The 144,179-nt window shown below is 47.1% G+C and overlaps 2 protein-coding genes across 2 annotated transcripts; both read right to left on the reverse strand.

The window, feature by feature from the left end:
• Positions 1 to 5,055: 5,055 nt before the first annotated feature.
• On the reverse strand, positions 5,056 to 36,747 carry LOC309890803 (ubiquitin carboxyl-terminal hydrolase 42-like; the record flags this gene model as incomplete). The annotated part of the gene is made up of 8 exons (XM_082785206.1): positions 5,056 to 5,109; positions 9,416 to 9,583; positions 9,961 to 10,072; positions 10,991 to 11,073; positions 11,605 to 11,675; positions 11,832 to 11,899; positions 12,104 to 12,206; positions 36,729 to 36,747. 8 exons carry the CDS (start codon positions 36,745 to 36,747, stop codon positions 5,056 to 5,058), a joined length of 678 nt encoding a protein of 225 aa, XP_082641332.1.
• Positions 36,748 to 36,914: 167 nt separating this feature from the next.
• Positions 36,915 to 86,968, reverse strand: LOC309890804 (ubiquitin carboxyl-terminal hydrolase 42-like; the record flags this gene model as incomplete). Its single annotated transcript, XM_082785207.1, has 8 exons — positions 36,915 to 36,959; positions 66,149 to 66,316; positions 66,694 to 66,805; positions 67,724 to 67,806; positions 69,122 to 69,192; positions 69,349 to 69,416; positions 69,621 to 69,723; positions 86,935 to 86,968. The coding sequence occupies 8 exons, from the start codon at positions 86,966 to 86,968 to the stop codon at positions 36,915 to 36,917; spliced, it is 684 nt and encodes a 227-aa protein (XP_082641333.1).
• Positions 86,969 to 144,179: the final 57,211 nt, after the last annotated feature.

Here is a 144,179-nt window from a genome sequence, read left to right on the forward strand (position 1 = left end):
TAAAGAGAGTTTAATAGGGTAGAAAAGGAATAAAAACCAACAAAATAATAAATAATGATACTTACAGTTTATAAGATATTAATATATAAAAATATTTAATACTATTAAATACTTATAATTTTATAATAATAAAACAATGCCATACCATACAACACAGTCAATAAAGTGGATTTAATTAAATAAATAAGAAAACCAATAAATTAAATGAAAATTAAAAAATTTAAATTTAATACAAATAAAACCCATTTTTCCCATTCCAATGAATTGCTATCCCCATCATCACTTCCCATCCCACTGATCATTTGCTATCCCAAAGACCTCCCAGTTCTTATCCCCTTGGCATGCCAGTGCAAGAAGAAGTGCTCTGCAGGCAGAGGCCTTGCTGAGTGACCACCTAAGGAGAGGAATTTAATCCAGAAGGCAGGAAAGAAGAGCAATGCCCTGAAAGAAGAAGCAAGTCTTGTCTCTCAGCCCTTTGGTGTCCCAAGCAGCAGTTGCCATGGCCAAGCTTTCCCAGCCCAGCTGCTGCCAGCATCTCCCCAGCTTGCCATTGCCACCTTCCTGGGTGAGGCGCGCGCGCATTTGCCATTGGCGCTGTTGCCATCCCTGTGAGTGGCAAGCCCATCCCCTAGCTCCAGCACGAGAGAGGGGAGAGGGCAAGCGAGAGGGGCAAGGGCTGAGGAGCGTGTCTGAAGCTGGAGCAGGTGCCTGCAGAGGTCTCTGTGCCTGCCTGGGTGCTGCGGGGGCCGTCGAGGAGAAGCCCGAGGTCGGTCACGGGTAGCCGTAATAGTAGGCTATGGCGTGGTCCTTCTGCCGCTGCACGAAGAATTGCACGGGGCCGATCTTGGTCTGGTGGGCTGCCCGCTGCCGCTCCTCCTGGGCCAGCTTCTTCAGGCGCTCCCGCTCGGGACGCTGCTGCGGTGTGATGGGCACCGACTCCTCCTGCTCCTCCAGCGGCGTGGGCGCTGCGTCGCGGCCCGCCCAGGGCCCCACGCAGGGCACGTAGTCCACGCGGGGCTGCGCCGGATTCTGAAGTGTGCGCGGCTGCGTGGGCAGAGCCGGACGCCGCGCTTGGCCCCCCGCGGCTGGCAGGCCCAGCGCTCTGGGCGCCGGCTCTATGGCAGCGTCCCCTGTTCATGCTGTGCTGCCTGGTGGTGCTGGCACCTCCTTTTCCTTGCCGCCAGCTGGGGGCCGGGGGGCAGCGGGCACAGCGCTGGAGCCTGGCACTGTCGGCGGGGCGCTGGGCATGCTGCTGGGGCTGCTGGAGGTGGGCTGCGGCTGCACACAGGCCAGCTGGCACGCTGGCCCCAGCGCCTTGGCCCTGGCCCCCAGCGGCTGCAAAGTCTCGCTGGGGGTCTTTGTCCCCGGCTGCTGGCGCTGCAGCGTCTTGGCCCCGCTGGCCTGGGGACAGAGCCTGTCCTGGGGCCGCACGGCACGGGGCTCCCCACTCGGAGTCTCCGGCAGCAGCCGCGCTCTGCGGGGAGGTGGCGCCGCTGCTCCTTGCCCCCCTGCAGCCCCCGGGCTTCGCGCTCTCTTGCTGGGTGCCGTGGTGCTGTTGATCGCCAGGTGCTGCCCGCTGCTGCCTGCTTCCCTGCTGCTGCCAGCCACCGTGCTGCTGCCAGCCGTCTTCCCCTGGCACGGTCTCTTGCGGCCTTGGCCAGCCTGGCCCAGCAGCGTCTTCCTCTCCTTGCCGGGGGGGTTCTCTGTCGTCGGCCTCCTGTGCTGGCAGCTCTGCGCTGTCCCGGGGGTGCTGCTGGGCGCAGGGCGCTTGGCCCCCCGCTTGGTGCCGGTGGACGCAGGGGCAGGCGGGGGGCTCTTGAGGGGACCCAGGGGGCGTTTGGGCAGGGGTCTCCTATGGTCACTGCGGCCCTTGGGGTTGGGGCGTTTCTTGGGGAAACTCGGGGGGGATTTGGGCTGGGGTCTACTAAGGGCACTGCGGCCCTTGGGGTTGGGGCGTTTCTTGGGAGAACTCGGGGGGGATTTGGGCTGGGGTCTACTAAGGGCACTGGGGACCTTGGGGTTGGGGCGGGTCTTGAGGGAACGCTGGGGGGGTTGGGGCTGGGGTCTACTAAGGGCACTGGGGACCTTGGGGTTGGGGCGGGTCTTGAGGGAACGCTGGGGGGGTTGGGGCAGGGGTCTACTAAGGGCACTGAGGAGCTGGGTGTCAGGGAGGCTCCTGGGGGGACTCAGGGGTGGACTGGGTAGGGGGCTCCTAAGCGCACTGGGCAGGGGACTGGCTGCAGGGCTGAGCGGGGGGCTCACTGCTGGCACGACGGGGGACTGCAGCGACAGCCCACCCTCAAGCTTCTCGGGGCGCAGCCCAGGGGTTGAGGGGACCTCACCGAGGGCTCCTGTGGCTTCCAGTCCCTGCGTGCTCAGCTCCTCGATGTCCTCGCAGATGTCGGGCAGCTGCGAGAGGAAGCGGCTGAGGGCAGGACTGCTGGGCAAATCGGGGAAGGCGTCCTGGGGCTCCACGGCATCGAGCCAGCTGAGCAGCTCCTCCATGCCGGGGATGGGGATGTCCAGGTCGGCCAGGAGCTCGTCCTGCATGTGCTGCAGCTGCTGGCTGTCCCCTGCCAGCTCTGGAAAGGCCTCGGCAAAGGCATCAGGGCCCAGCTCGGGCAGCTGCGGGGGCTCCTCAGGCACCTGCGGGGCTGTCACCGCTGAGGACGAAGCAAGAAAATCCCCCAAGACGGGCGATGTCAGCTTTCCCATGGCCCCTGGGTGTGGGGCGCCCAGCGGCCGGCTGTACCAGCCCCAAACTCACCGTCAGGCGTCGCCGTCTGGGTGCTGGCGGTCCTTGGAGCCTGGGCAGGCTTGGGGGCAGTGGGGCCGGGCAGCGGGGCCCCTGGTCCTCGCTGAGCCCCACGGCGTGCAAGCAGGGCTCCGGCAGCTGCCCCCGGCTGCTGCTCAGGGTGCGGGGCGTGGGGAGCGCCTGCCCCCGCAGCGGAGGCCCCGGGGCGAGGGGTGGCGGGGGGTTGCGCTGGGCGGGGGCCTGCAACAGGCAGGTGCCTGCGGGGTGCAGGAGCTCCCCATGGAGCACGGCCCTGGGCCCCAGCCCCAGCGCATGGTGGGGTACCAGTGTCCCCGTCACCATGGGCTGTCCCCACTGATGGACGGGGGCACAGGGAGGAGCGGTGTGGGGGAGCTGCCCCCCGGCGGGGAGCTGCACCAGCTGCAGCTGGTGCCCCATGGTTGGGAGCTGCACCAGCTGCAGGTTTTGCCCCACAGCGGGGAGCTGCACCAGCTGCAGCTGGTGCCCCACGGCGGGGAGCTGCCCCACAGCAGGGAGCTGCCCCCCGGCGGGGAGCTGCCCAAGCTGCAGGTGGTGCCCCTGGGCTGGGAGGTGCCCCCCAGGTGGCAGCTGCACCCCGGCGGGGAGCTGCAGCACCTGCCCCTGGACCCCTGGCACCACGTGCCAGACGGTGGCCTGGGGCAGCGCGGAGGGGAGGGTGGGTACCTGCGGGGGCTGCAAGGGCAGCGCCGTCGCTCCGGGGAGGGAGGGCAGCAGCCAGGCAGCCACCGTTGGCGGCACGGCTGGGACGACGAAGGGGGAGTTTTGCGTCTGCGCAAGCCGCGGAAGCCGTCTGGGGAAACCCTCTGTGGGAAAAAGGGCGCTGGGCTGAGCTCTGGGGCGCTGGGCTCGCCAGCAGGGCCGCAGCCCCGGGAGGAGCGGGAGCCGGCTGCTGGACCTGCCATGGTGGCTGGAGAGTGGGGCGGTTGCTTGGGGAACCTGGGCAATGGGGGTTCCGTCCCAACGGCTCACCAGCCCCTTGCCGACATCTTGGGGAGGACTGCAGGCTTTGGACCCAAGCAGGCTGCCCAGCGCAAGACTTGGCCATGTCCATTAGAACATTACTAGCCTCTAAGCCTCATGGCATCACCTTCCATCTTGACTGCTAAACCTCCTTGCTCCCTACTATCTTCTTTGCCAAGATACAGCTGTCCACATTTACTTTTCCTACTTGGCTGGACTGAATTTAAGAAGGGAGCTTGCAACTCTTCCTCTTGTTTGCCACTTCATCATCAAACCAAATGAAAACCATTTGCCTTTAACCTCTTTATTTCAGGCCTTCTTTCCTAGTGGTCATTCAAAACTGGGAAAAAAATAGTCTACCAAGTTGGGGTTTTTTTTGATTTGATAATAAATCTGCAGACTGTTAAGTCATCAAGCACTTCAAGACTGTTTGAAATAATCTCGAGATTAATATAAAAGGAATTCCTCACACACGCTGCGGCCGCTTACCTTTAGTATAGTCGTTGGATGCGATGGAGCAGTATTTCTTGCTTTCGCCTGCACTGGAAGTCTTCCCTTCCTTGTAAGGTTGTTTACTGCTCTCACTTCTGCATTACTCACATGAAGAGCCATCTGGAGGATGGCATTCTTCCTTCTTCTCCCGCGTTATCTTCTGGAAACGAGGATCTAAGTGTTCCAAGGAGCCTTTTGCTTTCCTGGTGTTTCTCCTTTTTCTTCTTTTTCTTCTCCTTTTTCTTCTTTTTCTTACGCTTGCGATTGGCATTGTCAAAGTGGAGCGCACAGAAACACAAATCATGAAGTCTGAAAGAAACATGCAAGTTAAAAAGGGAAAAAAAGATGTGGCACTTGTTGCCTATATGAAACTTGATTTATTTTACCACAGGTGATGATTTGCAGCATGTCAGCTATTTTGTGGTGCTTTGTGCACACGCAACTTACTTTAGATGCAGCAAACTTAAGCCGTCAGATTGAAGGACCATAGGTCCTGGTTTGTACACAGATCATTAACAACGGCTAGCTCTGGAATACGTGCAAGCAGAAAAAATCTTTTAACCTAATCTGGAATGGTGTACGGATGTGATTCGAACTATGTGGTCCAAAGCTAGTGCTCTGACACAATTCAGCAAGAGCTTTCCTGTCTTCACTGATCAACGTAACAACATGATCCCCAGCAAGCTGATGCTATCTAAATAACTTAGAAACTACCAGAAAAAAAAAAAAAAAAAAAAAAAGGAAGACATGAGAAGCACCCAGAAAATAATTAGGATAAAAAATGTGGAGTATGCTGGAATCCTTGCTTACTTGGAATCCTTCTCTCCATGTTTATCCTTAGACTCCTTTTTCTTCCAGAACTTGTGATATTTTTGCATTTTTTTCACCACCTAAAAGCTCCTTTTCTATCTTTCTGTCTTTCCTTTCTATTTCACTTTCACTACCTTCTGCACGGGTATATTTTCTTTTTCTGTTTTCTTCTGTTTCATTTTTCTGGCGACAGTTCTCCAAATGAGCTGACACAGGTGGAAGCGCATGTCTTTCACGAGAATGTCTTCTGGAATGTTGCTGAGGTACCGAGCAACGATGCAAGTCTGCTCGGGGTGTGCTAAAGGGACGTACATCTTCCTCTCTCAAGAGGGAACCGTGAGGCCATCTGCTTTTGTAATGATAATGCTTATGTGACCTGCTGTAGTAAGTTGCAGTCAATCTGTCAAAGGCTGAATCGCCGTGAGAGAACTTTCTCTCTCTACTGTCTCCTGTCGCATGAGGTGAATAGTAATCCTTGTAATAGCCACATCTTTCCCATCTCCGTGCTTCGTCTCGATAGTATCTTTCTCTGCTCCAACTTCTTTCCCCTTTGGATCGGTAGTACCTATTGCTACCTTGTTCTGATCTTCCTCCGCTGCCAGATCTGTACTTTGAATATTTGACTGCTCTTCTGCCATTCTCAGGGCTGTTTCTTTCACGAGGGAAAGATCTGTACCTGCTTCCCTCCCAGTACTCCTGCTTGTGACTCTTTTGCTCAACAAATTCCACGCTCTGAGAACACCTCCTCTTGCTGGAAGGACCTGCTTTTTGACTCTCCTTCTCTTCACTAGGAGCATGTTCCCTCTTGCTTCGGTAATGCTCTTTCTCAGTGGTTTTAGTCTTGTCCTTTGTATCTTGGCGTCTATCTGCAATAGCTAAGGAGGAAAGGTTTTTAGAACTACATTCAGTGTCAGACTTGAGAGAGGAAGTTTGCCGCAATTTCTCACCAGGCTCACAAGACTCTTTGCCGTACAAAACATTTTCTTTTGAAATGAGGTCACATTCTTTTGATCTTGCTTTCTCCTGGTCTCCACCGTCATCACATTGGTACTGGGCGAGGTATTCATCGTTCCCTGGATATTTTGGAGGGTCCGCGATACTGCACAAAATAAAATCACATTTCTGACTTCTGCTGAAGGACATGAATATTAAGAGTAAAACCTTCCAAAGGCAAACAAACAAACAAAAACCTCCGGACTACAGGAACGCTCGCAAAGATATGCCATTTAGAAACCTCTCCTGTGATTAGGACACCTTCTTCAGCTCCCAGAGAAAGTGCTTTTTCCCCTCTTGCTTCTGAAGCCATTGCACTAAAAAAGCAAACGCATCTGTCTCCTTCCACCTGCTGCTCTGAGAAAAAAGGCATAGGGGCGAGCGGGGAACAGCCAATGTTTCTCCAGACAGTGGAGAAAAATGGAAAAACATTCTATAAAGGAACACAAGTTCTCCTTGAGGCACCAACCTGCATCAGAGTGATATGCTCAGTGCTGATCATTAGTTCTGTTCGTGACACTGGACACACAGTATGGAATTGTACTAATTTAAATCCTTCCATTAAATACTATTAGTAGACAGATAAAACTGTAACGAACTTCCATAAAGTCTTGTCTTAATCAGACTGTGCTCATTTTACCTCATTTCCTCTGACAAGCTGTTCAGCTGGCTGGCTGTGAAGGACTCCGTGATGACTTCTCGATTGACTGAAGGCATAGCTCCAGGCATCTGCAATTAAAACGCACAAGTCAGCAGACAAAAAAATACTATTTGTAGTAGTACTGAGGACTAGTCTTGTCAGAATTTCTCCATTAAATGGTAAGCAAGACCGCTGTGAGTTGTATGCATTATCTACACTTCAAAGATAACCCCAACTCACCCCCCAAAATCTACTTTATGAAACTTAGGAATTTTTATCTCAGCTGAGCTTAAGTTGACAAGTTCTAATGTAAGCTCAGGTCTGCAAATTCTAAGGGGATAATACCACAAAGTCTTACGATCACATGTGTGCTGTGTTTTCTCAGTATTTCACCTGAATTAGGAACACAATAAACACTCCCGAATACATCGTAGGTGAGAAATTCTCGATGGAGCAAATCTATGTTTCAAGCGATCCATTTGTTTTAGAAAAGAACATCTCAGAAGGTTTAACAGGTTCAACTCGGCAAGTGGAATCATCAAGTTTCAGTCCGTTTTCTTTAGATTCATTAACTAACCTAATAGCACCATTTAGTGAATCTGTTTTTGGCAGCTCATGCTGGGATCTTCCTTTGTCAGCATTCTGACAGGAAGAATTGGAATGCTGCAATGTACGGACTACCTTTCCAACCAAAATTCCATTAGAGGACATTGCATTGCAATTCCTTTGAAATAAGCCCTTTGACTCCTCCTCAGATTTTCCTGAAGATTCTGCACCATAAGGGACTGTGTTATCAGAGCTGAGTTTAGGATTTTCATTCACTGTTGGCTCCACAAAAATTTCATCAGAAACTTTTTTGTTTGTTTGCATTTGCTTCATTTGCATTACCGAATTTGTAATTGTGGATGAAGGAACAGCCTGGTAGAGATCTTCATCCTCCACAGCACTGCTAAGACAGTCAGGCTGTGACACAGTCTGACGAGCAGGCAATTTATTGTGAATACTGATGGTGATCTTCTGTTTTCTTGACGTATCAGTCATTGAAGGCCTGGTAATTGCCTGGTTTTGAACACAGGCCATTGGTGGTGCTGAAGATGGCCTTTTTAGGGTGACACCAGTGGTCTTTGCGTCCTCTTTTATGGATCCATTTCCATTTAAACGGCTTGAATTCTGTATTTAAAAAGAAGAAATTGCAAGATGGATTAACGCAAACACTGCATGTAACATTTTGAAACACAAAACTCTCCTACTGAGTGTTTCTACAAATGGTCTTAACACCTAAAAAGAAAAACACACTGCCCTTTAAGGATAAATGCAAGTCCAATAAGCGTATTCAATTCCTGCTTTTGGTTTACTGCAGATTGGTATCAAATTAACATCATCTTTGAAAACCAGCCAAGCAACTTAACATTACCTGCTGCTGTTCCCAAATATATTTATTTTCCCCTTTAAACATACCCTGAAAAGCCTGAAGTAATTGTTCTGGTGCTCAGGAATAAGACATTTAGTTTTCCCTGTCTTAGCTAAAGTGACGAGGATAGGAAAAACAAGTCCTCTTTTAAATGATTTGAGGATTAGTGCACTCTGCTTAAATAGTCAAAGAGCGTAGCTCTCTGTGCTTTAGAAAGCTGTCTTGGAGGTATAAAGTAATGGAGTCGCATGGCTGCACAATTTAGCAGTAACCACTGTTTGAATGACTCTGGCTGTAGCATGAGGGCTGTGAAGAAAGCTGCAGCGTGGGAAGGAAAACAAAACTAAGATGCCGAAAACCAAACAAAAAACCCCACACCAAACCCCAAACCCACTAGCAGTTTGGTGCCGTTATCTGCCCTCCCGCTTCCCTGAATTACCTTAATCATATGAGGAAGAAGTCGTGGTCCCATAAATCCAGCCTGCTTACTATTAGCCCCCTGCTGACCAGGAGGGAATGAACAGGGATAAGATGGTGCTGGCAAGTAAAACGCACGTTCTCCAAGTGTCAAATCATAGCGCCTTCAGAAAAGAGCAGTGATCGTAGTTTAGTTTTTCTTTCAGCCTACTCTTGGATTAAATCCCATCCTATCATTTTAGAGGAACAGCTCATACGATATGGAAGCCTTCTCTACAGAAGGCTTCGCCAAGACTACAAACTGAAAAGTAGAGAACAGTCTTCCTACTAAGACTACCACTTGCAGAGCAATAATTCATTCTTACACCACAGATGACCTTCATTTCTCTCCTTCTCTAAATTAGCCAGCTACAGATAACACATAGATAGCAATTTACACAAGTGCTGCAGTTTAAGGCCAAGCAACAAAAGATAATAAACGACACAGAGAATTTCAGGTTAGACAGAACTGAATTAGACAAATAATAATCTTCTCCCGGGATAGCAAGAAAAACACTTGCAAAACAGAAAAATATCAATAACAGGAAAGTAAATCTCTTCTGAACACATTTTAAGATTTGTTATTACCTGATATAAAAAAGTATGTAAGCTTGCTGACCAAGAACTCTTTTAATGTCAGTACGCACTACTTTAGCATCATTCATCTGATACCAAAGTCCATTACCAGCCTGCAAATAAAGACAACGATTTCTTTAGGTGAATTGCACGTTTTCCAAATGAAATCACGGATAGGAACAAAATACACACATGTCAAATAAAAATATAATGAAATCTTTTTCCCTAGAAACAGTAGCAGCTAGTCATGCTTTAATTGGTTTGCCAGCACAACCTTTACCCTGTTAGAAATGCTGTTGACTTCTACCTTTACATAGCATATATAGTGTCCTGAGTGACAGCTGACACCGTGATGTACCAGCACCGCGTATAAGGCATAGAGCAGTGGTTCTCCCATTGACTGCGACATGTAGGATCTCAGGTCCAAATACTCCGGATATTTCACCTCCTAAAGAGACATCAAGAAGATAGAAAAATTATCCCAGAGTACTTCGTGCACTAGCCGGAGAAAAACACTTCCAAAAAACACAGACTAGAATTTATTTCTAGAATATATTTCTAGAATATATTTCTTGATTCACTACAAATAAGTCTTCCCATAAACAACGGTTAAGACTAGAAGTTGCAGAGAACTGTTTCCTGACGAATCAGCCTTCTCAGAGGAAAGCATATGCTTCTTGTCAAGCGGGAACTTTATTGATATTAAGAGAAAGAATAAGCCATAGTCGTTAGTCTACAATTATTGTCTGAAAATATTAACAACTTTCAGCTTTGGGGGATGTCCCATTACGCAATGATATAGTTGCATTACAGTGGTAAATATACCTTGTTGATCTTTCCACCTGTGAAATCTGCAAATCTTTTCAGTGATATTGTGAGAACCTTGGAAGAACGGTGTATGGTAAATCTCTTGGACGCAGGAACCATCTTTTTACACCTTAAAAACAAGCAGAGAGAAGTGTTTGAAGGCATCTTCTTTTTTCGCCCCCAAAACAAACTCCTTTTAATGTCTCACGCATGCCTATGCTATTTGAATGATATTTACTTGCATAATAGGTTGGTCTTTTTTCTTTTCATAAACCCATGCACTGCATGTCAGGTTTGTTAATACACAGAAGAAGGTAAATTTTCCCAACAACTCAGAGCACAGCGGGAACAGGAATCTCTCACAAAAGGGTATGACCAGGTTGGATGGCAAGGTACCATTTCTTGGTCTACAAAAGTGGCTATTTGAACTCCAATCCTGGAAACATTCTTTCAGCTTTCAAGGGAAATACAAATACTGAAAGTGGAACGAGAAAGCCTTGGTCCCCAGGACTAGAAATTGCAAATAATCTCCAACATAGGTCGACTATCAACATCAAAAATACAACAGAAGCACATGGTCATTCTACAGGAGGGAGACATTTAACAGTAGGAAGTCTTCATGTACTGAGCTTGTCTGGAAAGACACTGAACCCATCTGCCATCCTTTGAAACAAAATAGTTCAGTTTGACACATTGCCCGCTGCAAGGTAGGACCTACGGTGTAAGCAGTGAAAATTAGCCACTAGCCCAGAGAACAATGGAAACTGGGCAGTTTACATCAAGAAAAGTACTGTCGAGAGCTAATAAATAGAAAGAACAAAAGTAGCTCTTTTTGAATTCTGATGGCAAAATACAAGCCAGAGAATTGCAAACCCATAGGGAATGCCTATGAACAAGACTTCCCCCCTCCAAAGAAACAAAAATCCAAGTCTTTTATAAACTTCCATAAAACTTGTAAGTAGATCCAAAGTTTAGAGGTAGTCCAACAGAGTCATGCAACATAGAAAACTGACATCTAGGATTAAGACCTAATTCGTCAAAATCTTACTCGCTACATTTATAGCAATTCTCTCCATCCAGCTCTTCAGGTTTCACAAAGAGTTCCAGAGCTCTGCTAACAGACGAAACCGCCTAGAGCAGCGAGAAAGAAGAGCGTAAAGTCACCGTAATTCAGAATTCCACAGACATACTAGTAGTTTATAAGAGAATCTTACTAACATACTCAAGCGATCTACTAGGAGCACTGTGAAGAAGGAGGCAGAAAGAGCATGCTCAGCATTGACCTCACCTGGAAGGCATTTGACTTTGGAACAAATACTTTTCCAGTAGCCTAGACAGCATCTACAGTGTGCTTTGTCATCAATACTGGGGACAAATTCATCAGTCTAACAATTAGATGTATATTGAGGTAGAACAACAAAGAAGTATGACAGCATTATAATTTTTGCAGAAAGAGAATTCTTTCCCCTTAAACCCAATGCAAATGTGGAGACTATTTACATGGGTTCCACGGAAGGACAAAGTCCAATCCACTTCCTTAGCATCACCAAGCTCTTATGTTTTAACATTATATGTGGTTTGGTTTTTTAAGTTAAACAAGTTTAATTTAGAAAGTTATGCATGTACTTAAACATCATGAATTATATTTAGAAAACATCTTACCTTTATATCCAAAGTGATATCAAGAAATGCCTCATACGTATCTGAAACTGCTTTGCAATTCAAGCACTTCACTGGAAGCAAAATATAAATGCTTAACATTATGTGAAGGAGACTAACTGTCCAAATTCAAGTTGTTGACAGATACTACTTTAGACAAACTACAGACTGCTTTACTACCGACAAAAGACACAGATCAGTTCTAAGGACAGGAATATTTTTTCAAGTACCTCTCGATCTTAGAAATCCTCCAAATATTTGATGAATGATGGTGGTAGCTTGAGAAGATCTGTCCAATCTGGAAATAAATTATAATCAGACCTCAGAAGATTTAAGGCACAGAGTTAACTCTTCAAAGAGTTTGATGAAAACCAAGGATGATGTAGACTTGCGTTGCTGATAGTAAATAAGGCACTAAAAGGTGCTAGAGATCATTTCTGAGAGTAAATAAAGGACTAGAAGGTGCTAGAGAATGTATGAAAGTGAACTTGTTTATGCTTACTCGGTGCTTCCGTTCAAGCACGCTTCCTGCATAGCATCAACAGTATAGCGCAAGAACTCGTGTGCGTCTTCTTGACTGCCAAAACGGAAATGTTGTCCTATTCCTAAATAAGAAGATGATAGTATTGACCTCATTTAAAAATGAAATCATTCTTGTATTTCTAAAATCTCTCTTCATTTGAGTGTTAAAACCACTTAGACACATCAAATAATTATTTGAAGATTACAAGCTATCGAAAAGAAACACTTCTGAAGCCACTTACGACTGAGATTACTGATAACATGCGTAGGCTCGATGGCATCAACAGTGCAACGCAGGGCCTGGTTAATGTGAGTCTCCATCGTGCACATCATGCAAAAATCTTGTTCACGACCTGAAGAGTGAAAGAACAAAGCATCCCAGTCCAGCGAAATATCCAGAACTACAAACATCTAAGTACAATTTAAACTATAGATACAATATCCACACTCCTTGCTACATTCTATTCTCCCAAGATGCCAATGTCCCAACAGTCTTGTAACACTTCATTTCACACAACTTTACAGAAGAAAAATATCCACTAAGCCTGTATTCAAATGCATTTTGTGAAGAGAAATCTAAAAGACTACTGCAAAGTCGCAGTTGTAAAGGCTGACAGGAATGTGAACTCCACAGGCTGCAAAATGTATTACTCTCTAAAATTACTACTAAATGCATTACTGTCCAATGCACTTCATTATTCCCATGAAGCAATAAATGATCCTTTAATAAACAAACAAACAAACAAACAAACAAATAACTAACTAAATAAACCATGGTGCATTAATTGCACTCCATATGCTATTCGGAGCCCACTGCTAATACAGTGCTCAAAGCCAGCTGCTACAGGTAAAATCAGGCAAATAAGCTTATCTCACAGAATCACTGCTGTTCTTTCACCTTCAGAGCTATCCAACAGGTTCAAAATACTGTTAGGAAGTACTCACATGACTGGCTGTGCTCAAGAGAAAGCATGTAATTGGCAAGTGGGGGTGTGTAGGTCAAACACTGCAGAGTAGCATTAAGAAAACATGTGTTGCCAAGATTGTACAGGCCAACTCCAACACTTTGTGTTTCTCGCCAATCCATACAAATCTTCTCAGGTGGAAAAAGAATGCTCTGTGGCGGAGCAATTCCATCATTAACGACTGCAAGAAAGTTAAATTTAAGAAGAGATCTTGTTTGTTTGTTTCTAAGAAAGGTATTTAAAAAGTACTATTCTGCAGGAGCACCTAGAGGAGCTAGCTACAATCCAAACCAGAAAAACTTATTGCAGACAGCTTTAATACCACCAAATTCAAATTGGCTGGTCAACACAATGTTTTGGGGGAAAAAAAAAAAAAAAAAAAAAAAAAAAAAAAAAACCAACTTTAGTCAACCATTTTAATTTTTCTAAGGCAAGGCTAACTGCCATTCTGTTTGTAGCACCTAATGCCAAGTTCGTCTCCATCTATAATCTTTAACCTGATTAACTCAACTACTGTTTTTTTCCTTATTATAACTTAAACCACAAACTTAGACTTGAAATTATACGGTAAAAACGTAAAAACTAGGAACTAGGAATGACGGTACCCCTACAGATACCAGATTTTTTCCTGAGCAATGTTATCCTTCAAAAAACCTGTGAAAAATGGAAGCTGTGAATAGCAACAATCAAACACTTTTCTTTGCAAAACAGAAAAGACATGGAGGAATCTGTGCATTACAAAAAGCTCCCCATATTTCTCTGTTGACTGTAAATATATCAAAATTAATTTCTGTAACATCAGTCACTTCAGTTGCCTTAGGGGATTCGCTTTTGAAGTCTTTGTTCACAGTAGTCCCCTTCTCTATCAGTGCAACAAGTAAGAACTGCATTTTCTACTTTTGCTTTGAAGAAAATGGAGGCAGGATAAAACGCACACTTACTTAGATCTCTTGGGGCAAAAGCCTTAGATTTTTCAGATGATCTACAGTAAATAGCACCTCCACGTCCTTGGGCCACAGAGACTTGGCTTGAATCTTCTGCAGGCACTATCCGGCCCCAGTTGGCGGTGCGTGACATCAGTATTTTAGGACTTGGTTTCTTGGATTTGCCAGACCGCCTTGAAGAGGGCTTTTTAGGCTTTGAAGATTTGGGCTTCTTAGCTACGGTCATTGTTCACATCTGCAACAGAGACAGAAGTTCTGGTTGACGTAAGACTATCAAGAAGCATTTCAAGAAGAAAAGAGTAACGGAAGTCCTGTCACTTAATCTCAAAGAAACAGCCTTAAGAACTAAATCGCTGGTATGAATGATTTAAAAAGAATCCCCAAACTAAACACACAAAGTGAAAATTTCCATCTAAACTCTATCAGTATTACTTTTCGCTTCTGCAGAACTAGTGGCTGATGCCATTTCTTTCCCTTCCGTAGGATTTTAATCCATTACAACTCTGGAGTCTTTTTAATATAAAAATGTAGAAGACATTCTCTGAGGGGAATCAGTTATTTATTGATTTCAGGAGTTGCGCAATTATCTGTTAATTAGTACCTATGATCTAATAGATAATTGTTGCAATTATCTATTGCTGGCATTAGTAACGGAACACTATTACTTCACTGCCTGCCTTTTTCTGTTTCGTCTGCACAAAGGTACCCAGAACTCACTGCTACTTTTCTTCTGTCTTTCCAGGGCTCGCCCTCTACCTCACTGTCTACTGCACCAGTCATGAGGGGTTTGTTGTGATTCTATAATGAGCCTAGCTTTTAAATACACCTTTCATGGGCGTCACTTGGTGATAGCAAGTTAATCTGTGAGGGCTCCTCAGTCTACATCATGCGGTCACTTTTTCCAGGTGAAAAAGCGGAGCCGTAAGTGGCAGTACACCAAAGCCCTGGCATGCTGAGATCCAAGAGGAGAGATGTTTGGCCCTCCTTTTCACTCCTGGGAACCATATACCTCAAAACCCACAGAGGATGGGCTATATCTCAGAGAAATCTTGGGAAAGGAGAGCATGAAGAGCATGTTTGCAAATTCATTTCTCCCTGGGCTTCTTCTGCTTCTCCAAGAAAGACGAGTTTGAATATAACTTTGGCAGCAGTACTTCTGGTGTTTTACTCCTACCACATTTAAAACTCCTACGACAAACTGAAAAGTTAGACTAAAAAGCAGCTCTTTCCGTTCTCCTTTCTAAAGTTGCACGCTTTCCTCATGCAAAACAACAGGGGAATGTAAGCTAGAAATGGAAATGCTGAATGTAAAACAAAACAAAACAAACCTCAGCCCTCCAGGACAAAAGCCAATAACTGCTACAAAGTCCTTTTTAAAATGCTGATTAGGTTTCAAGGTGATACCGCTTTAAATAAGCGTAGTTGTGTGTCCATAGGCAGAAGCTGAATAATGACAGGATGAACTTCTATACTTCATGTTTTGTTACTGTCTTACTGTAGCACACAGGGACTTGTTACCTTTAGGGAAACCACTAACCTCATGGAGGGTTTAAAACATAAGCTAGTTTGTTATACCAAAATGACGGAGAGAACAAAGCATAAAGTGCTTTCAGATTTCTAGCACGCCTTGATTGCTGTCCATTAAACTTCAGACACGTTAAACAAAACACAGTAAATAAGAAAACTCCTAGTCCCACAGCTGGCAAATTGTGTGCAGAGGTTGTAATTAGAACTTTTTTGCCTTGACGTTTTACATTTAAAATTGATTTTAAATCCATTCTATACACACTTTCCATTCCTGAAAAAACAATACGCAAACCTGACAAATGCATTTACATGAGAAATGAAGTCGTCCTTGTCCGATTGGAAGACTAAGGTGACAGCTCCTGGGCTCAGGGATAAGCTCCAATCTTCACCAGTGACAGCTCCTTTTTTAGGATTGAAAGGGAAAATGTTTCAGCAACACATTGGAAACATACTTAAGGGACAAGAAACAAAATCAAGACTGCAGTGAGAAGGAGAACAGAAAAACAATACTGGGGGGAAAGGAAAGGAAAGGAAAGGAAAGGAAAGGAAAGGAAAGGAAAGGAAAGGAAAGGAAAGGAAAGGAAAGGAAAGGAAAGGAAAGGAAAGGAAAGGAAAGGAAAGGAAAGGAAAGGAAAGGAAAGGAAAGGAAAGGAAAGAAGAAAAAAAGAAAAAAAGGGAAGGGAAGGGAAGGGAAGGGAAGGGAAGGGAAGGGAAGGGAAGGGAAGGGAAGGGAAGGGAAGGGAAGGGAAGGGAAGGGAAGGGAAGGGAAGGGAAGGGAAGGGAAGGGAAGGGAAGGGAAGGGAAGGGAAGGGAAGGGAAGGGAAGGGAAGGGAAGGGAAGGGAAGGGAAGGGAAGACCTTGATCTTTATACTGACCAATGAGATAAGCCTTACACATTTTTAAGTTTATTTTTGACAACTGATTGAGGTGTTACCAGGTATTAAGTACGATTCAAGAGCAAATATTAACACTAGAAAGAAGAAATCCGATCCACCACCACTGTTTCAAAATACATCCATTTCTCATTTGGAGATGACGTCTCTCTGGCAAGATAGTAGAAAAACTGTAAATACCGAAAGATGCTTCCTCTCCCGGTGTTCCATATACGTACTGATGCTGTTCCTACACCTACGCTCTGAGCATAAATTTATGTTGACATGAGTGACAAGAGAGGGTGTTACTCCTCTCTTTGTTTGCCTTGAGAGACACACCTCTTGTCCATTGAAAAGTAAATTCAAGATTCCAGATCAGTTAAGACAGTTGCTATCCCCCCATTCAGAGTTCTGCAGCAGCACTCTTCAGATGTGTTTAGCAGTCTCTTTAGAAAATGTTATCACTTAGGACCTGCTTCTCAGTAGGTCCACGTTTGGCCTCCGCTTAGCAGAGAGTCAATCCCAGCTTAAGCTTTCGTACAAGAGCCCCTTCACGAAACGGAGTTGAACCCTGACATAACTGAGTTGAACCTTTAACCTTGAAGCTTCCTTAAAGAAGAAAGCAGCACCCAGGCCAGGAAATAGAAATTAATCGTCACTTTACCCTGAAACGCAGTGGGCTATTCTGTGCTGGTAGGATTGCTGCCGGGCTGGCCGACGAGGCGGCGGGCAGCTCCCCGGGGCCACAGGGCCTGGCACAGGGAGCCGCCGGGGGTCTCCAAGGTCCGGGAACAGCGGCAACAGCGGCAACAGCAGGGACAGAGGGGACAGCAGCAACAGCAGCAGCCACCTCAGCCGGGGCCGTCTCCACAACCGCCACAACGGCCTCGGAACGCCGCCGAACTCGGAGCTCCAGCATGACGCCTTTTGAACCTGGCCGCGCTGCTCATGGCTAAAACCAGAGCGTTTCCTCCGGCGTGTGTTTACTGTCGGTGCCGGATCGGCCCTCACCCCGAGCTCTCCCTGCCGGGAGGGCTTTGGGGTTGGGGTTTCCCTCCCGCCGCCGCCGCGGGCAGGCCCCGCGCGCAAGGGGTCCGCGCTGGGGAGCAGCATCTCACCCACGGCGAGAGACCGAGGGCACGACATGAAAAAGCCCCGACACGAAAAAGCCACGACATGCAGCCGAGGCGGCGGGGAGACGGCTCTGAGGGAGCTGCCACTTCGCCCCGCCGTCCTCCCCTCCCGGGCCGCCCCGCCGAGCCCCGTGCGCCTCAGGTGCTGCGCTGAGGGGGTGGCTGGCTACTGAGACAGCTGCCCAGGGCACTGCTCATGGCACCGAGCCTGACGGAGGTCAACAAGTGTTGAACAATGCTCTCAGACATCGGGTCTCACTTTGGGGTGGTCCTGTGTGGAGCCACGAGTTGGACTTGGTGATTATTGGGAGTCCTTTCCACCTTGGGATGTTCTCTGATTCTAGGTCAGCAATCCAGTAGCTGATGAGAAGTGTGGAGTCATTCAAAGGGAAGAGAGAGCACAACACTTCTCGTTTGCAGAAGCGGCTATTTGGTAACCAAACCGACGATTCCTTTGCTTGTAGAGCAACTAACAGCAGGGATCCGCTTTACAATAGAGGGAAAAGAGTCGTTGGCATGTCATGTGAAGTAAGCTTCAAATCCCAGAGGATGATTTTTTTGGAACTTTATTCAGCTGAAAACATGGAAGCCTTGCTTTTGCTTGTGTTAGTTACAGCTCCAGTTTACTTTGGTTGGGAGGGAAGGCATTCCAGGCTAATGTGCTGTACCTGTTCCTTCAGCTCATTGTCCATAAACGGAGGAGCAAACGAAATCAGTTTAATCTCATTAAATGCAGCAGACAAAGCGGAGTAGAGGGCGATCTAGCACTTAATTTTTCCTGTAAGCAGGAAACCCAGAACTCAACAACACTTTTCAAATCTTGTCCTGCAGTAAATGACCAGCTGAGTGAAGCTTGCATTTAGAGGATGTGCTCCTACAGTAGATGGAAATAGCTTTTCCTCTTCACAAGTGCAACTGAGTGGTGGACTGGCAGCTACGTGGTTAACTAGTTGTGCCAAAGGGGTTGTGTTGAATGCACAGAAAAATATGCAGGAATAAATAAACAGCAGAGGGTTGTCTGTAGGCATGACACTGAGTACAGATGTTGTCTGCAGGTTCGTGCAGAGTGCACCGCGCCAATAAGCACCCAGAGTCGGAATGCACACGAAGGTCTTTTAATTATATAATTACTTATAGAACTCTGCAGAGTCAGGTACTTGGCCATCTTTTGCAAAGCAAGCACACCTCTGACTCGAATCACCGTCATTTATACACAGGAAACTTGTGAAAACTCTCTCTTTGGCTCCTTTGGATTGGTTATTACAGCTCACCTAACTTATCTCCACTGAGCTTGTGCATTACAGAGGAATACCGGGGGGGAGGGGGAACAGGAGAGGGGGGACACACACCGAATCCCACATTAGCATAGATTAGCATTTTGACAGGTGTGATTTTTAATGTGCTAATGACCCTTAATGAGAAAAAGGTTACTATAGGTCAGTCTGGAGCTCGTGTTCTCCTTCCTGTTTTTTCCCTTTTAGCCCTTCTCTTCCTTGCTTCTGCTAGCTCAAGGCTACCTGTCTCTCTCCTTCTTTATTTTCTTAGCTAAAAGACTGCACAAGCTACAGGCCTCTCTATTTGCTTCAACATTTCCTTGGTTTTGTTTTTGTTTTTGTTTTTTTTTTTTTTCCCCAGCTTTGGGACGACACAGGTGTGGTTTGATATTTGCCAGTATAGCTAAAACTCACGCCAGTCTGCTCATGCACAATAAGTAGTAAGATTTAAGGACTGGCTTCATCGGCTTCTTCCATACTAACATCCTTCTTATGTTTTAGATATGCTGTAGTTAAATCAACACTAAGTTACTACTTGTGGAGTAATCGCCTTAAGCGACTAGGCATCATAAGCACACCTCCATCCCAAAAGCTACCCGCCTCCAAGGTGCAACCACCCCTCACTGAGCACGCCCTCGGAATTTCTCAGAGCCTGTACCTTTAAACGCAAGTGAGATCATTTCTACCAAGCACAACCAAGATATGCATGACTAAAGTCACTCAAGCTCCACCTTAAAGATAGAAAATAATATCAATTGCTTTAAGAGAAAGGGGATGTTAGGGAAGATACTATCAGGAAGGATTCCTTCTGACATCACTCGACAGGCTGAGCCTCTCACTCCCCCACCCCCACTCCATTGGGACGCCGTGGGGTAAGATCTGAACGCTTGCTTATACCAGGCGTCTCTGTGGAATCTTAGAAATCTCTAGAGTTTTGATGCTTTTTCATGTCTTAATACCTAGGCTGTGTACCTGTGCATTTCATGCATGCTAGCTTGCTTTTGCAGACAGTGAATTTATCACTGACAATCCAAAGAACCTGTGTACCTGTCGCCGTAAGAAATTGCACTTAATTGCATTCTTTCTAGCTGTGAGAGTTCTCCTTGAATGCGACTAGAGCGAGGCCGTACTGCGTTGCTGGTGAATCCGTGACCGTGATAGTTCAGCACCCTGAATCCGACGGGACCCATGACGGTCAATCGGCTACACCCCTTAACGCGACACTACTAGAGGAAGAAGATGACAGGGCTTGCATGCACTGCATTAGGCTTTGCATGTGAAAACACCCCCAAATAATTTCACGTGCATTTAACGTTTTTAAAGGGAAAAAAACAGGAAGGTGTAGTCTCTCTGTAAGCTACAGCCCTACATAGTTAAGGCATCAGCATTCATTCCTTTGCTTGATAGCAAAGTATGAACATACAGAAGAGTTAAATATTTTCTTTGCATTCTTAAAGGCGATTTTTCAGACTTGGGCTTCAGTTGTTGGAGTTGAAGAGATCAGTAGACATCCTTACTTTTACGTTAAGACCAAAATCTTTATCTAAGATTGTGTTATCTAACGCAACTAAACTCCCACCCCCACATGTTTTTTTTGTAACTTCGCAATGATCTTGCTGCAGTCCCACTCTGATGGTCTTTCAGTAACATGCAAACTGCCGTGGCAGATTCTGTTACAGTGCTTTTCTATTGACAGTGTGCATAACACTCAAGGTAAAGCCCCTCATTTCGCAGTGGGGACATGAAGTGTTTCTTTGGACCCTGCTGCTTCTGTTAGTACTCATTTTTTCACAAACTTGTTGAACCTGAGCCGTGCCTACCGAGCCAACGAATGCTTTGATGACACAGTATTTTGTCAAAGCAGTTTTGCTTCTTGGAGCTACAGAAGCACCTCTGGCTACGTGATAGGGAATTGTGCTGCATTGGCAAAACCAGACTTAGCTACAGACTTACAACACTTGCTAACTCGATCTATTTCAAATCTCATTTTAACTTTAAAGGACGATCAGTTTTGTGGCTCCTGTCTTACTAATTTGCCTTGTTTTGCATGGAAGGGCAGCCTGTGAATGTTTTGCTTTATTGCATGCTTCAAAAAAAAAGGCTGAGGAAGAGACTGGAGGAACCTTTTCTATTCTATGGACTTTCCCCCGAGAGTGTGGAATTGCAGGCTACTTGGATGAATGTTCGAATATGAGTAAGGGAGCAGACCTCAGCCAAAGGAGGTGGAATCCTTGCTTAATAGTAAGTAGCAGTGTGGGGACATCTTTGCTTAACGGGAGCCATTTAAACTCTTCATAGAAACAAAATAAGCTGGACATCTTATGCTTGGAAAGCAGTATGGTTACACAGCTGCTAACATAATGACTTGAGTCTTCTGCTCTGCAACTTCAGGTTTTGTTTTCAAGAAGTGCATACATCAGTTTAAGCTTTGGACAAGGAGATTTGCAATGCAAATAGTGATAAACCAGAATCAGCGGCGCTGACGAGTGTAATGGTGAAATGCAGCAAATCAAGTATTCCTGGAGAAATGTGAGATTACAAAACTAGCAAGCCATGAAGCACTTTTGTTGTTGTTGCTGTTGTTGGTTGTTTTTTAAATCAATTCTTATATGCTGAAATAGCACCTTCAAGAAAATCTGTTTATCTAGCCAGGTAACGGTGTCTCCCTGTAAACATGAAGGAAATGCCAGGAGCAGCCATACCTCTTTGCTGTCAAACTAAAGAGCAAGTCGAGGCCAACATCATGCCATAGTGCAAAGGCTTGCTAAGAAAGATCATTCTAAGAGGTCTGCAAGAAAAGATGACTTACTTTGTCATAAGTTTGTCAAATAGAATGGACGAGTTAGTAGTCGAGTACCGACTGTGTCCGACTCTACAGCTGCGGCGCAGCTCCAAGTCCCTGTTTTCTCCGTGGACTCGTCTCACAGTTTTTGCACCACCTCTACTCCTCAATGTTCTGGTGACTGAAATGCAGAAACAAAGGATTTTGAAACAGTGAAGATGGGATTCTCCTTATTTCACCGTTGCTCTTGTAAAATGGAAACAGACAAACAAAAAAGGCACCCTGAAGTGGATTGAGTTTTCTTTACATTTCAGATCAGAAGTTGGTGTCACAACCACTGCATTCCACTTCTTTATCGCTCTGCACGTTTAAACTGTCTACTTAAAACTGGGACCTGTAGGGAAATTTTTAAAGAGGCTGAAAGCTAGCCAGACAAAAACAAACGTGCAACTTTTGTTCCATGCAGGAGGGAAATCTACTCCAGTTATTTCTGTCTTGGAAAAGTGAGAACAATCAACACCTTTCTCTAAGGTGTTTTCACTCCATTCATGTCAAACTGTATCTAACAGTGCTCAAAACAAACACTAGGACATTGCAAGCCTCTTCCTAAGAGGTGTATGTTTGATTACTCTGTTTATGCATGCAGCACTTCCATTTCCTGCATTAGGATCTAACAGCTCAAGGAGGGAAGAATCGTTTCAAGAGAAACACCCAAACACCACATAACTCAAACTCGTGCTTTTTAGAAAAAAGCCTGCCCATTGTTTGCCATACAGCACCCTTTGGCACAAGTTGGTTGCTTGCACTGTCATTAAAAGAGCCAAGAGGACAAGGGGAAGGGAAGAGCTACACCACTGTGCTGCTAGGATCACAGCTAAGGTTTACTTTTGTGCTTGCCAGCTATAAAACTAAGTTTGAACTTATCAAGTATCGATTTACTTTGCACAATTAGAACAGTTTGCTTTGTGCCTACCAAGCTGCAATTCACACTGCTCCTTCCCCAAGGAATTCATAAAATCTCCTATTTGCACCTACCTCTCTTCACAGAAAAGTCACTGAGGAGTGAATTCAGCTGACTACAGAAGGCTTTGGGGCCAAATGAAAGCCATGGAGTGACCAAGTGCCATCCTCTTCAGTAACCAGAGCAAATAGGTATCCCGGGGACTTACAGCCACTTACCTGTGTTATATTCTTTTTTTCGTTCCAATTTTGGCTTTCTCAACTGCCTACATTAAGAAAGAGGACAGGGCAGAGAAGGGAGAAAAGACTTGTTGTATTAGACCCATCAAGGATGGGAAATTTCACCATGTTTACAAGCCAGTGTAATTTAATATCCCTGTAATCTTGCTTTACTTTATTATAAATTTATTATTTATTATATATTTATTATTTACTTTATTATAAATTTATATTTATTTAAAAATAAATTTGTGAGGAGCATTTATTTCCCCACTACAATCAGGCTGTACCTTTTCTGGCTTAAATCAATGATGCTAGAGACTTAGCCTTGCTCTAAAGCACAGAAAATCTTCTGGACAGCACAGCAATAGAAACTGAGAAAAATAACTGATCCAGCTGTGACAACATGATCTAACTTTCCAACTGTGGGCTTGCATGACTTCCATACTAAAATATCACAAGATTAACACAACTTGGTGGCTTAACAAATAAAGACACCATTCAATTTTTTCTCAAGGTGTTTTAACAAGCCATTTCTCAGTTTTCTTTCTGCTACATAATTCACTACTGGTTTAACAATCCTGGAAAACAGAAGGGCAAAAGGTGGCAACACAAACCCATAAAGTTGGGGTATTTTTAGCTAAAAGGACAGACAGCACATTTATGTGGTCTTGAGTCTTTCAAAGAATGCCATGGATTAAGTCAACGTGTTCTGGTAGTCTATGGATCACTTTGGCTTACGAAGAGAAGCCTGGGCTTTTCAATTTGGTCATTCAGAGCAACTTCATTACAACTTTAGTCCCTCCACCCTTTCTTCTTGTGAATACCAAGCACCCCTTCAACACACAAACTTGATGTTACCCCTTCGTCTACCACCCCTCGCACTTTTAACAGCTGGAACTGTTTACAAAGACTCAGCAGACCTGAGAATTTAAACGTAACAGGGATCTATCTTTCTTTACCTGCTGAAACAGAGGCATTTTTTCTCTGGTCCGTTAGGCATTCCATCTTATAATTCATCTCCAGAAACCAAGGATGCATCGTCATCACTGTCAAACATATCACCTTGTAAAATAGGATTGAAATGCTCTGAAAGGCAAAAGAGGTTTGTTAACTTTCCTGAATAGCCTTTGTCTCTTTCTCTTCCATTAATACAGCTTCTAAATCAGTGCCAAAACCCTTTCTTCATTTGAGAGCACACACTGAAAGCTATTTCCTAGAGTTCAGCCCACCACAGATCTAAGGAGATGGCACAAGGCCCTACAAAGCTCTACTAAGTCCCACTGATGTGTACGTATAAGGTACGCTACTCTTGGTGATTTTTTTCTCCCCCTTAGAATAAAGGAGATTATGAACAATTTCTGCAGTTGCTAAATAGATAAAAAAAAAAAAAACAAAACAAACAAGACCATTTCTTTCTGGAGGAGGTTCCCACAATGAAAGCACGGGGATAAAGGATGTGATGGCCACAGAATTCCATTCATCTAGTAAATATCAATGCTAATTGATCTCACGTGTATAGTACGATCCACAAACATTTAAATTAGGAGACTGGTTAAAAATGATGATAGCTAAAACAATATTTAGCTTAGACCAGTTATACTTGTATCCTGGTCCTGACATTCTTCAGAAAGGAATTAGAAACATTGACCTAGAAATGCTTCCCCTCCAAAGATCTGAGTTTTGATTTTTTAAAGAAAAATAGGTGCCTTATACTTCAAACCTCAAGTCAACCTCTACAAATGCTAATTATCTTAGCTGCCCTCAGAAGCAGGATGCTTCAGTAGAGAACGCATCGTCCTTTACTGTGTATTGAGTCATTCAGAGCTTCCATTTGGCATTTCAGTTTCGAATCCACAATAAAACCTATGTGTTGTATTCCAGACTTGCCCAAAAAAAAGACATGCACATGCAAATAATAAAATTCTACCACCATTATGTCTGAAAGGTTTAAGTTGATTGCACAAACCACAAGTTTTTGCTTTAGCAGAATTATAAAGAAGTGGATGCTGTGGTTATACCTTGCTGTCGGTCCTCCTTTAGGACCTCCAAGAAGGACATCGAGGTGCTTGAGCGGGTGCAGAGAAGGGCGACGAAGCTGGTGAGGGGCCTGGAGAACAAGTCCTACGAGGAGCGGCTGAGGGAGCTGGGCTTGTTCAGCCTGGAGAAGAGGAGGCTCAGGGGTGACCTTATCGCTCTTTTTAGGTACCTCAAGGGAGGCTGTAGCGAGGTGGGGGTTGGCCTGTTCTCCCACGTGCCTGGTGACAGGACGAGGGGGAATGGGCTTAAGTTGAGCCAGGGGAGTTTTAGGTTAGATGTTAGGAAGAACTTCTTCACTGAAAGGGTTGTTAGGCATTGGAACAGGCTGCCCAGGGAAGTGGTGGAGTCACCATCCCTGGAAGTGTTCAAAAGACGCTTAGATGTAGAGCTTAGGGATATGGTTTAGTGGAGGGCTGTTAGTGTTAGGTTGGAGGTTGGACTCGATGACCTTGAGGTCTCTTCCAACCTAGAAATTCTGTGATTCTGTGATTTAGTGCAAGCTGTGCATGCGGGAAGATCTTCTGCACAACTTGTAAAATATTCTCTACTGATCTTTGAAAAAGTGGCTTGAAAATGGGTGATAGTGCTTGTACGGGTGAAGCCTTGATCCGGTTTGAAGCTGGAACAACCTTCTTCATAGCCATGAAAAAGTCCTTTGCTTTTATTTTAATAGAATTAACGTCTAGTAGCAACTTCTCCCTACTTGCATAAATCTGAGGATAGCATCGGCGTAAAGAGCACAGCGCAGCTTCAGTACATAAAGATTTGATATCTGCACCACAGTATCCTAACAAACAAAAATCAAACGTTACATCGGTCAAGGCCCAGGTTTACAACATGCAACATTTAAAGAATTTGTAATGCCAAAACCAAACAGCTTAACAGGGAATTCAAAGTGCTACCGCTCTGCAAGGATGTTTCATGTTGCTCACTGCCTGATATCCTGCGCTTATGCAGCTGAAGCAGACTCCTCATCAAAAACTATACTCTTGAGGAAGATGCCCCAGAACCATTTAATGTTCTCAGACAACAAGAGGAACGATAACAAAGAGTAAATAGATGAAAGCATCTCACTCAGATTGCTATGAAGGCGTGCCAGCTGCCTCGTTGACTACTTGTGCAGCAAGGCACAAGAGCATGGGTACTGCCTGGTACAAGCTAAGGTTCTTTACAACTTGGTCACAAGCAAGAATCCGTTTTGGTTTCAGTCTTACCAATGCATTTCTCAGCTAGTTCATCTAGCAACATGTCCGGTGGCTGAGGGGTCCAGTCACGAGCATGAATCTTGACAATTTCTTTTCTAGCCTGGAGGCAAAATCATTGCATTTTAGCTTGTCCCAAGTTTTCCTTAAAAATACCAACAAGAAACAAACAAACCAAAAGGCAAACAAACAGACAACAAAAAACAAAACAGTCCTCCCTCAAAACCCCTCATCTATTAATACGCTTTTCTTACTTGCTCAACTTTCAAGTATTTTACAGTTATTTAATATATACTCTGCATTGTCAACCATGAAATTGAATATTCTTATTTGTTATACTGAACTTTTTCTAGGAACCTACAGTGAAAGAAAAGGCATTTATAGCTTCAATAACAAGTTTCCAAACTACGAGACCTAAGGACCCAGACGAAAATACTGCCATGAAAAATTTATCCAGAAACATTTCTTTGCTGTCCAAAAAACCTCTCTAAAACTTAGCAAGCTTTCATTGGGACAGTCTTATTACTTCATCACATTTGCTTTTCAGTCAGTAAATTCACAGAAAGCACTTCTGGCACAATGCTTCCAATTGCTACAATTACTATAAAGAAGAAAAGAATTATGACTCAAACTACTACCACTGAGCAGGGGCACAATCAAATGCAAACACGTCCCCTATTCATTCACAAGTGAAGGATTGAGACCAAAAACACAACTTCATGATGAAAGCGCCCAAGTGGACTAAATAATTAAGCAAACAGGTACAACTTTGGGAATGAAAGGTTTGGTTATAGAACTAACTACTTGGTGGTATCATCCTGACCATATATATCCAGTACCAGATTTGCCCTCCATGGAACAATGCAGTGTCTCCACGTATCACTCTTTTGTTCAAGTTGTCAATTATTTTTTTTTCCTATAAAGTTGGACTTTGCCATGGTAGCACTAACGTTGAATTTAAGTTCTCACCTCTTTATTTGGCAAGTTGAAGAGGAACTGTCTGCCAAAGCATCCTGGTCTTCATAAAGCAGGATCTATAGAATCCAGTCTGTTGGTAGCTCTGATTACCACGATCTCCCCTCTGTTATCTATGCCATCCATAAGCATCTGAAGAGTTGAAACAATGGAAATAATAGAAAAATACATTTTTTACTTACTGGTTCAGTAAATTTTGTTACATTCCACATGACTTTCTTGATGCCGGAACTACCTTCTTCCTAGTGGTCATTCAAAACTGGGAAAAAAATAGTCTACCAAGTTGGGGTTTTTTTGATTTGATAATAAATCTGCAGACTGTTAACTCATCAAGCACTTCAAGAGTGTTTGAAATAATCTCTACGTTAATATAAAAGGAGTACTGCACACTTCTGCTCAGGAAGAAAATCACGGAAAATGTCAACTTTGATTTTAGATGTTGAATTTGTTGCAGTGAGATCTTCCTCATCGCACGATTCTATTTGGATTTAAACCATATTATCTATGGAGAGACCAAGATTAGGACAAGAACAGCACAGAGTTCAGCATGAAGCCAATCAGGAGCTCAAGTTTGTATTCTTTGTATTCAACTTTACCCTTCTCTTGCTGGAAGGACCTGCTTTTTGACTCTCCTTCTCTTCACTAGGAGCATGTTCCCTCTTGCATTCGTAATGCTCTTTCTCAGTGGTTTTAGTCTTGTCCTTTGTATCTTGGCATCTCTCTGTAACAGCTGAGGAGGAAAGGATTTTAGAGCTACATTCAGTGTCAGACTTGAGAGAGGAAGTTTGCCGCAATTTCTCACCAGGCTCACAAGACTCTTCGCTGTACAAAACGGTTTCTTTTGAAATGAGGTCACGTTCTTTTGATCTTCTTGGTTTCTCCTGGTCTCCACCGTCATCACATTGGTACTGGGCGAGGTATTCATCATTCCCAGGAGATTTTGGAGGGTCCGCGATACTGCACAAAATAAAATCACATTTCTCACTTCTGCTGAAGGACGTGAATATTAAGAGTAAAACCTTCCAACGTCAAACAAACAAACAAAAACCTCCGGACTACAGGAATGCTCGCAAAGATATGCCATTTAGAAACCTCTCCTGTGATTAGGACACCTTCTTCAGCTCCCAGAGAAAGTGCTTTTTCCCCTCTTGCTTCTGAAGCCATTGCACTAAAAAAGCAAACGCATCTGTCTCCCTCCACATGCTGCTCTGAATAAGAGCCAGAATATTCAAAGCCACTCTATTTGTTCTCCCCACATAGCCGAAAAAACACCAGTTGAAAGAGTTTTCTACCTCTCTCCACGAATTTATATTCACATATCCTATGACTGCAAAAATAGAAGGCGGGGCTCAGGAGCAACAGCCAGTGCTGGAAATGAAAAAAAGCAGCCTGTTTCTTCAGAGTCTTAAGCCTATGCTACTAGGAACAAAACAAAACAAAACAAAACAAGAGGAGAGGAGAACAACAGCGGGAAATTTACCTATTCTCCAGGTGTTCAATTGCAAAGCCTCCTCTGGAGGATCAACAGTTGTGAATTCAGTGTGCTTAGGAGAAATCAGATCTACATCTGAACCACAACTATTTCAGTAGTATCTCGAACTTCTGTTACTCTGAAGAAGCAGTCAGCACCGTTTCTGTGTTAGGAAAGAGCTGAACAGAGTCTGTTATTCACATCAAGTAGTCAGGCAGGTTTCTTTAGGAAGGCTGGGTTTCACTAGAACATTACTAGCCTGTAAGCCTCATGGCATCACCTTCCATCTTGACTGCTGAACCTCCTTGCTCCCTACTATCTTCTTTGCCAAGATACAGCTGTCCACATTTACTTTTCCTACTTGGCTGGACTGAATTTAAGAAGGTATCTTGCATCTAAGAAAGGGAACAAAAGCTGCTGCCCAGCAGCGTCTGGCTCAGGGAGGAGTGAGAAAGCTCTGTGCAGCCCCCAAGGTCCATGCAGCAGGAGGCAGGAGGTGCTCCAGGCTCACAGCAGCAGTTCCCCTGCGGCCTGTGCAGGGAGAGGCCCCTGGTGGAGCAGGCTGTGCCCCTGGTGGAGCAGGCTGTCCCCCTGCAGCCCATGGGTCCCCCGTGGAGCAAATCTCCACGCTGCAGCTTCCCTGCGGGTGGAGGAGCCCCCAGTGGAGCAGGTGGCTGTGGCCTGGAGGAGGCCGCGGCCTGTGGAGAGCCCCCGCAGGAGCAGGCCCCGGGCTGGACTGGAACAGGCTGTGCTGAGCCTGCTTTGCCCGTGACGCTCCTTGTGGAGTGATCTCCCTGTCCTTCTGGCAGCCCTTGAGCCCTTGCCAGCCTCTTTTCTCCCCTTGGCGTTGGAGGAGGGGCAGGGAGAGAGCGCTTGTGCTGGAGCTCAGCTGCCCAGCTGAGGAAAACCACCACGGCTCTGTCTTGCCGCTGCTGCAGCACGCTGGTAGCAGCCAGCACCGTCTGTTCTTCGAGCCTCAGCAAGCCCACAGCATCTTCCCAGAAGGGATCCCTTTCCTTCACGCCTGACAGGCGCCGCCTCCAGAGGCTGAGGGCTTGTGCCCCATTTGCAAGCTCTTTCTCAGTGCCCCCTTCCCCAGAGAAGGATCCCAGCTGCTTGGCTTCCCTGCCCTCTGCTGCCAGGCTCCCGCAGCTGCTATCCCAGCAGCGCAGCAGCCAGCTGACAATGTGCTCGCCTGGAGGACAGCTGCAATTTTGTCCCATGGCTCGCAGCTGTCCAGGGATGGGGATCACCTGCTTCCTGCTGCTTTTCTCTCTGCTCTCCTTTCCAACAGCCTCCTGTGCCCTGGGATGGCCCTACCTTGGGGTAGGCTGCCTCGCCTTCCTCTTGCTCCTTCCCCTTCTTGGGAGGACTTTCTGCCCTTCCGAAACGAGATGACTTCTGCATGCATTCCTTCCCCTTGTGTGTATTGGTGCCTGAGACAGCAACGGGGTCGTCCCTGGAGCCAGCTGTAGGGCCTGTGCCAGGCTTGGAGGGGCTGCAGGGAACATGCCAGGGGCTGGAGTGGCTGGATGTGAAGTACTATCAGTAAAGAATTTCTTCCTAACATATACCAGAAATCTAACTTTTCAGTGTAAAGCTATTACTCCATGTCCTGTCACTCCAGGCCCTGATAAAGACCCCCTCCCCAGCTTTCCTATAGGTTGCCTTTAAGTACAGGAAGGCTCTCAGCCTGGCACACAGTAAAACTGATGGCAGATCCTTCACTATATTATTTCAATTTCACGTTAATAGAACAGACTATCAACTTACTTAGGAGAAGTAATACAATTTCAGAACTATTCAAAACCAAAGGCATTCCAAACTAAGTTTAAGTTCAGAGGAAATCCAAAGAAAAAAACTAATTTTGAAACTAATAATCAGAGACCATAATCTTCTTCAAATGATAGATTTTCCTCCTGTACTGGGTAATTTTGATCTGTCTTTAATGCTCATCCAGACATGGCTTTGACACCGAGTATCTTGCTTTGCCTCTGCATTAAGTCTTCTTCTCATGTGAGGTAAATGTCCTGCTCTTATGGGATGGGCCTAGGAGACATACGCGCTGTGTCTCATGATGCTTGGATATCATCTTAATTCTGGGTGAAGATGAAAGGTCTCACTGCTTCCTGAACAGGGAAGTGGATGTCTGCAGTTAAGAACCCTCTGTCTAATCTAGAAACATGAAGGAAGGAGTTTGCTGGATTGCAAGTGACAGTGAAGAAAGCCACAGATGACATATCAAACTGATTTAAATGTTATTTAGCTCAGGGCATGGCTAATGATGTGGAGCTGGAATAGTTTGACGACTGTAATTACACTCACTATCACTGTGACTTGTTTATAGGATGGTAATGCCTAAAGGTCCCACTGGAGCCTGAAACAAGGTTGTGCTGGGTGCTGCACGTGCATATCTCAGTAGCGCTTTGATAGCTAGTGATACAAACAGACAAAACAGAGATTGAAAGGAGAAACGGGGGGACAGAGATAAGAAGATCTTCCTGCAGGTCATTTAGGGTATGAGCCAGGAGTTCAGTGCATCCAGCTCTCTAGTGCTCTGCTGGCCCAGTGAGATGAATGGAAAACATTGCAGCCTTGGAAAAATAGTGCTTCTTCTAATTCTTTGGCCAGTTTTGATGATTTAGGACTGCTCTATTTATTTATTTATTGATTTTACTTTCCCCATTTGTGCTGGAGAAGGTGAACTTTTTAAATACCTATTTCTGAATTCAAATATCATTTTCATTGTTATGTTTCTGTTTTGTTGGCACTATTCATAATGACTTCTACCCTTCAGTGGAAGCAAAAGCTTATCATACCATAAAACTGATAAAACAAAACATAAAACAAAACCAGGCTTAGAATGAAATTTTTGAGGCTTACAAATGCAAACTTTGAAATCTAAGGAAATGAATCATTGAGTCTGACTAAGCATCTCTGGGACTGGAGTGCAGAGAAGGCAGAGTTAAAATTCAAAATTCAGATGGGAAAAAAGCAATGAGAAAAGGTACATTTCAGAGGTTAAAAACTGCAAAAATAAAGTACGAATGACCCAAAACCTCCTTCACATAGGAAATTAAACAATAATAGTAAATGATACTTAAGCCACAGAACCCAGGGGGAACAAAGAGAACAAATTAGGACAGTTGCATACTCGAGGCAAAAATAGATCAAAAGTTAATGATGTCTCAAATGCTGCAAATCTTATTTCCTGCATCTAACAGCAACAACAATGTGATATTAAGGGCAGTGACAGGATTCCCATTGCAAATGAGGGTAGGGCACTAGGCACAACATCATCTGAGGTGAAATAAAAATCTACAGTGATTCAAGTGAAAAATGACAAGCTGATATCTACCTAGCCTATTAACAGCACTGGCACACAGAACAACAAGTCAAGTAGGAAAAATACATCACAGTTGTGCCAATCAGGGCTAGTCCCCAGAATGGGAGAGTAACAAATATACTTCTGTCCAGGAGAATGTAAAGAGTGATCCAGACAAGTGCAGGCCTGTTAGTTTGACATCAACGCTGGGCAAAGTTTTGTAGCAAGAAGAGATAAGACTAGGGAAGTAGCGGGTAATGTGGAATTTACAAGATAATTTATTAAAGCTAATTTGTTTCCAGAGAATTTAGTAGCTTGCCTTTGTAGGACCAGTGCTCCCCTACACAGGGGATGAACTACATCTATTTCACTTTCTGTGAGCTTCTGATACATTATCTATGGATTTGGGCTTTGGGGCTGCAAGTGAATCAAGGGAGTTTGCAATTGTTCACACTGTTCGAAGAGGGAATTACCGGCAAAGGAGAGGTTACCTGTAGTGATTCTCAGAGACAGTTCTGAAACTGCAGCTGCTAAGGAGGCAAAGACTCATGGAGAAATGTAGGCTGGAAGGGACCTCTGAAAACCCAACCTCTTATTCAGAGCAGAGATGACTTCAAATTTAGGTATGTTCAGTATGGACGTGGTGGCCGAAGACTAAAAATTACATATGAGCTTTGAGATTTCCAGGTGACATAAAGTTGGGAAGTACTACCGAGCCTGACAGAAGGATATCCCTTGTGATTGAAATGGTTCAGGTGAAGTGACATTTGATAATACAAAGTAGAGCCATGCTTAGAGATTCTCAACAAAGGTTGTTTTTTTTTTTTTTTGTCATGTTTGCTATATGGCAGTCAGGAGTTTAAAACAAACAATAAAACAACAAAACCCCATGTTCATGCACTCTTAACAGAAGAACTGAAAAAGTTAAGTGGTTATATGGTGTGTATGGCTATTCTTTTTTTTTTTTTTTTTTTTTCCTCCAGTATAAGTACACCTGACAGGGCAGCCCTGCCACACATTTAAGACATGAGGCAAAATTCTGCCACTTGTATTCACATTGAACTTAGGAGGAAGTGTTCAGAAGACAGAAGGAACAAGTTGCCTATTGTGTGGAAGGGAATTAAAGGACATCATTCTGCTCAGCCAGATGCCAGTTGAGAGAAAAATATGACGTCTCTGTGAAAATGCATTTCTTGAGTAAATATCAAGGAGAATTAGGAAATGTGTAAGTTGGGAGATACATCTGAAATGATGATTGCAGTTGGCTTATGAGGAACTTTGGACAGGAAATTGGTAGAAACTTCCCATTTTAAGAATAAAGTGCACCATAGATATGAAGTCAGCATTCACCTAAAGAGTAGAGGCCAACTCAAAGCCCCCACAACAAAGCAGTGGACAAACCAGAACACTAACATGTTGTGGTCTAGAGTCACACAGATATACATAAGTTTACTATACCTAAACATCTGAGGGGTTCCTTTGAGAGGCGGAGGGCTTGTGCCCCATTTCCATTTCCACTCTCAGTGTCCCCTGCCTCAGAGAAGGATCCCAGCTGCTTGGCTTCCCTGGCCTCTGATGCCAGGCTACCAGAGCAGGTATCCCAGCATCGCAGCAAACAGGTGACAATTTGAGTGCCACAGCAGTCCTCATTGCGAGCTGGACGCTCAGGGCACTTGCGGCCACCCACCTTTGTGAGCTCCAAGGCTGACAGTGACTCTCTGCTGAGCTGCCACAGCTCTCAGGCGTCCCGGTGACAGAGCATTCGGCGCTAAGCTGACTGCCAGGAGAAAAGGCTGCCATGAAATGGCTGCTCCACAATGCCAGGAGCAAGGTCTGCTGGGCTGGGGGTTCGCAGGGGAGCTCAGTCTTGGGCCTGGCAACTGCGCCTGGAAGCCAGGGACGGCCTTGGTGTGCAGCTGGACACCTGGGCCTGAGAAAGCAAGGTCTCTTTCCAGACACTTGGCACCATCGTCACCCAGTGGCTGTCTCAGGGGGACGAGAGAAATGCACAGCATCTCTTCCTCCCTGAAAAAGGGACGGATTTGGACCCCAAAGCGAGCTCCTTTCTCTCGGAAGCATTACGTCCTCCTGTCTTTCTTGTATTTGGCTATGACTTTAGGAATCCCTGCAATCCCTGCAGCTGTGTCCCCTGCCAGCTTCTTGTGTGCCCCAAGCATCCTCGCTTGCAGGGCAGTAGAAGATGCAGAAAAGGCCTTGCCTTAGTGGAAGCACTGCCCTGCAGGAGCTCCAACAACCCTCTCAGCAGCACGCTGTAGCCCCCAGATGCCCCCGAAACAGCACATTTCAGCTACTGGGAAGGAAATGAGCTCGCTCAAGGTGAGCTACCCGCTCAAGGCCCAGGTGTCTGTGAGGCAGTGTTGGCAAGGAGTCCTGTTGTGTGAGTCCGTTCTTTGTGGGTGCTCCGTCCCCACAAGGCTTGCTTTTCAAGGCCCAGGAGAGTCTTGTGGGCACTGGCCTGGGATCCCAGACTGAGCCAGCTGCTGCCTGGCAATCAGGGAGGCTCGCTCGGTGTCTTGGCTTGGGTTTGCGTGGCCAGGCTGTGGGAGCGGGGGGCTGCAGGGGTGTCCTCTGTGAGGAGAATGCAGCAGCTGCCCCATGGGAGCTCAGGGCCGCTTCCAGGAGGCTCCTTCCAGGAGGGACCCACCTGCTGCTGCCTAGAACGCAGAGCAAAAGGATGATGTTTGCGCCTGGGGGAGAGCCCATCTAAGAAAGGGAACAAAAGCTGCTGCCCAGCAGCGTCTGGCTCAGGGAGGAGTGAGAAAGCTCTGTGCAGCCCCCAAGGTCCGTGCAGCAGGAGGCAGGAGGTGCTCCAGGCTCACAGCAGCAGTTCCCCTGCGGCCTGTGCAGGGAGAGGCCCCTGGTGGAGCAGGCTGTGCCCCTGGTGGAGCAGGCTGTCCCCCTGCAGCCCATGGGTCCCCCGTGGAGCAAATCTCCACGCTGCAGCTTCCCTGCGGGTGGAGGAGCCCCCAGTGGAGCAGGTGGCTGTGGCCTGGAGGAGGCCGCGGCCTGTGGAGAGCCCCCGCAGGAGCAGGCCCCGGGCTGGACTGGAACAGGCTGTGCTGAGCCTGCTTTGCCCGTGACGCTCCTTGTGGAGTGATCTCCCTGTCCTTCTGGCAGCCCGTGAGCCCTTGCCAGCCTCTTTTCTCCCCTTGGCGTTGGAGGAGGGGCAGGGAGAGAGCGCTTGTGCTGGAGCTCAGCTGCCCAGCTGAGGAAAACCACCACGGCTCTGTCTTGCCGCTGCTGCAGCACGCTGGTAGCAGCCAGCACCGTCTGTTCTTCGAGCCTCAGCAAGCCCACAGCATCTTCCCAGAAGGGATCCCTTTCCTTCACGCCTGACAGGCGCCGCCTCCAGAGGCTGAGGGCTTGTGCCCCATTTGCAAGCTCTTTCTCAGTGCCCCCTTTCCCAGAGAAGGATCCCAGCTGCTTGGCTTCCCTGCCCTCTGCTGCCAGGCTCCCGCAGCTGCTATCCCAGCAGCGCAGCAGCCAGCTGACAATGTGCTCGCCTGGAGGACAGCTGCAATTTTGTCCCATGGCTCGCAGCTGTCCAGGGATGGGGATCACCTGCTTCCTGCTGCTTTTCTCTCTGCTCTCCTTTCCAACAGCCTCCTGTGCCCTGGGATGGCCCTACCTTGGGGTAGGCTGCCTCGCCTTCCTCTTGCTCCTTCCCCTTCTTGGGAGGACTTTCTGCCCTTCCGAAACGAGATGACTTCTGCATGCATTCCTTCCCCTTGTGTGTATTGGTGCCTGAGACAGCAACGGGGTCGTCCCTGGAGCCAGCTGTAGGGCCTGTGCCAGGCTTGGAGTGGCTGCAGGGAACATGCCAGGGGCTGGAGGGGCTGCAGGGAACATGCCAGGGGCTCGAGGGGCTGCAGGGTGTGTGACAATGCTTTGAGGGGCCTCAGGTCCTGCCGCAGTGGTTGAAGTCGATGCAGGGAACATCAGAGTTGTTGGAGGGGCTGCAGGTAAAATGCCAGGGCTTGCAGCAGCTGCAGGCTGCGTCACAGCTTTGCATCAGGTCAAGACGCATTTTCCTAGAACCATACATTTCTCCTGAAGGGGCTGAAGAGCATGGAATGGTCTTCAAAATGCACAGAGCAGACCCCAGCAAATGTAGAGCTGCTGCTAGCAAGTAGGTAACTTTATTGTTCCTGTTGTTAATTTTGTTTCACAACAACAGATGCAAAGATGTATCTTGAATGAGGGCAAAGGTGACCTTGGATCTGAAGCACACAGGCGTTCGCTAGTGTCCCCCCATCCGGAGTGAATCCAGAATGACTCGGAAGGAAAAATAAAGTCCAAACCAGTGCGTTGTGATAAAGAGAGTTTAATAGGGTAGAAAAGGAATAAAAACCAACAAAATAATAAATAAAGATATTTATAATTTATATTAATATATAAAAATATTTAATACTATTAAATACTTATAATTTTATAATAATAAAACGATGCCATACCGTACAACACAGTCAATAAAGTGGATTTAATTAAATAAATAAGAAAACCAATAAATTAAATGAAAATTAAAAAATTTAAATTTAATACAAATAAAACCCATTTTTCCCATTCCAATGAATTGCTATCCCCATCATCACTTCCCATCCCACTGATCATTTGCTATCCCAAAGACCTCCCAGTTCTTATCCCCTTGGCATGCCAGTGCAAGAAGAAGTGCTCTGCAGGCAGAGGCCTTGCTGAGTGACCACCTAAGGAGAGGAATTTAATCCAGAAGGCAGGAAAGAAGAGCAATGCCCCGAAAGAAGAAGCAAGTCTTGTCTCTCAGCCCTTTGGTGTCCCAAGCAGCAGTTGCCATGGCCAAGCTTTCCCAGCCCAGCTGCTGCCAGCATCTCCCCAGCTTGCCATTGCCACCTTCCTGGGTGAGGCGCGCGCGCATTTGCCATTGGCGCTGTTGCCCATCCCTGAGAGTGGCAAGCTCATCCCCTAGCTCCAGCACGAGAGAGGGGAGAGGGCAAGCAAGAGGGGCAAGGGCTGAGGAGCGTGGCTGAAGCTGGAGCAGGTGCCTGCAGAGGTCTCTGTGCCTGCCTGGGTGCTGCGGGGGCCGTCGAGGAGAAGCCCGAGGTCGGTCACGGGTAGCTGTAATAGTAGGCTATGGCGTGGTCCTTCTGCCGCTGCACGAAGAATTGCACGGGGCCGATCTTGCACGCTGCCGCTCCTCCTGGGCCAGCTTCTTCAGGCGCTCCCGCTCGGGACGCTGCTGCGGCATGATGGGCACCGACTCCTCCTGCTCCTCCAGCGGCGTGGGTGCTGTGTCGCGGCCCGCCCAGGGCCCCACGCAGGGCACGTAGTCCACGCGGAGCTGCGCCGGACGCTGCAGCGTGCGCGGCTGCGTGGGCAGAGCCAGACGCTGCGCTTGGCCCCCTGCGGCTGGCAGGCCCCACACTCTGGGCGCCTGCTCTGGGGGAGCTCTCTGTGCTCCTGTGCTGCCTGGTGGTGCCGGCAGCGCCTGGGCCTTGTGGCCAGCTGGGGGCCGGGGGGCAGCGGGCACAGCGCTGGAGCCTGGCAGCGTCGGCCGGGCCCTGGGCATGCCGCTGGAGGTGGGCTGCGGCTGCACACAGGGCGGCTGGCGCACTGGCCCCAGCGCCTTGGCCCTGGCCCCCAGCGGCTGCAAAGTCTCGCTGGGGGTCTTTGTCCCCGGCTGCTGGCGCTGCAGCGTCTTGGCCCCGCTGGCTTGGGGCCGGAGCCTGTCCTGGGGCCGCACGGCACGGGCACGGGCACGGGCACGGGCATGGGCACGGGCATGGGCACGGGGCTTCATGGGGAGGGGCTCCGGCAGCAGCCGCGCTCTGCAGAGAGGCGGCGCTGCTGCTCCATGCCCCCCAGCAGCCCCCGGGCTTCGCGCTCTCTTGCTGGGCGCCCTGGTGCTGTCGCTCGCTGGCTGCTGCCTGCCGCTGCCCGCTTGGCTGCTGCTGCCAGGCAGCGCGCTGTGGCCAGCCGTCTTGCCCTGGCGCAGCGTCTTGGGGCCTTGGCCAGCCTGGCCCAGCAGCAGCGTCTTCTCCTTGCCGGGGGTCTTGTCCGTCGTGGGCCTCCTGTGCTGGGAGCTCTGCGCTGTGCTGGGGGTGCTGGTGGGCGCGGGGCGCTTGGCCCCCCACTTGGTGCCGGTGGGCGCAGGGGCAGGCGGGGGGCTCTGGAGGGGACTGCGAGGGGGACTGGGCAGGGCTCTCCTCAGGGCTGGGAGAAGTTGAGGCCTCTTGAGGGGAGCCAAGGGAGGCTGGGGCAGGGTTCTCTTGCGGGCAGGGATGAATTCCTGCTGGGGGGGCCTTTTGGGGAGAGGCTTGGGCAGGGGTCTCCTGCGGGCAGGGTCGGGGGGGCTCTGGAGGGGACTCAGGTGAGGCTTGGGCAGGGCTCTCCTGAGGGCAGTGAGGAAGTCAGGGTCGGGGGGGCTCTGGACAGGAGCCGAGGGAGGCTTGGGCAGGGGTCTCCTGCGGGCAGGGATGAATTCCTGCTGGGGGGGCCTTTTGGGCAGGGCTCTCCTGAGCTGGGGCCGGGCTGCAGGCTTGAGGGGAGAGCTGAGTGGCGGCACAGCAGCTGCAGGGGGCTGCAGCGCCCGCCCAGCCTGCACCTTGTCGGGGTGCAGCCCAGGGGTTGAGGGGACCTCACCCAGCGCTCTGGTGGCTGCCAGTCCCTGCGTGCTCAGCTCCTCGATGTCCTCGCAGAGGTCGGGCAGCTGCGAGAGGAAGCGGCTGAGGGCAGGACTGCTGGGCAAATCGGGGAAGGCGTCCTGGGGCTCCACGGCATCCAGGCAGCTGAGCTGCGCCTCCAAGCCGGAGCTGTCCAGGTCGGCCAGGAGCTGGTCCTGCACGTGCTGCAGCTGCTGGCTGTCCCCTGCCAGCTGGGGAAAGGCCTCAGTGAAGGCATCGGGGCCCAGCTCCAGCAGCTCCAGGGTCTCCTCAGGCACCTCTGCAAGTGTCGCCGCTGAGGAAAAAGCAAGCCAATGCAATCCCCCAGGCATCCCCCGATGCCAGCTTTGCCATGGCTCCTGGGTGTGGGGCGCCCAGCGGCCGGCTGGGCCAGTCCCAAACTCACCGTCGGGCGTCGCCGTCTGGGTGCTGGCGGTCCTTGGAGCCTGGGCAGGCTCGGGGGCAGTGGGGCCGGGCAGCGGGGCCCCTGGTCCTCGCTGAGCCCCACAGCGTGCAAGCAGGGCTCCGGCAGCTGCCCCCGGCTGCTGCTCAGGGTGCGGGGCGCGGGGAGCGCCTGCGCCCGCAGCGGAGGCCCCGGCACGAGGAGTGGGGGGGGGCCGGGGTGGGCAGGAGCCTGCAGCAGGCAGGTGCCTGCGGGGTGCAGGAGCTCCCCTTGGAGCACGGCCCTGGGCCCCAAGCAGAGGGGATCCTGGGGCACCAGCATCTCCGTCAGCAGGGGCTGTCCCCACTGGGAGACACTGGGGGCACAGGGAGGAGCGGTGTGGGGGAGCTGCCCCACAGCAGGGAGCTGCCCCCCGGCGGGGAGCTGCCCAAGCTGCAGGTGGTGCCCCTGGGCTGGGAGGTGCCCCCCAGGTGGCAGCTGCACCCCGGCGGGGAGCTGCAGCACCTGCCCCTGGACCCCCGGCACCACGTGCCAGACGGTGGCCTGGGGCAGCGCGGAGGGGAAGGTGGGTACCTGCGGGGGCTGCAAGGGCAGCGCCGTCGCTCCAGGGAGGGAGGGCAGCAGCCAGGCAGCCACCGTTGGCGGCACGGCTGGGACGACGAAGGGGGAGTTTTGCGTCTGCGCAAGCCACGGAAGCCGTCTGGGGAAACCCTCTGTGGGAAAAAGGGCGCTGGGCTGAGCTCTGGGGCGCTGGGCTCGCCAGCAGGGCCGCAGCCCCGGGAGGAGCGGGAGCCGGCTGCTGGACCTGCCATGGTGGCTGGAGAGTGGGGCGGTTGCTTGGGGAACCCGGGCAACGGGGGTTCCGTCCCAACGGCTCACCAGCCCCTCGCTGACATCTTGGGGAGGACTGCAGGCTTTGGACCCAAGCAGGCTGCCCAGCGCAAGACTTGGCCATCCCCAGCAGGCTTGCCCTCCCACGCAGCACTTGCCATGCCCACCACGCTTCCACACCGCCTCTTTTCCCTGGCATTTCCCATGCCAGGACCAGCTTTCATCCTCATGGTCATTTCCCATCCTGACAAGTTCACATGAGAACAGATTCCCAGACAAAAGATTTCCCATCAACACGAAGTGTTTCTTCATCCAAAGAGATCTCGTCCCAAAGAATTTCCCTCTCTTGGATGACTTTTCCAAGTATTTCCTTCCTCAGCGAATGTTACCCACCCCTTTCAAGACTTCCCATCCCAATGTTTTCCCATCCCAGGAGCGATTGCTCATCCCAATGCTTTTGCTTCCCAGTGCTTTCAAAGCCCGGGAACATTTCCCATCTCTCTCATTTCCTAGCCCAATGCCTTTCCACGCCAAGGAAACCTTCCCATCCCAGCAAGGATTTCTCGGCCCACTCAGCCTTCCCCATCCCAAGCATTTCCCAGCTTCACCATCCAACACACAGCTTGGCCAGCCCACAGCTCTAGAGAGGGATTTGGACGATGCTGATAGACACAAGGTCACGGGGATTTGCTGTGCTGATGATTGCTCTTTATTACAGATCAACACAGATCCCCAGTCCCAAGGGTGCTAGGATGAATCTGGCAAATATGTAGATACGAGGCTCTTCCATTTCTTACCGGGAAAGAAAGAGATCTGTGCGTTTCTCTCTCTCCACCTTAGGAAAAACATAGGAAGGGGAGAGTACTAATGAACAGGAGCATGCTCAGCTCAGCCACCACGAAAGAGGCTGCCCGCTCCTCAGCACCTCTAAGCAGCAGCACCTTCAAGTCTCCTCCTGCAGCAGCAGCACATCAGTGTCTCTTGTCCCACCAGCAGGACAGTGGCGTCTCCCATTGCACCATGCCGACCTCCACGCCTCGAGTGCCAGCACCAGTCCTCAATGCGAGCTGGACGCTCAGGGCACTTGTGGGCACCCACCTTTGTGAGCTCCAAACTGACAGTGACTCTCTGCTGAGCTCCCATGGCTCTCAGGCGTCCCGGTGACAGAGCATTCGGCGCTAAGCTGACTGCCAGGAGAAAAGGCTGCCGTGAAATGGCTGCTCCACAATGCCAGGAGCAAGGTCTGCTGGGCTGGGGGGTCGCAGGGGAGCTCGGCCTTGGGCCTGGCAACTGCGCCTGGAAGCCAGGGACGGCCTTGGTGTGCAGCTGGACACCTGGGCCTGAGAAAGCAAGGTCTCTTTCCAGACACTTGGCACCATCGTCACCCAGTGGCTGTCTCAGGGGGACGAGAGAAATGCACAGCATCTCTTCCTTCCCTGAAAAAGGGACGGATTTGGACCCCAAAGCGAGCTCCTTTCTCTCGGAAGCATCACGTCCTCCTGTCTTTCTTGTATTTGGCTATGACTTTAGGAATCCCTGCAATCCCTGCAGTTGTGTCCCCTGCCAGCTTCTTGTGTGCCCCAAGCATCCTCGCTTGCAGGGCAGTAGAAGATGCAGAAAAGGCCTTGCCTTAGTGGAAGCACTGCCCTGCAGGAGCTCCAACAACCCTCTCAGCAGCACGCTGTAGTCCCCAAATGCCCCGAAAGGGCACATTTCAGCTACTGGGAAGGAAATGAGCTCGCTCAAGGTGAGCTACCCGCTCAAGGCCCTGCTCTTTGGCCCAGGTGTCTCTGAGGCAGTATTGGAAATGAGTTCTGTTTTGAACATAAGAACATAACATAAGAACATAAAATAACAGAAAAAATGTATAATATCATAATGTACCATAAGAACATAAAACAAAAACAACTATCATCATGTGGTCTGGTAAGATCTAGGAGAAAGCAGAAATCCATCAATGCTGTGTTTCCTACTCCTCTAAACCAATTCAGTTGACAACTATGAGTGCTTCCAGCTAGAAAAAATTGGAAGAATGAAGTGGAGGACTCCTTGCCATCACTGTGTTTCTGGAGCACACCTCTACCTCTCCGCCCAACAAGGGCTTCTTCTTGGGAGAGAATTGCAAAACATGAAAAACCATGACCAAAGCCAGAGGACCCATCTCCACAACAGCACGATAAATATAAAAGACATCTCTAGATGCAGACCCCAGAGCTCCAATTCACTAGGTCCCGCTATTGGAAGCTATTTTTTATGCTTTGCTTTTAAGGCCGCTGGCTGCCTCCTCCCTTATGCTCCCCGTTGTCCCTGTTGTCCTGTCTTTCTCCTGCATTGCTTCCTTTCCTTGGTGGACCTTGCTGAGCTCTTTGATGTTGTGTTGTATATATATGTATGAAGGCAGGATGTCTCTTCTTCTTTTACACTGCTGACTGCTACCCCATATACCTCTGCAAGTTTTCTTACAAGGGAGTAAGACAAAAAGGCCTGTGCCTGGCAGAGGGAGCAGTGAACGATGATCTAGCAAAGCAGTCCATCGCAGACAGACAACACTGGCCCGGAAATCCTGCTTGAAAATTTGGTGTACATGAAACTGAGACAGAAATTGGAACTTTCAACAAAACGCTGTAGGGTAGAAGTTGTTTTAGCTGAACATACTGGGCACATCTTTGAATGCAAAAGGTAAGGTATTGCTTTGTTTATGTAAGATCTGAGTGTTTCACACAGCACTCCAGCATCCTCTCTTAAATAGGGGAGGCAACCAGAAGATGCAGAAGTTGGCAGACGCACAGGATGTGAAGTACTATCAGTAAAGAATTTCTTCCTAACATATATCAGAAATCTAACTTTTCAGTGTAAAGCTATTACTCCATGTCCTGTCACTCCAGGCCCTGATAAAGACCCCCTCCCCAGCTTTCCTATAGGTTGCCTTTAAGTACAGGAAGGCTCTCAGCCTGGCACACAGTAAAACTGATGGCAGATCCTTCACTATATTATTTGAATTTCACGGAAATAGAACAGACTATCAACTTACTTAGGAGAAGTAATACAATTTCAGAACTATTCAAAACCAAAGGCATTCCAAACTAAGTTTAAGTTCAGAGGAAATCCAAAGAAAAAACTAATTTTGAAACTAATAATCAGAGACCATAATCTTCTTCAAATGCTAGATTTTCCTCCTGTACTGGGTAATTTTGATCTGTCTTTAATGCTCATCCAGACATGGCTTTGACACCGAGTATCTTGCTTTGCCTCTGCATTAAGTCTTCTTCTCATGTGAGGTAAATGTCCTGCTCTTATGGGATGGGCCTAGGAGACATACGCGCTGTGTCTCATGATGCTTGGATATCATCTTAATTCTGGGTGAAGATGAAAGGTCTCACTGCTTCCTGAACAGGGAAGTGGATGTCTGCAGTTAAGAACCCTCTGTCTAATCTAGAAACATGAAGGAAGGAGTTTGCTGGATTGCAAGTGACAGTGAAGAAAGCCACAGATGACATATCAAACTGATTTAAATGTTATTTAGCTCAGGGCATGGCTAATGATGTGGAGCTGGAATAGTTTGACGACTGTAATTACACTCACTATCACTGTGACTTGTTTATAGGATGGTAATGCCTAAAGGTCCCACTGGAGCCTGAAACAAGGTTGTGCTGGGTGCTGCACGTGCATATCTCAGTAGCGTTTTGATAGCTAGTGATACAAACAGACAAAACAGAGATTGAAAGGAGAAACGGGGGGACAGAGATAAGAAGATCTTCCTGCAGGTCATTTAGGGTATGAGCCAGGAGTTCAGTGCATCCAGCTCTCTAGTGCTCTGCTGGCCCAGTGAGATGAATGGAAAACATTGCAGCCTTGGAAAAATAGTGCTTCTTCTAATTCTTTGGCCAGTTTTGATGATTTAGGACTGCTCTATTTATTTATTTATTGATTTTACTTTCCTCATTTGTGCTGGAGAAGGTGAACTTTTTAAATACCTATTCTGAATTCAAATATCATTTTTATTGTTATGTTTCTGTTTTGTTGGCACTATTCATAATGACTTCTACCCTTCAGTGGAAGCAAAAGCTTATCATACCATAAAACTGATAAAACAAAACATAAAACAAAACCAGGCTTAAAACGAAATTTTTGAGGCTTACAAATGCAAACTTTGAAATCTAAGGAAATGAATCATTGAGTCTGACTAAGCATCTCTGGGACTGGAGTGCAGAGAAGGCAGAGTTAAAATTCAAAATTCAGATGGGAAAAAAGTAATGAGAAAAGGTACATTTCAGAGGTTAAAAACTGCAAAAATAAAGTACGAATGACCCAAAACCTCCTTCACATAGGAAATTAAACAATAATAGTAAATGATACTTAAGCCACAGAACCCAGGGGGAACAAAGAGAACAAATTAGGACAGTTGCATACTCGAGGCAAAAATAGATCAAAAGTTAATGATGTCTCAAATGCTGCAAATCTTATTTCCTGCATCTAACAGCAACAACAATGTGATATTAAGGGCAGTGACAGGATTCCCATTGCAAATGAGGGTAGGGCACTAGGCACAACATCATCTGAGGTGAAATAAAAATCTACAGTGATTCAAGTGAAAAATGACAAGCTGATATCTACCTAGCCTATTAACAGCATTGGCACACAGAACAACAAGTCAAGTAGGAAAAATACATCACAATTGTGCAAATCAGGGATAGTCCCCAGAGTGGGAGAGTAACAAATATACCTCTGTCCAGGAGAATGTAAAAAGTGATCCAGACAAGTGCAGGCCTGTTAGTTTGACATCAACGCTGGGCAAAGTTTTGTAGCAAGAAGAGATAAGACTAGGGAAGTAGTGGGTAATGTGGAATTTACAAGATAATTTATTAAAGCTAATTTGTTTCCAGAGAATTTAGTAGCTTGCCTTTGTAGGACCAGTGCTCCCCTACACAGGGGATGAACTACATCTATTTCACTTTCTGTGAGCTTCTGATACCTTATCTATGGATTTGGGCTTTGGGTTGCAAGTGAATCAAGGGAGTTTGCAATTGTTCACACTGTTCGAAGAGGGAATTACCGGCAAAGGAGAGGTTACCTGTAGTGATTCTCAGAGACAGTTCTGAAACTGCAGCTGCTAAGGAGGCAAAGACTCATGGAGAAATGTAGGCTGGAAGGGACCTCTGAAAACCCAATCTCCTATTCAGAGCAGAGATGACTTCAAATTTAGGTATGTTCAGTATGGACGTGGTGGCCGAAGACTAAAAGTTACATATGAGCTTTGAGATTTCCAGGTGACATAAAGTTGGGAAGTACTACTAAGCCTGACAGAAGGATATCCCTTGTGATTGAAATGGTTCAGGTGAAGTGACATTTGATAATACAAAGTAGAGCCATGCTTAGAGATTCTCAAAAAAGGGTGTTTTTGTTTTTGTTTTTTGTTTTTTTGTTATTTTTTCTCCAGTATAAATACACCTGACAGGGCAGCCCTGCCACACATTTAAGACATGAGGCAAAATTCTGCCACTTGTATTCACATTGAACTTAGGAGGAAGTGTTCAGAAGACAGAAGGAACAAGTTGCCTATTGTGTGGAAGGGAATTAAAGGACATCATTCTGCTCAGCCAGATGCCAGTTGAGAGAAAAATATGATGTCTCTGTGAAAATGCATTTCTTGAGTAAATATCAAGGAGAATTAGGAAATGTGTAAGTTGGGAGATACATCTGAAATGATGATTGCAGTTGGCTTATGAGGAACTTTGGACAGGAAATTGGTAGAAACTTCCCATTTTAAGAATAAAGTGCACCATAGATATGAAGTCAGCATTCACCTAAAGAGTAGAGGCCAACTCAAAGCCCCCACAACAAAGCAGTGGACAAACCAGAACACTAACATGTTGTGGTCTAGAGTCACACAGATATACGTAAGTTTACTATATCTAAACATCTGAGGGGTTCCTTTGAGAGGCGGAGGGCTTGTGCCCCATTTCCATTTCCACTCTCAGTGTCCCCTGCCTCAGAGAAGGATCCCAGCTGCTTGGCTTCCCTGGCCTCTGATGCCAGGCTACCAGAGCAGGTATCCCAGCATCGCAGCAAACAGGTGACAATTTGAGTGCCACAGCAGTCCTCATTGCGAGCTGGACGCTCAGGGCACTTGCGGCCACCCACCTTTGTGAGCTCCAAGCTGACAGTGACTCTCTGCTGAGCTCCCATGGCTCTCAGGCGTCCCGGTGACAGAGCATTCGGCGCTAAGCTGACTGCCAGGAGAAAAGGCTGCCGTGAAATGGCTGCTCCACAATGCCAGGAGCAAGGTCTGCTGGGCTGGGGGGTCGCAGGGGAGCTCGGCCTTGGGCCTGGCAACTGCACCTGGAAGCCAGGGACAGCTTTGGTGTGCAGCTGGACACCTGGGCCTGAGAAAGCAAGGTCTCTTTCCAGACACTTGGCACCATCGTCACCCAGTGGCTGTCTCAGGGGGACGAGAGAAATGCACAGCATCTCTTCCTTCCCTGAAAAAGGGACGGATTTGGACCCCAAAGCGAGCTCCTTTCTCTCGGAAGCATCACGTCCTCCTGTCTTTCTTGTATTTGGCTATGACTTTAGGAATCCCTGCAATCCCTGCAGTTGTGTCCCCTGCCAGCTTCTTGTGTGCCCCAAGCATCCTCGCTTGCAGGGCAGTAGAAGATGCAGAAAAGGCCTTGCCTTAGTGGAAGCACTGCCCTGCAGGAGCTCCAACATCCCTCTCAGCAGCACGCTGTAGCCCCCAGATGCCCCCGAAAGGGCACATTTCAGCTACTGGGAAGGAAATGAGCTCGCTCAAGGTGAGCTACCCGCTCAAGGCCCTGCTCTTTGGCCCAGGTGTCTCTGAGGCAGTATTGGAAATGAGTTCTGTTGTGAACATAAGAACATAACATAAGAACATAAAATAACATAGAAAAAATGTATAATAACATAATGTACCATAAGAACATAAAACAAAAACAACTATCATCATGTGGTCTGCTAAGATCTAGGAGAAAGCAGAAATCCATCAATGCTGTGTTTCCTACTCCTCTAAACCAATTCAGTTGACAACTATGAGTGCTTCCAGCTAGAAAAAATTGGAAGAATGAAGTGGAGGACTCCTTGCCATCACTGTGTTTCTGGAGCACACCTCTACCTCTCCGCCCAACAAGGGTTTCTTCTTGGGAGAGAATTGCAGAACATGAAAAACCATGACCAAAGCCAGAGGACCCATCTCCATAACAGCACGATAAATATAAAAGACATCTCTAGATGCAGACCTGTTGTGGTTTAACCCGGCCAGCAGCTAAACACCACGTAGCCGTTCGCTCACCCTCCCTCCTCCCTCTCTGGGACGGGGAAGAGAAATGGAAAGTGAAGCCCGTGAGTTGAGATAAAGACAGCTTAATAAGACAGGAAAATAATAATAACAATAATAATAATAATAGTAATACAATGATGATAATAGTACTACTACTACTAACATGTACAAACAAGTGATGCACAATGCAATTGCTCACCACCCGCTGACCGATGCTTGTTTTGCTTCCATTGCTGTAACCATCCCCACAGGGCATTTGCTACCATCCATGAATCGGATGATTTTTTTGCTTCCATTGCTGTAACCATCCCCACAGGGCATTTGCTACCATCCATGAATCGGTGTAGAGATAGAGAACTGGCCATTTTTCTCATTCAGCAATGTCTAAAGCCAGCTGAATGGCCTTCACTTCTGCAAACTGACTCGATTCACCTTCTCCCTCAGCAGCTTCTGCAACTCGTCGTGTAGGACTCCATACAGCAGCCTTCCATCTCCGATGCTTCCCCACAATACGACAGGACCCACCAGTGAACAGGGCATATTTCTTTTCATTCTCTGGTAACTGGTTGTACAGTGGGGCTTCTTCAGCACGACCCACCTCCTCCTCTGATGATATCCCAAAGTATTTGCCTTCTGGCCAGTCCATAATCACTTCCAATATTCCTGGGCGACTGGGGTTTCCTATTCGAGCCCGCTGAGTAATCAGTGCAACCCATTTGCTCCATGTAGCATCAGTTGCATGATGCGTAGAAGAGACCCTTCCCTTGAACATCCAGCCTAGTACCGGCAATCGGGGTGCTAGGAGGAGCTGCGCTTCAGTACCGACCACCTCCGAAGCAGATCGAACTCCTTCGTATGCTGCCAATATCTCCTTTTCAGTTGGAGTATAGCGGGCCTCAGATCCTCTGTATCCCCGACTCCAAAACCCCAGGGGCCGACCTCGAGTTTCCCCAGGTTCTTTCTGCCAGAGGCTCCAGGTGGGGCCGTTCTCCCCGGCTGCAGTGTAGAGCACATTCTTTACATCTGGTCCTGTTCGAACTGGACCCAAGGTCCACTGGCCCAAGGGCTACTGCATGGACTATTTCCTGCTTGATTTGTTCAAAGGCTTGTCGTTGTTCAGGGCCCCATTCAAACTCATTCTTCTTACGGGTTACTTGGAGTGGCCGCAGGGTCTGTCACTAAGTTGATAGCAGTATCCATGGCAGCTCGATAGGCATGAGCCAGGCCCCAGCATGTTACAATGATTTGTGTTACTTTGGAACTGCCAGAATCGTGACACATTTTTTTCAAGCATTCTGCCAGTTTTTGAGGATTTTGCAGTTGTTCAGGGGTGAATTTCCAAAACACTGGGGGTGCCAACTGCTCTAGATGCCTGCCCATATCCTCCCATACTCCCTGCCACCCACAACTATACTGCCTCCGGGCAGATCTCCGGATGAGCTTCCTAAGTAGTTGTTTAACTTTAAGCAGAACCTGAAGCGCATTCAGGAGGCAGAACAACAAGACTATGCTGGTCTGAGTATCCCAAGGCTATTCAATATCTTGGAGAGCTATTGTAATAAACTCGGAGGATAAGAGGGTGGTGAAGGAGGAAGGGAGAGTGATCAAGGAGGATACAGGGGTGGTGAAGGAGAAAGGGAGACTGATCAAGTAAGAAAAAATATCTTCCCCTTTCCCCTCCACAGATTGACTCCCTAATGAAAAAAGGCAACAGATATAATTGCTAATAGTTTCCAAAATACAGTTTCCAAAGTACAGAGTCGAAGATGTCACTGAGTACAAATACCAGGTTAGAGTCATGGCCAGATATTTCATCATCTCATAAGCCACTGATACAACACACAGTACCATAATGGTCTGAAACCAGGGCCCGGAGAGGATAAACAACATGACAGAGAGCACATACGGAAAATAACATGCTACAATACTCAATTTGGAAAACAGGCGCAGCAGAGTTGAGATTAAAGCAATCAGCATTATGACAAGTGACTATTAAGCAGGTCTAATACTTATACCAATTTTAGTTTAACACCCTCTGGTCAGATCTGCCGTTATCTCAACCTTTCGGGCCCCACGTTGGGCGCCAAAAAGACTGTTGTGGTTTAACCCGGCCGGCAGCTAAACACCACGTAGCCGTTCGCTCACCCTCCCCCCTCCCTCTCTGGGACAGGGGAGAGAGATGGAAAGTGAAGCCCGTGAGCTGAGATAAAGACAGCTTAATAAGACAGGAAAATAATAATAACAATAATAACAATAATAACAATAATAACAATAATAATAATAATAATAATACAATGATGATAATAGTACTACTACTACTAACATGTACAAACAAGTGATGCACAATGCAATTGCTCACCACCCGCTGACCGATGCCCAGCCTAACCCCAAGCAGTCCAGCCCCCTCCCCAGCTAGCCACCCCTATATATTGTTTAGCATGACGTCAGATGGTATGGAATACCCCTTTGGCTAGTTTGGGTCACCTGTCCTGGGTCTGTCCCCTCCCAGCTCTTACTGCACCCCCAGCCTGCCTGTTGGCAGGACAGAGCAAAAGGCTGAGATGTCCTTGGCTTGGTATAAGCACTGCTCTGCAACAATTAAAACATCGGGGTGTTATCAGCACTCTTCTCATCCTAAGCCAAAACACAGCATTCCACCAGCTACTAGGAAGAAAATCAATTCTGTTCTAACTGAAACCAGGACAGTCCCCAGAGAGAAGAGGTGTATTTTTTGGTAGATACTGGAGCGGAGAAATCACCTATGAGAAAATTACCAAAAGGGGTTAAGGAAGGAAAGGGGAATACCGTGGTAGTAGGAGCAAAAGGTGAGCCCTTTAAGGTTCCTATATTGGAAAATATAGAAATAGAATCAGAAAAGAAACTATGTCTCAATGACCTATTGCTGGTGCCTGAGGCTGAGCACAATCTATTAGGAAGGGACTTAATAATAAGATTAGGGTTGGAAATCAAGAGCCGGGGGGAGAATTTAAAATTCAACTATATACCCTAACCCAAGAAGATGAGGGAGAAATAGACCCACAGGTATGGTACCAAGAGGGAGATTCAGAAAAATTAGATATGGAACCCTTGGTAGTAGAAATAGTGGATCCACAACAGCCAATAAGGATTAGGAAAAATATCCTCTCCCATTGGAGGGGAAAAGAGGACTCAAACCAGTGTGAGGAGTGTTTGAACAATTCTTGTCAATAGAGAGCTTGAAGGAAAATGTATTCGTATACTCCACACAATGTCAGAAGTGTATACTCCACACAATGTCAGAAGTGTCTTACAACAGAAAGCAGAGAAATGGTTAACAGACAGCCAGATCCTAAAGTATGAAGCTATACTAATTGACTCCCCTAACTTAGAACTAAGGGTAAGCTCTGCTCAGAGTCCAGCACAATTTTTGTTCAGAAAACCATCAGAGGAATTACAACATAACTGTTTAGAGGTAATTGAGACCCAGACTAAAGGAAGACCCGATTTAAGAGATACTGAATTAGAGAAGGGAGAAGCACTGTTCATAGATGGCTCCTCCTGAGTAGTGGAGGGAAAAAGAAAATCAGGATATGCAATAATTAATAAGCACCTGGAACCTGTGGAATCAGGACCCTTGAGTCTATCATGGTCAGCTCAGGCTTGTGAGCTGTATGTCCTATATAGGGCCGTGGAACTATTAAAGGGGAAAAGTGGAACTATATATACAGATTCTAAATATGCATATGGGGTGGTTCATACCTTCGGAAAAATTTGTGAAGAAAGAGGTTTCGTTAATACTCAAGGGAGGAATCTTATACATCAAGAATTAATAATAAAAAATTTAAGGGCATTAAGAGAACCAAAAGAAATAGCAGTGGTACATGTAAAAGGACACCAAAGAGGATTAGATTACCACACCAGAGGGAACAATCTAGCAGATAAAGAAGCTCAGGAAGCAGCCTTGAGAACTCAGGCTGCTAAAATTAATACAGTACAGGAGGAAGAAAGACGGGAGGGAGAAGAAAAAACGTTTACTCCTGAAGAACAGACAAAACTGGAGAAAACAGGTGCTAAATTAGAACAAGGAAAATGGACATTGCCAGACGGGCGAGAGATATTACCACAAGCTTATGCAAGGCAAAGATTGGAACGTTTGCATACACAAACACATTGGGGTACAAAAGCATTAAGTAATCACTTACTTCAACAATTTGGTTGCATAGGGGTTTTTGAAATAGCAAAGCAAATCACACAAGGTTGTTTAACTTGTCAGAAGATAAATAAGAAAGTGTTTTGACAAGCAGCCGCGGGAGGAAGAAAAACAGCTTATAGGCCTTTCGAGAAAGTACAAGTTGATTTCACTGAATTGCCCAAGGTAGGGAGGATAAAGTATTTATTGGTAATAGTAGATCATTTAATACAATGGGTAGAAGCTTATCCCGTAGCACCAGCTACGGCACAAATGGTGGCAAAAATTGTATTAGAACACCTGATACCTAGATATGGGATAATCCAGTACATTGATTCTGATCAGGGCACACACTTTACTTCTAAAATAATAAGATTATTGTGTCAATCATTAGGTATTCCATGGGAATATCATGCTCCATGGCACCCACAAAGCTCAGGGAAAGTAGAGAGAATGAATCAAACAATGAAACAACAATTGGCTAAATTAAAGATTGAGACACAAATGCCCTGGACAAAATGCTTACCATTGGCACTTCTAAACATAAGAACTAAACCACACAGTGAGACTGGATTATCACCATATGAAATGTTATACGGTATGCCTTATTCACAGGGAATGCCTCTGGGAAACAACGTAGTTGAGGATCGTAGTATCCAGAAATATGCAATTACTATTGGGAAAAGATTGCAAGAGCTAAGAGAAATTGGAAGAATGGCTCAGACACCACCTTTAGGGTTTGCTATTCATCAAATACAGCCAGGGGACAAGGTCTTAATAAAAACTTGGAGGGAAGAATCATTACACGCCCGGTGGAAGGGACCATACCTTGTTTTACTTACCACTGAAACAGCTGTGAGAACAGCAGAAAGGGGTTGGACCCATGCATCTAGAGTAAAAGGACCAATAAATACCCAAACTTGGAGGGTTGAGTCTGCTCCTGGGGAACTGAAATTAAAGCTAAAAAAGAACTAATGTTCTGGCAATAAGGCTCTGCATAAATTAAGAATGCCAGAAGAAGGGGACAAGCCTGAAGGGAAGAAAGGGAGAAGGCAAGACCGGGGCAGGACCCTCCACTGCGGTGTGTATAGTCTACCAAGGGAGGCAACCCCTACGGGCATTGACTGCTGAGTGGGAGGGCCTCGACCGGACTTCGCCCACACTAAAGCCAGGTTGTCCCAGGAAAAAGAAACAAACAAGCAAACAAAAATATATGTATATAATAAATACGATTATTATTATTTTTTTTTAACCTATTGTAATTAGTTTTCCAGGAGCTGGATCACCCTCAAAGGCTGAACAGTAACCCAAGCTCAAATAGATCCTTGAAGTGGGCCCAACCCCTTGATTGGAGGCATTTCTCACACCCCCACGATAACCCCTGGATGACGCAGAAGGATGTTATACTTCCTGGTACTATTTTTACAGGGGCAATTAAGCCATGGGAATAACTTGTTCATTCTGGGGGAAGAAGTGGCCAAGGCTTTTAACCTTAGCAATTGCTGGGTTTGTGGGGGACCACAGGGAACTGAAAGTTGGCCCTGGGTAGCTGGCCCGGTTGAACCTAAGTCGTGGGTTAGTAATTTGAGTGAAGTTCATAATGATACACAATTCTGGAAAGAGGAAGAAGGCCCATGGCAATTGCACTTGTCAGAGCAGGGTATATACTGTTTAAACAGAACAGGAACAGTAAAGGTGGGAAAAAGCTTTTGTAAATGGACTCTTATCTCCTGGATATGATTGTACTGATCCTGAATGTGGACCTATAAACTGTACATCAAGTAAAGGAAAATGGAATGCTACACATGTCCAGCTGAAAAATGGGACTTGGCTGAAATGCTCATATAAGAAATTTTTTGGACCTGGATGTGAAGCCATGGCAAGAGCACAATCAAAGGGACAATTTGACGTTCAAATCCCGAGTTGTCAGCGTGATAACACCACTAGGGAGCAGCATGTGGTAAGAGTCTACTGCTGGAGGTGGCAAGATGAGAATGGGACACAAGTGTTCTTTAAACATTTCTGGTCAGCTCGTGATATGACAAGTCGTGAAGGAGAACTTAGTTGTAATTGTGAGTGGGAATCTAGTGCGGGAGCTTGGAGGTGTATATATACGAGTACTAATGGGGCAAACATTGTAACAGGACCACTTGGTAACGAAAACCCTTTGTATTTTCACGTCCCAAGGAATAAAAGAGAATGGGACGGTCCTTTTCCAAATGGGACGTGGGCTCTAAAGGGACATTATTGGGTGTGTGGCAAACAGGCCTACAAAAGGCTACCAAAGGACTGGTCAGGAATATGCTACGTGGGGTACATAAGACCCTTGTTCTTTTTATTGTCACAAATACAAGGAAATCATTTAGGAATAAAATTATATGATGATCTGAATAGAGAAAAACAATCTATTGATGCTTCCTTAGCCGGAGGTAGTGCTCAACAACAGAGAGAAAATGAATGGCCCCCTGAAAGAATCATACAGTATTATGGACCAGCTACCTGGATCCCAAATGAGATAATATCTGGAGCCCGAGAACCTATTTATAATTTGAATCGAATAATTAGGTTGCAAGCTGTCCTCGAAATAATAACCAATCAAACAGCGACGGCTTTGGATCTTTTAGCTGATCAGTCCACCCAGATGAGGAATGCTATCTTTCCACATAGAATGGTTTTAGACTATTTACTAGCAGAAGAGGGGGGTGTGCGTGGGAAACTAAATGATTCTAATTGTTGCTTACAAATTGACGATAATGGGAAAGTGGTTAAACAGATAACAAAAGAAATTAGAAATGAGCCCACGTCCCAGCACAAACTTGGAAGGGTATGGATTGGGATTTATTTTCATGGCTGCCTGGTGGACCATGGGTTAAAAGGATGTTATTTTTATTTTTATTTTTATGTGGTGTAATGATGTTATTATTCATACCTTGTATGATACCTTGCTTTACATTATTGATACGCCGGATAATAAATAGTACATTTGTAATGACTTCATTAAAAAAGGAAGGGGATATGTCAGTTATGATGCTTAAGAACTGGACCCTCCAAGAACGGACTGATGAAATCCAGTTATTAATGGCAAAAGTTGAAAAAGAGACACGAATTGAGGATATTAAAAAGAAGATAAGGGATTGTGAGGAATGTTTTAACAATTCTTGTCAATAGAGAGCTTGAAGGAAAATGTATTTGTAAGTTTTTTCCTTGAAGTCTCTGATATCTGGGGGTTTCAGAACAACTGCTAACTATTATGACTTTTGCATGGGACACTATGCAAGCCCCTGATATCTGGCCAGGAGATGAAGGAGAAGGGAAAAGCTGAAGGACGGCTAAAAGACAAAGCTTGCAGGGAACGCTGTGCAAGCTTTTGACATGCACCCAAGAAGTACAAAGAAGAAGGACAAGAAAAAAAGCCTGAGAGGAAGACTATGAGCCTTCAGCATGGGAGACCCCCAGAGACCCCCAGAAGGACCACCAGAGACTGATACGCATGCTCCAGTAGGGGGGTTCAGATTCTGGAACTAATTATAATAACCCTGCTTTTTTTAGAAGTAGTAATGAATATGTATTAGTCTAGGAGCAAAAATAAATCATCATCTTGATGTGACGGGTGTGCGTCTAGGTGGAGCGGAGACTCCCAGCACACCCAGCGCTGTTTGCTTACCTCTATTCCTTTAATAAATTGTAAATGTTGATTATTATCCTATTTTGGGATTTAGCCATTTATAACACCAGTTATAGACAGGTTGCTCCAAAAGGGGATGCTGGAACCATGTATGTCCCCACATAATGCCCCCATTTTGCCAGTAAAAAAGGCTGATGGATCATACAGGTTGGTTCAGGATCTTAGGGCTGTGAATCAGCGAACCATAACCAAATTTCCAGTGGCAGCTAACCCATACACTTTATTAAACCACCTAACACCTCTGCATAAATGGTATAGTGTAATAGATTTGAAGGATGCTTTCTGGGCCTGCCCATTAAGTGAAGGGTCTTGGAATTACTTCGCCTTTGAATGGGAAGACCCCGAAACAGGAAGGCGGCAACAGCTTAGATGGACTGTACTTCCTCAGGGATTTACTGAATCCCCAAATTTATTTGGCCAAACCTTAGAAAAATTATTACAACTTTTTGAGGTAAAGGGGGAAGTGAAATTGTTGCAATATGTGGATGACCTATTAATAGCTGGGGAGACTGAAAAAGAGACACGGAGAACCACTATCGAATTACTTAATTTCTTAGGGAAAAAGGGTTGAAGGTCTCAAAATCTAAATTACAATTCGTGGAAAAAGAAGTAAGGTACTTAGGACATGGGCTTAGCCAAGGAAAGAAAAAATCGGATGCTGACAGGGTATCTGGGATTTTAGCCCTATCATCACCCAAAATGAAGAAGGAAGTGAGGCAACTGCTCGGGCTCTTGGGATATTGTAGACCCTGGATTGAAGGGTTTAGTGAAAAGGCAAAGTTTTTATATGAAAAATTGACTGGAGAAAAAATTAAGTGGAACGAGGAAGATGAGGAAAAGTTGAGGTTGATCAAGAAAATGTTAATAGAAGCTCCAGTGCTGAGCCTCACAGATTTACAAAGACCCTTTTATTTATTTGTAAATGTTTCTAACCAAACTGCATATGTTAGTTGCAATTACAGCTAAGTCAAGAATGGGCAGGAATCAAGAAACCTGTGGGATATTGTTCCAAACTATTAGACCCTGTGAGGAGGGGGTGGCCAGTGTGCTTCCAGGCAATTGTGGCTACTGCCTTACTGATTGAGGAAGCTAGAAAAGTCACTTGTAGGGCACCTCTGAAGATATATACTCCACATAATGTTAGGGGAGTACTCCAGCAGAAGGCTGAAAAATGGTTAACTGATAGTAGGATGCTGAAGGATGAGGCCATCCTGATCGACTCCCCTGATTTAGAATGAAAAATAACTACTGCACAGAGCCCTGCACAATTTCGGTATGGGGAACCCCTAACAGAACTACAACATAACTGCGTGGAACTGATTGAATTGCAAACCAAAATCCGACCCGATCTCGAGGAGACAGAATTAGAAACAGGGGAAAAATTATTTATTGATGGATCATCCAAAGTAGTAGATGGAAAAAGAAGATCAGGGTATGCCATCGTAAATGGGGATATGGTCCTAATAGAGTCAGGACCACTCAGCACTGCCTGGTCCGCTCAAGCACGTGAACTTTATGCATTATTACGAGCCCTAGAACTATTGAAAGGAAAAAGTGGCACTATTTATACAGACTCTAAATATGCTTATGGAATAGTCCACCCATTTGGGAAAATTTGGGAAGAAAGGGGACTCATAGGCACACAGGGAAAAGGGCTGATTCACCAAACTTTGGTTACTCAAATATTGCAGGCACTGAGAGGACCTAGGGAGATTGCTGTGGTACATGTCAGAGGACATCAAAAGGGAACTGCCTTCCACATAAGAGGGAATAACCTAGTGGATAGAGAAGCTAGGGAAGCAGCTCTTAGGAAGCATGATGTAGTCCTAACCCTACAAGAAACGGATAACGGAAAAGGGACACAAGAGAAAAAGTATACAGAAGCAGAAATAAAAATTATAAAGACCATAGGAGCAGAACTGAAAGAAGGAAAATGGATTCTGCCTGATGGAAGAGAAATACTGCCAAAGGAACAAACTAGGTGTCTACTTTTACAGCTACACCCACAAACCCACTGGGGAACAAAAGCATTGAGTGATCAATTTCTAAAATTTTATGGGTCTGTAGGAATATATGAGATAGCCAAACAAACCGTCCAAGGATGCTTAACATGTCAAAAGGTGAATAAGAAGGTGATTAGGCAAGCACCTGCTGGAGGAAGACGAATTGCATATCGACCATTTGAGAGAATACAGGTGGACTTTACTGAACTATGAAAGAGACGGCTAGAAGAACGGTGGAAAAGGGGTGGACACATGCATCACGACTAAAGGGACCCATAACAGGAACCTGGAAGGTTGAGTCTACTTCTGGAGATCCGAAAGTTAAGCTTAAAAGAACTTGAAGCATATCAGGGCATAGCTACCCTTTGGATGCTAATTGTATGTATATTAAATCTTGTACTGATTAGAATATTAGCAATCATTGGAAACTCATATAAAGGCCCTAATAGAAGGATTGGGGGACCCCAAAATCCCATAGGGGGAGTGCCACCTCCAGTAGAGATACCCACAACATCTTGAATTACCTGAAAAATTTAAAATAATAGGTGGGAAAATTTACCTAGATGATTGGTTATCTGCTTTGAATCGAGCCCCCACTAACTCGTGGAAAAGTTGAATGCAAATAGAAGAACCATTGCGTGTGTAAGTCTGGACCATTTCCTAAGAAGCATCAGGGAGAGGGCAAGACTGGAGAAGGGACCAGTACTGCGGCTCAAGAAGGTTTACCAAGGGCTGCAACCCCTTAGGGTAATAACCACCGGGTAACATGGCCTTTACCGGACCTCTCCTAATTACATGCTATTGGTCTCAGAATTGTAGTGAATGTATTGTTAACACCCGGAGGGGAAGAATTCAGGAACAAACACTACTATGCCTGTTAAACCTATGCTATGGAAACCAGAGTATGCTCGATGTAATGAAAGCAATAAGATAACCAGTTACGAGCCGAAAGAGGTCCCCTATCAATGGCGGATAGAGGTAAGAGCTAATAATGAAGGAGGGTTAATTGGGAAAAGTACAATTATTATACACCCTGTGGAATCATGAAACTGAAACACGAGCTAACTATGGGATTCCAACCATTGCTAAAAACTTGTTTATAAATCTTACAGAGAATATTGTGAAAGCATTCTTTTATGGTTCAATTGGCCTTGGCCAAAATCAAAGCCAAGACACGAATTAATGACATTCAAAAGAAGAGGAGGGATTGTTATATATGGAGTGGTAATTTGTGTCAGAAAAATGGCTGATATTAATAAAGAAGGGGGAGATTTGGGAACGTGACAATGGGGGTCGGAAAGCCTCCTGGTTGGTGATAACATCAGACTCTTAACGGTGAGGTCATCAGGAATGTAAAGTGGTTAGAGGAAATAAAGAAGGGGGATTGAGGCAACGCCCTGCTGTCTGGGGTTGCTTGTTTTCCCCTCTGTTAAGGCACAAGGCACGGAAGTTGCTGGGGGGGTTGCTGGTTAGAACTGTTAACATTTATTGTTTTATGTTATATGATAATAATATTATTAGTGTGGTTTCAAGGGTTAATGAAACGTGGGAAAAGCAATCCCGTTTTGTTGCTTTTGGGAACCTTGTAGTGGGCAGAGCATGTGCAGAAGAAGAGGGAGACAGTCGAAGCCGCTCCTGCAGTCTGGAACAAAAGGTTGCTAATGGTGATGGGGAAACCGTGAGCCTTTCACCCACAAGGACCACCACAAAGAGAATTCTAATATGAAGCGGGGATAGGATATCCATATGTATAGGCGTACTTGGGTTTCTTGTAAATATGTAACAGCAATGTCCTCTATATATTTGGAAAGTTTGACAGTTGGGTGCGCGTGGTGGTAGAGCATAGACTCCCCACGCACCCAGCGCTTTTTACTTGCCTTTTATAAATATTCTTTTATGTTACTAAATTCAGAGGGAGTTGAGACTTCATTTATAACATGATGAGGTTGCATCGTCGGTTGTGAAGGTAAAAGGCAGTCGGTTTTGACTGTAAAAGGCAGTCGGTTTTGACGGTAAGAAGACGTTGGGATTGACGGTAAGAAATTGTAAGAAGCTGTTGGGTTTTTGATGGTAGGAAGTCGTAAGACGTTGTTGGGTTTGACGGTAAGAATTTGTTGCGTTTCAATGGTAAAAAGGTTGTCGGATTTGATGGTAGGTTTAGTCTGAGTATTGAAGGCTTCCAGCAGTAAGCTCTGCATCTGAAAGACAAAGGGAAGAAATGTCATTCCCTGCTGTGATAGTCTACATGGAACCGTCTGGCTCACTGGTTTTCTTTCCAAAGAGAGAAGTCACAACCCTGTACACGGATTGATCTGCTCTCTGACTACAGGGCTGAACTGACTGGAGAAGGCGGCTTCCATTAAACGGACTACATTTGAATTCTATGCTAAAATTGGTGAGCTGTACAGAATATTAGGACAAAGCTACCTGCTTTGATAGCAAATGGTTGCCCTTAGGTAAGTTACAGTCATATGAAGGTTTGACTGGACGGCATCCTTGGTTTACTAGTGATCAAAGCTGACCAAATCCTAGCCACAGAACAGAAGCGTTCACTAACTTGCTAGAGAGAGCACTTAGGAATGCAGGAATTTAACTGCTTTAATGCTGCTCTTTCTCTCACGTATCTGCAATTTCCTTAAATCACAAATTGTCACTAGCTATCCTTGTTCATTTATTCAAAGGAACATGATTCTGGTTGAAAAGGCACTCTAACAAGTCCTCCGTTGTTCCTAGTCTGTCCCTAGCTTCTTTGAGAGGTTCAATACAGTAGAAAATTAAAAATAATAAACTAGCAAATAATTAACGTGTGGAAGTGGTCTTTTTTCAGATTAGATTCCACCATTCAGAAAATCCTGCTTAAGAGACATTTTTTCTTTGCTTTGAAAGACTGACCTTCCCCAAAAGGAAACTAATTAGTATCTTTAGGCTTGACGAAATACTTGAATTCCTCAATTTAACAGAATTGCTTTGCACAGCCCTCCTATCCTGCTTACCTTGCAAGCAGTGTATCCAAGTGGGGTGGGTACTGCTGTATTTATCAACGAACATCTCTTTCACGTATATAGCCCAGGGATCCCCATGCCCCGCACTTGTGTAATGCATGCAAGACGTTGACTTTCTTCCTCTACTTTGGACTGGTTTAGAGAGAACGAGTTCGCCATCTGCTGGCCAGAGAATTCACTGAAGCCCGAAGAGCAGTAGAGCAGAGGCATTTTCTTCTGTGCTCTTCCTGATTTTTCAGCTAGAAGAGATACTTCCAGTCTAGTACAATCAGGATTCTTTTGACATTAGTATCGTAAAAAGTCCATTTTTGCAACACTGGAATTTGAAAGACCTCCGTTCAGTCCCTAATTTTGTTCTTGATAATGGGACAGATTGCATGAATGTTGGCAAGAATGTGTGAACAACCAGCCTCCCCTCCATGTCGTATTTTAAGATGACAACTTCTGGTGCTCCCTGTCTCAGAAAAGAAAAATGCTTGGAAACAATTGCACTCGCTCTTAAGCTTGAAGAAACTTGTCAGTGCCAGAATCTACTGACTCTGGCAATTTACTTCATCATCCAAACTGGGCAAAAGATATGAAAACCTCTTCGGAGATTTTACTTCTCCAAACATTACGTAAAAGGCATTCAGCTGTACAGCAAGAAGCTGAAATAGCTGAAGGTAGTATGTTATTCACGTGAATTATTCAGGCAGGTTTTTTTTAGGAAGGCTGTGATTCATTAGAACATTACTAGCCTCTAAGCCTCATGGCATCACCTTCCATCTTGACTGCTAAACCTCCTTGCTCCCTACTATCTTCTTTGCCAAGATACAGCTGTCCACATTTACTTTTCCTACTTGGCTGGACTGAATTTAAGAAAGGAGCTTGCAACTCTTCCTCTTGTTTGCCACTTCATCATCAAACCAAATGAAAACCATTTGCCTTTAACCTCTTTATTTCAGGCCTTCTTTCCTAGTGGTCATTCAAAACTGGGAAAAAAATAGTCTACCAAGTTGGGGTTTTTTTTGATTTGATAATAAATCTGCAGACTGTTAAGTCATCAAGCACTTCAAGACTGTTTGAAATAATCTCGAGATTAATATAAAAGGAATTCCTCACACACGCTGCGGCCGCTTACCTTTAGTATAGTCGTTGGATGCGATGGAGCAGTATTTCTTGCTTTCGCCTGCACTGGAAGTCTTCCCTTCCTTGTAAGGTTGTTTACTGCTCTCACTTCTGCATTACTCACATGAAGAGCCATCTGGAGGATGGCATTCTTCCTTCTTCTCCCGCGTTATCTTCTGGAAACGAGGATCTAAGTGTTCCAAGGAGCCTTTTGCTTTCCTGGTGTTTCTCCTTTTTCTTCTTTTTCTTCTCCTTTTTCTTCTTTTTCTTACGCTTGCGATTGGCATTGTCAAAGTGGAGCGCACAGAAACACAAATCATGAAGTCTGAAAGAAACATGCAAGTTAAAAAGGGAAAAAAAGATGTGGCACTTGTTGCCTATATGAAACTTGATTTATTTTACCACAGGTGATGATTTGCAGCATGTCAGCTATTTTGTGGTGCTTTGTGCACACGCAACTTACTTTAGATGCAGCAAACTTAAGCCGTCAGATTGAAGGACCATAGGTCCTGGTTTGTACACAGATCATTAACAACGGCTAGCTCTGGAATATGTGCAAGCAGAAAAAATCTTTTAACCTAATCTGGAATGGTGTACGGATGTGATTCGAACTATGTGGTCCAAAGCTAGTGCTCTGACACAATTCAGCAAGAGCTTTCCTGTCTTCACTGATCAACGTAACAACATGATCCCCAGCCAGCTGATGCTATCTAAATAACTTAGAAACTACCAGAAAAAAAAAAAAAAAAAAAAAAAAAGGAAGACATGAGAAGCACCCAGAAAAGAATTAGGATAAAAAATGCGGAGTATGCTGGAATCCTTGCTTACTTGGAATCCTTCTCTCCATCTTTATCCTTAGACTTCTGTTTCTTCCAGAACTTGTGATATTTTTGCATTTTTTTCACCACCTAAAAGCTCCTTTTCTATCTTTCTGTCTTTCCTTTCTATTTCACTTTCACTACCTTCTGCACGGGTATATTTTCTTTTTCTGTTTCCTTCTGTTTCATTTTTCTGGCGACAGTTCTCCAAATGAGCTGACACAGGTGGAAGCGCATGTCTTTCACGAGAATGTCTTCTGGAATGTTGCTGAGGTACCGAGCAACGATGCAAGTCTGCTCGGGGTGTGCTAAAGCGACGTACATCTTCCTCTCTCAAGAGGGAACCGTGAGGCCATCCGCTTTTGTAATGATAATGCTTATGTGACCTGCTGTAGTAAGTTGCAGTCAATCTGTCAAAGGCTGCATCGCCGTGAGAGAACTTTCTCTCTCTACTGTCTCCTGTCGCATGAGGTGAATAGTAATCCTTGTAATAGCCACATCTTTCCCATCTCCGTGCTTCGTCTCGATAGTATCTTTCTCTGCTCCAACTTCTTTCCCCTTTGGATCGGTAGTACCTATTGCTACCTTGTTCTGATCTTCCTCCGCTGCCAGATCTGTACTTTGAATATTTGACTGCTCTTCTGCCATTCTCAGGGCTGTTTCTTTCACGAGGGAAAGATCTGTACCTGCTTCCCTCCCAGTACTCCTGCTTGTGACTCTTTTGCTCAACAAATTCCACGCTCTGAGAACACCTCCTCTTGCTGGAAGGACCTGCTTTTTGACTCTCCTTCTCTTCACTAGGAGCATGTTCCCTCTTGCTTCGGTAATGCTCTTTCTCAGTGGTTTTAGTCTTGTCCTTTGTATCTTGGCGTCTATCTGCAATAGCTAAGGAGGAAAGGTTTTTAGAACTACATTCAGTGTCAGACTTGAGAGAGGAAGTTTGCCGCAATTTCTCACCAGGCTCACAAGACTCTTTGCCGTACAAAACATTTTCTTTTGAAATGAGGTCACATTCTTTTGATCTTCTTGCTTTCTCCTGGTCTCCACCGTCATCACATTGGTACTGGGCGAGGTATTCATCGTTCCCTGGATATTTTGGAGGGTCCGCGATACTGCACAAAATAAAATCACATTTCTGACTTCTGCTGAAGGACGTGAATATTAAGAGTAAAACCTTCCAAAGGCAAACAAACAAACAAAAACCTCCGGACTACAGGAACGCTCGCAAAGATATGCCATTTAGAAACCTCTCCTGTGATTAGGACACCTTCTTCAGCTCCCAGAGAAAGTGCTTTTTCCCCTCTTGCTTCTGAAGCCATTGCACTAAAAAAGCAAACGCATCTGTCTCCTTCCACCTGCTGCTCTGAGAAAAAAGGCATAGGGGCGAGCGGGGAACAGCCAATGTTTCTCCAGACAGTGGAGAAAAAAGGAAAAACATTCTATAAAGGAACACAAGTTCTCCTTGAGGCACCAACCTGCATCAGAGTGATATGCTCAGTGCTGATCATTAGTTCTGTTCGTGACACTGGACACACAGTATGGAATTGTACTAATTTAAATCCTTCCATTAAATACTATTAGTAGACAGATAAAACTGTAACGAACTTCCATAAAGTCTTGTCTTAATCAGACTGTGCTCATTTTACCTCATTTCCTCTGACAAGCTGTTCAGCTGGCTGGCTGTGAAGGACTCCGTGATGACTTCTCGATTGACTGAAGGCATAGCTCCAGGCATCTGCAATTAAAACGCACAAGTCAGCAGACAAAAAAATACTATTTGTAGTAGTACTGAGGACTAGTCTTGTCAGAATGTCTCCATTAAATGGTAAGCAAGACCGCTGTGAGTTGTATGCATTATCTACACTTCAAAGATAACCCCAACTCACCCCCCAAAATCTACTTTATGAAACTTAGGAATTTTTATCTCAGCTGAGCTTAAGTTGACAAGTTCTAATGTAAGCTCAGGTCTGCAAATTCTAAGGGGATAATACCACAAAGTCTTACGATCACATGTGTGCTGTGTTTTCTCAGTATTTCACCTGAATTAGGAACACAATAAACACTCCCGAATACATCGTAGGTGAGAAACTCTCGATGGAGCAAATCTATGTTTCAAGCGACCCATTTGTTTTAGAAAAGAACATCTCAGAAGGTTTAACAGGTTCAACTCGGCAAGTGGAATCATCAAGTTTCAGTCCGTTTTCTTTAGATTCATTAACTAACCTAATAGCACCATTTAGTGAATCTGTTTTTGGCAGCTCATGCTGGGATCTTCCTTTGTCAGCATTCTGACAGGAAGAATTGGAATGCTGCAATGTACGGACTACCTTTCCAACCAAAATTCCATTAGAGGACATTGCATTGCAATTCCTTTGAAATAAGCCCTTTGACTCCTCCTCAGATTTTCCTGAAGATTCTGCACCATAAGGGACTGTGTTATCAGAGCTGAGTTTAGGATTTTCATTCACTGTTGGCTCCACAAAAATTTCATCAGAAACTTTTTTGTTTGTTTGCATTTGCTTCATTTGCATTACCGAATTTGTAATTGTGGATGAAGGAACAGCCTGGTAGAGATCTTCATCCTCCACAGCACTGCTAAGACAGTCAGGCTGTGACACAGTCTGACGAGCAGGCAATTTATTGTGAATACTGATGGTGATCTTCTGTTTTCTTGACGTATCAGTCATTGAAGGCCTGGTAATTGCCTGGTTTTGAACACAGGCCATTGGTGGTGCTGAAGATGGCCTTTTTAGGGTGACACCAGTGGTCTTTGCGTCCTCTTTTATGGATCCATTTCCATTTAAACGGCTTGAATTCTGTATTTAAAAAGAAGAAATTGCAAGATGGATTAACGCAAACACTGCATGTAACATTTTGAAACACAAAACTCTCCTACTGAGTGTTTCTACAAATGGTCTTAACACCTAAAAAGAAAAACACACTGCCCTTTAAGGATAAATGCAAGTCCAATAAGCGTATTCAATTCCTGCTTTTGGTTTACTGCAGATTGGTATCAAATTAACATCATCTTTGAAAACCAGCCAAGCAACTTAACATTACCTGCTGCTGTTCCCAAATATATTTATTTTCCCCTTTAAACATACCCTGAAAAGCCTGAAGTAATTGTTCTGGTGCTCAGGAATAAGACATTTAGTTTTCCCTGTCTTAGCTAAAGTGACGAGGATAGGAAAAACAAGTCCTCTTTTAAATGATTTGAGGATTAGTGCACTCTGCTTAAATAGTCAAAGAGCGTAGCTCTCTGTGCTTTAGAAAGCTGTCTTGGAGGTATAAAGTAATGGAGTCGCATGGCTGCACAATTTAGCAGTAACCACTGTTTGAATGACTCTGGCTGTAGCATGAGGGCTGTGAAGAAAGCTGCAGCGTGGGAAGGAAAACAAAACTAAGATGCCGAAAACCAAACAAAAAACCCCACACCAAACCCCAAACCCACTAGCAGTTTGGTGCCGTTATCTGCCCTCCCGCTTCCCTGAATTACCTTAATCATATGAGGAAGAAGTCGTGGTCCCATAAATCCAGCCTGCTTACTATTAGCCCCCTGCTGACCAGGAGGGAATGAACAGGGATAAGATGGTGCTGGCAAGTAAAACGCACGTTCTCCAAGTGTCAAATCATAGCGCCTTCAGAAAAGAGCAGTGATCGTAGTTTAGTTTTTCTTTCAGCCTACTCTTGGATTAAATCCCATCCTATCATTTTAGAGGAACAGCTCATACGATATGGAAGCCTTCTCTACAGAAGGCTTCGCCAAGACTACAAACTGAAAAGTAGAGAACAGTCTTCCTACTAAGACTACCACTTGCAGAGCAATAATTCATTCTTACACCACAGATGACCTTCATTTCTCTCCTTCTCTAAATTAGCCAGCTACAGATAACACATAGATAGCAATTTACACAAGTGCTGCAGTTTAAGGCCAAGCAACAAAAGATAATAAACGACACAGAGAATTTCAGGTTAGACAGAACTGAATTAGACAAATAATAATCTTCTCCCGGGATAGCAAGAAAAACACTTGCAAAACAGAAAAATATCAATAACAGGAAAGTAAATCTCTTCTGAACACATTTTAAGATTTGTTATTACCTGATATAAAAAAGTATGTAAGCTTGCTGACCAAGAACTCTTTTAATGTCAGTACGCACTACTTTAGCATCATTCATCTGATACCAAAGTCCATTACCAGCCTGCAAATAAAGACAACGATTTCTTTAGGTGAATTGCACGTTTTCCAAATGAAATCATGGATAGGAACAAAATACACACATGTCAAATAAAAATATAATGAAATCTTTTTCCCTAGAAACAGTAGCAGCTAGTCATGCTTTAATTGGTTTGCCAGCACAACCTTTACCCTGTTAGAAATGCTGTTGACTTCTACCTTTACATAGCATATATAGTGTCCTGAGTGACAGCTGACACCGTGATGTACCAGCACCGCGTATAAGGCATAGAGCAGTGGTTCTCCCATTGACTGCGACATGTAGGATCTCAGGTCCAAATACTCCGGATATTTCACCTCCTAAAGAGACATCAAGAAGATAGAAAAATTATCCCAGAGTACTTCGTGCACTAGCCGGAGAAAAACACTTCCAAAAAACACAGACTAGAATTTATTTCTAGAATATATTTCTAGAATATATTTCTTGATTCACTACAAATAAGTCTTCCCATAAACAACGGTTAAGACTAGAAGTTGCAGAGAACTGTTTCCTGACGAATCAGCCTTCTCAGAGGAAAGCATATGCTTCTTGTCAAGCGGGAACTTTATTGATATTAAGAGAAAGAATAAGCCATAGTCGTTAGTCTACAATTATTGTCTGAAAATATTAACAACTTTCAGCTTTGGGGGATGTCCCATTACGCAATGATATAGTTGCATTACAGTGGTAAATATACCTTGTTGATCTTTCCACCTGTGAAATCTGCAAATCTTTTCAGTGATATTGTGAGAACCTTGGAAGAACGGTGTATGGTAAATCTCTTGGACGCAGGAACCATCTTTTTACACCTTAAAAACAAGCAGAGATAAGTGTTTGAAGGCATCTTCTTTTTTCGCCCCCAAAACAAACTCCTTTTAATGTCTCACGCATGCCTATGCTATTTGAATGATATTTACTTGCATAATAGGTTGGTCTTTTTTCTTTTCATAAACCCATGCACTGCATGTCAGGTTTGTTAATACACAGAAGAAGGTAAATTTTCCCAACAACTCAGAGCACAGCGGGAACAGGAATCTCTCACAAAAGGGTATGACCAGGTTGGATGGCAAGGTACCATTTCTTGGTCTACAAAAGTGGCTATTTGAACTCCAATCCTGGAAACATTCTTTCAGCTTTCAAGGGAAATACAAATACTGAAAGTGGAACGAGAAAGCCTTGGTCCCCAGGACTAGAAATTGCAAATAATCTCCAACATAGGTCGACTATCAACATCAAAAATACAACAGAAGCACATGGTCATTCTACAGGAGGGAGACATTTAACAGTAGGAAGTCTTCATGTACTGAGCTTGTCTGGAAAGACACTGAACCCATCTGCCATCCTTTGAAACAAAATAGTTCAGTTTGACACATTGCCCGCTCCAAGGTAGGACCTACGGTGTAAGCAGTGAAAATTAGCCACTAGCCCAGAGAACAATGGAAACTGGGCAGTTTACATCAAGAAAAGTACTGTCGAGAGCTAATAAATAGAAAGAACAAAAGTAGCTCTTTTTGAATTCTGATGGCAAAATACAAGCCAGAGAATTGCAAACCCATAGGGAATGCCTATGAACAAGACTTCCCCCCTCCAAAGAAACAAAAATCCAAGTCTTTTATAAACTTCCACAAAACTTGTAAGTAGATCCAAAGTTTAGAGGTAGTCCAACAGAGTCATGCAACATAGAAAACTGACATCTAGGATTAAGACCTAATTCGTCAAAATCTTACTCGCTACATTTATAGCAATTCTCTCCATCCAGCTCTTCAGGTTTCACAAAGAGTTCCAGAGCTCTGCTAACAGACGAAACCGCCTAGAGCAGCGAGAAAGAAGAGCGTAAAGTCACCGTAATTCAGAATTCCACAGACATACTAGTAGTTTATAAGAGAATCTTACTAACATACTCAAGCGATCTACTAGGAGCACTGTGAAGAAGGAGGCAGAAAGAGCATGCTCAGCATTGACCTCACCTGGAAGGCATTTGACTTTGGAACAAATACTTTTCCAGTAGCCTAGACAGCATCTACAGTGTGCTTTGTCATCAATACTGGGGACAAATTCATCAGTCTAACAATTAGATGTACATTGAGGTAGAACAACAAAGAAGTATGACAGCATTATAATTTTTGCAGAAAGAGAATTCTTTCCCCTTAAACCCAATGCAAATGTGGAGACTATTTACATGGGTTCCACGGAAGGACAAAGTCCAATCCACTTCCTTAGCATCACCAAGCTCTTATGTTTTAACATTATATGTGGTTTGGTTTTTTAAGTTAAACAAGTTTAATTTAGAAAGTTATGCATGTACTTAAACATCATGAATTATATTTAGAAAACATATCACAGAATCACAGAATTTTCTAGGTTGGAAGAGACCTCAAGGTCATCGAGTCCAACCTCCAACCTAACACTAACAGCCCTCCACTAAACCATATCCCTAAGCTCTACATCTAAACGTCTTTTGAAGACTTCCAGGGATGGTGACTCCACCACTTCCCTGGGCAGCCTGTTCCAGTGCCTCACAACCCTTTCAGTGAAGAAGTTCTTCCTAACATCTAGCCTAAAACTCCCCTGGCTCATCTTAAAACCATTCCCCCTCGTCCTGTCACCAGGCACGTGGGAGAACAGGCCAACCCCCACCTCGCTACAGCCTCCCTTGAGGTACCTAAAAAGAGCGATAAGGTCGCCCCTGAGCCTCCTCTTCTCCAGGCTGAACAAGCCCAGCTCCCTCAGCCGCTCCTCGTAGGACTTGTTCTCCAGGCCCCTCACCAGCTTCGTCGCCCTTCTCTGGACCCGCTCAAGCACCTCGATGTCCTTCTTGTAGCGAGGGGCCCAAAACTGAACACAGTACTCGAGGTGCGGCCTCACCAGAGCTGAGTACAGGGGGACGATCACCTCCCTAGCCCTGCTGGTCACGCTGTTCCTGATACAAGCCAGGATGCCGTTGGCTTTCTTGGCCACCTGAGCACACTGCTGGCTCATATTCAGCCGACTGTCCACCATCACTCCCAGGTCCTTCTCTGCCTGGCAGCTTTCCAACCATTCCTCTCCCAGTCTGTAGCTCTGCTTGGGGTTATTGCGCCCCAGGTGCAGGACCCGGCACTTGGCCTTGTTGAACTTCATCTTACCTTTATATCCAAAGTGATATCAAGAAATGCCTCATACGTATCCGAAACTGCTTTGCAATTCAAGCACTTCACTGGAAGCAAAATATAAATGCTTAACATTATGTGAAGGAGACTAACTGTCCAAATTCAAGTTGTTGACAGATACTACTTTAGACAAACTACAGACTGCTTTACTACCGACAAAAGACACAGATCAGTTCTAAGGACAGGAATATTTTTTCAAGTACCTCTCGATCTTAGAAATCCTCCAAATATTTGATGAATGATGGTGGTAGCTTGAGAAGATCTGTCCAATCTGGAAATAAATTATAATCAGACCTCAGAAGATTTAAGGCACAGAGTTAACTCTTCAAAGAGTTTGATGAAAACCAAGGATGATGTAGACTTGCGTTGCTGATAGTAAATAAGGCACTAAAAGGTGCTAGAGATCATTTCTGAGAGTAAATAAAGGACTAGAAGGTGCTAGAGAATGTATGAAAGTGAACTTGTTTATGCTTACTCGGTGCTTCCGTTCAAGCACGCTTCCTGCATAGCATCAACAGTATAGCGCAAGAACTCGTGTGCGTCTTCTTGACTGCCAAAACGGAAATGTTGTCCTATTCCTAAATAAGAAGATGATAGTATTGACCTCATTTAAAAATGAAATCATTCTTGTATTTCTAAAATCTCTCTTCATTGGAGTGTTAAAACCACTTAGACACATCAAATAATTATTTGAAGATTACAAGCTATCGAAAAGAAACACATCTGAAGCCACTTACGACTGAGATTACTGATAACATGCGTGGGCTCGATGGCATCAACAGTGCAATGCAGGGCCTGGTTAATGTGAGTCTCCATCGTGCACATCATGCAAAAATCTTGTTCACGACCTGAAGAGTGAAAGAACAAAGCATCCCAGTCCAGCGAAATATCCAGAACTACAAACATCTAAGTACAATTTAAACTATAGATACAATATCCACACTCCTTGCTACATTCTATTCTCCCAAGATGCCAATGTCCCAACAGTCTTGTAACACTTCATTTCACACAACTTTACAGAAGAAAAATATCCACTAAGCCTGTATTCAAATGCATTTTGTGAAGAGAAATCTAAAAGACTACTGCAAAGTCGCAGTTGTAAAGGCTGACAGGAATGTGAACTCCACAGGCTGCAAAATGTATTACTCTCTAAAATTACTACTAAATGCATTACTGTCCAATGCACTTCATTATTCCCATGAAGCAATAAATGATCCTTTAATAAACAAACAAACAAACAAACAAACAAATAACTAACTAAATAAACCATGGTGCATTAATTGCACTCCATATGCTATTCGGAGCCCACTGCTAATACAGTGCTCAAAGCCAGCTGCTACAGGTAAAATCAGGCAAATAAGCTTATCTCACAGAATCACTGCTGTTCTTTCACCTTCAGAGCTATCCAACAGGTTCAAAATACTGTTAGGAAGTACTCACATGACTGGCTGTGCTCAAGAGAAAGCATGTAATTGGCAAGTGGGGGTGTGTAGGTCAAACACTGCAGAGTAGCATTAAGAAAACATGTGTTGCCAAGATTGTACAGGCCAACTCCAACACTTTGTGTTTCTCGCCAATCCGTACAAATCTTCTCAGGTGGAAAAAGAATGCTCTGTGGCGGAGCAATTCCATCATTAACGACTGCAAGAAAGTTAAATTTAAAAAGAGATTTTGTTTGTTTGTTTCGAAGAAAGGTATTTAAAAAAATACTATTCTGCAGGAGCTAGCTACAATCCAAACCAAAAAAACCTATTGCAGACAGCTTTAATACCACCAAATTCAAATTGGCTGGTCAACACAATGTTTTGGGGAAAAAAAAAAAAAAAACAACTTTAGTCAACCATTTTAATTTTTCTAAGGCAAGGCTAACTGCCATTCTGTTTGTAGCACCTAATGCCAAGTTCCTCTCCATCTATAATCTTTAACCTGATTAACTCAACTACTGTTTTTTTCCTTATTATAACTTAAACCACAAACTTAGACTTGAAATTATACGGTAAAAACGTAAAAACTAGGAACTAGGAATGACGGTACCCCTACAGATACCAGATTTTTTCCTGAGCAATGTTATCCTTCAAAAAACCTGTGAAAAATGGAAGCTGTGAATAGCAACAATCAAACACTTTTCTTTGCAAAACAGAAAAGACATGGAGGAATCTGTGCATTACAAAAAGCTCCCCATATTTCTCTGTTGACTGTAAATATATCAAAATTAATTTCTGTAACATCAGTCACTTCAGTTGCCTTAGGGGATTCGTTTTTGAAGTCTTTGTTCACAGTAGTCCCCTTCTCTATCAGTGCAACAAGTAAGAACTGCATTTTCTACTTTTGCTTTGAAGAAAATGGAGACAGGATAAAACGCACACTTACTTAGATCTCTTGGGGCAAAAGCCTTAGATTTTTCAGATGATCTACAGTAAATAGCACCTCCACGTCCTTGGGCCACAGAGACTTGGCTTGAATCTTCTGCAGGCACTATCCGGCCCCAGTTGGCGGTGCGTGACATCAGTATTTTAGGACTTGGTTTCTTGGATTTGACAGACCGCCTTGAAGAGGGCTTTTTAGGCTTTGAAGATTTGGGCTTCTTAGCTACGGTCATTGTTCACATCTGCAACAGAGACAGAAGTTCTGGTTGACGTAAGACTATCAAGAAGCATTCCAAGAAGAAAAGAGTAACGGAAGTCCTGTCACTTAATCTCAAAGAAACAGCCTTAAGAACTAAATCGCTGGTATGAATGATTTAAAAAGAATCCCCAAACTAAACACACAAAGTGAAAATTTCCATCTAAACTCTATCAGTATTACTTTTCGCTTCTGCAGAACTAGTGGCTGATGCCATTTCTTTCCCTTCCGTAGGATTTTAATCCATTACAACTCTGGAGTCTTTTTAATATAAAAATGTAGAAGACATTCTCTGAGGGGAATCAGTTATTTATTGATTTCAGGAGTTGCGCAATTATCTGTTAATTAGTACCTATGATCTAATAGATAATTGTTGCAATTATCTATTGCTGGCATTAGTAACGGAACACTATTACTTCACTGCCTGCCTTTTTCTGTTTCGTCTGCACAAAGGTACCCAGAACTCACTGCTACTTTTCTTCTGTCTTTCCAGGGCTCGCCCTCTACCTCACTGTCTACTGCACCAGTCATGAGGGGTTTGTTGTGATTCTATAATGAGCCTAGCTTTTAAATACACCTTTCATGGGCGTCACTTGGTGATAGCAAGTTAATCTGTGAGGGCTCCTCAGTCTACATCATGCGGTCGCTTTTTCCAGGTGAAAAAGCGGAGCCGTAAGTGGCAGTACACCAAAGCCCTGGCATGCTGAGATCCAAGAGGAGAGATGTTTGGCCCTCCTTTTCACTCCTGGGAACCATATACCTCAAAACCCACAGAGGATGGGCTATATCTCAGAGAAATCTTGGGAAAGGAGAGCATGAAGAGCATGTTTGCAAATTCATTTCTCCCTGGGCTTCTTCTGCTTCTCCAAGAAAGACGAGTTTGAATATAACTTTGGCAGCAGTACTTCTGGTGTTTTACTCCTACCACATTTAAAACTCCTACGACAAACTGAAAAGTTAGACTAAAAAGCAGCTCTTTCCGTTCTCCTTTCTAAAGTTGCACGCTTTCCTCATGCAAAACAACAGGGGAATGTAAGCTAGAAATGGAAATGCTGAATGTAAAACAAAACAAAACAAACCTCAGCCCTCCAGGACAAAAGCCAATAACTGCTACAAAGTCCTTTTTAAAATGCTGATTAGGTTTCAAGGTGATACCGCTTTAAATAAGCGTAGTTGTGTGTCCATAGGCAGAAGCTGAATAATGACAGGATGAACTTCTATACTTCATGTTTTGTTACTGTCTTACTGTAGCACACAGGGACTTGTTACCTTTAGGGAAACCACTAACCTCATGGAGGGTTTAAAACATAAGCTAGTTTGTTATACCAAAATGACGGAGAGAACAAAGCATAAAGTGCTTTCAGATTTCTAGCACGCCTTGATTGCTGTCCATTAAACTTCAGACACGTTAAACAAAACACAGTAAATAAGAAAACTCCTAGTCCCACAGCTGGCAAATTGTGTGCAGAGGTTGTAATTAGAACTTTTTTGCCTTGACGTTTTACATTTAAAATTGATTTTAAATCCATTCTATACACACTTTCCATTCCTGAAAAAACAATACGCAAACCTGACAAATGCATTTACATGAGAAATGAAGTCGTCCTTGTCCGATTGGAAGACTAAGGTGACAGCTCCTGGGCTCAGGGATAAGCAACCGATCTTCACCAGTGACAGCTCCTTTTTTAGGATTGAAAGGGAAAATGTTTCAGCAACACATTGGAAACATACTTAAGGGACAAGAAACAAAATCAAGACTGCAGTGAGAAGGAGAACAGAAAAACAATACTGGGGGGAAAGGAAAGGAAAGGAAAGGAAAGGAAAGGAAAGGAAAGGAAAGGAAAGGAAAGGAAAGGAAAGGAAAGGAAAGGAAAGGAAAGGAAAGGAAAGGAAAGGAAAGGAAAGGAAAGGAAAGGAAAGGAAAGGAAAGAAGAAAAAAAGAAAAAAAGGGAAGGGAAGGGAAGGGAAGGGAAGGGAAGGGAAGGGAAAGGAAGGGAAGGGAAGGGAAGGGAAGGGAAGGGAAGGGAAGGGAAGGGAAGGGAAGGGAAGGGAAGGGAAGGGAAGGGAAGGGAAGGGAAGGGAAGGGAAGGGAAGGGAAGGGAAGGGAAGGGAAGGGAAGGGAAGGGAAGACCTTGATCTAATCGCCTTAAGCGACTAGGCATCATAAGCACACCTCCATCCCAAAAGCTACCCGCCTCCAAGGTGCAACCACCCCTCACTGAGCACGCCCTCGGAATTTCTCAGAGCCTGTACCTTTAAACGCAAGTGAGATCATTTCTACCAAGCACAACCAAGATATGCATGACTAAAGTCACTCAAGCTCCACCTTAAAGATAGAAAATAATATCAATTGCTTTAAGAGAAAGGGGATGTTAGGGAAGATACTATCAGGAAGGATTCCTTCTGACATCACTCGACAGGCTGAGCCTCTCACTCCCCCACCCCCACTCCATTGGGACGCCGTGGGGTAAGATCTGAACGCTTGCTTATACCAGGCGTCTCTGTGGAATCTTAGAAATCTCTAGAGTTTTGATGCTTTTTCATGTCTTAATACCTAGGCTGTGTACCTGTGCATTTCATGCATGCTAGCTTGCTTTTGCAGACAGTGAATTTATCACTGACAATCCAAAGAACCTGTGTACCTGTCGCCGTAAGAAATTGCACTTAATTGCATTCTTCCTAGCTGTGAGAGTTCTCCTTGAATGCGACTAGAGCGAGGCCGTACTGCGTTGCTGGTGAATCCGTGACCGTGATAGTTCAGCACCCTGAATCCGACGGGACCCATGACGGTCAATCGGCTACACCCCTTAACGCGACACTACTAGAGGAAGAAGATGACAGGGCTTGCATGCACTGCATTAGGCTTTGCATGTGAAAACACCCCCAAATAATTTCACATGCATTTAACGTTTTTAAAGGGAAATAAACAGGAAGGTGTAGTCTCTCTGTAAGCTACAGCCCTACATAGTTAAGGCATCAGCATTCATTCCTTTGCTTGATAGCAAAGTATGAACATACAGAAGAGTTAAATATTTTCTTTGCATTCTTAAAGGCGATTTTTCAGACTTGGGCTTCAGTTGTTGGAGTTGAAGAGATCAGTAGACATCCTTACTTTTACGTTAAGACCAAAATCTTTATCTAAGATTGTGTTATCTAACGCAACTAAACTCCCACCCCCACATGTTTTTTTTGTAACTTCGCAATGATCTTGCTGCAGTCCCACTCTGATGGTCTTTCAGTAACATGCAAACTGCCGTGGCAGATTCTGTTACAGTGCTTTTCTATTGACAGTGTGCATAACACTCAAGGTAAAGCCCCTCATTTCGCAGTGGGGACATGAAGTGTTTCTTTGGACCCTGCTGCTTCTGTTAGTACTCATTTTTTCACAAACTTGTTGAACCTGAGCCGTGCCTACCGAGCCAACGAATGCTTTGATGACACAGTATTTTGTCAAAGCAGTTTTGCTTCTTGGAGCTACAGAAGCACCTCTGGCTACGTGATAGGGAATTGTGCTGCATTGGCAAAACCAGACTTAGCTACAGACTTACAACACTTGCTAACTCGATCTATTTCAAATCTCATTTTAACTTTAAAGGACGATCAGTTTTGTGGCTCCTGTCTTACTAATTTGCCTTGTTTTGCATGGAAGGGCAGCCTGTGAATGTTTTGCTTTATTGCATGCTTCAAAAAAAAAGGCTGAGGAAGAGACTGGAGGAACCTTTTCTATTCTATGGACTTTCCCCCGAGAGTGTGGAATTGCAGGCTACTTGGATGAATGTTCGAATATGAGTAAGGGAGCAGACCTCAGCCAAAGGAGGTGGAATCCTTGCTTAATAGTAAGTAGCAGTGTGGGGACATCTTTGCTTACCGGGAGCCGTTTAAACTCTTCATAGAAACAAAATAAGCTGGACATCTTATGTTTGGAAAGCAGTACGGTTACACAGCTGCTAACATAATGACTTGAGTCTACTGCTCTGCAACTTCAGGTTTTGTTTTCAAGAAGTGCATACATCAGTTTAAGCTTTGGACAAGGAGATTTGCAATGCAAATAGTGATAAACCAGAATCAGCGGCGCTGACGAGTGTAATGGTGAAATGCAGCAAATCAAGTATTCCTGGAGAAATGTGAGATTACAAAACTAGCAAGCCATGAAGCACTTTTGTTGTTGTTGCTGTTGTTGGTTGTTTTTTAAATCAATTCTTATATGCTGAAATAGCACCTTCAAGAAAATCTGTTTATCTAGCCAGGTAACGGTGTCTCCCTGTAAACAGGAAGGAAATGCCAGGAGCAGCCATACCTCTTTGCTGTCAAAATAAAGAGCAAGTCGAGGCCAACATCATGCCATAGTGCAAAGGCTTGCTAAGAAAGATCATTCTAAGAGGTCTGCAAGAAAAGATGACTTACTTTGTCATAAGTTTGTCAAATAGAATGGACGAGTTAGTAGTCGAGTACCGACTGTGTCCGACTCTACAGCTGCGGCGCAGCTCCAAGTCCCTGTTTTCTCCGTGGACTCGTCTCACAGTTTTTGCACCACCTCTACTCCTCAATGTTCTGGTGACTGAAACGCAGAAACAAAGGATTTTGAAACAGTGAAGATGGGATTCTCCTTATTTCACCGTTGCTCTTGTAAAATGGAAACAGACAAACAAAAAAGGCACCCTGAAGTGGATTGAGTTTTCTTTACATTTCAGATCAGAAGTTGGTGTCACAACCACTGCATTCCACTTCTTTATCGCTCTGCACGTTTAAACTGTCTACTTAAAACTGGGACCTGTAGGGAAATTTTTAAAGAGGCTGAAAGCTAGCCAGACAAAAACAAACGTGCAACTTTTGTTCCATGCAGGAGGGAAATCTACTCCAGTTATTTCTGTCTTGGAAAAGTGAGAACAATCAACACCTTTCTCTAAGGTGTTTTCACTCCATTCATGTCAAACTGTATCTAACAGTGCTCAAAACAAACACTAGGACATTGCAAGCCTCTTCCTAAGAGGTGTATGTTTGATTACTCTGTTTATGCATGCAGCACTTCCATTTCCTGCATTAGGATCTAACAGCTCAAGGAGGGAAGAATCGTTTCAAGAGAAACACCCAAACACCACATAACTCAAACTCGTGCTTTTTAGAAAAAAGCCTGCCCATTGTTTGCCATACAGCACCCTTTGGCACAGGTTGGTTGCTTGCACTGTCATTAAAAGAGCCAAGAGGACAAGGGGAAGGGAAGAGCTACACCACTGTGCTGCTAGGATCACAGCTAAGGTTTACTTTTGTGCTTGCCAGCTATAAAACTAAGTTTGAACTTATCAAGTATCGATTTACTTTGCACAATTAGAACAGTTTGCTTTGTGCCTACCAAGCTGCAATTCACGCTGCTCCCTCCCCAAGGAATTCATAAAATCTCCTATTTGCACCTACCTCTCTTCACAGAAAAGTCACTGAGGAGTGAATTCAGCTGACTACAGAAGGCTTTGGGGCCAAATGAAAGCCATGGAGTGACCAAGTGCCATCCTCTTCAGTAACCAGCGTAAATAGGTATCCCGCGGACTTACAGCCACTTACCTGTGTTATATTCTTTTTTTCGTTCCAATTTTGGCTTTCTCAACTGCCTACATTAAGAAAGAGGACAGGGCAGAGAAGGGAGAAAAGACTTGTTGTATTAGACCCATCAAGGATGGGAAATTTCACCGTGTTTACAAGCCAGTGCTCCATGGTATACAAAGAGAAGCCTGTAGGCCTCACGCAGGATCCACATCCCAAGTCTGTTGCGTGCCATATACACGCGGTTCTGTATGTACCCACATTTCCTAGCTTGCTCATGTTGAATTCTCAAAATTATGAGCAATAGCACCCAAGTGGAAAAGATACATGTACTGGTTAGGACATGTATCCTCAGTTAGGACAGAGTTAGTTCTCCTCCTAGTAGCGGGTAGATTGCTATGTTTTGGCTTAGAATGTGTGAAAGGATGTTTAGAAGAGTGCTGATACCACCCCGATGTTTCAATTGCTGCAGAGCAGTACTTACAACAAGCCAAGGACCTTTCGGTGTCTCACTGTCCTACTGGCGATCAGAATCGGCGCACAGCAACAGCTGCGAGGGGACAGACTCAGGATGGCCGACCCCAACTGGCCAAAGAATTCTATGCCTTATGGCAACACGCTGCACCATGGATAGGGCGGGGCAGCCAGGCTGCTAGGGGTTATGCTGGGCATTGGTCAGCGGGTAGTGAGCAACTGCATTGTACATCACTTGTTTTGTACACATTACTAGTAGCAGTACTATCATCATCATCATCATCATCATTATTATTTTCCTGTCTTAATAAACTGCCTTTATCTCAACTCGCGGGCTTCACTTTCCCATTTCTCTCCCCCATCCCAGAGAAGGAGGTGGAGGGTTGCAGAAGGGCTGTGTGGTGTTTAGCTGCTGGCCGGGTTAAACCACAACACCACCTCAAAGGGGTTGGGGAAAAAAACACATTTTTTTAGAAAAGCAGAAGACTTTCACTGAGAAGAGGGATGCTAGTTTTAAGGTACTGGTACGCCATCAGCATGCTCATAGGCCTCTGCTGATTTTAGCCGGAGGTTTATCAGGCCACAACTCACTGCACATGCTTTCTCTCTTGCTTTTCAATCTACAAATCGAACAGAGATTGAACATATAGAAATACAGTACCTTGAAAAGCGTCTTCTCTTGACATTTCCCCTCAGTATCGCCATACTTTCTTCAAAGCTGGAGACTGAACACCGCAGGATGCTTTTGCTCATTGTTCTTAAACGGTGTCCGTTGAAACATTCAATACTGGGAGAAGAATAATCCTAGGGAAAGAAGGAAGCAAGAATATATTTATGTGAACCACGTAGATTCAGATAAAGAAATTCTGCCTCACGCAAGTTTAATTGACCCTCCTGACTTGGTAGTGGGGCAACTAATGGCAGGCAGACACTGAAACACTGCTGTGCTCAAGAGAAACCTGGAGAGAAAAAAAAAAAAAAAAAAAAAAAAGCTTTCAAAACTAAAGCTTCCCTCTCCCCACCGTTTTCTTGTGGATAACTTAAGCTTAATATCCTTGGCAAAAAGATATTGCAGCAAAACCTTTCACATAAACTTAGTGTTTCGTGAAAACAAACAACAACAACAACAAAACTATAAATTCATTTGGAATTTTTTTCAATAAATTCAATTGGAATTTAAATTCAAAACTTTAAATTCAGTTGAATTTAAATTAAAAAAATAAACTAATTAATTTAAATTAAAAAAATTAAATTCAATTGACTGTTCAGAGGAACAGTCAAGCTTGACATTATATATCCTAGAATTAAAATCTAGTTTGAGTTTTTCTCCCATCTCCAGACCTTGCTAAAGATGCTTATTAGGAGCTCTGTCAAAAAAAGTGAAAGGCTTGTTATATCAAAGCTTCGAACCCTTCTTACTGCCCTTGACCTTCTTCACATTGCTGCTCCTACAAGGGTGAGTACTATCATTTTTAGTATGGGAGGGAAGCTATGATATCCTTGAGTGGGGGGTCGTTCAGTTTAAAAAATGAAGTTCCAGTAAGAGTACATCAAATGAACCAACTTTCTTTGAACTTTAATTCATCACTATATTGAATGAATGACCTCTGGATTTCTCTCTCCCATTTGGAAGTCAATTTGAAAACAAAATACCTCTGCCATAAAGAGCCAGGCATCAGAGACACCTGTTGCACCTCAAGAACAGAGAAGGTATGAACGACAAGAGCAGTGGAATAAAATGCAACTTGCCATTAGAAATGGGTGTACTGGCATCTACAGGTGCCGCTGGCATCTCCTCATTTTCATTACTCTCTTCATCTGGTTTCTCGTCTTCAGTAGCAGGGTTCTGCTGTGGTGACTTGGAGTTGTCGCATGGAGCACACGCTGCAGAGGTGCGACCTTGCAAGAAAGAATAGATACCAAAGATCTTCGTCGTGCATTTTCAGTTACAAATGCAGAGACAAGTCTTCAAATTCTTAGCGTTAAAGCACGTACCTCTTTTCTCACAAGATTCTTTAATTTGTTCACAAAGTCGTACAAACTCTGTATCCATTTCGTTCCTCACCATTGAATATGCAGTGTCATGCAAAACACATGCGCTGTGACGATCTGAAATTTTAGACTTTAACTGAATGTTGTCTACCAACCAATGAAACTGTTTTGATCACAGAAGAAAATTGCTTTCTTCATAGGTTGGTTCCGAAAGGTTCTCTCAGTGAATATTTTCAGCATAACAACATCGAAGTTAATTAAAACAAAAGCACTAGTTCCTTGGGAACACTTATATCACAATTCCATGCCCAAGTAGCAAAATGATAAAATATTTACAATGTGGTAAGAGATGTTCTCTGTGGATGTCCAAAATCATCTAATCCATCCGTAGTCTATTGTCCGCACACAGCATTTATCCATCTATATGTTTGACAGATTTTTTCAACTAGGGCTAAAAAGCACATCCTCACCTGTAGATCTTTGATCCGGGTAGTACTCTAAGGCATTGTTACAGATTAGATCGATGTCCTTCAGCTAGTCTCCTGCAGCGAGGTACTGGCGCGAGTCAATTTGAGTCAGAACTGTTGAAAGATCCATCGGCTCTTTAATCCTTGTGGCATAGTCAGGTACCTGCAGATCAAATACAAGCATTCAGAGGTTTTCTTAACCTTGCACACTGTCTACCAAAATTATTCTGAAAACTTTAAATAAACGACTTCCTAAAAACTCTGAACATTTGCGATGCATCAGAAGATGCTGAAATTAACCAGTTTGCTTCTCAAAAATGGAAGGGCTCTTTCATTTTTCATTAGAGCGGCTAGGAGAGGACAACAAGAAGTAGGGAGGTCAGAAGCACGTGCATGGTAGAGAAGAAACACTGAGGGTGGGAGATTCATTTCTCTTTGCTTCAGAAAATCACAACAGTGAAAGCTGAGCAAGCCATCTGGCATTCTCTTTGTTGTCGACATTGAGGAAAAGGTGCATGAATTGCACCTGTGAAGTACCTATTGCAGGCACCTACTTTAGAATGAGATAACTGGGCCCTGAGGTGCTCATTTCTGCCCTCAGACCAGAAGAGGAGCCTAATGACCAGTTCAGATGAGGACATATGTATCTGTCTAGATTTTTCACAGCTCAAGAACCTAGGAGAAAAGGGGAAGAAAAGCCAGTGGATGCCCACAAGAAGAGGACTTTGCTGATCCCCAGGTATATTCAAGTTACATCTGTCTTTGAAATACACGCCCCTAGTTTAGGCTTATCTCATAAATTAAGGAGAAAAAGGCATCTAAGCAGCCAATTGGAGGAAAACGAAAACACACTGCACTTATGGTTGATTCCTATTGAGGAGTTCCAGATGAAACAGAGAACAGGATCTCAAAACTTATTTTTACAAACTGCTGCTCCTATTCCTGTTCCCACAGGAACTGACAGTCCAATAAAGGGCTTCAGACTTCACTCAAGTAGTCCTGTAAATACTGTTTGTAATTATAAGGAAAGATCTCTGTGCTTTTCAGTGCTGTGACACGCCTACGTATCAAAGCCTTTTCACGAGCAAACTGTGTTGGCATTTGGACTGGCTTTTTAGAACGAAACCAGGGCTTTCAGCGAATAATCCCATAAGAGACATTTGAGAGTCAGCAGAAGTAAAAGCACTGCCTCTGCTTCTTGCAAAATCCTTACAGTGCAGCCCTAAAAACAAAGTTGAACCTTCCCCAAAACGCTGAGAAATACGAACACTGAGAAGTTACAGACACACACGGATCAGCACTACTTTACCTTCTGTGGGTCAACGGGCTTTGCAAATTCCCTGAAACGTCTGTCAGTGGCAAGTCTGCAAGTAACGTCCCTCAAGAAAATTCTAAGGTCACGCAAGGTATCCTTCTCTTCCTCCTCCAGGATCTTTACTTCTTCCTCTTGTGGCTTCTGAGGCTCAGCTGGTGGTGCTACAGGCACAACTTCCAATGTCCAATCAACTTCAATTCATCAGGAAAAATTAGCCAATTTACAGTACTCAAATACAAGCATATGACAAATTACTGACAGAAAATGACCAACAAAGCAAAGCCCAAAGAGCTAGTAACTTCGATAGGAAAGTTTTAGATGTACTTCTCATATCCTCCTCACCTCTTTTCTTTACAGGAGGCTTAGCCACTTCATTTAGAAGTAGGTCCTCAAAAAAAGATGCTCTCTCTGCCCTACCAGGCAACTCAATATTGCACACTTCTCCAAAGTCCTTATTAAATAATTTTTGGATCTAAAGCAGAAGGAGGAGAGACATTTCAGATTTAAGGCCACAAAAAACTCATCTTCTATTCCAAAAAGACGAGTACCTTTTCAAATTAAGAATAACCTGAAGAACACAAACTGAAAAAAGTTATCTTCCTGGCCTTAAAAGGCTACATTTTCACAGGCTGGCACGGCAAATTCAAATATCACCTTTAAGAATCACCTGTAGAATTAAAGCTCGCTGAAGGGATTGTACGCTACACTGATAAAGTAATGGCTTTCACCACATCCAACAGCGCCTCCTTTGTATTTACTTGCCTTGCTGCAGCCTTTACTTAGAACCTTTATGGCTATAGAGGGAAGAGAAAGGCTTCAGCAGACAAGTGAGGGCTTTTTGCTGAGTTTTTATTTCTCTACCAAAAGGTGTCTGAAGTAGCTAGTACCTCTACGTCTTCCTCCATTTTCAAGTTCTAGTATTAAAAGGTAGGTGAGGAATTTCACTACTTATTTTAGAAGGAATTTACAGCCTGTACAAAAACTTCTGTGGGAACTCAAGCACTTTCAAAGCAGTTGATAATAAACACGGCTAGGTAAGACCCGTTCTCTTCCCCCAGTGACTGAGACCAAATCATCAGAATGACAACAGCGTGGTCCTGTTTTGGGCACCTTCCCTTAATGTAAACTCTCAGAAGTCAATGAAGTTCTGCACCTACTTTTACTACAGTTTATTTAGGAATACAACTAGAATTCGATTCCAAAGTTACTTTAGCAGAAATTGGAACTCAGCTTTCCAGCTTGGAAAGCTTTGGCCTATATGAAGAAAGAAACTGATTTACTTATTTTTTTTTTTAATCAAAGTGTTTCAATTCTCTACTAAATTGCATTATTAGCAGTTTACCCAACATAGCATGGAATGGCAGACTGTCAGAAGAAATCTCTTCAGTAAAAACATCCTCTTGTCATTTCAAGCACTTCATATTCTTGACTGAACCACTTTGTAGCCATCAGAATTATTGTATTAATTTATTATTTGCATGTGTGAGAAGGGGGTGAAAGTCACTTGCTTGACTCAGAGAAAACCTTAAGCAGATGCTTTCACAGTATTCTTTTTCTCTAAGCAAATTTTAAGTGATTTGTTAGGGTGCCTGAGTAATAACAGCATGCATTTAAGAAAGCACAGCATTTTGATGCTGAAAGCATTCATAAATTACAAGACACTGAAGAAATAGTAAGGAAAGTATTGACAAATACCTCTTCTGGGAGATCTGAGTGACGTACATCAGACGGAGCAAGCAGCAAAACTGGCAAAAATGCTGGAATGTTACGTAGTAGAGTTAGAAAAGTAAGTTTCAAGGCAGGTCCGGCGTTGTCCCACCATAAATGGATATCTGGGACATAAATTGTGCTTGGTGCTGTCTTCTGAGCATTTCGGATCAGCTAGTGAAAAGGAAAGCTTGCGTAAGAAAACTAAAACACGTACAAGAACCTGTTAATACATAGCTACATAGCCATCTGACTGCCCCATGAAATGAAACTACGCGAACAGAGTGGCAAGCATCCTTTCACATAAGGAATTTCTCTGTGCACCCTTTCAGATTATCAGTATTCGGAGAACTCTAGTCAGAACATGGGAAGGATATATTCAGGCAGTGGCTAGACACCGTAGCTATATGGCCACAGCCACAATCATCGCATAACAAAGAAAGGAAATGTCTCGCTTAAGGTACACATCAGTATTCAGTCGTGTAACATGTCTGTCCTTACTTGTATGGCTCTCAAACGTTTCCACTAAAGGTAAAAATATTTTAAGGTAGTGATGCCAAACAAGAAAATGGATTTCCTGCCTAAAAGTAAAAACACCAAATCTGTTCATTTTTTCTAGTTAAAACCACATCACCGTGCAAATGAAGTGTTTTCTGAATGTTAATGCTTTTATTGCACATACTGCAACAGCACAAGTTGTGTATGTCCATGCGAAAACAAAATAAACAGAAGCCCCAAACCTTGGTTGCCTTACTAATATAATTTAGAAGAAGCCTACAAAAAGTAGCCGACATGCAGTCTGATACAGAGCCATCTACTGGGAGCACACAGTCTTAGGAGGCAATGAGAACTACTTTCTGGATCCCAGTGACATGAGCAGCATTTCTTTCCACAAAGAGATGTTTATTAGCAACACCGCCCAGCTTCCTGAGCTGCTAGCAACAGCCTCACTGTAAAATTGGGTATGGAAAATGTCGACATGTACAACATCCAGATTGTTTGTGGTGCTGTCTAAAAGAAAAGGGAATTTTCAGACAGAAGCAAACATCCCAGCACATTAAAACAAGGCCACCTCCATTACCAATTAATTTTGCTCACCTTATTTGCAACTCGATTGATCCTTTACATACAGTCAGTGAATCCGATGAGAAGAAAAAGAAAAAAAGGTACCTGTCCGCAGATTTCTTCTGGCGATGCAACGTTTGTAAGCAGAACAGAAAGGTCCAGGGTGTGAACCGGAAACTTCTCCAAAACGTGCAACACCACGGGTGCCACGTAAGAAACCTGGCCGTACCCTTCTTTTCCTACTATTAGCAGACGGGGCTGGCATGATGTTGGTTCACAGAAAGCACTCCTAGAACAAGAGTTAAGAAAACAAGCTTATAAATGAGGTGCTGAATAGACACACAGATGTTCCAAGTAATTTTCCTATAGACTTTCTTTTCCCTCCCCAAATAATCCAAATGGCAGCGCTACATTAAATACATGTAAGATTTCCAGTTAAGTTATTCAGTCATTCCAATTGTTTCACCTTCTTCCCTTTGTTTCATCTTCTTCCCTTGTGTTTCCTATTCTTAACTAAACCAAGACTGCAAATTAATATCCCTGCAATCTTGCTTTACTACTAGGAAATAAATTGGTGAGGAGCATTTGTTTCCCCACTACAATCAGGCTGTACCTTTGCTGGCTTAAATCAAAGATGCTAGAGACTTAGCCTTGCTCTAGAGGACAGAAAATCTTCTGGAAAGCACAGCAATAGAAATGGAGAAAAATAACTGATCCAGCTGTGACAACATGATCTAACTTTCCAACTGTGGGCTTGCATGACTTCCATACTAAAATATCACAAGATTAACACAATCTATCTTTCTTTACCTGCTGAAACAGAGGCATTTTTTCTCTGGTCCGTTAGGCATTCCATCTTTTAATTCATCTCCAGAAACCAAGGATGCATCGTCATCACTGTCAAACATATCATCTTGTAAAATAGGATTGAAATGCTCTGAAAGGCAAAAGAGGTTTGTTAACTTTCCTGAATAGCCTTTGTCTCTTTCTCTTCCATTAATACAGCTTCTAAATCAGTGCCAAAACCCTTTCTTCATTTGAGAGCACACACTGAAAGCTATTTCCTAGAGTTCAGCCCACCACAGATCTAAGGAGATGGCACAAGGCCATACAAAGCTCTACTAAGTCCCACTGATGTGTACGTATAAGGTATGCTACTCTTGGTGATTTTTTTCTCCCCCTTAGAATAAAGGAGATTACGAACAATTTCTGCAGTTGCTAAATAGATAAAAAAAAAAAAACAAAAAAAAAACAAGACCATTTCTTTCTGGAGGAGGTTCCCACAATGAAAGCACGGGGATAAAGGATGTGATGGCCACAGAATTCCATTCATCTAGTAAATATCAATGCTAATTGATCTCACGTGTATAGTACGATCCACAAACATTTAAATTAGGAGACTGGTTAAAAATGATGATAGCTAAAACAATATTTAGCTTAGACCAGTTATACTTGTATCCTGGTCCTGACATTCTTCAGAAAGGAATTAGAAACATTGACCTAGAAATGCTTCCCCTCCAAAGATCTGAGTTTTGATTTTTTAAAGAAAAATAGGTGCCTTATACTTCAAACCTCAAGTCAACCTCTACAAATGCTAATTATCTTAGCTGCCCTCAGAAGCAGGATGCTTCAGTAGAGAACGCATCGTCCTTTACTGTGTATTGAGTCATTCAGAGCTTCCATTTGGCATTTCAGTTTCGAATCCACAATAAAACCTATGCGTTATATTCCAGACTTGCCCAAAAAAAAGACATGCACATGCAAATAATAAAATTCTACCACCATTATGTCTGAAAGGTTTAAGTTGATTGCACAAACCACAAGTTTTTGCTTTAGCAGAATTATAAAGAAGTGGATGCTGTGGTTATACCTTGCTGTCGGTCCTCCTTTAGTGCAAGCTGTGCATGCGGGAAGATCTTCTGCACAACTTGTAAAATATTCTCTACTGATCTTTGAAAAAGTGGCTTGAAAATGGGTGATAGTGCTTGTATGGGTGAAGCCTTGATCCGGTTTGAAGCTGGAACAACCTTCTTCATAGCCATGAAAAAGTCCTTTGCTTTTATTTTAATAGAATTAACATCTAGCTGCAATTTCTCCCTACTTGCATAAATCTGAGGATAGCATCGGCGTAAAGAGCACAGCGCAGCTTCAGTACATAAAGATTTGATATCTGCACCACAGTATCCTAACAAACAAAAATCAAACGTTACATCAGTCAAGGCCCAGGTTTACAACATGCAACATTTAAAGAATTTGTAATGCCAAAACCAAACAGCTTAACAGGGAATTCAAAGTGCTACCACTCTGCAGGGAAGTTTCATGTTGCTCACTGCCTGATATCCTGCGCTTATGCAGCTGAAGCAGACTCCTCATCAAAAACTATACTCTTGAGGAAGATGCCCCAGAACCATTTAACGTTCTCAGACAACAAGAGGAACTACAACAAAGAGTAAATAGATGAAAGCATCTCACTCAGATTGCTATGAAGGCGTGCCAGCTGCCTCGTTGACTACTTGTGCAGCAAGGCACAAGAGCATGGGTACTGCCTGGTACAAGCTAAGGTTCTTTACAACTTGGTCACAAGCAAGAATCCGTTTTGGTTTCAGTCTTACCAATGCATTTCTCAGCAAGTTCATCTAGCAACATGTCCGGTGGCTGAGGGGTCCAGTCACGAGTATGAATCTTGAAAATTTCTTTTCTAGCCTGGAGGCAAAATCATTGCATTTTAGCTTGTCCCAAGTTTTCCTTAAAAATACCAACAAGAAACAAACAAACCAAAAGGCAAACAAACAAACAACAAAAAACAAAACAGTCCTCCCTCAAAACCTCTCATCTATTAATACGCTTTTCTTACTTGCTCAACTTTCAAGTATTTTACAGTTATTTAATATACACTCTGCATTTTCAACCAGGAAATTGAATATATCTTATTTGTTATACTGAACTTTTTCTAGGAACCTACAGTGAAAGAAAAGGCATTTATAGCTTCAGTAACAACTTTCCAAACTACGAGACCTAAGGACCCAGACGAAAATACTGCCATGAAAAATTTATCCAGAAACATTTCTTTGCTGTCCAAAAAACTTCTCTAAAACTTAGCAAGCTTTCATTGGGACAGTCTCATTACTTCATCACATTTGCTTTTCAGTCCATAATTTCACAGAAAGCACTTCTGGCACAATGCTTCCAATTGCTACAATTACTATAAAGAAGAAAAGAATTATGACTCAAACTACTACCTCTGAGCAGGGGCACAATCAAATGCAAACACGTCCCCTATTCATTCATAAGCGAAGGATTGAGACCAAAAACACAACTTCATGATGAAAACACAAAAGTGGACTAAATAATTAAGCAAACAGGTACAACTTTGGGAATGAAAGGTTTGATTATAGAACTAACTACTTGGTGGTATCATCCTGACCATATATATCCAGTACCAGATTTGCCCTCCATGGAACAATGCAGTGTCTCCACATATCACTCTTTTGTTCAAGTTGTCAATTATTTTTTTTTCCTATAAAGTTGGACTTTGCCATGGTAGCACTAACGTTGAATTTAAGTTCTCACCTCTTTATTTGGCAAGTTGAAGAAGAAGTGTCTGCCAAAGCGTCCTGGTCTTTGTAAAGGAGGATCTACAGAATCCAGTCTGTTGGTAGCTCCGATTACCACGATCTCCCCTCTGTTATCTATGCCATTCATAAGCATCTGAAGAGTTGAAACAATGGAAATAATAGAAAAATATAATTTTTACTTACTGGTTCAGTAAATTTTGTTACATTCCACATGACTTTCTTGATGCCGGAATAACCTTCTTCCTAGTGGTCATTCAAAACTGGGAAAAAAATAGTCTCCCAAGTCGGGGTTTTTTTTTTATTTCATAATAAATCTGCAGACTGTTAAGTCATCAAGCACTTCAAGACTGTTTGAAATAATCTCTACGTTAATATAAAAGGAGTACTGCACACTTCTGCTCAGGAAGAAAATCACGGAAAATGTCAACTTTGATTTTAGATGTTGAATTTGTTGCAGTGAGATCTTCCTCATCGCACGATTCTATTTGGATTTAAACCATATTATCTATGGAGAGACCAAGATTAGGACAAGAACAGCACAGAGTTCAGCATGAAGCCAATCAGGAGCTCAAGTTTGTATTCTTTGTATTCAACTTTACCCTTCTCTTGCTGGCAGGATCTGCTTTTTGAGTCTCCTTCTCTTCACTAGGAGCATGTTCCCTCTTTCTTCGGTAATGCTTTTTCTCAGTGGTTTTAGTCTCGTCCTTTGTATCTTGGCATCTCTCTGTAACAGCTGAGGAGGAAAGGTTTTTAGAGCTACATTCAGTGTCAGACTTGAGAGAGGAAGTATGCCGCAATTTCTCACCAGGCTCACAAGACTCTTTGCTGTACAAAACGGTTTCTTTTGAAATGAGGTCACGTTCTTTTGATCTTCTTGGTTTCTCCTTGTCTCTACCGTCATCACATTGGTACTGGGCGAGGTATACATCATCCCCAGGAGATTTCGGAGGGTCCGCGATACTGCACAAAATAAAATCACATTTCTCACTTCTGCTGAAGGACATGAATATTACGAGTAAAATCTTCCAAAGGCAAACAAAAAACAAAAACCTCCGGACTACAGGAACTCTCGCAAAGATATGCCATTTAGAAACCTCTCCTGTGATTAGGACACCTTCTTCAGCTCCCAGAGAAAGTGCTTTTTCCCCTCTTGCTTCTGAAGCCATTGCACTAAAAAACCAAATGCATCTGTCTCCCTCCACATGCCGCTCTGAATAAGAGCCAGAATATTCAAAACCACTCTATTTGTTCTCCCCACATAGCCGAAAAAACACCAGTTGAAACAGTTTTCTACCTCTCTCCCACCAATTTACATTCACATATCCTATGACTGCAAAAATAGAAGGCAGGGCTCAGGGAACAAAAAGCAACTTGTTTCTTCAGAGTCTTAAGCCTATGCTGCTAGGAAAACAAAACAAAACAAAACAAGAGGAGAGGAGAACAACAGCGGGAAATTTACCTATTCTCCAGGTGTTCAATTGCAAAGCCTCCTCTGGAGGATAAACAGCTGCGAATTCAGCGTGCTTAGCATAAATCAGATCTACATCTGAACCATAACTATTTCAGTAGTATCACTAACTTCTGTTACTCTGAAGAAGCAGTCAGCACCATTTCTATGATAGCAAAGAGCTGGATAGAGTCTGTTATTCACATCAAGTAGTCAGGCAGGTTTCTTTAGGAAGGCTGGGTTTCACTAGAACATTACTAGCCTGTAAGCCTCATGGCATCACCTTCCATCTTGACTGCTAAACCTCCTTACTCCCTACTATCTTCTTTGCCAAGATACAGCTGTCCACATTTACTTTTCCTACTTGGCTGGACTGAATTTAAGAAGGTGTCTTGCATCTAAGAAAGGGAACAAAAGCTGCTGCCCAGCAGCGTCTGGCTCAGGGAGGAGTGAGAAAGCTCTGTGCAGCCCCCAGGGCCTGTGCAGCAGGAGGTAGGAGGTGCTCCAGGCTCACAGCAGCAGTTCCCCTGCGGCCTGTGCAGGGAGAGGCCCCTGGTGGAGCAGGCTGTGCCCCTGCAGCCCATGGGTCCCCCGTGGAGCAGATCTCCACGCTGCAGCCCCCCTGTGGGTGGAAGAGCCCCCGGTGGAGCAGGTGGCTGTGGCCTGGAGGAGGCCGCGGCCTGTGGAGAGCCCCCCGCAGGAGCAGGCCCCGGGCTGGACTGGAACAGGCTGTGCTGAGCCTGCTTTGCCCGTGACGCTCCTTGTGGAGTGATCTCCCTGTCCTTCTGGCAGCCCTTGAGCCCTTGCCAGCCTCTTTTCTCCCCTTGGCGTTGGAGGAGGGGCAGGGAGAGAGCGCTTGTGCTGGAGCTCAGCTGCCCAGCTGAGGAAAACCACCACGGCTCTGTCTTGCCGCTGCTGCAGCACGCTGGTAGCAGCCAGCACCATCTGTTCTTCGAGCCTCAGCAAGCCCACAGCATCTTCCCAGAAGGGATCCCTTTCCTTCACGCCTGACAGGCGCCGCCTCCAGAGGCTGAGGGCTTGTGCCCCGTTTGCAAGCTCTTTCTCAGTGCCCCCTTCCCCAGAGAAGGATCCCAGCTGCTTGGCTTCCCTGCCCTCTGCTGCCAGGCTCCCGCAGCTGCTATCCCAGCAGCGCAGCAGCCAGCTGACAATGTGCTCGCCTGGAGGACAGCTGCAATCTTGTCCCATTGGTCACAGCTCGCCCAGGGATGGGGATCACCTGCTTCCTGCTGCTTTTCTCTCTGCTCTCCTTTCCAACAGCCTCCTGTGCCCTGGGATGGCCCTACCTTGGGGTAGGCTGCCTCGCCTTCCTCTTGCTCCTTCCTCTTCTTGGGAGAACTTTCTGCCCTTCCGAGACAAGATGACTTCTGCATGCATTCCTTCCCCTTGTGTGTATTGGTGCCTGAGACAGCAACGGGGTTGTCCCCAGAGCCAGCTGTAGGGCCTGTGCCAGGCTTGGAGGGGCTGCAGGGAACATGCCAGGGGCTGGAGGGGCTGGGTGTGAAGTACTATCAGTAAAGAATTTCTTTCTAACATATATTAGAAATCTAACTTTTCAGTGTAAAGCTATTACTCCATGTCCTGTCACTCCAGGCCCTGATAAAGACCCCCTCCCCAGCTTTCCTATAGGTTGCCTTTAAGTACAGGAAGGCTCTCAGCCTGGCACACAGTAAAACTGATGGCAGATCCTTCACAATATTATTTGAATTTCACGTAAATAGAACAGACTATCAACTTACTTAGGAGAAGTAATACAATTTCAGAACTATTCAAAACCAAAGGCATTCCAAACTAAGTTTAAGTTCAGAGGAAATCCAAAGAAAAAACTAATTTTGAAACTAATAATCAGAGACCGTAATCTTCTTCAAATGATAGATTTTCCTCCTGTACTGGGTAATTTTGGTCTGTCTTTAATGCTCATCCAGACATGGCTTTGACACCGAGTATCTTGCTTTGCCTCTGCATTAAGTCTTCTTCTCATGTGAGGTAAATGTCCTGCTCTTATGGGATGGGCCTAGGAGACATACGCGCTGTGTCTCATGATGCTTGGATATCATCTTAATTCTGGGTGAAGATGAAAGGTCTCACTGCTTCCTGAACAGGGAAGTGGATGTCTGCAGTTAAGAACCCTCTGTCTAATCTAGAAACACGAAGGAAGGAGTTTGCTGGATTGCAAGTGACAGTGAAGAAAGCCACAGATGACATATCAAACTGATTTAAATGTTATTTAGCTCAGGGCATGGCTAATGATGTGGAGCTGGAATAGTTTGACGACTGTAATTACACTCACTATCACTGTGACTTGTTTATAGGATGGTAATGCCTAAAGGTCCCACTGGAGCCTGAAACAAGGTTGTGCTGGGTGCTGCACGTGCATATCTCAGTAGCGCTTTGATAGCTAGTGATACAAACAGACAAAACAGAGATTGAAAGGAGAAACGGGGGGACAGAGATAAGAAGATCTTCCTGCAGGTCATTTAGGGTATGAGCCAGGAGTTCAGTGCATCCAGCTCTCTAGTGCTCTGCTGGCCCAGTGAGATGAATGGAAAACATTGCAGCTTTGGAAAAATAGTGCTTCTTCTAATTCTTTGGCCAGTTTTGATGATTTAGGACTGCTTTATTTATTTATTTATTTATATATTTTATTTTTTCTTTTCCCCATTTGTGCTGGAGAAGGTGAACTTTTTAAATACCTATTCTGAATTCAAATATCATTTTCATTGTTATGTTTCTGTTTTGTTGGCACTATTCATAATGACTTCTAACCTTCAGTGGAAGCAAAAGCTTATCATACCATAAAAGTGGAAAGGTCACAGAAAACTTCAGAGCTTTTGAAGAAAGCTGAGGAAAATCCATTCCCTGTTCTAGGCAGAGAGTGTGGCTGATTTCCAGACAGGTAAATGGGCAGGATAAGGCCACTTCATGTCCGCTGATGGCCAGTTGTATGGACCGCGAAGATAATGGACTACCAGCACAAGAGACAGTGCCAATAATCTAATCCAATACAATCTGTTTCAAGTGGTAGAGACCTGATACTCTACGACAATGTGAGGAAGACCAAACTGTCAGGCAAACTTTGAGATGATCATGTTCAGGATCTAAAACTCTTAAGACAAGTGTCAACACAGGAAGGGTGAAATAAAGGCATGAATGCCATACAAGTACTGATAAATCTCAGGAAGTCTGGAAACCAGGGCAGATGGATGGAATAAGATGGTGCTTTGTGTTAGCAAGAAGCAGAGGATAGGGAAATGTTATGGGTCAGCAACAGAGTGGTTTTGTGCAAATCACTGCTAAAGAAAGACAGCCTTGCTAGCCTGCTCTTTGCTCTTAGCTCCAGTCTACAGTTACCAGACACATAAACAATAATGGGAATTACGGGAGACTTCAACTTCCCAGCAAAAGACTGAAAGATGATTGCCACTTATTCTCATACAGATATACTATGTGATGGATTTCTTCACAAAAGTGAAAAAATATAAGACCATTTTAGACTTGGCTCCTGTACGGGTTTAAATGTAGTAAGATTTGAATAAAGTCTGATCATGAGCTGACTTTTCTCATTTTACATTTCAAGACAGACAACACCAGGCTTAGAACGAAGGTTTTGAGGCTTAGAAATGCAAACTTTGAAATCTAAGGAAACGAATAATTGAGTCTGACTAAGCATCTCTGGGACTGGAGTGCAGAGAAGGCAGAGTTAAAATTCAAAATTCCGATGGGAAAAAAGCAATGAGAAAAGGTACATTTCAGAGGTTAAAAACTGCAAAAATAAAGTACGAATGACCCAAAACCTCCTTCACATAGGAAATTAAACAATAATAGTAAATGATACTTAAGCCACAGAACCCAGGGGGAACAAAGAGAACAAATTAGGACAGTTGCATACTCGAGGCAAAAATAGATCAAAAGTTAATGATGTCTCAAATGCTGCAAATCTTATTTCCTGCATCTAACAGCAACAACAATGTGATATTAAGGGCAGTGACAGGATTCCCATTGCAAATGAGGGTAGGGCACTAGGCACAACATCATCTGAGGTGAAATAAAAATCTACAGTGATTCAAGTGAAAAATGACAAGCTGATATCTACCTAGCCTATTAACAGCATTGGCACACAGAACAACAAGTCAAGTAGGAAAAATACCTCACAGTTGTGCCAATCAGGGCTAGTCCCCAGAATGGGAGAGTAACAAATATACTTCTGTCCAGGAGAATGTAAAGAGTGATCCAGACAAGTGCAGGCCTGTTAGTTTGACATCAACGCTGGGCAAAGTTTTGTAGCAAGAAGAGATAAGACTAGGGAAGTAGCGGGTAATGTGGAATTTACAAGATAATTTATTAAAGCTAATTTGTTTCCAGAGAATTTAGTAGCTTGCCTTTGTAGGACCAGTGCTCCCCTACACAGGGGATGAACTACATCTATTTCACTTTCTGTGAGCTTCTGATACATTATCTATGGATTTGGGCTTTGGGGCTGCAAGTGAATCAAGGGAGTTTGCAATTGTTCACACTGTTCGAAGAGGGAATTACCGGCAAAGGAGAGGTTACCTGTAGTGATTCTCAGAGACAGTTCTGAAACTGCAGCTGCTAAGGAGGCAAAGACTCATGGAGAAATGTAGGCTGGAAGGGACCTCTGAAAACCCAACCTCTTATTCAGAGCAGAGATGACTTCAAATTTAGGTATGTTCAGTATGGACGTGGTGGCCGAAGACTAAAAATTACATATGAGCTTTGAGATTTCCAGGTGACATAAAGTTGGGAAGTACTACCGAGCCTGACAGAAGGATATCCCTTGTGATTGAAATGGTTCAGGTGACATTTGATAATACAAAGCAGAGCCATGCTTAGAGATTCTCAACAAAGGGTGTTTTTTTTTTTTTTTCTTTTTCTTTTTTTTTTTTTTTTTGTCATGTTTGCTATATGGCAGTCAGGAGTTTAAAACAAACAATAAAACAACAAAACCCCATGTTCATGCACTCTTAACAGAAGAACTGAAAAAGTTAAGTGGTTATATGGTGTGTATGGCTATTCTTTTTTTTTTTTTTTTTTTTCTCCAGTATAAGTACACCTGACAGGGCAGCCCTGCCACACATTTAAGACATGAGGCAAAATTCTGCCACTTGTATTCACATTGAACTTAGGAGGAAGTGTTCAGAAGACAGAAGGAACAAGTTGCCTATTGTGTGGAAGGGAATTAAAGGACATCATTCTGCTCAGCCAGATGCCAGTTGAGAGAAAAATATGACGTCTCTGTGAAAATGCATTTCTTGAGTAAATATCAAGGAGAATTAGGAAATGTGTAAGTTGGGAGATACATCTGAAATGATGATTGCAGTTGGCTTATGAGGAACTTTGGACAGGAAATTGGTAGAAACTTCCCATTTTAAGAATAAAGTGCACCATAGATATGAAGTCAGCATTCACCTAAAGAGTAGAGGCCAACTCAAAGCCCCCACAACAAAGCAGTGGACAAACCAGAACACTAACATGTTGTGGTCTAGAGTCACACAGATATAGATAAGTTTACTATACCTAAACATCTGAGGGGTTCCTTTGAGAGGCGGAGGGCTTGTGCCCCATTTCCATTTCCACTCTCAGTGTCCCCTGCCTCAGAGAAGGATCCCAGCTGCTTGGCTTCCCTGGCCTCTGATGCCAGGCTACCAGAGCAGGTATCCCAGCATCGCAGCAAACAGGTGACAATTTGAGTGCCACAGCAGTCCTCATTGCGAGCTGGACGCTCAGGGCACTTGCGGCCACCCACCTTTGTGAGCTCCAAGGCTGACAGTGACTCTCTGCTGAGCTGCCACAGCTCTCAGGCGTCCCGGTGACAGAGCATTCGGCGCTAAGCTGACTGCCAGGAGAAAAGGCTGCCATGAAATGGCTGCTCCACAATGCCAGGAGCAAGGTCTGCTGGGCTGGGGGTTCGCAGGGGAGCTCAGTCTTGGGCCTGGCAACTGCGCCTGGAAGCCAGGGACGGCCTTGGTGTGCAGCTGGACACCTGGGCCTGAGAAAGCAAGGTCTCTTTCCAGACACTTGGCACCATCGTCACCCAGTGGCTGTCTCAGGGGGACGAGAGAAATGCACAGCATCTCTTCCTTCCCTGAAAAAGGGACGGATTTGGACCCCAAAGCAAGCTCCTTTCTCTCGGAAGCATCACGTCCTCCTGTCTTTCTTGTATTTGGCTATGACTTTAGGAATCGCTGCAATCCCTGCAGCTGTGTCCCCTGCCAGCTTCTTGTGTGCCCCAAGCATCCGCGCTTGCAGGGCAGTAGAAGATGCAGAAAAGGCCTTGCCTTAGTGGAAGCACTGCCCTGCAGGAGCTCCAACATCCCTCTCAGCAGCACGCTGTAGCCCCCAGATGCCCCCGAAACGGCACATTTCAGCTACTGGGAAGGAAATGAGCTCGCTCAAGGTGAGCTACCCGCTCAAGGCCCAGGTGTCTGTGAGGCAGTGTTGGCAAGGAGTCCTGTTGTGTGAGTCCGTTCTTTGTGGGTGCTCCGTCCCCACAAGGCTTGCTTTTCAAGGCCCAGGAGAGTCTTGTGGGCACTGGCCTGGAGTCCCAGACTGAGCCAGCTGCTGCCTGGCAATCAGGGATTCGCTCGGTGTCTTGGCTTGGGTTTGCGTGGCCAGGCTGTGGGAGCGGGGGGCTGCAGGGGTGTCCTCTGTGAGGAGAATGCAGCAGCTGCCCCATGGGAGCTCAGGGCCGCTTCCAGGAGGCTCCTTCCAGGAGGGACCCACCTGCTGCTGCCTAGAACGCAGAGCAAAAGGATGATGTTTGCGCCTGGGGGAGAGCCCATCTAAGAAAGGGAACAAAAGCTGCTGCCCAGCAGCGTCTGGCTCAGGGAGGAGTGAGAAAGCTCTGTGCAGCCCCCAAGGTCCGTGCAGCAGGAGGCAGGAGGTGCTCCAGGCTCACAGCAGCAGTTCCCCTGCGGCCTGTGCAGGGAGAGGCCCCTGGTGGAGCAGGCTGTCCCCCTGCAGCCCATGGGTCCCCCGTGGAGCAGATCTCCACGCTGCAGCCCCCCTGCGGGTGGAGGAGCCCCCGGTGGAGCAGGTGGCTGTGGCCTGGAGGAGGCCGCGGCCTGTGGAGAGCCCCCCGCAGGAGCAGGCCCCGGGCTGGACTGGAACAGGCTGTGCTGAGCCTGCTTTGCCCGTGACGCTCCTTGTGGAGTGATCTCCCTGTCCTTCTGGCAGCCCTTGAGCCCTTGCCAGCCTCTTTTCTCCCCTTGGCGTTGGAGGAGGGGCAGGGAGAGAGCGCTTGTGCTGGAGCTCAGCTGCCCAGCTGAGGAAAACCACCACGGCTCTGTCTTGCCGCTGCTGCAGCACGCTGGTAGCAGCCAGCACCGTCTGTTCTTCGAGCCTCAGCAAGCCCACAGCATCTTCCCAGAAGGGATCCCTTTCCTTCACGCCTGACAGGCGCCGCCTCCAGAGGCTGAGGGCTTGTGCCCCGTTTGCAAGCGCTTTCTCAGTGCCCCCTTTCCCAGAGAAGGATCCCAGCTGCTTGGCTTCCCTGCCCTCTGCTGCCAGGCTCCCGCAGCTGCTATCCCAGCAGCGCAGCAGCCAGCTGACAATGTGCTCGCCTGGAGGACAGCTGCAATCTTGTCCCATAACTCGCAGCTTTCCAGGGATGGGGATCTTTCTGTTGCAAAGAAAACTTTCTGCCCTTCCGAAACGAGATGACTTCTGCATGCATTCCTTCCCCTTGTGTGTATTGGTGCCTGAGACAGCAACGGGGTCGTCCCCGGAGCCAGCTGTAGGGCCTGTGCCAGGCTTGGAGGGGCTGCAGGGAACATGCCAGGGGCTGGAGGGGCTGCAGGGAACATGCCAGGGGCTCGAGGGGCTGCAGGGTGTGTGACAAGGCTTTGAGGGGCCTCAGGTCCTGCCGCAGTGGTTGAAGTCGATGCAGGGAACATCAGAGTTGTTGGAGGGGCTGCAGGTATAATGCCAGGGCTTGCAGCAGCTGCAGGCTGAGTCACAGCTTTGCATCAGGTCAAGACGCATTTTCCTAGAACCATACATTTCTCCTGAAGGGGCTGAAGAGCATGGAATGGTCTTCAAAATGCACAGAGCAGACCCCAGCAAATGTAGAGCTGCTGCTAGCAAGTAGGTAACTTTATTGTTCCTATTGTTAATTTTGTTTCACAACAACAGATGCAAATATGTATCTTGAGTTGAGGGCAAAGGTGACCTTGGATCTGAAGCACACAGGCGTTCGCTAGTGTCCCCCCATCCGGAGTGAATCCAGAATGACTCGGAAGGAAAAATAAAGTCCAAACCAGTGCGTTGTGATAAAGAGAGTTTAATAGGGTAGAAAAGGAATAAAAACCAACAAAATAATAAATAATGATACTTATAGTTTATAAGATATTAATATATAAAAATATTTAATACTATTAAATACTTATAATTTTATAATAATAAAACAATGCCATACCGTACAACACAGTCAATAAAGTGGATTTAATTAAATAAATAAGAAAACCAATAAATTAAATGAAAATTAAAAAATTTAAATTTAATACAAATAAAACCCATTTTTCCCATTCCAATGAATTGCTATCCCCATCATCACTTCCCATCCCACTGATCATTTGCTATCCCAAAGACCTCCCAGTTCTTATCCCCTTGGCATGCCAGTGCAAGAAGAAGTGCTCTGCAGGCAGAGGCCTTGCTGAGTGACCACCTAAGGAGAGGAATTTAATCCAGAAGGCAGGAAAGAAGAGCAATGCCCCGAAAGAAGAAGCAAGTCTTGTCTCTCAGCCCTTTGGTGTCCCAAGCAGCAGTTGCCATGGCCAAGCTTTCCCAGCCCAGCTGCTGCCAGCATCTCCCCAGCTTGCCATTGCCACCTTCCTGGGTGAGGCGCGCGCGCATTTGCCATTGGCGCTGTTGCCCATCCCTGAGAGTGGCAAGCTCATCCCCTAGCTCCAGCACGAGAGAGGGGAGAGGGCAAGCGAGAGGGGCAAGGGCTGAGGAGCGTGGCTGAAGCTGGAGCAGGTGCCTGCAGAGGTCTCTGTGCCTGCCTGGGTGCTGCGGGGGCCGTCGAGGAGAAGCCCGAGGTCGGTCACGGGTAGCCGTTATAGTAGGCTATGGCGTGGTCCTTCTGCCGCTGCACGAAGAATTGCACGGGGCCGATCTTGGTCTGGTGGGCCGCCCGCTGCCGCTCCTCCTGGGCCAGCTTCTTCAGGCGCTCCCGCTCGGGTCGCTGCTGCGGCATGATGGGCACCGACTCCTCCTGCTCCTCCAGCGGCGTGGGCGCTGCGTCGCGGCCCGCCCAGGGCCCCACGCAGGGCACGTAGTCCACGCGGGGCTGCGCCGGACGCTGCAGCGTGCGCGGCTGTGTGGGCAGAGCCGGACGCTGCGCTTGGCCCCCTGCGGCTGGCAGGCCCCACACTCTGGGCGCCTGCTCTGGGGGAGCTCTCTGTGCTCCTGTGCTGCCTGGTGGTGCCGGCAGCGCCTGGGCCTTGTGGCCAGCTGGGGGCCGGGGGGCAGCGGGCACAGCGCTGGAGCCTGGCAGCGTCGGCCGGGCCCTGGGCATGCCGCTGGAGGTGGGCTGCGGCTGCACACAGGGCGGCTGGCGCACTGGCCCCAGCGCTTTGGCCCTGGCCCCCAGCGGCTGCAAAGTCTCGCTGGGGGTCTTTGTCCCCGGCTGCTGGCGCTGCAGCGTCTTGGTCTTGCTGGCTTGGGGCCGGAGCCTGTCCTGGGGCCGCACGGCACGGGCATGGGCACGGGCACAGGCACGGGCACAGGCACGGGCACGGGGCTTCATGGGGAGGGGCTCCGGCAGCAGCCGCGCTCTGCAGAGAGGCGGCGCCGCTGCTCCTTGCCCCCCAGCAGCCCCCGGGCTTCGCGCTCTCTTGCTGGGCGCCCTGGTGCTGTCGCTCGCTGGCTGCTGCCTGCCGCTGCCCGCTTGGCTGCTGCTGCCAGGCAGCGCGCTGTGGCCAGCCGTCTTGCCCTGGCGCAGCGTCTTGGGGCCTTGGCCAGCCTGGCCCAGCAGCAGCGTCTTCTCCTTGCCGGGGGTCTTGTCCATCGTGGGCCTCCTGTGCTGAGAGCTCTGCGCTGTGCTGGGGGTGCTGGTGGGCGCGGGGCGCTTGGCCCCCCACTTGGTGCCGGTGGGCGCAGGGGCAGGCGGGGGGCTCTGGAGGGGACTGCGAGGGGGACTGGGCAGGGCTCTCCTCAGGGCTGGGAGAAGTTGAGGCCTCTTGAGGGGAGCCAAGGGAGGCTGGGGCAGGGTTCTCTTGCGGGCAGGGATGAATTCCTGCTGGGGGGGCCTTTTGGGGAGAGGCTTGGGCAGGGGTCTCCTGCGGGCAGGGTCTGGGGGGCTCTGGAGGGGACTCAGGTGAGGCTTGGGCAGGGATCTCCTGAGGGCAGTGAGGAAGTCAGGGTCGGGGGGGCTCTGGACAGGAGCCGAGGGAGGCTTGGGCAGGGGTCTCCTGCGGGCAGGGATGAATTCCTGCTGGGGGGGCCTTTTGGGCAGGACTCTCCTGAGCTGGGGCCGGGCTGCAGGCTTGAGGGGGGAGCTGAGTGGCGGCACAGCAGCTGCAGGGGGCTGCAGCGCCCGCCCAGCCTGCACCTTGTCGGGGTGCAGCCCAGGGGTTGAGGGGACCTCACCCAGCGCTCTGGTGGCTGCCAGTCCCTGTGTGCTCGGCTCCTCGATGTCCTCGCAGAGGTCGGGCAGCTGCGAGAGGAAGCGGCTGAGGGCAGGACTGCTGGGCAAATCGGGGAAGGCGTCCTGGGGCTCCACGGCATCCAGGCAGCTGAGCTGCGCCTCCAAGCCGGAGCTGTCCAGGTCGGCCAGGAGCTGGTCCTGCACGTGCTGCAGCTGCTGGCTGTCCCCTGCCAGCTGGGGAAAGGCCTCAGTGAAGGCATCGGGGCCCAGCTCCAGCAGCTCCAGGGGCTCCTCAGGCACCTCTGCAAGTGTCGCCGCTGAGGAAAAAGCAAGCCAATGCAATCCCCCAGGCATCCCCCGATGCCAGCTTTGCCATGGCTCCTGGGTGTGGGGCGCCCAGCGGCCGGCTGGGCCAGCCCCAAACTCACCGTCGGGCGTCGCCGTCTGGGTGCTGGCGGTCCTTGGAGCCTGGGCAGGCTCGGGGGCAGTGGGGCCGGGCAGCAGGGGCCCCTGGTCCTCGCTGAGCCCCACAGCGTGCAAGCAGGGCTCCGGCAGCTGCCCCCGGCTGCTGCTCAGGGTGCGGGGCGCGGGGAGCGCCTGCGCCCGCAGCGGAGGCCCCGGCACGAGGAGTGGGGGGGGGCCAGGGTGGGCAGGAGCCTGGGGCAGCGCGGAGGGGAGGGTGGGTACCTGCGGGGGCTGCAAGGGCAGCGCCGTCGCTCCGGGGAGGGAGGGCAGCAGCCAGGCAGCCACCGTTGGTGGCACGGCTGGGACGACGAAGGGGGAGTTTTGCGTCTGCGCAAGCCGCGGAAGCCGTCTGGGGAAACCCTCTGTGGGAAAAAGGGCGCAGGGCTGAGCTCTGGGGCGCTGGGCTCGCCAGCAGGGCCGCAGCCCCGGGAGGAGCGGGAGCCGGCTGCTGGACCTGCCATGGTGGCTGGAGAGTGGGGCGGTTGCTTGGGGAACCCGGGCAACGGGGGTTCCGTCCCAACGGCTCACCAGCCCCTCGCCGACATCTTGGGGAGGACTGCCGGCTTTGGACCCAAGCAGGCTGCCCAGCGCAAGACTTGGCCATCCCCAGCAGGCTTGCCCTCCCACGCAGCACTTGCCATGCCCACCACGCTTCCACACCGCATCTTTTCCCTGGCATTTCCCATGCCAGGACCAGCTTTCATCCTCATGGTCATTTCCCATCCTGACAAGTTCACATGAGAACAGATTCCCAGACAAAAGATTTCCCATCAACACGAAGCGTTTCTTCATCCAAAGAGATCTCGTCCCAAAGAATTTCCCTCTCTTGGATGACTTTTCCAAGTATTTCCTTCCTCAGCGAATGTTACCCACCCCTTTCAAGACTTCCCATCCCGATGTTTTCCCATCCCAGGAGCGATTGCTCATCCCAATGCTTTTGCTTCCCAGTGCTTTCAAAGCCCGGGAACATTTCCCATCTCTCTCATTTCCTAGCCCAATGCCTTTCCACGCCAAGGAAACCTTCCCATCCCAGCAAGGATTTCTCGGCCCACTCAGCCTTCCCCATCCCAAGCATTTCCCAGCTTCACCATCCAACACACAGCTTGGCCAGCCCACAGCTCTAGAGAGGGATTTGGACGATGCTGATAGACACAAGGTCACGGGGATTTGCTGTGCTGATGATTGCTCTTTATTACAGATCAACACAGATCCCCAGTCCCAAGGGTGCTAGGATGAATCTGGCAAATATGTAGATACGAGGCTCTTCCATTTCTTACCGGGAAAGAAAGAGATCTGTGCGTTTCTCTCTCTCCACCTTAGGAAAAACATAGGAAGGGGAGAGTACTAATGAACAGGAGCATGCTCAGCTCAGCCACCACGAAAGAGGCTGCCCGCTCCTCAGCACCTCTAAGCAGCAGCACCTTCAAGTCTCCTCCAGCAGCAGCAGCACATCAGTGTCTCTTGTCCCACCAGCAGGACAGTGGCGTCTCCCATTGCACCATGCCGACCTCCACGCCTCGAGTGCCAGCACCAGTCCTCAATGCGAGCTGGACGCTCAGGGCACTTGTGGCCACCCACCTTTGTGAGCTCCAAGCTGACAGTGACTCTCTGCTGAGCTCCCATGGCTCTCAGGCGTCCCGGTGACAGAGCATTCGGCGCTAAGCTGACTGCCAGGAGAAAAGGCTGCCGTGAAATGGCTGCTCCACAATGCCAGGAGCAAGGTCTGCTGGGCTGGGGGTTCGCAGGGGAGCTCAGCCTTGGGCCTGGCAACTGCGCCTGGAAGCCAGGGACGGCCTTGGTGTGCAGCTGGACACCTGGGCCTGAGAAAGCAAGGTCTCTTTCCAGACACTTGGCACCATCGTCACCCAGTGGCTGTCTCAGGGGGACGAGAGAAATGCACAGCATCTCTTCCTCCCTGAAAAAGGGACGGATTTGGACCCCAAAGCGAGCTCCTTTCTCTCGGAAGCATCACGTCCTCCTGTCTTTCTTGTATTTGGCTATGACTTTAGGAATCGCTGCAATCCCTGCAGCTGTGTCCCCTGCCAGCTTCTTGTGTGCCCCAAGCATCCGCGCTTGCAGGGCAGTAGAAGATGCAGAAAAGGCCTTGCCTTAGTGGAAGCACTGCCCTGCAGGAGCTCCAACATCCCTCTCAGCAGCACGCTGTAGCCCCCAGATGCCCCCGAAACGGCACATTTCAGCTACTGGGAAGGAAATGAGCTCGCTCAAGGTGAGCTACCCGCTCAAGGCCCAGGTGTCTGTGAGGCAGTGTTGGCAAGGAGTCCTGTTGTGTGAGTCCGTTCTTTGTGGGTGCTCCGTCCCCACAAGGCTTGCTTTTTAAGGCCCAGGAGAGTCTTGTGGGCACTGGCCTGGGGTCCCAGGCTGAGCCAGCTGCTGGTTGGCAATCAGGGAGGCTCGCTCGGTGTCTTGGCTTGGGTTTGCGTGGCCAGGCTGTGGGAGCGGGGGGCTGCAGGGGTGTCCTCTGTGAGGAGAATGCAGCAGCTGCCCCATGGGAGCTCAGGGCCGCTGCCAGGAGGCTCCTTCCAGGAGGGACCCACCCGCTGCTGCCCAGAACGCAGAGCAAAAGGATGATGTTTGCGCCTGGGGGAGAGCTCTTCCTCTTGTTTTCCACTTCATCATCAAACCAAATGAAAACTAATTGTCTTTAACCTCTTTATTTCAGGCCTTCTTTCCTAGTGGTCATTCAAAACTGGGAATAGAATAGTCTACCAAGTCGGGGTTTTTTTGATATGATAACAAATCTGCAGACTGTTAACTCATCAAGCACTTCAAGACTGTTTGAAATAATCTCTACGTTAATATAAAAGGAGTACTGCACACTTCTGCTCAGGAAGAAAATCACGGAAAATGTCAACTTTGATTTTAGATGTTGAATTTGTTGCAGTGAGATCTTCCTCATCGCACGATTCTATTTGGATTTAAACCATATTATCTATGGAGAGACCAAGATTAGGACAAGAACAGCACAGAGTTCAGCATGAAGCCAATCAGGAGCTCAAGTTTGTATTCTTTGTATTCAACTTTATCCTTCTCTTGCTGGAAGGACCTGCTTTTTGACTCTCCTTCTCTTCACTAGGAGCATGTTCCCTCTTGCATTCGTAATGCTCTTTCTCAGTGGTTTTAGTCTCGTCCTTTGTATCTTGGCATCTCTCTGTAACAGCTGAGGAGGAAAGGTTTTTAGAGCTACATTCAGTGTCAGACTTGAGAGAGGAAGTATGCCGCAATTTCTCACCAGGCTCACAAGACTCTTTGCTGTACAAAACGGTTTCTTTTGAAATGAGGTCACGTTCTTTTGATCTTCTTGCTTTCTCCTGGTCTCCACCGTCATCACATTGGTACTGGGCGAGGTATTCATCATTCCCAGGAGATTTCGGAGGGTCCGCGATACTGCACAAAATAAAATCACATTTCTCACTTCTGCTGAAGGACATGAATATTACGAGTAAAACCTTCCAACGTCAAACAAACAAAAACCTCCGGACTACAGGAACCCTCGCAAAGATATGCCATTTAGAAACCTCTCCTGTGATTAGGACACCTTCTTCAGCTCCCAGAGAAAGTGCTTTTTCCCCTCTTGCTTCTGAAGCCATTGCACTAAAAAGCAAACGTATCTGTCTCCCTCCACATGCTGCTCTGAATAAGAGCCAGAATATTCAAAACCACTCTATTTGTTCTCTCCACATAGCTGAAAAAACACCAGTTGAAACAGAGTTTTCTACTTCTCTCCCACCAATTTACATTCACATATCCTATGACTGCAAAAATAGAAGGCGGGGCTCAGGAGGAACAGCCAGTGCTGGAAATGAAAAAAAGCAGCCCGTTTCTTCAGAGTCTTAAGCCTATGCTACTAGGAAAACAAAACAAAACAAAACAAAACAAGAGGAGAACAACAGCGGGACATTTACCTATTCTCCAGGTGTTCAATTGCAAAGCCTCCTCTGGAGGATCAACAGTTGTGAATTCAGCGTGCTTAGCATAAATCAGATCTACATCTGAACCATAACTATTTCAGTAGTATCACTAACTTCTGTTACTCTGAAGAAGCAGTCAGCACCATTTCTATGTTAGCAAAGAGCTGGATAGAGTCTGTTATTCACATCAAGTAGTTAGGCAGGTTTCTTTAGGAAGGCTGGGTTTCACTAGAACATTACTAGCCTGTAAGCCTCATGGCATCACCTTCCATCTTGACTGCTAAACCTCCTTGCTCCCTACTATCTTCTTTGCCAAGATACAGCTGTCCACATTTACTTTTCCTACTTGGCTGGACTGAATTTAAGAAGGGAGCTTGCAACTCTTCCTCTTGTTTGCCACTTCATCATCAAACCAAATGGAAACTATTTTCCTTTAACCTCTTTATTTCAGGCCTTCTGATGTAGCGGCACCTCTACAGCGGCTGGGGACTGCAGGCAGCTGTCTGGAGAGGTCGAGGAGATCTGCTGGCAACTTTGAAGCAATTTCCGTCCCTGGAAGATTGCAAAAGTGGGCAAGACCCAGACCAACCCGAGCTCATTTCAAAGTTAACCTCGCTTTGAGCAGGAGGCAGGGCCAGATTACCTCCGCAAGTCCCTTCTATTCCTTTTCCCCTTAGAATCTGGAGATGTTTCAGCTAAAAAGGAGGGCAGAAACACTCTCAATAGGTCTCCACCATGTAGTAAAACAGTGCCGTGTACCTGGTTAACCTCTGCAGCCCACAAAGCATTTCTATTTGCAGCAGTGCCCTGACCCCAGCCTCTTGCTGAGCTCCGTCCTGTGCTGCTCGGATGCTCCCGCTGCTCAGACATGGGGGCTTAGAGAGCCACCGGGCCAGCATAAGCCCCTCAGCTCACTGTCAAACTTCACATTTGGAATCTTTCACTTCACCAGCGCCGCCGGACGAGGAGCCCAGCGATGCCTGATGCCGCTCCGGGCTCACCTAAACGCGGGGCTGGAAATTCAGATGCAAAGCTGCGAAGGTTTTTCTTAGTGAAAGCATGGAATGAGTGGCCATCAGTGACTAACCTTACAGGAAGGCATTCACTTTGTGAATGCTGCAGTGAATGAAGACTGAAGGCGTTTTCTGAATGACCTAAGGAGAGTCCTCCCCGAAAAGGAGGACGGTTTATTGTCTATGTAACATCTCCTTTGAAGGTTCGAGCACGAGATCCACCAGGTTTAAAATCTCAAGACACGGATCTGCCACCACAGAAGCAATACATTTCATCTACTAAGCCTAAATACCGTATTTTGCCTCCTCTGTAGGTTTAAAAAAACACGGCCATGCTTGAAGGAATGCATTCTCAGATATTCTACCTATTTACAGTGCTTTAATTAATACCACAGACATGTTGTGCTGTTCAGGGGAATTTGCAATTACATTTTCATTTCCAACCAAACGCAGCCTGACACAAATTGGGAGTAACAGGAACGAATCATCTGGAAGCCGGGATATGCATCATTCGCCATTTTCTAAGAAAATGACAAAAATATAAAACCCCAGCAGTCTGAGAATGTGAGCAATGAGGTAAAGGCATGATCAAACAAACGCGAAAAACTACTACAGGAAAACTACTGACAGACTAAGGTTAACTGCTTTGAAAGGGCTGTGTGGGTGGACCCATTGTCTTCAAGTTCAAGCTTTTTCCTGCGGAAACTGCCAACAATTACGCCAAATATAACAATGGTTTTGCAAGATGGATAAACGTCCTCCAGTCTGAAAGGGAGAAGAAAAGCCAGTGAATGCCCACAAGAAGAGGACTTTGCTGATCCCCAGGTATATTCAAGTTACATCTGTCTTTGAAATATACGCCCCTAGTTTAGGCTTATCTCATAAATCAAGGAGAAAAAGGCATCTAAGCAGCCAATTGGAGGAAAAAGAAAACACACTGCACTTATGGTTGATTCCTATTGAGAAGTTCCAGATGAAACAGAGAACAGGATCTCAAAACTTATTTTTACAAACTGCTGCTCCTATTCCTGTTCCCACAGGAACTGACAGTCCAATAAAGGGCTTTAGACTTCACTCAAGTAGTCCTGTAAATACTGTTTGTAATTATAAGGAAAGATCTCTGTGCTTTTCAGTGCTGTGACACGCCTACGTATCAAAGCCTTTTCACGAGCAAACTGTGTTGGCATTTGGACTGGCTTTTTAGAACGAAACCAGGGCTTTCAGCGAATAATCCCATAAGAGACATTTGAGAGTCAGCAGAAGTAAAAGCACTGCCTCTGCTTCTTGCAAAATCCTAACAGTGCAGCCCTAAAAACAAAGTTGAACCTTCCCCAAAACGCTGAGAAATACGAACACTGAGAAGTTACAGACACACACAGATCAGCACTACTTTACCTTCTGTGGGTCAACGGGCTTTGCAAATTCCCTGAAACGTCTGTCAGTGGCAAGTCTGTGAGTAACGTCCCTCAAGAAAATTCTAAGGTCACACAAGGTATCCTTCTCTTCCTCCTCCAGCATCTCTACTTCTTCCTCTTGTGGCTTCTGAGGCTCAGCTGGTGGTGCTACAGGCACAGCTTCCAATGTCCAATCAACTTCAATTCATCAGGAAAAATTAGCCAATTTACAGTACTCAAATACAAGCATATGACAAAATCCTGACAGAAAATGACCACCAAAGCAAAGCCCAAAGAGATAGTAACTTCGATAGGAAAGTTTTAGATGTACTTCTCATATCCTCCTCACCTCTTTTCTTTACAGGAGGCTTAGCCACTTCATTTAGAATTAGGTCCTCAAAAAAAGGCTGCTCTCTCTACCCTACCAGGCAACTCAATATTGCACACTTCTCCAAATTCCTTATTAAATAATTTTTGGATCTAAAGCAGAAGGAGGCAAGACAGTTCAGATTTAAGGCCACAAAAACTCATCTTCTATTCCAAAAAGACGAGTACCTTTTAAAATTAAGAATACCTGAAGAACACAAATTGAAAAAAGTTATCTTCCTGGCCTTAAAAGGCTACATTTTCACAGGCTGTAACAGTAATGCATAACAGTATGCATTTAAGAAAGCACACCAGTTTGATGTTGAAAGCATTCATAAATTACAAGACACTGAAGAAATAGTAAGAAAAGTATTGACAAATACCTCTTCTGGCAGATCTGAGTGACGTACATCAGACGGAGCAAGCAGCAAAACTGGCAAAAATGCTGGAATGTTACGTAGTAGAGTTAGAAAAGTAAGTTTCAAGGCAGGTCCGGCGTTGTCCCACCATAAATGGATATCTGGGACATAAATTGTGCTTGGTGCTGTCTTCTGAGCATTTCGGATCAGCTAGTGAAATGGAAAGCTTGGGTAAGAAAACTAAAACACATACAATAACCTCTTAATACATAGCTACATAGCCATCTGACTGCCCCATGAAATGAAACTACGCGAACAGAGTGGCAAGCATCCTTTCACATAAGGAATTTCTCTGTGCACCCTTTCAGATTATCAGTATTCGGAGAACTCTAGTCAGAACATGGGAAGGATATATTCAGGCAGTGGCTAGACACCGTAGCTATATGGCCACAGCCACAATCATCGCATAACAAAGAAAGGAAATGTCCCTCTTAAGGGACACATCAGTATTCAGTCGTGTAACATGTCTGTCCTTACTTGTATGGCTCTCAAACGTTTCCACTAAAGGTAAAAATATTTTAAGGTAGTGATGCCAAACAAGAAAATGGATTTCCTGCCTAAAAGTAAAAACACCAAATCTGTTCATTTTTTCTAGTTAAAACCACATCACCGTGCAAATGAAGTGTTTTCTGAATGTTAATGCTGTTATTGCACATACTGCAGCAGCACAAGTTGTGTATGTCCATGCGAAAACAAAATAAACAGAAGCCCCAAACCTTGGTTGCCTTACTAATATAATTTAGAAGAAGCCTACAAAAAGTAGCCGACATGCAGTCTGATACAGAGCCATCTACTGGGAGCACACAGTCCTAGGAGGCAATGAGAACTACTTTCTGGATCCCAGTGACATGAGCAGCATTTCTTTCCACAAAGAGATGTTTATTAGCAACACCGCCCAGCTTCCTGAGCTGCTAGCAACAGCCTCACTGTAAAACTGGGTATGGAAAATGTGGACATGTACAACATCCAGATTGTTTGTGGTGCTGTCTAAAAGAAAAGGGGATTTTCAGACAGAAGCAAACATCCCAGCACATTAAAACAAGGCCACCTCCATTACCAATTAATTTTGCTCACCTTACTTGCAACTCGATTGATCCTTTACATACAGTCAGTGAATCCGATGAGAAGAAAAAGAAAAAAGGTACCTGTCCGCAGATTTCTTCTGGCGGTGCAACGTTTGTAAGCAGAACAGAAAGGTCCAGGGTGTGAACGGGAGACTTCTCCAAAGCGTGCAGCACCACGGGTGCCACGTAAGAAACCTGGCCGTACCCTTCTTTTCCTACTATTAGCAGACGGGGCTGGCATGATGTTGGTTCGCAGAAAGCACTCCTAGAACAAGAGTTAAGAAAACAAGCTTATAAATGAGGTGCTGAATAGACACACAGATGTTCCAAGTAATTTTCCTATAGACTTTCTTTTCCCTCCCCAAATAATCCAAATGGCAGCGCTACATTAAATACATGTAAGATTTCCAGTTAAGTTATTCAGTCATTCCAATTGTTTCACCTTCTTCCCTTTGTTTCATCTTCTTCCCTTGTGTTTCCTATTCTTAACTAAACCAAGACTGCAAATTAATATCCCTGCAATCTTGCTTTACTACTAGGAAATAAATTGGTGAGGAGCATTTGTTTCCCCACTACAATCAGGCTGTACCTCTGCTGGCTTAAATCAAAGATGCTAGAGACTTAGCCTTGCTCTAAAGCACAGAAAATCTTCTGGACAGCACAGCAATAGAAACTGAGAAAAATAACTGATCCAGCTGTGACAACATGATCTAACTTTCCAACTGTGGGCTTGCATGACTTCCATACTAAAATATCACAAGATTAACACAACTTGGTGGCTTAACAAATAAAGACACCATTCAATTTTTTCTCAAGGTGTTTTAACAAGCCCTTTCTCAGTTTTCTTTCTGCTACATAATTCACTACTGGTTTAACAATCCTGGAAAACAGAAGGGCAAAAGGTGGCAACACAAACCCATAAAGTTGGGGTATTTTTAGCTAAAAGGACAGACAGCACATTTATGTGGTCTTGAGTCTTTCAAAGAATGCCATGGATTAAGTCAACGTGTTCTGGCAGTCTACGGATCACTTTGGCTTACGAAGAGAAGCCTGGGCTTTTCAATTTGGTCATTCAGAGCAACTTCATTACAACTTTAGTCCCTCCACCCTTTCTTCTTGTGAATACCAAGCACCCCTTCAACACACAAACTTGATGTTGCCCTTTCCTCTACCACCCCTCGCACTTTTAACAGCTGGAACTGTTTACAAAGACTCAGCAGACCTCAGAATTTAAACGTAACAGGGATCTATCTTTCTTTACCTGCTGAAACAGAGGCATTTTTTCTCTGGTCCGTCAGGCATTCCATCTTTTAATTCATCTCCAGAAACCAAGGATGCATCGTTATCACTGTTGAACATATCACCTTGTAAAATAGGATTGAAATGCTCTGAAAGGCAAAAGAGGTTTGTTAACTTTCCTGAATAGACTTTGTCTCTTTCTCTTCTATTAATACGGCTTCTAAATCAGTGCCAAAACCCTTTCTTCATTTGAGAGCACACACTGAAAGCTATTTCCTAGAGTTCAGCCCACCACAGATCTAAGGAGATGGCACAAGGTCCTACAGAGTTGTACTAAGTCCCACTGATGTGTACATATAAGGTATGCTACTCTTGGTGAATTTTTTCTCCCCCTTAGAATAAAGGAGATTACAAACACTTTCTGCAGTTGCTTAATAGCTAAAAAAGAAACAAACAAGACCATTTCTTTCTGGAGGAGGTTCCCACAATGAAAGCATGGGGATAAAGGATGTGATGGCCACAGAATTCCATTCATCTAGTAAGTATCAATGCTAATTGATCTCACGTGCACGTGTATAGTACGATCCACAAACATTTAAATTAGGAGACTGGTTAAAAATGATGATAGCTAAAACAATATTTAGCTTAGACCAGTTATACTTGTATCCTGGTCCTGACATTCTTCAGAAAGGAATTAGAAACATTGACCTAGAAATGCTTCCCCTCCAAAGATCTGAGTTTTGATTTTTTAAAGAAAAATAGGTGCCTTATACTTCAAACCTCAAGTCAACCTCTACAAATGCTAATTATCTTAGCTGCCCTCAGAAGCAGGATGCTTCAGTAGAGAACGCATCGTCCTTTACTGTGTATTGAGTCATTCAGAGCTTCCATTTGGCATTTCAGTTTCGAATCCACAATAAAACCTATGTGTTGTATTCCAGACATGCCCAAAAGAAAGACATGCACATGCAAATAATAAAATTCTACCACCATTATGTCTGAAAGGTTTAAGTTGATTGCACAAACCACAAGTTTTTGCTTTAGCAGAATTATAAAGAAGTGCATGCTGTGGTTACACCTTGCTGTCGGTCCTCCTTTAGTGCAAGCTGTGCATGCGGGAAGATCTTCTGCACAACTTGTAAAATATTCTCTACTGATCTTTGAAAAAGTGGCTTGAAAATGGGTGATAGTGCTTGTATGGGTGAAGCCTTGATCCGGTTTGAAGCTGGAACAACCTTCTTCATAGCCATGAAAAAGTCCTTTGCTTTTATTTTAATAGAATTTACGTCTAGTAGCAACTTCTCCCTACTTGCATAAATCTGAGGATAGCATCGGCGTAGAGAGCACAGCGCAGCTTCAGTACATAAAGATTTGATATCTGCACCACAGTATCCTAACAAACAAAAATCAAATGTTACATCAGTCAAGGCCCAGGTTTACAACATGCAACATTTAAAGAATTTGTAATGCCAAAACCAAACAGCTTAACAGGGAATTCAAAGTGCTACCGCTCTGCAAGGATGTTTCATGTTGCTCACTGCCTGATATCCTGCACTTATGCAGCTGAAGCAGACTCCTCATCAAAAACTATACTCTTGAGGAAGATGCCCCAGAACCATTTAACGTTCTTAGACAACAAGAGGAACGACAACAAAGAGTAAATAGATGAAAGCATCTCACTCAGATTGCTATGAAGGCGTGCCAGCTGCCTCGTTGACTACTTGTGCAGCAAGGCACAAGAGCATGGGTACTGCCTGGTACAAGCTAAGGTTCTTTACAACTTGGTCACAAGCAAGAATCCGTTTTGGTTTCAGTCTTACCAATGCATTTCTCAGCAAGTTCATCTAGCAACATGTCCGGTGGCTGAGGGGTCCAGTCACGAGTATGAATCTTGAAAATTTCTTTTCTAGCCTGGAGGCAAAATCATTGCATTTTAGCTTGTCCCAAGTTTTCCTTAAAAATACCAACAAGAAACAAACAAACCAAAAGGCAAACAAACAAACAACAAAAAACAAAACAGTCCTCCCTCAAAACCCCTCATCTACTAATACACTTTTCTTACTTGCTCAACTTTCAAGTATTTTACAGTTATTTAATATACACTCTGCATTGTCAACCACGAAATTGAATATTTCTTATTTGTTATACTGAACTTTTTCTAGGAACCTACAGTGAAAGAAAAGGCATTTATAGCTTCAATAACAAGTTTCCAAACTACGAGACCTAAGGACCCAGAGGAAAATACTGCCATGAAAAATTTATCCAGAAACATTTCTTTGCTGTCCAAAAAACTTCTCTAAAACTTAGCAAGCTTTCATTGGGACAGTCTTATTAGTTCATCACATTTGCTTTCCAGTCAGTAAATTCACAGAAAGCACTTCTGGCACAATGCTTCCAATTGCTACAATTACTATAAAGAAGAAAAGAATTATGACTCAAACTACTACCACTGAGCAGGGGCACAATCAAATGCAAACACGTCCCCTATTCATTCACAAGTGAAGGATTGAGACCAAAAACACAACTTCATGATGAAAGCGCCCAAGTGGACTAAATAATTAAGCAAACAGGTACAACTTTGGGAATGAAAGGTTTGATTATAGAACTAACTACTTGGTGGTATCATCCTGACCATATATATCCAGTACCAGATTTGCCCTCCATGGAACAACGCAGTGTCTCCACGTATCACTCTTTTGTTCAAGTTGTCAATTATTTTTTTTTCCTATAAAGTTGGACTTTGCCATGGTAGCACTAACGTTGAATTTAAGTTCTCACCTCTTTATTTGGCAAGTTGAAGAGGAACTGTCTGCCAAATCATCCTGGTCTTCATAAAGCAGGATCTATAGAATCCAGTCTGTTGGTAGCTCCGATTACCACGATCTCCCCTCTGTTATCTATGCCATCCATAAGCGTCTGAAGAGTTGAAACAATGGAACTAATAGAAAAATACATTTTTTACTTACTGGTTCAGTAAATTTTGTTACATTCCACATGACTTTCTTGATGCCGGAACTACCTTCTTCCTAGTGGTCATTCAAAACTGGGAAAAAAATAGTCTACCAAGTCGGGGTTTTTTTGATTTGATAATAAATCTGCAGACTGTTAAGTCATCAAGCACTTCAAGACTGTTTGAAATAATCTCTACGTTAATATAAAAGGAGTACTGCACACTTCTGCTCAGGAAGAAAATCACGGAAAATGTCAACTTTGATTTTAGATGTTGAATTTGTTGCAGTGAGATCTTCCTCATCGCACGATTCTATTTGGATTTAAACCATATTATCTATGGAGAGACCAAGATTAGGACAAGAACAGCACAGAGTTCAGCATGAAGCCAATCAAGAGCTCAAGTTTGTATTCTTTGTATTCAACTTTACCCTTCTCTTGCTGGAAGGACCTGCTTTTTGACTCTCCTTCTCTTCACTAGGAGCATGTTCCCTCTTGCATTCGTAATGCTCTTTCTCAGTGGTTTTAGTCTCGTCCTTTGTATCTTGGCATCTCTCTGTAACAGCTGAGGAGGAAAGGTTTTTAGAGCTACATTCAGTGTCAGACTTGAGAGAGGAAGTTTGCCGCAATTTCTCACCAGGCTCACAAGACTCTTCGCTGTACAAAACGGTTTCTTTTGAAATGAGGTCACGTTCTTTTGATCTTCTTGCTTTCTCCTGGTCTCCACCGTCATCACATTGGTACTGGGCGAGGTATTCATCATTCCCAGGAGATTTCGGAGGGTCCGCGATACTGCACAAAATAAAATCACATTTCTGACTTCTGCTGAAGGACATGAATATTAAGAGTAAAACCTTCCAACGTCAAACAAACAAACAAAAACCTCCGGACTACAGGAACGCTCGCAAAGATATGCCATTTAGAAACCTCTCCTGTGATTAGGACACCTTCTTCAGCTCCCAGAGAAAGTGCTTTTTCCCCTCTTGCTTCTGAAGCCATTGCACTAAAAAGCAAACGTATCTGTCTCCCTCCACATGCTGCTCTGAATAAGAGCCAGAATATTCAAAACCACTCTATTTGTTCTCTCCACATAGCTGAAAAAACACCAGTTGAAACAGAGTTTTCTACTTCTCTCCCACCAATTTACATTCACATATCCTATGACTGCAAAAATAGAAGGCGGGGCTCAGGAGGAACAGCCAGTGCTGGAAATGAAAAAAAGCAGCCCGTTTCTTCAGAGTCTTAAGCCTATGCTACTAGGAAAACAAAACAAAACAAAACAAAACAAGAGGAGAACAACAGCGGGACATTTACCTATTCTCCAGGTGTTCAATTGCAAAGCCTCCTCTGGAGGATAAACAGTTGTGAATTCAGTGTGCTTAGCATAAATCAGATCTACATCTGAACCACAACTATTTCAGTAGTATCTCGAACTTCTGTTACTCTGAAGAAGCAGTCAGCACCGTTTCTGTGTTAGGAAAGAGCTGAACAGAGTCTGTTATTCACATCAAGTAGTCAGGCAGGTTTCTTTAGGAAGGCTGGGTTTCACTAGAACATTACTAGCCTGTAAGCCTCATGGCATCACCTTCCATCTTGACTGCTGAACCTCCTTGCTCCCTACTATCTTCTTTGCCAAGATACAGCTGTCCACATTTACTTTTCCTACTTGGCTGGACTGAATTTAAGAAGATCTTGCATCTAAGAAAGGGAACAAAAGCTGCTGCCCAGCAGCGTCTGGCTCAGGGAGGAGTGAGAAAGCTCTGTGCAGCCCCCAAGGTCCGTGCAGCAGGAGGCAGGAGGTGCTCCAGGCTCCCAGCAGCAGTTCCCCTGCGGCCTGTGCAGGGAGAGGCCCCTGGTGGAGCAGGCTGTGCCCCTGGTGGAGCAGGCTGTCCCCCTGCAGCCCATGGGTCCCCCGTGGAGCAAATCTCCACGCTGCAGCTTCCCTGCGGGTGGAGGAGCCCCCAGTGGAGCAGGTGGCTGTGGCCTGGAGGAGGCCGCGGCCTGTGGAGAGCCCCCCGCAGGAGCAGGCCCCGGGCTGGACTGGAACAGGCTGTGCTGAGCCTGCTTTGCCCGTGACGCTCCTTGTGGAGTGATCTCCCTGTCCTTCTGGCAGCCCTTGAGCCCTTGCCAGCCTCTTTTCTCCCCTTGGCGTTGGAGGAGGGGCAGGGAGAGAGCGCTTGTGCTGGAGCTCAGCTGCCCAGCTGAGGAAAACCACCACGGCTCTGTCTTGCCGCTGCTGCAGCACGCTGGTAGCAGCCAGCACCGTCTGTTCTTCGAGCCTCAGCAAGCCCACAGCATCTTCCCAGAAGGGATCCCTTTCCTTCACGCCTGACAGGCGCCGCCTCCAGAGGCTGAGGGCTTGTGCCCCGTTTGCAAGCGCTTTCTCAGTGCCCCCTTTCCCAGAGAAGGATCCCAGCTGCTTGGCTTCCCTGCCCTCTGCTGCCAGGCTCCCGCAGCTGCTATCCCAGCAGCGCAGCAGCCAGCTGACAATGTGCTCGCCTGGAGGACAGCTGCAATTTTGTCCCATGGCTCGCAGCTGTCCAGGGATGGGGATCACCTGCTTCCTGCTGCTTTTCTCTCTGCTCTCCTTTCCAACAGCCTCCTGTGCCCTGGGATGGCCCTACCTTGGGGTAGGCTGCCTCGCCTTCCTCTTGCTCCTTCCCCTTCTTGGGAGGACTTTCTGCCCTTCCGAAACGAGATGACTTCTGCATGCATTCCTTCCCCTTGTGTGTATTGGTGCCTGAGACAGCAACGGGGTCGTCCCTGGAGCCAGCTGTAGGGCCTGTGCCAGGCTTGGAGGGGCTGCAGGGAACATGCCAGGGGCTGGAGTGGCTGGATGTGAAGTACTATCAGTAAAGAATTTCTTCCTAACATATACCAGAAATTTAACTTTTCAGTGTAAAGCTATTACTCCATGTCCTGTCACTCCAGGCCCTGATAAAGACCCCCTCCCCAGCTTTCCTATAGGTTGCCTTTAAGTACAGGAAGGCTCTCAGCCTGGCACACAGTAAAAGTGATGGCAGATCCTTCACTATATTATTTGAATTTCACGTAAATAGAACAGACTATCAACTTACTTAGGAGAAGTAATACAATTTCAGAACTATTCAAAACCAAAGGCATTCCAAACTAAGTTTAAGTTCAGAGGAAATCCAAAGAAAAAAACTAATTTTGAAACTAATAATCAGAGACCATAATCTTCTTCAAATGATAGATTTTCCTCCTGTACTGGGTAATTTTGATCTGTCTTTAATGCTCATCCAGGCATGGCTTTGACACCGAGTATCTTGCTTTGCCTCTGCATTAAGTCTTCTTCTCATGTGAGGTAAATGTCCTGCTCTTATGGGATGGGCCTAGGAGACATACGCGCTGTGTCTCATGATGCTTGGATATCATCTTAATTCTGGGTGAAGATGAAAGGTCTCACTGCTTCCTGAACAGGGAAGTGGATGTCTGCAGTTAAGAACCCTCTGTCTAATGTAGAAACATGAAGGAAGGAGTTTGCTGGATTGCAAGTGACAGTGAAGAAAGCCACAGATGACATATCAAACTGATTAAAATGTTATTTAGCTCAGGGCATGGCTAATGAAGTGGAGCTGGAATAGTTTGACGACTGTAATTACACTCACTATCACTGTGACTTGTTTATAGGATAGTAATGCCTAAAGGTCCCACTGGAGCCTGAAACAAGGTTGTGCTGGGTGCTGCACGTGCATATCTCAGTAGCGCTTTGATAGCTAGTGATACAAACAGACAAAACAGAGATTGAAAGGAGAAACGGGGGGACAGAGATAAGAAGATCTTCCTGCAGGTCATTTAGGGTATGAGCCAGGACTTCAGTGCATCCAGCTCTCTAGTGCTCTGCTGGCCCAGTGAGATGAATGGAAAACATTGCAGCCTTGGAAAAATAGTGCTTCTTCTAATTCTTTGGCCAGTTTTGATGATTTAGGACTGCTCTATTTATTTATTTATTGATTTTACTTTCCCCATTTGTGCTGGAGAAGGTGAACTTTTTAAATACCTATTTCTGAATTCAAATATCATTTTCATTGTTATGTTTCTGTTTTGTTGGCACTATTCATAATGACTTCTAACCTTCAGTGGAAGCAAAAGCTTATCATACCATAAAACTGATAAAACAAAACATAAAACAAAACCAGGCTTAGAATGAAATTTTTGAGGCTTACAAATGCAAACTTTGAAATCTAAGGAAATGAATCATTGAGTCTGACTAAACATCTCTGGGACTGGAGTGCAGAAAAGGCAGAGTTAAAATTCAAAATTCAGATGGGAAAAAAGCAATGAGAAAAGGTACATTTCAGAGGTTAAAAACTGCAAAAATAAAGTACGAATGACCCAAAACCTCCTTCACATAGGAAATTAAACAATAATAGTAAATGATACTTAAGCCACAGAACCCAGGGGGAACAAAGAGAACAAATTAGGACAGTTGCATACTCGAGGCAAAAATAGATCAAAAGTTAATGATGTCTCAAATGCTGCAAATCTTATTTCCTGCATCTAACAGCAACAACAATGTGATATTAAGGGCAGTGACAGGATTCCCATTGCAAATGAGGGTAGGGCACTAGGCACAACATCATCTGAGGTGAAATAAAAATCTACAGTGATTCAAGTGAAAAATGACAAGCTGATATCTACCTAGCCTATTAACAGCACTGGCACACAGAACAACAACTCAAGTAGGAAAAATACACCACAATTGTGCAAATCAGGGCTAGTCCCCAGAATGGGAGAGTAACAAATATACTTCTGTCCAGGAGAATGTAAAGAGTGATCCAGACAAGTGCAGGCCTGTTAGTTTGACATCAACGCTGGGCAAAGTTTTGTAGCAAGAAGAGATAAGACTAGGGAAGTAGCGGGTAATGTGGAATTTACAAGATAATTTATTAAAGCTAATTTGTTTCCAGAGAATTTAGTAGCTTGCCTTTGTAGGACCAGTGCTCCCCTACACAGGGGATGAACTACATCTATTTCACTTTCTGTGAGCTTCTGATACATTATCTATGGATTTGGGCTTTGGGGCTGCAAGTGAATCAAGGGAGTTTGCAATTGTTCACACTGTTCGAAGAGGGAATTACCGGCAAAGGAGAGGTTACCTGTAGTGATTCTCAGAGACAGTTCTGAAACTGCAGCTGCTAAGGAGGCAAAGACTCATGGAGAAATGTAGGCTGGAAGGGACCTCTGAAAACCCAACCTCTTATTCAGAGCAGAGATGACTTCAAATTTAGGTATGTTCAGTATGGACGTGGTGGCCGAAGACTAAAAATTACATATGAGCTTTGAGATTTCCAGGTGACATAAAGTTGGGAAGTACTACCGAGCCTGACAGAAGGATATCCCTTGTGATTGAAATGGTTCAGGTGAAGTGACATTTGATAATACAAAGTAGAGCCATGCTTAGAGATTCTCAACAAAGGTTGTTTTTTTTTTTTTTTTGTCATGTTTGCTATATGGCAGTCAGGAGTTTAAAACAAACAATAAAACAACAAAACCCCATGTTCATGCACTCTTAACAGAAGAACTGAAAAAGTTAAGTGGTTATATGGTGTGTATGGCTATTCTTTTTTTTTTTTTTTTTTTTCTCCAGTATAAGTACACCTGACAGGGCAGCCCTGCCACACATTTAAGACATGAGGCAAAATTCTGCCACTTGTATTCACATTGAACTTAGGAGGAAGTGTTCAGAAGACAGAAGGAACAAGTTGCCTATTGTGTGGAAGGGAATTAAAGGACATCATTCTGCTCAGCCAGATGCCAGTTGAGAGAAAAATATGCTGTCTCTGTGAAAATGCATTTCTTGAGTAAATATCAAGGAGAATTAGGAAATGTGTAAGTTGGGAGATACATCTGAAATGATGATTGCAGTTGGCTTATGAGGAACTTTGGACAGGAAATTGGTAGAAACTTCCCATTTTAAGAATAAAGTGCACCATAGATATGAAGTCAGCATTCACCTAAAGAGTAGAGGCCAACTCAAAGCCCCCACAACAAAGCAGTGGACAAACCAGAACACTAACATGTTGTGGTCTAGAGTCACACAGATATAGATAAGTTTACTATACCTAAACATCTGAGGGGTTCCTTTGAGAGGCGGAGGGCTTGTGCCCCATTTCCATTTCCACTCTCAGTGTCCCCTGCCTCAGAGAAGGATCCCAGCTGCTTGGCTTCCCTGGCCTCTGATGCCAGGCTACCAGAGCAGGTATCCCAGCATCGCAGCAAACAGGTGACAATTTGAGTGCCACAGCAGTCCTCATTGCGAGCTGGACGCTCAGGGCACTTGCGGCCACCCACCTTTGTGAGCTCCAAGGCTGACAGTGACTCTCTGCTGAGCTGCCACAGCTCTCAGGCGTCCCGGTGACAGAGCATTCGGCGCTAAGCTGACTGCCAGGAGAAAAGGCTGCCATGAAATGGCTGCTCCACAATGCCAGGAGCAAGGTCTGCTGGGCTGGGAGTTCGCAGGGGAGCTCGGCCTTGGGCCTGGCAACTGCGCCTGGAAGCCAGGGACGGCCTTGGTGTGCAGCTGGACACCTGGGCCTGAGAAAGCAAGGTCTCTTTCCAGACACTTGGCACCATCGTCACCCAGTGGCTGTCTCAGGGGGACGAGAGAAATGCACAGCATCTCTTCCTCCCTGAAAAAGGGACGGATTTGGACCCCAAAGCGAGCTCCTTTCTCTCGGAAGCATCACGTCCTCCTGTCTTTCTTGTATTTGGCTATGACTTTAGGAATCGCTGCAATCCCTGCAGCTGTGTCCCCTGCCAGCTTCTTGTGTGCCCCAAGCATCCTCGCTTGCAGGGCAGTAGAAGATGCAGAAAAGGCCTTGCCTTAGTGGAAGCACTGCCCTGCAGGAGCTCCAACATCCCTCTCAGCAGCACGCTGTAGCCCCCAGATGTCCCCGAAAGGGCACATTTCAGCTACTGGGAAGGAAATGAGCTCGCTCAAGGTGAGCTACCCGCTCAAGGCCCAGGTGTCTGTGAGGCAGTGTTGGCAAGGAGTCCTGTTGTGTGAGTCCGTTCTTTGTGGGTGCTCCGTCCCCACAAGGCTACATTTCAGCTACTGGGAAGGAAATGAGCTCGCTCAAGGTGAGCTACCCGCTCAAGGCCCAGGTGTCTGTGAGGCAGTGTTGGCAAGTGTAGTGGGTTTACGTGGCAAGGTTTTGGTAGCAGGGGGCTATAGGGGTGGTTTCTGTGAGAAAGATCTAGAAGCTGCCCCATGTTTGGGAAGGCCCCCATTGTTTTCCAGATCCGAGCCAATAAGCGATGTTGTTTTGCGCCTCTGTGAGAGCATATTTAAGACAGGGAAAAAACGCTGCGCCACACAGCAGCCGGGAGAGTCAAGGGAGTGGGAGAACAGCCTTGCACCAAGGTCAGTGTAGAAGGAGGGGGAGAGGTGCTCCAGGCGCCGGAGCAGAAGTCCCCTGCGGCCTGTGGTGAGGACCATGGTGAAGCAGGATGTCCCCCTGCAGCCCATGGAGTACCACGGTGGAGCAGGGTTCCACGCTGCAGCCCGTGGAGGAGACCACGGTGGAGCAGGTGGCCCTGCACCGACGGAGGCTGCCGCCTGTGGAAGGCCCCTGCCGGAGCAGATTCCGGGCCGGACCTGTAGCCCGTGGAGAGGAGACCACGCAGGAGCAGGTGATCTGGCAGGAGCTGCTGCCCGTAGGGGAGCCAGGTTGGAGCAGTTTTCTCCTGAGGGATGGACCCCGTGGTACGGACCCATATCTGGAGCAGTTCTGGAAGAGCTGCTGCCTGTGGGAAGCCCACGCCGGATCAGTTCATCAAGGACTGCATCCCGTGGGTGGGACCCCACAGCACAGGGGACGAGAGTGACCGAGAAGGAGCGGCAGAGAAGAAGTGCTGTAGACTGACCATAACCCCCATTCCCCGTTCCCCTGCGCCGCTCGGGGGGAGGAGGTGGAAAAGGGTGGATGGGGGGGGAAGGTGCTTTTGTTTTTTTTTTTCCTTTGTTTTCTCACTTCTCTCGCTTGTTAGTTGTAGGCAATAAATCTTACTATCTCCTTATGCCGAGTCTGTTTTGCCCGTTACAATAATTATTGCGTGATTTTCTCGTCCTTATCTCAATCCTTGAGCCCTTTTCACATATTTTCTCCCCATTCCTCTTTGAGGAGGGGGAGTGAGAGAGCGGCTGTGGTGGAGCTCGGCTGCCCACTCGAGCGGAACCACGACAGCAAGGAGTCCTGTTGTGTGAGTCCGTTCTTTGTGGGTGCTCCGTCCCCACAAGGCTTGCTTTTCAAGGCCCAGGAGAGTCTTGTGGGCACTGGCCTGGGATCCCAGACTGAGCCAGCTGCTGCCTGGCAATCAGGGAGGCTCGCTCGGTGTCTTGGCTTGGGTTTGCGTGGCCAGGCTGTGGGAGCGGGGGGCTGCAGGGGTGTCCTCTGTGAGGAGAATGCAGCAGCTGCCCCATGGGAGCTCAGGGCCGCTTCCAGGAGGCTCCTTCCAGGAGGGACCCACCTGCTGCTGCCTAGAACACAGAGCAAAAGGATGATGTTTGCGCCTGGGGGAGAGCCCATCTAAGAAAGGGAACAAAAGCTGCTGCCCAGCAGCGTCTGGCTCAGGGAGGAGTGAGAAAGCTCTGTGCAGCCCCCAAGGTCCGTGCAGCAGGAGGCAGGAGGTGCTCCAGGCTCACAGCAGCAGTTCCCCTGCGGCCTGTGCAGGGAGAGGCCCCTGGTGGAGCAGGCTGTGCCCCTGGTGGAGCAGGCTGTCCCCCTGCAGCCCATGGGTCCCCCGTGGAGCAAATCTCCACGCTGCAGCTTCCCTGCGGGTGGAGGAGCCCCCAGTGGAGCAGGTGGCTGTGGCCTGGAGGAGGCCGCGGCCTGTGGAGAGCCCCCCGCAGGAGCAGGCCCCGGGCTGGACTGGAACAGGCTGTGCTGAGCCTGCTTTGCCCGTGACGCTCCTTGTGGAGTGATCTCCCTGTCCTTCTGGCAGCCCTTGAGCCCTTGCCAGCCTCTTTTCTCCCCTTGGCGTTGGAGGAGGGGCAGGGAGAGAGCGCTTGTGCTGGAGCTCAGCTGCCCAGCTGAGGAAAACCACCACGGCTCTGTCTTGCCGCTGCTGCAGCACGCTGGTAGCAGCCAGCACCGTCTGTTCTTCGAGCCTCAGCAAGCCCACAGCATCTTCCCAGAAGGGATCCCTTTCCTTCACGCCTGACAGGCGCCGCCTCCAGAGGCTGAGGGCTTGTGCCCCATTTGCAAGCTCTTTCTCAGTGCCCCCTTTCCCAGAGAAGGATCCCAGCTGCTTGGCTTCCCTGCCCTCTGCTGCCAGGCTCCCGCAGCTGCTATCCCAGCAGCGCAGCAGCCAGCTGACAATGTGCTCGCCTGGAGGACAGCTGCAATTTTGTCCCATGGCTCGCAGCTGTCCAGGGATGGGGATCACCTGCTTCCTGCTGCTTTTCTCTCTGCTCTCCTTTCCAACAGCCTCCTGTGCCCTGGGATGGCCCTACCTTGGGGTAGGCTACCTTGCCTTCCTCTTGCTCCTTCCCCTTCTTGGGAGGACTTTCTGCCCTTCCGAAACGAGATGACTTCTGCATGCATTCCTTCCCCTTGTGTGTATTGGTGCCTGAGACAGCAACGGGGTCGTCCCCGGAGCCAGCTGTAGGGCCTGTGCCAGGCTTGGAGGGGCTGCAGGGAACATGCCAGGGGCTGGAGGGGCTGCAGGGAACATGCCAGGGACTCGAGGGGCTGCAGGGTGTGTGACAAGGCTTTGAGGGGCCTCAGGTCCTGCTGCAGTGGTTGAAGTCGATGCAGGGAACATCAGAGTTGTTGGAGGGGCTGCAGGTAAAATGCCAGGGCTTGCAGCAGCTGCAGGCTGCGTCACAGCTTTGCATCAGGTCAAGACGCATTTTCCTAGAACCATACATTTCCTCCTGAAGGGGCTGAAGAGCATGGAATGGTCTTCAAAATGCACAGAGCAGACCCCAGCAAATGTAGAGCTGCTGCTAGCAAGTAGGTAACTTTATTGTTCCTATTGTTAATTTTGTTTCACAACAACAGATGCAAATATGTATCTTGAGTTGAGGGCAAAGGTGACCTTGGATCTGAAGCACACAGGCGTTCGCTAGTGTCCCCCCATCCGGAGTGAATCCAGAATGACTCGGAAGGAAAAATAAAGTCCAAACCAGTGCGTTGTGATAAAGAGAGTTTAATAGGGTAGAAAAGGAATAAAACCCAACAAAGTAATAAATAATGATACTTCTAGTTTATAAGATATTAATATATAAAAATATTTAATACTATTAAATACTTATAATTTTATAATAATAAAACAATGCCATACTGTACAACACAGTCAATAAAGTGGATTTAATTAAATAAATAAGAAAACCAATAAATTAAATGAAAATTAAAAAATTTAAATTTAATACAAATAAAACCCATTTTTCCCATTCCAATGAATTGCTATCCCCATCATCACTTCCCATCCCACTGATCACTTGCTATCCCAAAGACCTCCCAGTTCTTATCCCCTTGGCATGCCAGTGCAAGAAGAGCTGCAGGCAGAGGCCTTGCTGAGTGACCACCTAAGGAGAGGAATTTAATCCAGAAGGCAGGAAAGAAGAGCAATGCCCCGAAAGAAGAAGCAAGTCTTGTCTCTCAGCCCTTTGGTGTCCCAAGCAGCAGTTGCCATGGCCAAGCTTTCCCAGCCCAGCTGCTGCCAGCATCTCCCCAGCTTGCCATTGCCACCTTCCTGGGTGAGGCGCGCGCGCATTTGCCATTGGCGCTGTTGCCCATCCCTGAGAGTGGCAAGCTCATCCCCTAGCTCCAGCACGAGAGAGGGGAGAGGGCAAGCAAGAGGGGCAAGGGCTGAGGAGCGTGGCTGAAGCTGGAGCAGGTGCTTCACGCGGCTGGCAGGCCCAGCTCTCTGGGCGCTGGCTCTATGGCAGCGTCCCCTGTTCATGCTGTGCTGCCTGGTGGTGCTGGCACCTCCTTTTCCTTGCTGCCAGCTGGGGGCCGGGGGGCAGCAGGCACAGCGCTGGAGCCTGGCACTGTCGGCGGGGCGCTGGGCAGGCTGCTGGGGCTGCTGGAGGTGGGCTGCGGCTGCACACAGGCCAGCTGGCACGCTGGCCCCAGCGCCTTGGCCCTGGCCCCCAGCGGCTGCAAAGTCTCGCTGGGGGTCTTTGTCCCCGCGTGCTGGTGCTGCAGCGTCTTGGCCCCGCTGGCCTGGGGACAGAGCCTGTCCTGGGGCCACACGGCACGGGGCTCCCCACTCGGAGTCTCCGGCAGCAGCCGCGCTCTGCGGGGAGGTGGCGCCGCTGCTCCTTGCCCCCCTGCAGCCCCCGGGCTTCGCGCTCTCTTGCTGGGTGCCGTGGTGCTGTTGATCGCCAGCTGCTGCCCGCTGCTGCCTGCTTCCCTGCTGCTGCCAGCCACCGTGCTGCTGCCAGCCGTCTTCCCCTGGCACGGTCTCTTGCGGCCTTGGCCAGCCTGGCCCAGCAGCGTCTTCCTCTCCTTGCCGGGGGGGTTCTCTGTCGTCGGCCTCCTGTGCTGGCAGCTCTGCGCTGTCCCGGGGGTGCTGCTGAGCGCAGGGCGCTTGGCCCCCCGCTTGGTGCCGGTGGACGCAGGGGCAGGCGGGGGGCTCTTGAGGGGACCCAGGGGGCGTTTGGGCAGGGGTCTCCTATGGTCACTGCGGCCCTTGGGGTTGGGGCGTTTCTTGGGGGAACTCGGGGGGGATTTGGGCTGGGGTCTACTAAGGGCACTGCGGCCCTTGGGGTTGGGGCGTTTCTTGGGAGAACTCGGGGGGGATTTGGGCTGGGGTCTACTAAGGGCACTGGGGACCTTGGGGTTGGGGCGGGTCTTGAGGGAACGCTGGGGGGGTTGGGGCAGGGGTCTACTAAGGGCACTGAGGAGCTGGGTGTCAGGGAGGCTCCTGGGGGGACTCAGGGGTGGACTGGGTAGGGGGCTCCTAAGCGCACTGGGCAGGGGACTGGCTGCAGGGCTGAGCGGGGGACTCACTGCTGGCACGACGGGGGACTGCAGCGACAGCCCACCCTCAAGCTTCTCGGGGCGCAGCCCAGGGGTTGAGGGGACCTCACCGAGGGCTCCTGTGGCTTCCAGTCCCTGCGTGCTCGGCTCCTCGATGTCCTCGCAGAGGTCGGGCAGCTGCAAGAGGAAGCGGCTGAGGGCAGGACTGCTGGGCAAATCGGGGAAGGCGTCCTGGGGCTCCACGGCATCGAGCCAGCTGAGCAGCTCCTCCATGCCGGGGATGGGGATGTCCAGGTCGGCCAGGAGCTCGTCCTGCATGTGCTGCAGCTGCTGGCTGTCCCCTGCCAGCTCTGGAAAGGCCTCGGCAAAGGCATCAGGGCCCAGCTCGGGCAGCTGCGGGGGCTCCTCAGGCACCTGCGGGGCTGTCACCGCTGAGGACGAAGCAAGAAAATCCCCCAAGACGGGCGATGTCAGCTTTCCCATGGCCCCTGGGTGTGGGGCGCCCAGCGGCCGGCTGTGCCAGCCCCAAACTCACCGTCAGGCGTCGCCGTCTGGGTGCTGGCGGTCCTTGGAGCCTGGGCAGGCTTGGGGGCAGTGGGGCCGGGCAGCGGGGGCCCCTGGTCCTTGCTGAGCCCCACGGCGTGCAAGCAGGGCTCCGGCAGCTGCCCCCGGCTGCTGCTCAGGGTGCGGGGCGTGGGGAGCGCCTGCCCCCGCAGCGGAGGCCCCGGGGCGAGGGGTGGCGGGGGGTTGCGCTGGGCGGGGGCCTGCAACAGGCAGGTGCCTGCGGGGTGCAGGAGCTCCCCATGGAGCACGGCCCTGGGCCCCAGCCCCAGCGCATGGTGGGGTACCAGTGTCCCCGTCACCATGGGCTGTCCCCACTGATGGATGGGGACACAGGGAGGAGCGGTGTGGGGGAGCTGCCCCCCGGCGGGGAGCTGCACCAGCTGCAGCTGGTGCCCCATGGTTGGGAGCTGCACCAGCTGCAGGTTTTGCTCCACAGCGGGGAGCTGCACCAGCTGCAGGTTTTGCCCCACAGCGGGGAGCTGCACCAGCTGCAGCTGGTGCCCCACGGCGGGGAGCTGCCCCACAGCAGGGAGCTGCCCCCCGGCGGGGAGCTGCCCAAGCTGCAGGTGGTGCCCCTGGGCTGGGAGGTGCCCCCCAGGTGGCAGCTGCACCCCGGCGGGGAGCTGCAGCACCTGCCCCTGGACCCCCGGCACCACGTGCCAGACGGTGGCCTGGGGCAGCGTGGAGGGGAGGGTGGGTACCTGCGGGGGCTGCAAGGGCAGCGCCGTCGCTCCGGGGAGGGAGGGCAGCAGCCAGGCAGCCACCGTTGGCGGCACGGCTGGGACGACGAAGGGGGAGTTTTGCGTCTGCGCAAGCCGCGGAAGCCGTCTGGGGAAACCCTCTGTGGGAAAAAGGCCGCTGGGCTGAGCTCTGGGGCGCTGGGCTCGCCAGCAGGGCCGCAGCCCCGGGAGGAGCGGGAGCCGGCTGCTGGACCTGCCATGGTGGCTGGAGAGTGGGGCGGTTGCTTGGGGAACCCGGGCAACGGGGGTTCCGTCCCAGCGGCTCACCAGCCCCTCGCCGACATCTGAACTGACTGGAGAAGGCGGCTTCCAAAGCCCTCCCATTAAACGGACTACATTTGAATTCTATGCTAAAATTGGTGAGCTGTACAGAATAGTAGGACAAAGCTACCTGCTTTGATAGCAAATGGTTGCCCTTAGGTAAGTTACAGTCATATGAAGGTTTGACTGGACGGCATCCTTGGTTTACTAGTGATCAAAGCTGACCAAATCCTAGCCACAGAACAGAAGCGTTCACTAACTTGCTAGAGAGAGCACTTAGGAATGCAGGAATTTAACTGCTTTAATGCTGCTCTTTCTCTCACGTATCTGCAATTTCCTTAAATCACAAATTGTCACTAGCTATCCTTGTTCATTTATTCAAAGGAACATGATTCTGGTTGAAAAGGCACTCTAACAAGTCCTCCGTTGTTCCTAGTCTGTCCCTAGCTTCTTTGAGAGGTTCAATACAGTAGAAAATTAAAAATAATAAACTAGCAAATAATTAACGTGTGGAAGTGGTCTTTTTTCAGATTAGATTCCACCATTCAGAAAATCCTGCTTAAGAGACATTTTTTCTTTGCTTTGAAAGACTGACCTTCCCCAAAAGGAAACTAATTAGTATCTTTAGGCTTGACGAAATACTTGAATTCCTCAATTTAACAGAATTGCTTTGCACAGCCCTCCTATCCTGCTTACCTTGCAAGCAGTGTATCCAAGTGGGGTGGGTACTGCTGTATTTATCAACGAACATCTCTTTCACGTATATAGCCCAGGGATCCCCATGCCCCGCACTTGTGTAATGCATGCAAGACGTTGACTTTCTTCCTCTACTTTGGACTGGTTTAGAGAGAACGAGTTCGCCATCTGCTGGCCAGAGAATTCACTGAAGCCCGAAGAGCAGTAGAGCAGAGGCATTTTCTTCTGTGCTCTTCCTGATTTTTCAGCTAGAAGAGATACTTCCAGTCTAGTACAATCAGGATTCTTTTGACATTAGTATCGTAAAAAGTCCATTTTTGCAACACTGGAATTTGAAAGACCTCCGTTCAGTCCCTAATTTTGTTCTTGATAATGGGACAGATTGCATGAATGTTGGCAAGAATGTGTGAACAACCAGCCTCCCCTCCATGTCGTATTTTAAGATGACAACTTCTGGTGCTCCCTGTCTCAGAAAAGAAAAATGCTTGGAAACAATTGCACTCGCTCTTAAGCTTGAAGAAACTTGTCAGTGCCAGAATCTACTGACTCTGGCAATTTACTTCATCATCCAAACTGGGCAAAAGATATGAAAACCTCTTCGGAGATTTTACTTCTCCAAACATTACGTAAAAGGCATTCAGCTGTACAGCAAGAAGCTGAAATAGCTGAAGGTAGTATGTTATTCACGTGAATTATTCAGGCAGGTTTTTTTTAGGAAGGCTGTGATTCATTAGAACATTACTAGCCTCTAAGCCTCATGGCATCACCTTCCATCTTGACTGCTAAACCTCCTTGCTCCCTACTATCTTCTTTGCCAAGATACAGCTGTCCACATTTACTTTTCCTACTTGGCTGGACTGAATTTAAGAAAGGAGCTTGCAACTCTTCCTCTTGTTTGCCACTTCATCATCAAACCAAATGAAAACCATTTGCCTTTAACCTCTTTATTTCAGGCCTTCTTTCCTAGTGGTCATTCAAAACTGGGAAAAAAATAGTCTACCAAGTTGGGGTTTTTTTTGATTTGATAATAAATCTGCAGACTGTTAAGTCATCAAGCACTTCAAGACTGTTTGAAATAATCTCGAGATTAATATAAAAGGAATTCCTCACACACGCTGCGGCCGCTTACCTTTAGTATAGTCGTTGGATGCGATGGAGCAGTATTTCTTGCTTTCGCCTGCACTGGAAGTCTTCCCTTCCTTGTAAGGTTGTTTACTGCTCTCACTTCTGCATTACTCACATGAAGAGCCATCTGGAGGATGGCATTCTTCCTTCTTCTCCCGCGTTATCTTCTGGAAACGAGGATCTAAGTGTTCCAAGGAGCCTTTTGCTTTCCTGGTGTTTCTCCTTTTTCTTCTTTTTCTTCTCCTTTTTCTTCTTTTTCTTACGCTTGCGATTGGCATTGTCAAAGTGGAGCGCACAGAAACACAAATCATGAAGTCTGAAAGAAACATGCAAGTTAAAAAGGGAAAAAAAGATGTGGCACTTGTTGCCTATATGAAACTTGATTTATTTTACCACAGGTGATGATTTGCAGCATGTCAGCTATTTTGTGGTGCTTTGTGCACACGCAACTTACTTTAGATGCAGCAAACTTAAGCCGTCAGATTGAAGGACCATAGGTCCTGGTTTGTACACAGATCATTAACAACGGCTAGCTCTGGAATATGTGCAAGCAGAAAAAATCTTTTAACCTAATCTGGAATGGTGTACGGATGTGATTCGAACTATGTGGTCCAAAGCTAGTGCTCTGACACAATTCAGCAAGAGCTTTCCTGTCTTCACTGATCAACGTAACAACATGATCCCCAGCCAGCTGATGCTATCTAAATAACTTAGAAACTACCAGAAAAAAAAAAAAAAAAAAAAAAAAAGGAAGACATGAGAAGCACCCAGAAAAGAATTAGGATAAAAAATGTGGAGTATGCTGGAATCCTTGCTTACTTGGAATCCTTCTCTCCATCTTTATCCTTAGACTTCTGTTTCTTCCAGAACTTGTGATATTTTTGCATTTTTTTCACCACCTAAAAGCTCCTTTTCTATCTTTCTGTCTTTCCTTTCTATTTCACTTTCACTACCTTCTGCACGGGTATATTTTCTTTTTCTGTTTCCTTCTGTTTCATTTTTCTGGCGACAGTTCTCCAAATGAGCTGACACAGGTGGAAGCGCATGTCTTTCACGAGAATGTCTTCTGGAATGTTGCTGAGGTACCGAGCAACGATGCAAGTCTGCTCGGGGTGTGCTAAAGCGACGTACATCTTCCTCTCTCAAGAGGGAACCGTGAGGCCATCCGCTTTTGTAATGATAATGCTTATGTGACCTGCTGTAGTAAATTGCAGTCAATCTGTCAAAGGCTGAATCGCCGTGAGAGAACTTTCTCTCTCTACTGTCTCCTGTCGCATGAGGTGAATAGTAATCACTGTAATAGCTACATCTTTCCCATCTCCGTGCTTCGTCTCGATAGTATCTTTCTCTGCTCCAACTTCTTTCCCCTTTGGATCGGTAGTACCTATTGCTACCTTGTTCTGATCTTCCTCCGCTGCCAGATCTGTACTTTGAATATTTGACTGCTCTTCTGCCATTCTCAGGGCTGTTTCTTTCACGAGGGAAAGATCTGTACCTGCTTCCCTCCCAGTACTCCTGCTTGTGACTCTTTTGCTCAACAAATTCCACGCTCTGAGAACACCTCCTCTTGCTGGAAGGACCTGCTTTTTGACTCTCCTTCTCTTCACTAGGAGCATGTTCCCTCTTGCTTCGGTAATGCTCTTTCTCAGTGGTTTTAGTCTCGTCCTTTGTATCTTGGCATCTCTCTGTAACAGCTGAGGAGGAAAGGTTTTTAGAGCTACATTCAGTGTCAGACTTGAGAGAGGAAGTTTGCCGCAATTTCTCACCAGGCTCAGAAGACTCTTTGCCGGACAAAACGGTTTCTTTTGAAATGAGGTCACGTTCTTTTGATCTTCTTGGTTTCTCCTTGTCTCTACCGTCATCACATTGGTACTGGGCGAGGTATTCATCATTCCCAGGAGATTTCGGAGGTTCCGCAACACTGCATAAAATAAAAACCCATTTCTCACTTCTGCTGAAGGACGTGAATATTAAGAGTAAAACCTTCCAAAGGCAAACAAACAAACAAAAACCTCCGGACTACAGGAACGCTCGCAAAGATATGCCATTTAGAAACCTCTCCTGTGATTAGGACACCTTCTTCAGCTCCCAGAGAAAGTGTTTTTTCCCCTCTTGCTTCTGAAGCCATTGCACTAAAAAAGCAAACGCATCTGTCTCCTTCCACCTGCTGCTCTGAGAAAAAAGGCATAGGGGCGAGCGGGGAACAGCCAATGTTTCTCCAGACAGTGGAGAAAAAAGGAAAAACATTCTATAAAGGAACACAAGTTCTCCTTGAGGCACCAACCTGCATCAGAGTGATATGCTCAGTGCTGATCATTAGTTCTGTTCGTGACACTGGACACACAGTATGGAATTGTACTAATTTAAATCCTTCCATTAAATACTATTAGTAGACAGATAAAACTGTAACGAACTTCCATAAAGTCTTGTCTTAATCAGACTGTGCTCATTTTACCTCATTTCCTCTGACAAGCTGTTCAGCTGGCTGGCTGTGAAGGACTCCGTGATGACTTCTCGATTGACTGAAGGCATAGCTCCAGGCATCTGCAATTAAAACGCACAAGTCAGCAGACAAAAAAATACTATTTGTAGTAGTACTGAGGACTAGTCTTGTCAGAATGTCTCCATTAAATGGTAAGCAAGACCGCTGTGAGTTGTATGCATTATCTACACTTCAAAGATAACCCCAACTCACCCCCCAAAATCTACTTTATGAAACTTAGGAATTTTTATCTCAGCTGAGCTTAAGTTGACAAGTTCTAATGTAAGCTCAGGTCTGCAAATTCTAAGGGGATAATACCACAAAGTCTTACGATCACATGTGTGCTGTGTTTTCTCAGTATTTCACCTGAATTAGGAACACAATAAACACTCCCGAATACATCGTAGGTGAGAAACTCTCGATGGAGCAAATCTATGTTTCAAGCGATCCATTTGTTTTAGAAAAGAACATCTCAGAAGGTTTAACAGGTTCAACTCGGCAAGTGGAATCATCAAGTTTCAGTCCGTTTTCTTTAGATTCATTAACTAACCTAATAGCACCATTTAGTGAATCTGTTTTTGGCAGCTCATGCTGGGATCTTCCTTTGTCAGCATTCTGACAGGAAGAATTGGAATGCTGCAATGTACGGACTACCTTTCCAACCAAAATTCCATTAGAGGACATTGCATTGCAATTCCTTTGAAATAAGCCCTTTGACTCCTCCTCAGATTTTCCTGAAGATTCTGCACCATAAGGGACTGTGTTATCAGAGCTGAGTTTAGGATTTTCATTCACTGTTGGCTCCACAAAAATTTCATCAGAAACTTTTTTGTTTGTTTGCATTTGCTTCATTTGCATTACTGAATTTGTAACTGTGGATGCAGGAACAGCCTGGTACAGATCTTCATCCTCCACAGCACTGCTAAGAAAGTCAGGCTGTGACACAGTCTGACGAGCAGGCAATTTATTGTGAATACTGATGGTGATCTTCTGTTTTCTTGACGTATCAGTCATTGAAGGCCTGGTAATTGCCTGGTTTTGAACACAGGCCATTGGTGGTGCTGAAGATGGCCTTTTTAGGGTGACACCAGTGGTCTTTGCGTCCTCTTTTATGGATCCATTTCCATTTAAACGGCTTGAATTCTGTATTTAAAAAGAAGAAATTGCAAGTTGGATTAACGCAAACACTGCATGTAACATTTTGAAACACAAAACTCTCCTACTGAGTGTTTCTACAAATGGTCTTAACACCTAAAAAGAAAAACACACTGCCCTTTAAGGATAAATGCAAGTCCAATAAGCGTATTCAATTCCTGCTTTTGGTTTACTGCAGATTGGTATCAAATTAACATCATCTTTGAAAACCAGCCAAGCAACTTAACATTACCTGCTGCTATTCCCAAATATATTTATTTTCCCCTTTAAACATACCCTGAAAAGCCTGAAGTAGTTGTTCTGGTGCTCAGGAATAAGACATTTAGTTTTCCCTGTCTTTGCTAAAGTGACGAGGATAGGAAAAACAAGTCCTCTTTTAAATGATTTGAGGATTAGTACACTCTGCTTAAATAGTCAAAGAGCGTAGCTCTCTGTGCTTTAGAAAGCTGTCTTGGAGGTATAAAGTAATGGAGTCGCATGGCTGCACAATTTAGCAGTAACCACTGTTTGAATGACTCTGGCTGTAGCATGAGGGCTGTGAAGAAAGCTGCAGCGTGGGAAGGAAAACAAAACTAAGATGCCGAAAACCAAACAAAAAACCCCACACCAAACCCCAAACCCACTAGCAGTTTGGTGCCGTTATCTGCCCTCCCGCTTCCCTGAATTACCTTAATCATATGAGGAAGAAGTCGTGGTCCCATAAATCCAGCCTGCTTACTATTAGCCCCCTGCTGACCAGGAGGGAATGAACAGGGATAAGATGGTGCTGGCAAGTAAAACGCACGTTCTCCAAGTGTCAAATCATAGCGCCTTCAGAAAAGAGCAGTGATCGTAGTTTAGTTTTTCTTTCAGCCTACTCTTGGATTAAATCCCATCCTATCATTTTAGAGGAACAGCTCATACGATATGGAAGCCTTCTCTACAGAAGGCTTCGCCAAGACTACAAACTGAAAAGTAGAGAACAGTCTTCCTACTAAGACTACCACTTGCAGAGCAATAATTCATTCTTACACCACAGATGACCTTCATTTCTCTCCTTCTCTAAATTAGCCAGCTACAGATAACACATAGATAGCAATTTACACAAGTGCTGCAGTTTAAGGCCAAGCAACAAAAGATAATAAACGACACAGAGAATTTCAGGTTAGACAGAACTGAATTAGACAAATAATAATCTTCTCCCAGGATAGCAAGAAAAACACTTGCAAAACAGAAAAATATCAATAACAGGAAAGTAAATCTCTTCTGAACACATTTTAAGATTTGTTATTACCTGATATAAAAAAGTATGTAAGCTTGCTGACCAAGAACTCTTTTAATGTCAGTACGCACTACTTTAGCATCATTCATCTGATACCAAAGTCCATTACCAGCCTGCAAATAAAGACAACGATTTCTTTAGGTGAATTGCACATTTTCCAATTGAAATCACGGATAGGAACAAAATACACACATGTCAAATAAAAATATAATGAAATCTTTTTCCCTAGAAACAGTAGCTGCTAGTCATGCTTTAATTGGTTTGCCAGCACAACCTTTACCCTGTTAGAAATGCTGTTGACTTCTACCTTTACATAGCATATATAGTGTCCTGAGTGACACCTGACACCGTGATGTACCAGCACTGCATATAAGGCATAGAGCAGTGGTTCTCCCATGGACTGCGACATGTAGGCTCTCAGGTCCAAATACTCCGGATATTTCACCTCCTAAAGAGACACCAAGAAGATAGAAAAATTATCCCAGAGTACTTCGTGGACTAGCCAGAGAAAAACACTTCCAAAAAACACAGACTAGAATTTATTTCTAGAATATATTTCTAGAATATATTTCTTGATTCACTACAAATAAGTCTTCCCATAAACAACGGTTAAGACTAGAAGTTGCAGAGAACTGTTTCCTGGTGAATCAGCCTTCTCAGAGGAAAGCATATGCTTCTTGTCAAGCGGGAACTTTATTGATATTAAGAGAAAGAATAAGCCATAGTCGTTAGTCTCCTCAGAAATGTGATTCTGGGCCAGCATCTGCAAGAAAGAGCAGTGAGAGCCTGGCAGGGCCTGCAGGGCTCCCTGCAGCCTCTTCTTCTCCCACCTTTGGGCAGGGATGGGGCAGCGCCAGCTGGCACCAAAGAGGCACCAGGCGCGGGGAGCTACGGGGGCTTGCCGGCCCCAGGGACCATGCGTCCGTACGTCCTGCGGGAGCTGGCAGTTTGGGGGTAGATGGGCACAGGGCTGTGCCTGTGTGCCTGAAGGGGCACACGTAGCCCTGCTGGGAGCAAGGTTTCATCTGGGAACTCACAGCCAAGCGACGGATGCAGGTGTCTTCGGTGACTTCGGTGCACCAGTTGCACAGCGGCAAGTCTTCCGTCATGATGTTTAAAACTTTCTCCAGGGTCCTCGGCATGGCCAGGATCACCTCCCACATGCCCAGGTCAGTGCTGCAAGCCCAGAATACTCTGTCAGTGAGGCTGCCTCAGCCGCAGGGCCACAAACCGGGCCAGCCCCAGAGGAGCCAGGCTGTCCTGCAGCCCCTGTGACTTGGGGAGCACTGAGGGCCCAGCCTGGGCAAGCAGGAGGGGGCTGAGCTGGTGTTCCCTGGGGGCAGGGGGACTCTGGGCTGCCTTGGACAGCTGGGCTGCTGCAGCCCTGGCTGGCCCAGTAGGGCTGGAACACATTGGTGGGAAGGAGGGCTGTGCTCCCTGGGGATGTCCTGCTCTTTGCCATGGCTCTGGCAAGCAGAGAGTCTCCAGGTGCATCTCCCGACATGGAACAAGCCCTCAAGGATGTCAAGGCCAGGACCTGTCACATGGCGGAGAGAACTGCAGCAGGTTCTTGACTTCTTCCCTGGACATCTTGTTGGTCAGCTGGAGAAGCAGGGAGTCCAGGCACTGCCGCGCCGATGCCGTGTGGATGCTGCCCAGGTTTTTCCTGATGCACTCCATGATCTTTGGCACCTTGGGGGACAAAGTGGGAATGGTGTTGCCAGCAGACTGCAGCCATTTCCACAGCTGCCACTCAAACTTTGGCCCCTTCCATTGCTCTCTGCTGGCTTCACGTGGCTTCTGGAGCCCAAGAGACCCCGATGTGCCAGGGAGGCAGGGAGGGAGGCAGGGAAGGAGAGAGGAACAACGCCTGGAAGAGCTCAAGGGCAGGGCCATGGCCACAGGCCACTTACATGTGTCAGCCAGTAGTCAGGGTCCTCCAAGACTGCATCCAGCACACTGAAGGCCCCCTCCTTGTCATGGATGCTGGAGTCTTGTAAAGCTTTAAGAGCTATGTGGATGATGTCCAGCCTCTCAGCAGGGAAGAGGTGTCCTCCAAACCCCTGTGGGAAGAAGGAGGAGCGAAGACATGCCTCACTGAGTGTCCCAAGGGTGCTGCTTAGCTGAGCAGCAAGGGCAGCTCCGGAGAGAAGGCCCTCGGGGGAAGGGGTGAGGATGGAGCATATGGGGCCAGAGTGCTGGCCCTGCAGGTAACCAGGGCTTGCTGGTGGCCAGGAGGGCTGGAGCTGCTGCCGGGACACAGGGGAGCAGCCTTCACATAGCCCCAGCCTGGGGACAAGAGGAACCCTCTCACCAGGGCGAGTGAGGCCGTGCCAGCCCCACCGGTTCTGGACCCCTCTGCTCACACCAGATGCCTGCTGATGCTGCGGACAAGATCCCCAGCAAGGCCAGAGCTCATTACCTTGGCAATATCACAGGGAATGGACAGTACAGAAAATGGAAATCTTGTATCCTTCAATATCTTGCGGCGCTGCACGTTAATTTTCCATGTCCTTTGTCAGTGAGCTTTCTAAACAGTGGGAAACAGCGAAGAGTCAGTAGGGAAGAGCATCTTTGCCAACAAGCTTGCCAAATGGTGAAAAGCACTTTCACTAGGAATGGTTGAGGAGGGAGGCTCAGACCCATGGCGAGGAGAGTGATGGGCAGGGATGTAAAGCACAAGGTGAGGAGTGCTGGGAGCAAGAGGGACCTCAGGGATGATGCAGAAGGAGGAGAAGCAATGGCGTTGGGTGCCGCGGGGGTAGCAGCGTGTCACAGACCCCCTTCTGCTCGGGGTCAGGATGTGCAGGAAGCCCCCTGACACCTGCTTGCAAGACGGCAGGGAGCAAACAGTCAGGGAGAATTCTGGAGGGCGTCACCATCCCTGGTGATGCACGGCTGGCTCTGCTGTTCACTCCTCGGGGAAGATGCGGTTTGTGAAGTGCTCATCGATTGATGGCTTAGACTGGGGGAGACCACAAAACAGCGTGGTAGGTGATCTGGGGAGGGTTGGGAAGGACAGCAGCAGAGAACTGCTCCTGGACGTCAGGTGAGCGTCTAGCTTCTGCGGAAAACGATAGCCAGAATGCTGCAGGAAGCTGCTGTGAGGAGCAGAGGAGGTCAGGGAACCTGGCAGAATTCCGTGGGCAGCCTCCACCAAGCACAAAAACAATCCTTCACAATACTCGGGGAGAACAAGCAGACAAACCAGCAGATGTCTGCGTGCAGACGGATGCTGCCCACCACATCTTCTCTTACCTCTTCCTTCTGTGAGGAATGCATAGAAGTGATAAAGAGCATCCAAAGCTCTGATTCTGGTGGTATCTTTGCCACCGCTGAAAATGAAGAGGTGGCCCAGCAGCTGTCCCAGGATGGGGATGTGGACCTCTTTGTGGGTGCCAGGGCTGCCCTTGCATTTTCTAGCAGTGAACAAGGTCTGGGCGAGGGAGAGAGGAGAGAAGAAGGGTTAAGTGGAGGCAGAGAGCAGGACCTGGGGAAGGAAGAGCAAGGGCAAAGGAGGGACGAAGACCCTTTCTTCAGGGCAGAGCTCTGCTGAGGCCTCCACCTGTGCCCAGTCTTGCTGCACAGGCACCCCCAAGCTGCAGGATGCTCTGGAAGGTAGGTGTCGTGGTTTAACCCGGCTGGCAGCTAAACACCACGCAGCCGTTCGCTCACCCTCCCCCCTCCCTCTCTGGGACGGGGGAGAGAAATGGAAAGTGAAGCCCGTGAGTTGAGATAAAGACAGTTTAATAAGACAGGAAAATAATAATAATAATAATAATAATAATAATAATAATAATAATAATAATAATACAATGATGATAATAGTACTACTAATAATAATATGTACAAACAAGTGATGCACAATGCAATTGCTCACCACCCGCTGACCGATGCCCAGCTTAACCCCGAGCAGTCCGGCCCCCTCCCCCCGGCTAGCTACCCCTATATATTGTTTAGCATGACGTCAGATGGTATGGAATACCCCTTTGGCTAGTTCGGGTCACCTGTCCTGGGTCTGTCCCCTCCCAGCTCTTACTGCACCCCCAGCCTGCCTGTTGGCAGGACAGAGCAAAAGTCTGAGGTGTCCTTGGCTTGGTATAAGCACTGCTCTGCAACAATTAAAACATCGGGGTGTTATCAGCACTCTTCTCATCCTAAGCCAAAACACAGCATTCCACCAGCTACTAGGAAGAAAATTAATTCTGTTCTAACTGAAACCAGGACAGTAGGGAAGGGGAGACAGGCTGGCTGAAAGGTTCCTGGCATCTTACCTTCCCCAAATATGTGACCAGGAAATCACTCATCCTCTCAATCTTCTGCAGGGCAATCTTGCGCACAGCTGTGTTATGGGAGGTGGCATAGTGCAGCAGCGCCTGTGAGGAGAGAAGCTGCTGGTCTGCCCTTGGAGCTGATGCCTTCTCCAGCAGAAGCAGCACTGCTGAACCCCTGGCTGTGCTCACGCCGTCCATCAAAGCTTCCCCCAAGGTGGAGCAAAGCCCTCAGCAGGGCTCCTGCCCCTGGGTTCCCGCCCCTGGGTTCCCTTGCAGGCTTGCCACAGATCCACCAGCCAACTTTGTGGTCAGGCAGACAGGCAGATGCCACCTGCCAGTGCAGCCTCAGCTCCTTCCTGCGCCCTCCCCCAGAACGTGGCCCTCTGTCCCCTCTCCGTGAAGGCTGGCTTCTGTGGCTTGAACCAGGGGTCCGCAATGGGGCAGGGATACAGCCACTGGACGGTCAGGAGATCAGGGCATCAGGGCCACGCTCCCGTGCAGGATGGGCATGTCCCTGGGGATCTCTGCCCCATTCACACCTGGCAAGAGAAATCTGGAGGGACTGGGGGAAAGGAGGAGAGCAGCTCCAGCTGCCGCCACTGTGGTGCCCAAGGAGTGGGCTAAAATTCTCCCACTGCTTTGGCACACGGTGATCTCTTGGGGTCTGCAGGGGCTGGCCCAGAAGTGCCATGGGCAAGGTTTTGCTGTGACATGAGAGGATTCTTCAGAGGGGAAAGGGTCTTTGACCACAGCCAGGGGATGCCAGGCTCCCAGAAGAACTTGGTGGGCTTCCCCAAAGGAGGTGGGCGCCTGCCTGCAGTATGCTCAGTCCTAGCACTAGGGGTGGGCCATCCACTGCAGCATGGACATTCGTTACCCCCCCAGCTGTGGAACCACTCCTGGGAAACCGACTCTTTGCAAATGCCAGACCTGCAAAATATTCTGCAACTCCTCGCCGACACTGGAGATTGGACAGTTGCGTACAAAGGCCTGCAGCATGATTTCCATGGCGTTCATGGTCTGCAAGGAGGACAGAGGATCAGAGAAGCATTTCTGAGCTCCTTCTCACCCCCAGGAGCTGACTGAACCTCCAGCAGCAAGGGAGGACACATGCACCGCCTCACAGAGCCCGGGGGTGACTTTGGGGCTAAACAACTTCTGTGTGGAGACCTCCTGAGAGCACTGGATCAGGCCAGAGAAGGGGAAGGGGAAGAAGAGATTAGGCCGGGAAAGCAAATCTGGGCCCCGGCCCTGCATTGGTTGTCCGGTTGTCTCAGCATGTGGGAGCATGGCAGCAGCCCAGCGGGACTGGGGGTGTCGCTACCTCACCCAGCACATACCTTGGTGTAGAGATCTTTTTCTGCCGCTGACATGTCCAAATAGGGAGGCAGAAAGAAGACGCTCTTGAAGCAGGCATGCAGGAGACTCTCCTTTTTGCCATCCAGTGCTGACTCCACTGTGGCGCTAAGAAGGGAGATAGGAGCTTGTTGGATGCTGGTGCTGGAGTGGTGCCTCAAGGCTTAGGGAAGGAGGACAGGCATCCATGGGAGGACAGGCATGGCCCTGGGAGGACATGTCTTGCCATGGACAGGCATCCCTGGGAGGGATGGGAAACCTTCCCGCCAGCTTCAGGGCCACCAGGACATTGCCCAGGGATGCGCTGGCCAAAGTAGGGGCTTAGCAGGTACCTGAGCGTGGCAATAGTTAGCATGGCTTTCATTCGAAACGCTGTGTGCAAACTGTCTGTGGGCTCCTCTTCCAGCAAAACCTGCAAAACACAACCAGGATGGGACGTGGCAGACTCTCGCCCCTAGTGCCTGCTGCTGAAGGCCCAGCAGCACACCCAGTCCTGCCTTGGGCAGCTTGGTTTGTCTCCACCTGTGCATGGTTTGTCTCCACCCCCCCTGCCCCAGCCTCACAGGGGGCTGGCGCTCGAGGGGCCTTGCCCCTTCCCCAACCCGCCACGCGTCCCCTCACCTTGATGTTCTCTGCCAGCTCCATTTCGCGGCAGAAGGCGTCCATGTCCTCCAACAAGGAACAGTCTCTGCACATGGTGCAGATGCTCTCCAGGAACTTCATTTTCTTTTCCTCATCCTGGCAGCCACAGAGAGAAGCACGGGGAGCGTGAGGGGGGAGAACCAGAGCCCACAGCACTGGAGTGCTGCGACGTGCGGTGCTGTCTGAGACACACAGAGGGCAGCAGCTCTGCCCAGCCAGCAGCGCTCCTGCTGCCTGGCAGCAGGGCCAGGGCCCCGTCAGGACACACCAGCACAGCCACGACAGAAGTGGCTGCCCTTACCTTCTCTGTGCTGACAAAAATCTGGATGAAGTTCTTGGCTTCCTCTTTGCCAAAATCCCATAACCAGGCATCTAGCAATGGAGAAGAGCGAGCAGTGCTGCAGTGAGGGGCTGAAGGCAGGAGCGAGGAGAGGAAGGGCCCCCAGCACGAGAGACACACGGCCCTGCTGGAGCAGGTCCAGAGGAGGCCCTGATGCAGATCAGAGGCCTGGAGCACCTCCCCTAGGACAGGCTGAGAGAGCTGGGCTTCTTCAGCCTGGAGAAGAGGAGGCTCCAGGGGGCCCTTAGAGCGGCCTTCCTGTACCTAGAGGTGGGCCTGGCCGACAGGATAGCTGGGGAGGGACTCTTTCTCAGGAGTGCTGTGACAGGACAAGGCCTAACAGGTTTAAGCTAACGGAGGGTAGATTTCAATTAGGTATTCAATTAGCAACAAATTCTATACTCTGAGGGTGCTGAGGCAGCAGGATCTGGGCCCCCTCTAAGCTCCCTCCCAAGCCGGGGCGAGGCCATGCTGGGTTGGGCTCCCAGCACCCCCAGCATCCAGGTGCCCTTCTTCTCCACGGGCTGCAGCACCAGCCCAGGGCCTGCTCCACCGGGGGCTCCTCCACGGGCTGCAGCGTGGAGATCTGCTCCATGTGGGACCCATGGGTGCAGGGGAACAGCCTGCTCCACCAAGGGCCTCTCCACAGGCCACAGGGGATCTTCTGCTGAAGAGAGATCCACAGGGGATCTCCCTGCGGCCTTCCAGTACGTAAAGGGGGCTCATAAAAAAGATGGAGAGCAACCCTTTGCTTGGGCAGGCAGCGATGGGGCGAGAGGGAATGGGTTTAAACTGCAGGAGGGGAGAGTTAGGTTAGACACGAGGACGTAATTCTTCACTGCCAGGGTGGGGAGGTTGTCCAGAGCCGTGGATGCTCCGTCCCTGGAGCTCTGGAGGTGGTCGTGCCAGCACCATCCAGTAGGTACTTGGTGGGCCAATACCCCCCAGTACTGCCCAGTACTCCCCAGAGTTCACAGTACCCTCCCAGTGCCTGCCAGTACTGCCTGGAAGCCCCCCCAGTATCCTCCCAGTGCACCCCAGTAGCACCCAGAACCCCTCAGAACTCCACCATTGACTGCAGTACTGCCCACAGTCCCCCAGTGTGCTCATAGTATCCCCCCAACACTGCCTAGAACACCACCAGCATTGCCTAGAGCTCCCCCACCATGCTCCCACTGCCCCCCAGTACCCTCCCAGTGCTGCCAAACTCAGCCCCCAAGCTCCCCACCACCCCCTGGAGCTGCCCATTCGCGTCCAAGCCCCCCAAAACCGCCCCATTCCCCCGCCCTGCACCGAAGCTGTGTGCCCACAGAAACACTCCCAAACCCACCCAGAACGCAGAGCAGAGCCCCCCCCCCAACACCCCGTGGCGGGGTGTCCCCATTGCCTGGATCCTCATTAAGGCCCCTCATTACAGCACCTCGTTAAGGCTGTGAGTACTGCAAAACCAGTGCTTTATTTCACAGCTTTGGCCGCCCACGACAGCGCCCAAATAGGGGGATGGGTGTTAGGGTCCTCCAAATCCCCCCAAAATACCCCAAAACTACGGCCTGGTCCCAGTCCCCCACGCCCAGGGATCCCCAGGCCTCCTGAGACCCCCAGATCACCCTGAAATGTCCCCAAATGTTCTCCTGGGACAATAAAGGGTCCTGCCGTGTTTTGGGAGGGGGACCCTGGATCTGCCCCGGACCTCTCAAACCCTCCATAGGGACATGGGAGGCACCCCGCCCCCCCCCCCCCCCGGGTTCCTCCCAAGCCCCCCGTGGGGAAACGCGGTCCCCCCACATCCCCTTCCAAAGCCCCTATGGAGGATAGAGGGTCCCTCTGTCCTGTTGGGGTTCCCCCCCTCCCTATAAAGCCCCTGTGGGTGCCCCCAAACGGTGGGGACAGGCATTGGCAGCAAGGGGGCCCTGGTGGCCTCGTGCCCCCCCCTCTCACTTGGCCGTCATCATCTGCACGAACTCTGCCGGGAGAGAAGGGGATGCTCAGAGGGGACAGGGACGCAGCGGGGACACAGCAGGGGTTGGGGACATGGCGGGGGGACAGGAACACAGCAAAGACTGAGGGAATGGGAACGGGAATGGGAAAACGTGGAGTCTATAGGGACGGGGACAGAGCAGGCATGGGGGTGCCCCATGGGGACAACGGGAGGACACGGGGGGGGCCGATCCCTTGGTGACAAGGGACACGTGGTGGTCTGTGCCAGCAGCACCAGGACAAAGGGTTCTGCGAGGGGTGACAGGGGACACAAGACCCTATCCTGCTGGGACAGGGGACACGGAGCTGGGGGATGTAGCAGTGTCCTGGCCTGAGGGGCCCGCGGGTGACAGCGAGTGCCCCGTGGGGTGACAGCAACGCCCCGTGATGTGACACCAGTGGCACGGGTACCCCGCGGGCAGCGCCAGCGCTCACCCTCATAGTTGACCCGCCCGTCCCCGTCCATGTCGGCCTCGCGGATCATCTCGTCCGCCTCGTCGTGCGTCAGCTTCTCCCCCAGGTTGGTCATCACCTGCTGCAGTTCTGCCACGCTGATGTACCCGTCCCCGTCCTGGGGCCGGTGGGGACACGGCCGTGAGGCCACCGTGGCCACGGCCACCCGGTCCTGAGCCCTCATGTCCTGCAGCTCGGCCTCGGTGGGGTTCCGGCCCAGGGAGCGCATGACGGTGCCCAGCTCCTCGGCGGTGATGGTGCCGTCGCCATCCTTGTCGAAGAGCGAGAACGGCTCCCTGAACTCTGGGGACCGGCACTGCGGGGCCGAGGTCACACGGCTGCCCCCAGCCCCCCCCCCAAAAAGGGGGTCCTCCGGGGGGGTGGCGCAGGGGGGCTCACCGTCGGTGTCCACCTCCTTGATCATGTCCTGCAGCTCGGCCTCGGTGGGGTTCCAGTCCAGGCTGTGCCCCCTCCTGCACCCTGGAGCAAGGGCCCAGTCGGGGGGCTCTGGGGGCAACAGGGCTGTGCCTCACTGCCAGGGCAGTGCCTGGGGCTGCCAAAGGCTGCCCCAAGAGGGACCCAGGGGCTGGGCTCACCAATGAATCTGACGGCCTCAAGTCGCAAAAGGGTCTGCGTGTCCTGCAGGTAGGGCTGGCTCTGCTGCAGGTATTCTTCTACTCTGCCTCTGTCCTGCTGCAGCTGGAGAGAGAGAGAACGCAAGGTCACGGGGCTTGCACAGCCTCTCCAGGGTCTCCTCCAGCATCCTGGGGGCAGGGAGGGCAGAGGGGCCTGCAGAAGAGCCCCCTGGGGCTCTGTGCTGGCAGGAAGGGAGCGAGGATGCGGCTGCAGGCAGCGGGCTCTGGCCGGGCACGTTTGCCCAGCTGGGGCAAACCAAGTTGGGTCCTTACCAAGCACTCCCCGATCCTCCACGTCTGTTCTGTCATGGCTAAGCGCTTGAGCTCTTTGCGTTGCAGAAACTCTGCAGCCGTGGCGAGAGCTTCCCCAGAGGCCTGCGGAGCAGCAGAGGTTGGGAGGTAGCACCACAGCCTTGGGGGACCCTCTGTCCCCTCCTCTTGGCAGAGCTGCGAGCCTTTCCCAGCGCGTTATGGGAGGCTGTGGTGGGGGACAGCGTGCACTGGGTTCAGTGGCCAAGACAAGGCCACGGGACGGCCACCATCGGAGGCAGCTCACGCTGCCGGCCAGAGATCCCCCAGAGCAACCCTGTGGTGTCCGCACAGCCTTGCCCACGTAACTGCTCAGCTCTGAGATCTGTACCTTTGCTACGCTCTCACTCTGGTCTCTCATGCGAAAGTAGAGTGGGAGAAGGCTGCTGTGCACTGTCCTCTTCATGACCGGCACCGCGGGGCCGGGGTCACACGGCTGCCCCCAGCCCCCCCCCCAAAAAGGGGGTCCTCCGGGGGGGGGCGCAGGGGGGCTCAACGTCGGTGTCCACCTCCTTGATCATGTCCTGCAGCTCGGCCTCGGTGGGGTTCCGGCCCAGGGAGCGCATGACGGTGCCCAGCTCCTCGGTGGTGATGGTGCCGTCGCCGTCCTTGTCGAAGAGCGAGAACGCCTCCCTGAACTCTGGGGACCGGCACCGCGGGGCCGGGGTCACACGGCTGCCCCCAGCCCCCCCCTCCCAAAAAGGGGGTCCTCCGGGGGGGTGGCGCAGGGGCGCTCACCGTCGGTGTCCACCTCCTTGATCATGTCCTGCAGCTTGGCCTCGGTGGGGTTCCAGTCCAGTCTCCTGGACTCTTCCCTCTCGCTATTGTGCTTCCCCATGAGAGCAAGGGCTAGCAATCATGACCCTGCTCCTAGCTGCTTGTAGGCTGTTTCATCTCCCTCTTCGTCCTGGTTGCGTGCTCTACAACAGGCTCCCACCTTCTGTCAGCCTTACTGCCCTTTCCCCTGACTCTTCCTCAGGGACACTCAACCCTTTCAGCGGCACTGCCCAGCTCCAGGCTGGGAGGCCATTCCCTGACACCACAGGCCACCCCGTCTCCTCTCCCTCGTTCCTATGCCTGCATTGCTCTTCCGCCTTCCTCAGCATTTCCCTGGAGCAGGGCAAGGCACGGGGGCCTCTGCCGCTGTCC

This window comes from Aythya marila (assembly GCF_965140915.1).
Source record: "Aythya marila genome assembly, contig: HAP1_HAP1_SCAFFOLD_262, whole genome shotgun sequence".
Lineage (NCBI taxonomy): Eukaryota > Metazoa > Chordata > Aves > Anseriformes > Anatidae > Aythya > Aythya marila.